This window comes from Canis aureus, chromosome 9 (assembly GCF_053574225.1).
Source record: "Canis aureus isolate CA01 chromosome 9, VMU_Caureus_v.1.0, whole genome shotgun sequence".
Taxonomy (NCBI): Eukaryota; Metazoa; Chordata; class Mammalia; order Carnivora; family Canidae; genus Canis; species Canis aureus.
This window is the reverse complement of record NC_135619.1, coordinates 47,758,618-47,875,428: the sequence shown is the minus strand read 5'-3', so window position 1 is coordinate 47,875,428 and position 116,811 is coordinate 47,758,618. Positions and strand designations below refer to the sequence as shown.

At 45.3% G+C, this 116,811-nt stretch overlaps 1 protein-coding gene across 1 annotated transcript; it reads left to right on the top strand.

Annotated features, from left to right (window-relative positions):
- The first annotated feature begins 859 nt into the window (after positions 1-859).
- On the top strand, positions 860-75,520 carry MAP3K9 (mitogen-activated protein kinase kinase kinase 9). Its single transcript, XM_077909811.1, has 12 exons — positions 860-1,448; positions 8,067-8,480; positions 44,697-44,877; positions 53,858-54,006; positions 54,928-55,103; positions 58,839-59,079; positions 60,460-60,582; positions 61,941-62,094; positions 64,524-64,592; positions 66,006-66,118; positions 67,091-67,894; positions 69,256-75,520. Exons 1-12 carry the CDS (start codon positions 1,037-1,039, stop codon positions 69,738-69,740), a joined length of 3,321 nt encoding a protein of 1,106 aa, XP_077765937.1. The 5' UTR covers positions 860-1,036; the 3' UTR covers positions 69,741-75,520.
- Positions 75,521-116,811: the final 41,291 nt, after the last annotated feature.

Genomic DNA, 116,811 nt, shown 5'->3' with positions numbered 1-116,811 from the left:
ACTGGAGCAGAGGCACGTCCAAGAGCGCGGAGAATCCAACTGTAAGAGGGAGCTGGAGAAGAAAGGGCTCTGGGCGGGGCGGTACAAGCCAGCTCGCTTTTCCTCTGCTCCCTATCAAAAGCTCACTTCAGGGTCCGGAGCACAGGTGCTGTCCAAGCGGGCCCGGCCCTACCGCGGCAAACAAAGGGCGCGGCCTCCTCCAGCCTTTTCGGTGTGAACGGAGGCTCGGCCTTACCTTTTAGGATCCACCCATCCCTTCCCCGGCACCCAATGAGGCCGCAGCCTCCCCTTGCCAGGAGGTGTTGAACTCTCGCAGGAAACGGACAGGTACCACGGACCAATGGTCGGAGCTGCCAGGAGCCAATGGGAGAGAGAAATGGGTCGACCTGGGGGCGAGAATGGGAGCCCGCAAAAGGGGCGGGCCCGGGGGGGGACCCAGACACGTAGGCGCGCGGGGCGGAGGGGGCGGGGCAGCCCCCGCCGCGGCGCGAGGAACCTGCGGACGGCGGCGGCGGCCAATGGGCGGGCGGCAGGGCGGGCGGCCCCGCCCCTCGGGTCCGCAGGGCTGGGGCGGAGCCAGGCCCGCGTCAGGTGGTCCCGGGCGTGCGGGCGGCGCTGGGGGCGGGGCGCGGGGCGCGGGGCGCGGGGCGCGGCGGGCTGCGGGCGGCGGGCGCTGGCTGCGCGAGCAGGTGCCCGGGCGGAGGTGGCCGGGCCGCCCCCAGGGGGCGAGCGCGAGGGCGGGGGCTCCGGGCCGCCGCGCCCCCATGCCGCGGTGAGCTCTCCCGCCCGGTGCGCTCGCCGCCGCGCCAGCCCCAGCGCCAGCCCCAGCGCCAGCCCCGGCCCCGGCCCCAGCGCCAGCGCCAGCGCCAGTCCCAGCCCCCGCGAGCCGGCTCTGCCCGCCCCGCCAGCCCGGGCCCTACCTGCGGCCGCCGTCGGGGGAGGGGGGTCCCCCCAGCTCTGCGGAGCCGCATGAACAATAGGCAGCGGCGGCTCCTGCGGGCGGCGGCAGCCCCGCACCCTATGGATCGGCCGCTCCATGGAGCCCTCCAGCGCGCTTCTCGGCTGCCTGGCGAGCGCCGCCGCTGCCGCCCCGCCGGGGGAGGACGGAGCGGGGGCCGCGGCCGAGGAGGAGGAGGAGGAGGAGGAGGAGGAGGCGGCGGCGGCGGCGGCGGCCCCGGGGGAGCTGGGTTCCGAGGCCCCGCTGCCCTACTGGACGGCCGTGTTCGAGTACGAGGCGGCGGGCGAGGACGAGCTGACCCTGCGGCTGGGCGACGTGGTGGAGGTGCTGTCCAAGGACTCGCAGGTGTCCGGCGACGAGGGCTGGTGGACCGGGCAGCTGAACCAGCGGGTGGGCATCTTCCCCAGCAACTACGTGACCCCGCGCAGCGCCTTCTCCGGCCGCTGCCAGCACGGCGGCGAGGACCCCAGTTGCTACCCGCCCATTCAGTGTGAGCGAAGGCGCGGCCGCGGGGCGGGGAGGGCGGGGAGGGCAGGGCGGGGGGGAGGGGGGGCGGAGGCCCGGGGCGATCGGGAGCCGGTGGGGAGAGCTCCCCCGAGGGTGGGGGTGCGCGCGCTCGGGCTGCCGGCGCTGCCGGGTGGGTGCGCGGGGCACGATAGAGACGCCGCAGGCCTCGCTGGAGCCTCGGGCGCTTGGGCTCCTAACCTTCGTCCGACCACCTCGGCCGCGGCTTCTGCCGTACACATCCTGAAGCTCCAGGGTAAGAATCGCCCCATTGCGCCCTCCCGGCCTCCCCACATCTGGAAGGGTTTCAGGCAAGCTGGTAGTCCCTGTCATAACCCTAGTCCCCAGATCGGAGACCTTCCCGACCTCTTCTCCCGCCTGTCCCCGCCCCTTCAAGGCATTTGCTTTGAGGCCGCTGGGGGTGTCTTCCGCAGGGCTGGCTGGGCTGGCCCTCGAGCCCCGGAAGCCCGTGTGAATTCAAGGCTCAGGTGTCTTTGCAATGTCGTGTCGATGCCCTGGATCGCAGTCTTGTATCTCAGAAGTTGTACCTTTAGGAGTCTCACTGAATGATGTGCTGAGAAGGGTGCGAATGTGTGCAGAAGCAGGTGATGAGTGGAGAAATGATCCGAGAGGCAAAAGTATGTCTTTCCCCCATGAGAGATCAGGAGCACAAGGTACAGTGGCTAAATCCCAGTCCCTTGACACCCAGGCTGTTCAGATAATACATTTTCTCCTCTCTTCTCACCCTAGATCCTTGCCTATATTTGGTGTTTGCCAAATCTCAGGGGGACCATACCCACGGGTCCCTCCTAGAGCCTTTCTTCCAGTGTCCTGGTTTTCACCAATTTCCCAGGAGCCCCCTGTTCTACACCCTGCAATGAAATTTCCTTTTTTTTTTTTTTTTTCCCCAAAGGAGTTATATTGCCATTGGAATGCCTTAATCAGTTCTGCTAGGTGGTTTTAGAAGATGTAAATGTCTTCTTGTGTAGTTTACACTGTTTTATATTTAATGATTTCCATAATTTCTTCCTTGCTAAAAGTTGTTAATACATATTGTTGTTTATTCCATATTTTGCATACTTTGCATTTTAGTTAGTTTAAAAGAATTGTTACCAGGGGCCAACTTCAGGCATTTAGTTTAAATTTCACTTGTAACACTTATCTTTTGGTCCTATAACTTAGTTTCACCTGAACAATTCTTTTACTTTATTTAAGATGTTTCTTTAAATACCATCACATAGTGGGACTATCATAGCCTCTTTCCTTATTTTTCTATTCTCCTTTTTTATTGGTGTTTGGACTATCAAACTGATGTTCAGATCCTTAGTTCCCCTTTGTTTCTGTCTCCCTCTCATTCACTGTAAAAGTTCCTGTTTCTACATTGGGATCTTTATAATGCCTGGAGGAGACAGATGATTTTAAATGGTTTTTGGGCATCAAATCTTTTTGGCTCTAGTACTGGAAAGATGAAGGCTAAGTAAGGGTCCTAAGGTAGTGTCTGAAATAGTGCTGAATGAAGATGAACTTGGTCTTATATATTGGAAGAGATATTGGAAGAATGGCTTGGCTTATTAGACACAGTGCATTTTTTTTTTTTTTACACATAGGTTAGAGGTTTGAGGTTCTTTATGGGTGCCGTTCTGTGATTGATTGATTGATTGATTGATTGATTGATTTTTACAGCTAATGTCAAAGTAGGAGAGCTATGTGAAGTTCATGAGCAGGAATTCTGTTTCTTCCATCTTTGTGCCCCCAGCTGTCAGACAGTCAGGAGTGAATATGACTTGGGCTGGACAAACTCATCTGCAGAACACCAGACTTTTCCACAGTGTGCTACATTAGCAGCTCCTTCTCTAGATAGACTAGTTTCCTGTATCTAGAACTCAGACAGTGAGAAGGTAGGAAGTACTTTGTGCTTATTAAAAGAATTGACTTGAAGAACATGACATTTGAAGGCCCTGGTAAGTTATTTTATTTGGTCTCATCAGGAGTTCTAAACTTGAATGGAATTAACTCTTAGTAATTCAGAAAATTTAATTCCATTCAAAAGCCAACGTGAGTGCCTAGCAAAAGATAGATACTGTATGAAATACCAGGAGATAGGGGTGCCTAGATAGGGGTGTCAGCTGGTAGAGCCTGTGACTCTTGAGCTCAGGGTCATGAGTTCAAGCCCTACATGGGATGTAGAGATTATTTAAATAAATAAAACTTTAAAAAATCAGGTGATAAAGAAATGATAAGATAAGGAGTTACTTAAAAGTCACCCCTAGGGGAGATTAGTGATGTAAATACCAATTGTAATGGGTACAATGCTTTGATAAAGATGAACGGGGGAAATGCTAACAGGTGCTCTGATGAGTAGCCTGTGTCCACCAGTTCAGTTAGTGTCCCTCGGAAAATAAAATGATTGACAACCTTGTCTCCAAAGACCTAGAATGAAATCGAGCCCACTGACAGCTTTTCCTTAGTTAGCCTTTTGAACTTCTCTGAAGGCATGAATTGTGACATAGATTATGAATAGCAGACACTCAGTTAAGTAAGAATGTACAGTTTTAGTTTTAAATATTGCTTTTCAAATAGAAAATTTTGTTTCAAACTTTACTCAAAACAGAAGAGGGGGAAATTACCAAATCTAGTGACAAAAATATAATAGATTTATTAGAAATCATCTATTATTTATGCCTTTATCCCCTCCAATGTAGATATGAAAGTTTAGCTCTCTTCAGCTCCATTTGGGCTGACAAATATAAATAACCTAGGAGCTCACTCATCTTTTTTTTAGTGAAAGAGAAAAAACGTCCAGTTCCAAATTTATCATCTTGGGAGATAGTCCTAGGCATTAAAAAAAAAAAAAGTTTCTCTTATAGGAGAATTGTATCTATTTTAAAGCAGGGCATAGATTAAGATTATTACTAATTTTCATTTTTTTTTTCCTTGCATCCACTAGAAATATAAGGATGGATTTTCAGGTGTACTTGGGATTTTTTAATTTTTTTATTTTATTTTATTTTTTTTTTTACTTGGGATTTTTTAAATGAGTGAGGTGTGTACCATTCACTTGCCCCAAAGCCATCAGAGCATGCCTATATGTTTAGTTTTCAAGAATACAATTGAGAGAGAGTAACATCTTGATTGCAAAAATGAAAGAAATAAGGTTCTGTTCCTGATATTCTTGGAAATATCCATCCACAGAAACTGAAAAGTGTGTTAAATATGACTTGGCCTGATTCTTATTTAAAACCAGGTCTGGACTGGAATGCGAAAGGAGGAGGGCCCCACATTCTCTCTGAAGAGAGAACTGAAGGTGTAGTTCCTACCCAAAAGGACTTCTTCACAGGGAAGGGAAAAGGAAGTACCCTCCCTCTAGGTCCCACTATTCTGTCTTCTATCTGCTTGCAAGCTGTGTTCTATATTTTTCTTGAAGGTTGGTCGTAATATTTCCATACCTAGTTAGCAAGAACCTGAGAGTTTCTTTCTACCCAGAGAGAGATTAATGCTTTCCCTTCCACACAGAGGTTTTCTGTCTTCTCTGAAATGCCGTCTGAGGAGCTGTCCCTTCAGCACCCAGGTTCAGAAACACTTCTTTTAAATCCTTCTACATTTAAATATTTAACACGTCCTGTGTGTTCACAACTATGCTTCAGACCAGAGGAATGAAGGAAGGGTGTAAGAGAAAATACAACAGTTAATTCCCTTAAGGAAAATTCAGATCTTCAGTTGGGTATTTCCCCTGTGAATGGAAACTTGTTAAAGAGACAGATATCTTTTCATCAGGGTAAAAAGCTGTTAGAAAAAGTGAATGTTTCTTCCTCTTATGACCAAGGAGACTCTTAACATAACTTACATATTTTCTCAGGGGGTTTCTTATCGCTCTTTAATATCCACATTGTTTTTCTCATTCATATAGATAAGACAAGAATTAGTAATCTGGATTTGTTTTAGGACCCAGAAACACTTAAGCTATTTTAAGCAAAAAGTGATTTAGCACAGGAAATTAGGTGCTTACAGAATTGTTGGAAGGGCAGGAAGAAGGGGTTCTTAGCCGGACCTACGGGAACAACTCCCAGAACATTGCAGATCTGGCCCATGTAGCAAGCTACTACTTCTCTAATTGGGAACGTGCAGAATCAGGAGTTGACATTGAAGCTGTCGATTTCAAGAACATCCTGGTGTAGTTGCTGTCCAGAGATTAGGTAACCACTTGGCCCTGCAGCATTCCTTTCTACATCTGCCCAGAGCTAATGATTGGACACTGATATGCAGAAAAATCCCACTTCTCCACAGCCATGCTTGCCAGGAGAAGCAGCAAGAAAATGGTGTCCATCTCACTTCTTTCTTCCATATCATGTGCATGTAGTTGGCAGAAGCAGACCTATAGCAGTCAGGGAGTCTGGGAAATGTAGTTCTTAGCTTTCTAGCCTCTGTAGTGAAAGATATGCTGGAAGGTTTTAGATGGATGTTGATTGTTAGTCTGGAGGGACCAGCCATAACATTTATTCTTTACGAGGAGTGCCAGATGAGGTGAAAAGCTTGAACAATTGGAACTTTGGGGGTATATCTTTTTGTATTCTTTTGTGCAGACTGCCAGTTCCATTGTAAAATACAAATGAATATGAGCTCTAGATAGGACAGAAATACTCAAGTTAAGCAAGAATAGAGTTTTGAGCACTGTCAGCATGTCAGTGGAAGTTGGAGGCATCCTGTAGCTGGCTGAGGAAGGAAGAGAACAGCCAGCAGTGGGCAGTTCCTCTTTTGGTCTTGCCAAAAGTTCAGAAATATATCTTTGTTTTCTTAGTTTTTTTTTTTTTTTTTTTTTTAAAGCAAACTGACTATTTTCTGTTTCTGAGTTTGTTTTTTTTCCTACTGAGATAGGTCCTCCCCCCCTCCCCGCCCATTTTACTTGACTGTTGTTTACCTGCTGAATGTTCGGTAGGATGAGTACAGTGGTGAATAAAGCAGGAAGAATCTGCTCTTGTGGATCACACAATCTAGCAGGAAGGCAGGCACTGAACAAGTAATTAAACCTTGTTGGGTCTTGCCAGGCAGAGACTGTTATGGACGTGTTTGATGGGGGCCTGACCTCATTTAGGCAGGGGTTAGGAAAAGGTCCTCTAGGAGATTTTGTTTAAGCTGAGACCTGAGGGTTGAGTATGAGTCAGCCAGGTAAAGACAAAGAGACTGAGAAGACAGAGCCCAGGGTTTTCGTGAGAGAAACATAAAATAACACTTTACTCATTTAGCAACACCTTATCTAGCCCGAGATTTATAATCACTGGTAGCTATTATTATCTTTCCATGGAAGCCTTTCCAAACAGAGCCGAAGATATAATCAGGTACCCTAGGTTCATACTCTGCATTGGAAAGGAGATGAGTGGTTGGGTGTGGTCCTTGGGAACATCAGGGATGGAGCTGTGGAGCAGGTGACTTCTAGAGTAAGATGTCCCCAGGGAGGCTTCTTTCCTGTACATCTTAGTCACCAGGCCCGTTTTGAAAATATCCTCCCAATTTACTCCATACTGTCCGTCTTCACTGCTACTGATATTCAGACCCTGGTGCCTGCATGCCTGAGTTACTCAAATGGCCTCCTTAGTAGTTCCTTTTGCAGTAGGCTCCCTGTCCTCCAGGTTAGATGGCTGCCAGAATGGATGTCCTTTCTAAATCAGTCTAATAACACTCCCCTATTTAAAAATACATGAGTCCTAACATTCAAAGTGTGAAGTTCAAGCCACTCAGAATGACTTCAAAAACATTTCACAACCTAGCTGACCCCAACAAGACCTTGAGTTTCATTTCCTATCCTAGTGCATACGATCTAGCCACCCTGGACTCTGTGAAGTTCTTAATATGCCAGATACTTTCATGCCCCGTGTTCCTGCTCATGACCTTCCCTTTGCCTGGATTGTCCTTCTCCACCTTGCTCTTTGCTGCCTGATAAGATTCCTCCCACTCATTCTTTTTTTTTTTTTTTTTAGACTTTATTTTTAAGTAATCTCTACACCCAACACGGGGCTGGAACTCACAACCCTGAGATCCAGAGTTTCATGCTTTACCACCTGAGCCAGCAGGGCACTCTCCCTGTGTTCTTTAGGGCACATTCCCAGTGTTGCCTTCCCTGAGAATCCCTTCCCACTCACCCTCTTAATCCTGTCCTGCAGTGGGAGTTGGTGGTTTTCCTAATCTGATCATACAGCTACGAAGGCTCTTTTCACACTATGGTTTGGTTGTTAGGTGTCTGCCTTGACACTGGATTGTATGCTTCTCACCATCTAGTACACAGTAAAATGAATAAATCTCCTAAAAATTATCTTCCTCTATGTTCCCTTTAGTTAAAATGGTTTGTCATGGTACAACATTCTGTATGATGGTCCAAGTAGAAATTATTACATGAATGTTTATTGAATACCCACTTATGTGCTAGTCATTAAGAATAATGCAACATAAAATAGGTTAAACACATTTCTTGCCTTGATGGACCTTACCTTATAGGGGAAGACAAAAAAGCCAAGTGAACAGATAACTTGTTGTGTTTACCCATCCAGGTAAATGGGTGATTCAGTGGTGTTTTCAGAATGTTTTTGACTTCTTTTTTTCTTCTCTTTCTCAGTGTTAGAGATTGATTTTGCGGAGCTAACCCTGGAAGAGATTATTGGCATCGGGGGCTTTGGGAAGGTCTATCGTGCTTTCTGGATAGGGGATGAGGTTGCCGTGAAAGCAGCTCGCCATGACCCCGATGAGGACATCAGCCAGACTATAGAGAATGTTCGCCAGGAGGCCAAGCTCTTCGCCATGCTGAAGCACCCCAACATCATTGCCCTTAGGGGGGTGTGTCTGAAGGAACCCAACCTCTGCTTGGTCATGGAGTTTGCACGTGGAGGGCCCTTGAATAGAGTGTTATCTGGGAAAAGGATTCCCCCAGACATCCTGGTGAACTGGGCTGTGCAGATTGCCAGAGGCATGAACTACTTACATGATGAGGCAATTGTCCCCATCATCCACCGCGACCTTAAGTCCAGTAACAGTGAGTATGAAGAGATGGGGCTGGAGGGCTCAAGAGCACTTTTATACCCAGCCCATGGCTACAGTGGGAGTGGATTCCTAATGGAATCACAGTGGGCAGTAAGACTCCTTGCTTAAAACCATTCCATCCTTGAGTTGAGAGGTATGGGTGGAATGAATGCCAGGAAAAATTGGTTTAGAAAGAGAAGAATGAGGCAGCTGTGGGGTTTGCAATAATTCTGAGCTCATATTAACAGGCAAGGTTGGCAGTGTATAATTCTGCTATGCTGTGCAATATATATCCACATATATATAGGCAGATATGTTTTTCCACTTTAGGGAAGTGTGTCTGTGATTACAAAAGGGGTTTTCCTCTTTGCTGGAACAACAGGTAGCTCTAATACCTGTTTGCATTCTACCTGACTACTCCAACTTGAGGTACCTGCCAGAGAAGGGGCTCTAAGGAAGAGGAGGAGGCATGTGGTTTAAGCTGTGGGACTGATTCAGGTAACAGTGTCCACTGGGAGAGCATGACCTGGCTGGTCATATTATAGATTCCTGGTAGCCTATGGGTGTTATTAATTGTGGTAACTACTTAGTGTTTAATAGCAGGGAACTGAGAAGTAACTGCTTATTAAACATCCAGAATCCATAAACTAGATTGTAAAGCAAGTGTTAGGCATAATTACATAGTGAGTTGGTGGAAACCAGTCTCTTTCCTTGGAGGACTCTGCAGGTGCTGTACTGTGCGGCTTTTGTGTGGTCATTTGTGCTCTCTCTTGCCTGCACTGTGTGGTAGAGGATAGCATTTGTTAAATAGGGTATACTTAAAATCACTTTAAGCATCCTGTGTGGAGAAGAGGGCATTAGGGTTTTGGGAGATGGTGTTGGTTGCAGGAACTTTGCTCTCTGTCTCCTTCAGCGTTGAGCCCAGAAATCCTTCAGACTTTGTTTTGTTTTGAGCTGTTCCAGATGTGGTTTATTTTTCTGTCGATACTACTGTGAATCTGCTTACTTTAAAAAATATGTTTTAAAATTATTTAGATGTTTTTGTGGAGTAGATGTTTTTGTGGTACAAAAATTAGGAAGCGCAGATAAACAAAAAAGAGAAAGGTAACCGATAATGTTCTCCTTCGGAGAGTGTAACTATTACATTTGGCATATCCTTCCAGACATTTTTTTTTTTTAAAGATTTTATTCATCCATTCATGAAAGACACACACAGAGAGAGGCAGAGACACAGGCAGAGGGAGAAACAGGCTCCATGCAGGGAGCCTGACATGGGACTCGATCCCAGGTCTCCAGGGTCACGCCACAGGCCGAAGGCAAGCACTAAACCACTGAGCCACCTGGGCAGCCCTTTCCAGACATTTTTAAAGTAAATATTTATCTATGTATATAAATGTGGGTGTATATATACACTATACAGACACACACACACACACACACACAAAATATACTTTCCAAGTTACTTTAAAATGGCCTTTCTTACTTATCTCTTCTACTTGAGCCCTCTTCTCCCTTAATAAAAGTTCATCTTTGCAAAAGATGGAACGTTATATATATAATGCATATGATGGATTTAAGTTCCATAAAATATGATTATTCTCCTCCTTCCTCCCAGATTCTGTTCTTCAAACATATTAAATTAAAACTTTTGGTGGCCCTTTCACGTTTCTGCCTAGATATTGCTTTGGATGATGGAGTAAGAATAAGTAGATGTATTGGTAGAAAATGTGACGTAGGAGCTGAATTTTCTTATATCCTTATCATGTTGGAAGAAGGAGACAAAGTGCTCTCATCTTACCTATTGAGCCCTTTTAAGAACTTGAGCTAGGATGATGGAATTGTAAAAAGCAATCATTTCTTCCAGGAAATTTCAAATTTGAATGTAATTTCAAGCTGTCAACACAAGGTTTTACCTTCTGTGAGATTTGCATTTGGAAGTCTAGGCTCTTGTGAAGGAAAAGTTAACTTGTCAAAGTTCTCCTGGCTGCAGGAGATGACAAGAGACCTCAGTGTCATTCTGTCATTCAGGAGACAAAACTCTGTTCTTTCTTTGTATTTGGTGGGCTTTAGGATCGCCGGGGAGGAGCCCCCTGGTGCATTGTGTTATGGCGGGAGTCAGACTTAACACAGGGTACAGAATGACCCTTGACCCTATCAGGGTAATGTATGCTCAGAAATGTGCATAGTCCATTGGGCCGTGTGGTTGGTGCTGATATTGATGCCTGCTATAAATCTCACATGGGAGCTGGGATAGTGCCTTGACATTTGTCTATAGTGGCTTTTTGCCTGGGATTGTATGAGTCCAATATGAGTCTTGATAACACTGTCGTTTTTACCCCTTTGCTCTGTGCACATGACTGGGAAAATCATTTTAGAAATGTGCTAGTTTTTACCCGCCAGTTGGAGAGTCACGGCTTCTCTGTGTTTTGCAGACCTGGGGATGCTGGTCTGTTTCTCTTGTTGTTGTTGTTGTTGTTGTTGTTTTTTAAGGGTTCCAGAGAGTTGGATTTTGGTCTCTGTCACATGAGGGCAGATTTTGTGAATCATATGTATTAGTTGACTTAGACCTACTAGGGAGAAGAGTATGTATGTGTGGGGGCTGTCGTTGTGGAAAAAAAAGAAAGTAGTTGGTGATAAAAATCTAACTGTTATGAAAGGCTCGATGGAAAGGTGATTAATTAAAATGCTTTGTTATCCTGGTCACCTAGTTAAAAAAGTCACATGCTGTTAACTGGCAGTGGAACCCCTACAACGTCCGATGTTGATATATAGTCCTCAATAAGTTTAGGTTTGACTGCACCTAACCTAAAAACCAAAATAACAGTGGCTAAAACAAGGTGTACGTTCATTTGTCTTTGAAAAGAAGTCTGCCGGGTTTAGGACATCACAGTGTCATCAGGGATCCAGGCTCCTATTTTTCACTCCATCCCGGTACATGGCTTGCATCCTCAGGCTTGCCTTATGGTCTAAGATGGCTGCTGAAATGCCAGTTACTTGGTCCAAGTAACAGGCCTGAAGGAGGAGGAAAAGCAGAAGCACAAAAGCAGAAGCACAGTGCTCCTGGAGCTGAATTGGCTCCCATGATCCTCCCAGAAGTCCAGCGAAACACATCTGCTTGCATTAATTGGCCAGAAGGTAATCATATAGCCATGGCTGGCACGGAGGAGGCTGGGAGATGCAGGACTTTAAAATGGGTGGCAGTGAGCCCAGCTAATAATCAGGGTCTATTACCAAGGAAGAGGGAGAGCAGGGCTGGTGAGGGAAGCAGCTGGCAGTCTTACCATGCGGGACATGCACTGGGAAGAACTGTTTATTTCAGATGTTTGGCATCATACAGCCAAATAAGGTTAGCCAGGCCTTGGGACGTGTGGCTCAGACCTCCGATTTAGCTAATGGTTCATACTACTTTACCACATTGCATCATTAACTCAAACGTCACTTTAAAAACTACTTACAAAAAGCCCTGGTTCTAAAAATGGATTTATGTCTGTCATTTGGAGAGAAGCCAGCTACTTGATTGTTAGCAAAGGTGTCAATGAAAGATGGTCTCTTAGTGGAAAGATTGTCCTTTTGGGGGGGTAGGTAGATGGATTTCAGGATTTTGGCTTAAAGACATTTGGAAGAATAATAGTTCGATAATGGTCGTTAAAAGTTAAATTAGTATAAAAACGAGGTCATATGAAAAAGCTTTGGAAAATGAAAAGCCTTGCCTAGAGTGAAGGTTGTGTTATTGCTTTTATTACTAAATAACTTCTTTCCTTTACTTAGAAAACGTAGAAAAAACATAGAGGTTAAAGCAGCCTGTTTCTCCAGTTTTTGCATTTATCGATATTTGTTTTTACCCAGAACTGTGCACAGGAAATCATAATAACCATGTTGCTTGTAGCATGCTTTGTGCTCCCCAACTTATCAGCATATTGTGACTCGCTGTGTGAATAAATATTCCTCCACCACAAGATATTTAAAAGTTGCACAGTATTCCACTAATTAGATATGCTCCATTAACTAAACCAAACCCATATGTAGCAACAATAATGGTAATACTACTACTACTACTACTAATACAACTGATGCTTATTGAGTGCTTTCTTTAGGTTAGGCACAAAGCATTTTTTTTTTAAAGATTTCATTTATTTATTCATGAGAGACACAGAGAGGCAGAGACATAGGCAGAGGGAGAAGTGGGCTCCCCACAGGGAGCCCGATGAGGGACTTGATCCCAGCACCTCAGGATCCTGACCCGAGCCAAAGGCAGATGCTCAACCACTGAGCCACCCAGGTACCACAGGCACAAAGTATTTCTTTATTTTTTTATTTTTTATTTTTATTTTTGGCACAAAGTATTTCATGTAGATTTTCTTTTCATTTCCACAGCAACCGTTTAGACTGTGTCTTTTTTATTTTATTTTATTTTATTTTATTTTATTTTATTTTATTTTATATTTATTTTACAAATGAGGAGACTGAGGCTCAGAAGGGGTCAGGCATTTCTCTAGGGGCTCGCTGCTGGGGTCCTAAGAGCAGACTTTGTGGCCAGGTCTGACCCCTCAATACGTGTTCCTGATCACCAGTGTTGCCAGCACACTGCCATTGCGCGGCTGGGGCCTTTCATGGCATTATTTCCTGTGGCCCTGTAGTGCTTTGGTTTTATAGAATTAGAAATAATATTCCCCTACTCGCAGAGCCATAGCATCCACATTTCGTTAAGGTGTGATTGACTCACTCTTAGTTTCATAGCTGAACACCAGAGGTGAGTGGTAAATTGGCCACACCAGGAATGCTCTTGCCTCGTCTCTCTGCCCATCCAGACCTGACCCATTTTCCTGTGCTCAGTTCAAACCTGGCTGCTTCCTCCCAACAGCCCATCACCGTGGTCATTGCTAAGTAGTCACCTGGTGCCTCCAAATAGATTTGGTGTCTTCAGCTTCCAGGTACGTGAATGAACATGTAAATGAGTGAATAGAGAAAGTATCCCTTGAACTGGTCTGCTGTATTACAGGATCTCAAAATGTGAAACCTCCCCTTCTCTTGTCAGAGGATGTCCCACATTCTCTGGGACTTTACCTGGACATGGCTTTTCGTCCCCTGTACAATCTCCAGGCCCCTTGCCCCCTTCCTGATGTCTGAGTTCACCAATGTTTTGGGTGCCAAGGATGGTATTTTCACAGTGTACTTGTTACCAACCTCCAGTGCCTCTGCCCTCTTCTCTGCACCCTCCTCAGATGCCAGCCCCAAGGAACTCACTGGCAGTGTGTCCACCACAGCCAGCTGTGGGCTGCCAGGTGCTGCTGGAGCAGGCCACCGCCCCTGCTGCCTACACTCACTGCCAGTCTGCTCCACCCAACCTCAGGGCTCCTGGTGTTCCCACCTTGTGAATTCCCCACCATGCTCCTCACAATCCCCCTTCTAGCATTGTTGATTTGTTTGATTTGCTGCCCCTCTTGCCAACTAGAGGCTGAAGAGTATCCCTCCCTCCTTTGTGCCCTTCGCAACCTTTTCTCAAGAATTCACAAGATAAAGAAGCGGAAGATGTGCTTTCTTGGAAGTGTAAGGAGGACACAGCTTCCATCTTGCCCTTGATCTCAGGCTGGTGATAACATTCTAAGCCCTGGGTTATACCTGGACTGGACACTGGCCACAGACCCTGATTGTGGTCCCTGGGTAGGATTTCTCCAGGCTGTGAACGTGCTGTGGAATGTTGTGACCCACCGGATTCCACTCTCTGGCGTACTTCTTCCTATACACTGATGTGGAGCACATTCCTATGTGCAAGAATGAATTAATAGAAGAAGCATGTAGGACACAGGGATCCCGGCCAAGAGCAATATGGTAGGAAGGGCTTTCCTAGAAAAGGATGAAGAGTAGCCATAGCAGCAGTTTTTCCTATAGGACAATAAACTAAGAAACATTCCCAGGGTGGATCTGGGAAGCAGCAAAGTATTGGATAGAGAACCCAGTTCCTAGGCCTTTTTAAGAAGTGCGTAAAATACCTTTTTATGTCTCAGGAATGTATCCCCAAATGAGATACTTCCAACAGAACCTGGCTTAGGTACTGCTGGATCTCTCTCCCCATTTTCCTTCCCATTTTTGGTCTTTGTGGTTCTTTGCTACAGGTTCGTTCTTTCGGAGTTGGAGGGTAATGGACATGTTTTGAGGATTTTTCCTGGCAGAAACATACAAGCGCTCAATGAATTGGATCATTTTGATTGGAGGAGGCAATCCCTAAGGTTAGCCGGCAGCCTCCAGGCATGTACTCCAGACGATTCTGTTCAGTTGTTGGGTAGCATTTTGCATGAACACAGAGGCATGTTCTGCAAATCAAAATAAATACATAAGTAAATAAAGCTGAAATGAAGCAAACAATCAAACCTGGTGAGGCCAGGAGGTCTGACCTGGAGGTCAAGTTGCAGCTCTCAGTTCTTCAACTTTGCCCAGGAACCTTGCTTTCCCCTTTTCCCTTGGGCATGGCCATCTCCTGCACAGAGATGGTTCTTCGTTAATTTGAGTGGTTGGTGTTGAGAATACAATAGTAGGCAATAACAGAGACTTGCCTTGCCCTTAAGGAGCTCCCCATTGGGTCATAGGGAATGACCTAAGTGAGGACTGAGTGCATGTTGTGGAGGGGAGGTGTTGGCACCATGAGAATGACAATATAGGGACATGCCTAAGAACCTCCTGAGGGAGCAAAAGGGAACGAAACAAAGCGGTGAGGGGAGGTAGGGCCAGGACGGTCCAGGCGGGTAGACCAGCAGACTCAAATGTTCAGTGAGCACATGGCTCCCTCCAGGAGGCAGATGATACCCTTGACATTCCCAAGGTCCTTTCCTGTGGTTGCTGGGGCTGAGGGGCCACTGAGAAGGATCAGGAGGGAAATTGTTCTCTTTGTGGAAGATTTGCCATCCTTTCCCCGGGCTTGCTTTGGGGTGCTTTCATCTGTGGTGGCTCTGGGGGCTTCTCTGCAGCTTAGTGGTGTAGGAGGTGGCATGGGGCACTGGGCAACATTTAGACACCTGTAAAGCCTGTGTTGCAGTTGATGCAGAAAATGAAGGATCTTGGTCTGGACTTTGAACTATTATCTTGGAGAAAACAGCCTCCATGAGGTGGCAGGTTCAGGGCAAGAAGGGCTTCTACAGTCAAATACTCTGCCCCTAAGTTATAACCCCACAACGAGGGTTTCTAAAGCTGGGTGAGCTCTGATTCCAGATGATTCCTTTGTGTCTTCCCCTTTATCCGTTTCCTCTGATTTGAGCCGCTGTTGCCTTGAATGTCAAATTATGAGGTCTTCTTTTTTCCACATCTCTCCCTAGGCAACAACCCAGTAGTGACCTCCACCTTCTGCAGCTGGTCTATGGCACTGTCATTGCTCAGGGTCAAGGCTTGTGTTGTAGGACCTTTAAGGAGACAATAACCTGCCTGTCTCTCCTTTTTTCCCTGTCTCTTAGAAAAATTTCAATTCCTAACTTGGTGTTTTATTTCATTCCTGTGAGGTAGCTCAAGGTTAGATGTGGCTGGAGAAAGGGAGATGCAAGCAGGTGACATGAGTGGTCTTGAGTCAGGAAGGAAACGTAGCTTCTTCCCCAGGTTGCCCATCCCTTTACCTTGGAATCCCCTGCAATTCCCCCATCAGCTCCGTGTAGAGCCATACTCGTTTCTCTTATTAGGGAAGGGCTATTAACATAGTGCCCTTGAAACCCTTGGAATCTATACAGAATGTATTTAGGTTTATTTTGGGAGACAGGGTTGTTACTTTGAGTAATCTAAGACTCTGAGAAGGTTATGGATCAACACCGTTATAGAGAACTTCTATAAACTGGGCATCTGGGGAGGAGGAGAATTGGTGCAGTAGAAGGAACACTGGCCCACGTGCCGCCCTTGGCACTGACAGGCGTTGCCCTGGGCACATCTTGTACTCCCTGATCCTCAGATTCCTTGTATGTGAAATAAAAGGTTTGGGTGAGATGATCTCTGAGGTCCTTTCCAGAACTGACATTCTGTGACTTAAAAGGCAAATGTGTGTGTCTGGGGGGGTGACTCTGTGGTCCGTCTGTATGTCAGGCTACCATGTGCCCGGGGTTCCCTGCTTTGTAGCTGCTTGTTGCAGGGGCGAAGCTCCCGATGGCAGGAATATTCTCCAAGTGGCTTAGGAAGAAAACAGTTGATGGGAGCTCACAGGTGCACCCCTCCCCCTTTGCTGCCCAGAGCATGACAGATGGCCTTGCTGAGACAAGATGCTCCGGTCACATGAATCATGAGGGAGACTCACGAGTAACCAAGGGCAGCCTTCATCCTGGAGGCAGGACACTGTTAGTCAAATCCCATTTCTGTCTTTGGGGATGAATGAGGGGCATCCTGCTGGCTCAGAACTTTGCTATTGTCTTACCCACTTCTCTGAATCAGGGTAAGGCCTTTTCAGAGGGGGCTCAGGCCCACTTAGTGTTTGAGTGCCTCTGTGCCCCTCCCCAACAGAGTTGCAGGTGCAGCTGCTGGAGCGCCGCAGTGAGGCCTAGAAATGAGACATGTTAAGGCTGAGTCTTGCTCATCCCTAGGATTTGTGCTCTTTGTAGGAAACTTGGAAATTTTGATCTGAGAGGAAAGCATTTCCCCTTAAGCTTAGTTTTGGGAATCACTGTGGGCTAATGGAAGGAACACTGGCTTGGGAGTCAGAGAGACTTAGATTAAAGCTACTTCTTGAGCCCTGACATTCAGCTTGTGGCTAGCATCTTGGAGCTTCAGGATCCTCATCTGTGCAATGTGGGCAATACAGAAAAGAGCAGTGTCTCTTTAAGATGGCATGAAACAGCGTGTGTCGTGTGTCACACAGGGACCACATTCTGTAACGGGGCTGCACTTTTTTCCTCTTTCCAAGGATAGGAGAAACTTCCTCTCTTCCTTGTTATTTTAGGTTATTTTAGGTGCACACAGCATATAGTGGGTTTCCCTTTTTAAAGTAGCATGAGGATTTTAGGCAACCCGGAGCAGCCCTTTCCTCAGGTCAGCCAGGGGGAGTTTTACTGCTCCAACTCATCAAGGCAGATTCATTTCAGCTGAAGCCACAGAAGGGGATCGATACCTCTCAGCCCCTTCCAACTGTGTCTGGGCTTCTGGTGGAAAAGGCCGGTGTCTCTCCCTCCCTCTGGAACCTGCCTTAACTCAGGGTTTTGGCCCACTGAGAAATGCTGCCTTGTCTTGTTATGGCCTTTGGCCTGATTGAATGGGACAGCTGGCCAGTTTTATGGCTCTGCTGGCCTCTCAGCTGATAATTAAAATGCTTTTGCCCCAGGAGGAAGGCAATATATTTCCCTTTTCTCCACTGCACCAGTCTACAGCCGAGGTCAAAGGGAATGGTTTCTGTACACCCCCTCCTGGCTTCCCCAAACCAACTTAGCATTCTTGTTGCTAAAGACTGGAATATTCAGGGTGGGCTGAAGAGACCATTTTTTGGTGTGGTCTTCCTTTGGCAGGAGAACGGAGCATAATTGTCCTTTTACCATCTCGGTGCAGTAGCTTAATTGCTTATAGCTGTTCCACATCTGGTTGGGCACAGCACTTAGTAGGTACTCAGGAAATGTTTGGGGGTGTGGTCATCACAGATTCCAGCACTGTGCCGGTTCCCATGCATTAACCTCTCCCCGCTACCCAGGATGTTATCTAAACAATGCCCAAACTCTACTTTAGAGCCCATGTTTAGCATGGAAACCCTCTCTTTGTTTGGAGATGAGCCCATGTGAGCTCTGGGTGAGACATGGTTTGTGTCTTGGCTCTATTACTTGCTAGCTGGGACCTTGCACAAATGATTAACAAAAACTAAAGCACAAAGAGTTTATGTTAAATGGGAATAATTATAACTCCACCCATCTCATTTTGTAGGGTAGAGGTGAGGATTCAGTGAAATAATCTAGATGAAGCTCTTAGCACCGTCTAGCACATGGTAACTGCTCTGTATATTGATCATAATTATTGTAATTCCAGAGGCTGCATTTATTCCCTTAGTCTTTATATCAACAGCTTGTGATCTTGTACCTTTGACTATAAATTGTCTTGTTCTTGCATTGTCAGTGTTTTCACTGACAATTCTCTCCAGTTGCTCTATAGATATTTAAAATTCAAAATGGGATATATACAGAAGGTAAAAATTAGTTCAACATTGAAATACAAAGAAAAGTCAATCTCCTTCTTACCCTAAACTCTACTTTTACTTCTTAGAAACAAGTGAAACTAAGGCATGGGGTTGTTGTTTCTCCTTTGATAATTTTTTTCTATAGAAACACAGGAATCCCAGTAGAATTCTGGACAACAGAGGTAGTTTGTTTCTCTTTCATCCATCTTCTTCTGCTCTCTTCTTCCCCTCTCTCACAAATCACACACAAATGGGACTTTGCGTATAGAAGTCCCAATGTTTGGCAGCAATTCCATTGTTGCTATGAAATCTTGTTTCTTCTTCTTCTTCTTCTTCTTCTTCTTCTTCTTCTTCTTCTTCTTCTTCTTCTTCTTCTTTTTTTAGAGAGGAGGGGTGGGGCAGAGGGAGAGGGAGAGAGAGAATCTTAAGCAGGCTCCACACTCAGTGTGGAGCCCAAGCCAGGGCTCTATCTCACCACCCTGAGATCATGGCCTAAGCTGAAATCAAGAGTCAGATGCTTAACTGACAGTCACCCCGGTGCCCTGAAATCTTGCCTTTTCTATCCCTAGTCCCTTTCTGGGTAGACTCAAACTCCTCTACGGAACAAGCTGGAAGGTGTTCCTTGGAGCTCAGATAGTCAGAAGCCTAACATTTGCCTCTGGAATTGCCCAGCTGTGGAGGTTCTGACTCTGTACCTATCGGTCTACCATAGGACCTGAGCCATACCGATGGGGCTGTGGGACCCTGGCAGTGATGGATCTTGTAACTCAGACCTTTCTCTCAAGATCCTTGTGACTGTTTACAACCTGATATCCCTGATAAGGCAATGTAACAGGAAAAAGTATTATTGAAAAGAGAAAAAGAGTTACCCCAGATTGCACAGTGCAGATGCAACTGCTCTTTCTTTCTATGCGATTTGCCTATTCCTGTCTGTATACCTCATCTCCTGCCACTTCAGTCTTTGAGTACAGGCCATCTGGATATATTTTATTTTTGTTTGTTTCTGCATTCTGTTAACCTTCAGAATCCAAGAAGAAGGAGAAAAGGACTTAGCTGAGAGTCTTCAGTTTCCAGTCATTCATAACTCCCTTTTGTGTTTATTGATAAGATTAGAGCTTAAAGGAATCTTAGAGCTGTGACCAGGGGACAGTGAGTAATTTGCCTTAAGTCAGGCTGTTGGGAATGCCTGGTTATCGTGACCATGTGTCCTTTCCTTCAGGCACCCATGGCCCCTGACAGTGGGGCCTGTTATCCTGCCACGTTTTCCAGCTGGGTCCCAAGTATTGTGGAGGACAGCAGGATAAGAATTTCCACACCTTCCGGGGAATCGAGGATGCTTTGCTTATAGCCCCAGAGGTCACTGCTGAGCAGCCCAGTCTGCATCTTTCCTGCCCACTCACATGAACTCAATCATTTCTTCCCTGGGTTCTGTAGAAGAGACCAGTGTTTAGGCTCTGCCAGGTGTTTCAGTTTTCAGGAAGAAAAAACTGTGAAGACTCCCCACCCTTCCCCTCACTTGCAATGAGATATAATTGAACAGGTAACATTGTGTAAGTTTAAGGTATACAGTGTGATGATTTCATCTGCATATATATTGCGAAATAGTTACCACAGTAGGCTTGGTTAACACATCCATCACCTCACATAATTACCATTTTTTGGTGTGGCGAGAACATTTAAGATTTACTCTTCTTAGCAGTTTTTAAGTGTATAATACAGTATTTTTTAAAAAGATTTTTTAAATTTATTTGCTTATTTTAAAGATTTTATTTATTTATTCATAAGAGACACAGAGAGAGGCAGAGACCTAGGGAGAGGCAGAAGGAGGCTCCCCATGGGAAGCCTGATGTGAGACTCAGTCCCAGGACCCCAAGATCATGACCTGAGCCAAAGGCAAGATGCTCAACCACTGAGCTACCCAGTGCCCTTAAGATTTTATTTTATTTTATTTATTATTTTAAAAATTTATTTATTTATTCATGAGAGACGCAGAGAGGGAGAGGCAGAGACACAGGCAGAGGGAGAAGCAGGGAGCCTGATGTGGGACCCGATCCTGGGACTTCAGGATCACTCCCTGGGCTGAAGATAGGTGCTAAACTGCTGAGCCACCCAGGTCTCCCTAAGATTTTATTTTTAAGAAATCTCTACACCCAACATAGGGCTCAAACTCACAACCCCAAGATCAAGAGTCACATGCTCCACTGAATGGGCCAGCCAGGCTCCCCAATAGGGTATTGCTCACCATTGTCACCATGCTGTACGTTAGGGTATTGCTCACCATTGTCACCATGCTGTACGTCACCATGTCACCATGCTGCTCACCATTGTCACCATGCTGTACGTTAGATACCCAGAACTTATTCATCTTCTAACAGGAAGTTTGTACCCTTTGGCCAGCATCTCTCCATTTCCCCTACACTTTAACCCCTCGCAGCCATCATTCTGCTCTGTTTCTATGAGTTTGCCTTTTTTTTAGATTCCCCACATAAGTGAGATCATATAGTTTGTATCTTTCTCTGACTTATTTCATTTTGTATAATGCCCTCAAGGTCCATCCATGTTGTCACAAATGGCAGGATTTTCTTTCTTTTTTTTTTTTTTTTTTTTTTTAGGACTAATACTCCATTATATGTGTGTATGTGGCACATCCTCTTTATCTATTTGGCTATGGATAGACACTTGGATTGTTACTATATCTTGGTTTTTGTGGATAAGACAGCAGTGAACATGGGGGGTGCAGATACCTCTTGGAAATAGTGATTTCATTTCCTTTGGATATGTACCCAGAAGTAGGGCTGCTTTTCATTTTTTTGAGGAACCTCCATTCTGTTCCCCATAGTGGCTGCAGCAATTTACATGTCTACCAAAAGCACACAAAGATTCCCTTTTCTTTACATCCTCACCAATAGCTATCCTAGCAGATGTGAGGTAATGCCTTATCGTGGTTTTTATTTGCATTTCTCTGACGATTAGTGATATTGAGCTTCTTTTCATGGGTTTGTTGGGTATTTGTCTTTTTTGGGAAAGAGGGTCTTCTGCCCATTTTTAAATCAGATTGAAAAACCTTTTTTTTTCTTAAGTAATCAGCTCCTGGCTTGGCTCTCTGTGCTTAGGAATAGGAATCCCATGGAGGATCAGTAACAATCTCTGTCATTGTCAGTTCCCCTCTCTTGTTCAAAATCATAAAATTAATCATAAATTAGCCTGTCTTTTGCAAGTGCATGGCAGCTGATGACATCAAGTCCCATGGATGGTAGTGAAAAATCAACTAAAATTTTTCCAAAATAAGCTTTTCTCCAATGACTTAAGATTCTTAGTGACATCTGATTTTTCCCTTAGCTTATTATTTATGCTGACAGCAATAAATGGCCCTCCACTCCCCTGCACCAGCAGTAGTCCTAGAAATGGGATGAAGAATAATCATATTTTGTGTTTGGTGCTATAGAATTTATTTGGAGCAGTATCTGTCTAAGGCATTCCAGGTAGAGGTGGTGATAGCCCCATTTTGCAGTAGAGGAAACTGAGGCTCAGATGAGTTTAATGCATTGCCCAAGAACACATAGCTAGAGAATAGCGGCCCTGACCTCAAGTCCAGGCTCTCCAGCACTCGTGTGGTGGTCTGTCTTCTCTGTTCTTTCAGAGCAGATTGTAGAATAGGAGACCCACTTCTAGTAGCTTGTTCTATAGGATGGACCCTGTGACTCACCAGAGTCCGGGTGTGCTGGGGCTGGCCCTGGCTTTAAACCTGGTCTTGGGGCCTTTGTGAGGCAGATCATCCCCATATCTGGAATTGCAGGGAGGGGATCCTTTACTGTTCCAACCCAGGGGCCTGGCACCCCTGGACCTAGTGGTCCTCAAATGCACAGGAGCTGCGGGCTACTATCTCATTTCCTCTTTCCCCAGGGCCCCTCCAGAAGCACAATGTGAATCTTATCCATCATTTGGTAGCCTCAGCTTTGCTTTTGTTAGTGTTCCTTGTTGACCAAAATTAGGCTTATATACAGCTGTCCAAAAATTGGACTGTAACAGAAGTTTCCACATTATTTGACTCTTGTTTTTGCTTATGTTAATATTGTGGTTTTGCTTTCGTTTAAACAACAGAAATATAGATTTCAGATAAATTCACAGATGCTTATTTATGGAATTTAAAAAAAAATTTTAATTTTATTTTAGAGAGTGCACAGGAGTATGGCAAGGGGCAGAGGGAGAGGAGAGAGAGAGAGAATCCCAAGCAGACTCTGCACTGAACTTGGAACACAGAGCCTGGAGCTTGGTGTAGGCTGAGACCACGACCCCTGAGACCACGACCCCAACAGAAACCAAGAGTCAGATGCCCAACCAACTGAGCCACCCAGGCACCCCTTGGAATTTAAAAATTTTTAGAAAAGTAATGTAAATGTTCAAAAAGGGTTTGGCCATATTTGTTGATATTAGAGCCTTGTGTGGTTTTTTGGGGATGCTTTGGCTTTTAGTCCCCTGTCCTCTTGGAGGTGAGCAGGCCCTCCTGGGGTGTTGCTTCTACAGCCGAGTTTGTAACCAGGTGGACTGTGTTGGACCAGCATGGCAATTGCATTCCCCGTGGAGGACAGCTAGGCATGCTAGCAGTGCCCGCTTCTATTTTTAGATTAGTATCGTGAAGGAGAAATTTAACTTTCCATCCTTCATCCCTTAATGCTCTGAGTTGAGTTGATTGCTTGTGGAACAGCACCCAAACATGAGTGAAGCTTCCCAGCTGTTCCCTTCTCCAGTCTCATGAAGAGTTTTGACTTTGTTGTCACCAGTATTTTCGAGGTATTGTGGAGGGAGCTGGACTGGAATTGTGTAAATTCATTCTGACAGAAATGCTTTTTAGAAAGGCATTTTAAGGAGGAAATTGATGAATTTCCTTATGTAAGGGCAATGGATGGGAGGGCACAGGTGTTTCTGTGGAGCATATGAACCCTCTGATGCCTGACAAATTAACTAGAGTCCAACTAATTTTGATTTACTTTTGGATGCTGCCACTCCTCCGCCCCCACTGGACACCTTTCTGCCCTGTGATCATTACATACAAGGCTGGCTTTGTATGCAAGGTTCCAGGTCATAGGGACCATGAATTTGGCAAATTTCAGGTTCCTCGTTAGCTTTTTTGGTGCTTGATTTTATATGTAGTATGTTGGAATAGCAGCTGGGAACGGGAAAGTCACTGATAATGACCTTGTAGGAAGAGTAAGAATGTCCCTGCCCAGGAAAAGGGATGTATTCCAGGACCTTTCCTCATGGGAGGTTTCGAGAGGGCAGGAAAGAAGCATTCGAGCTTTTTCCCAACAGTTTCTGGTTATGCCCATTATGCCTACTGGATGTAGTTTTGGAATGTTGGTGAGGTCCAGAGCCAACGGCAAGAAAGAATTCTTGAGACATCTTTGGTTCAGGAAGGGTGATTTGATTAAAGCACAAGGACAGGACCCATGGGCAGAAAGAGCTGCTGCCCCAGAGATTGTGAGGAATGGCTGATTATATACTTGAGAGCTGGGGGGAGGTAAGGACAAAGGGAGGTGTCCAAAAGGATTTCCATCTACTGAGGAAGATTTACAGGATACTGGAGGCCTGGCTATTGTAAGTTCAGGTATTTTTCCTTCTAGTAAGGCACTAACATTAAGACAGTTGGGAGCTTCTTGGAGGAATGTTATATTCCACCTGCCTTAGGTCCTTGTCCTGCAGGCCATAAAGGAATGTAATTTTGATTACTCTCCCTTCAGCCTCTGGTTCCCACATCACTCATGGAGGGGGGGTGATGTTAAGCCTCCAGGAAATTGAATTATGAGTCTCTGAAAGTTAGGCTACTGATAAGAATGCTTTTCCCCTGTAAATCACTAAGACATTGGTACACTGGATGGAGACTCCTGTCTTGGAGGACTGTGACCTGTATCAGTTAACCATTTGTTTTTCCCTTCCCTTAATTTTAAGGGAGCCAGGAGTGCTTGAGGAATGTCACACATATCCCATGGGGCAGAGGAGGATTTGTGAGGTATCAGCTTGTGCTTTGTCCTCAGTGTGCCTCCTGTTCCCTCTGGTCATACCTTTCCAGGTAGCAGGGAAGGAAACAAAACACTGGTTCTCCTCTAGAAGGTGAGGTGTACCACGTTGAAACTCTGTGTAGTTTTGAGTTTACTGACCATAGTAAGATCCTCAACTCCATCACATGGTGGATAGGATTTATAGAGTCATCTTTGGAGGTAGGCCAGGAAGGTACAGGCACAAAACTCATCTCACCCATCCTAGTGGGCATGGAGGTGGAAGGAAGGTACTCAGAAAGGTAGCTGTAGCGTAGACAGGAAGACCATGAGTCAGAACAAAGCCAGCCTTAGCCTGAGGCATTCCTTGGGATTGGCCTCTCCCTCCTCCTAGATGAGAGGTTGGGGAGTGACTCATAGGAAACTTTAATGTGTGTTTCTTAGCTTTCCAGGACTATTAAGGACTTGGGGTTCAAAATGGCAACTCCCATTGTTTTGAGCTTTTGTGGTTGGACTTCCTTACCTTTAAGGTGATGGCAACGGGTATCTGTGGTGGGTCCTGCTGCTTCTTTTTCCATCCTAAAATCGTTTCTCCTCTGTAGTGCCCTGGGTGAAGCACAGGCTACAGAGCCTAGGGTGTTTGCACTGTGTGTGGGTGATGATTCTCAACCTACAGGTCCTCATGAGAAACTGACGTGCCCATGATGACGCACATGCCATAGGAAATACAGCACACCACTTTATTACATACGTAACATAGACGTCACTTCCACCACATTCTTTCCATCCTCTGGAGCCATACTGTGTAAACACGCCCAAACAACCAGAACAGCATGATGCAGTATGGAATAGTGTGCCAAGGTGTGACATGAAATGGTGTCCAGAGAAGGCAGTTTTCTGGCAGGTGTTGATGGTGGAGTTAGTCTTAAAGAAGGAGTGGGGTTCAAGGGGAATTGGTAATAGGGTGGCAGGCCATGGCAGTGACTTTCTAGGGGAGGGGACTGCCCCAGTTTAGCCATGGTTAAGTGTTTATCAGTGCTGTGCCTCTGTCACCTGGGTTCTTTTTCTTTTCTTTTATGATTTTACTGATTTATTTGAGAGAGAAAGAGAGACAGCAGAAGCAAAGGGAAAGGCAGAGGGAGAGAGAGAAGCAAACTCCCCACTGAGCGGAGAACCCAACATGGGGCTTAATCCCAGGACCCTGAGATCATGACCTGAGCCAAAGGCAGGTAGTTAGTACCTGACTAAGCCACCTGGGCACCCCCATCACCTGGGTTCTTTAGGAATTTCCCACTCTGGGACGATTGAACAGGAAAGCCGTGCCCCTAAGTATCTGAGTCTTCCACATAGAAACAACCCCTGTCTCCAAGCAGCTGGGGAGCAGAGCTCCAAATCAGGTAGATCTGGCTTTGGGCAAGGAACTTGACCTCTGAGCCCATTTCCTCTTCTGTAAAATGAGGATAATCCTTGTTTTTACTCATAGCATTGTAATGAGCGTGAAATGAAATTATGCACATAAGCCCTTAGCATAATGCCTGGTACAAAGTAAATGCTCAATAAAAGGGAGCTTTTCTTTTTTTAAGAATACTGTTTCCAAGAACAGCTGCTTCTCTGCTAGCAGCAGATATGAGAATAGACTCACAAGTGTGCCACCAACTGTTTCCATTACTGTTGCTTCAGAACAAACCATCCGTAACAAGAACCATTTCATTACTCTCCTGGAAACAGGGTTGGGAATTTGGAAAAGGCTTAGCAGGAATAGCTTGTTCCTGCTTCTCAGTGTCTGGAGCCTCAGCTGGGACAATTTGGAGGCTCTAGGTGAGGCCACAGATGGAGGCAGGCATCATCAGGAAGTCTCGTTCACACATGAATCTGGTGCTTGGGCGGGAGGACTCGAAGGCTAATGCCGCTGGTGGTGGTGTAACCCCTCCAAGTTGGCCTTCATACACAGTGGCTCAGGGCTTCAAGCACAGATGTTGCAGTGAACAAGGCAGAGGCTGCACCATCTTTTCTGGTTTAGATGTCACACAGTGTCACTTACACTGCGTTCTAGTAGTTACCGTGAGTCTCAGACCCGCAGAGATGCAGAGGGGACAGAGACCTGCCTTTTCCTGGGAGGAGTGTCCAGATCCCGTTGGAGGAAAGCATGTAAAATAGGAGGTGGTGTGCCATTTTGAAAATGCAACCTGCCCCACCTGCCAGGGGAACTCTGGAGGCAGAGCTTGGGGACACCGGGTCGTGGAGAAGTGGGGCAGTAGCAACACCCCGGGCCCACGTGCCAAGAAAGAAGAGCGACTTTTCGTTGACAGGTTCATCAAAGGCCTGATGTGCTGCTGCTCTTTGGATTCTTTTTTATCCAGTTTGTGGCCGGGTGTTTCTGAGTCACGACAGAGACCTGGCAGCCCTACCCAGTCCGCGTGGGCCCCGCATGGGCCGTTTGCAGAGAGGTTCTCTAATGAGGAGAACGGCCGTGCAAACTCTCTGCCTCTGCCTGTCGGATTCCTGCTGGTGACATCTGTGTCTGGACGAGCTTGGGGCCAGAGTCCCAGCTGTGTTATCTGAGCTTACTTTGCATCTGATGGCAACTGCCAGAGGTGCCCAAGTTGAGACTGTCGGATTTGGGGATGTTGGAGAGAGCGAGGAATCCTGCAAACACACCAGTTTGTCTGTTTTAATCACAAGAAGCTTGGCTGTAGGAAGACCTTTCCTCAGCAGCAAGGGGAGAGGTGGGAAGGGCAGCCTGCATCCAAAGAAGAGATGAAAGTGGGCTTCCCGTGGAAAGCTGGGGCTGATTAAAGGGGTCACTGAAAAATAGCTTGAAACAGGCTGATGAATTGTACTGTGTCTCTTGAGACCAAGCCACTGTCCGTCTATAAATATGAGTTCTCTATCATGTCCCCTCTATCCTCTGGCCCGACAGAGCAGCAGACATCCCGCCCTCACACTGTCAATTCCTGTCGCAGGCACAGACGTGGGCACAGCATGGGAAAGGCCAGTGCTTCCAGTTGCTGCCCCGGTGCTGGTTTCTGCATATGCATCTTTCCCCTCTTCCCTGTGGCACGGGTTCCCAGAAGGCCAGCCAGAGTGGGGTGCGGCCCGGAGCCCTGGATGTTCTCCAGGTTTGAATCAAGGCCCCACTTGGGGCCACAGCCCTGCTAACCAGCCTGTCTCAATGCTGTGCTTAGAGTCCGGGCACCTGAGGACTGGCCCTCCAGAGCAACACACTAGCCGGCCCCGGGAATCCCACTGACCGATGCCGTCCTCTCTGGCCTCGTTCTTAGCCCGAGTCATTCCCTAACCTCTCTGCTGCATGCCCTTGGCTGAGATCGTGGAGCTTAGTGCACTGATATCTAGGACTTGTCCGTTGTCCCAGATGAATGCAGGACCAGGCTGCTTTGGCAGATGGTGTCTGGTCTCAGCACGTCAGGACTGTGGATCTGCATGTGGTCCAGACAGTGGCAGTTGGTAATATGTGAGTTGGTGGCTATACCAAGGTGAAGGAATTTTGTTCCCACGTGGTTATGGGGAGCTGGAAGGGGATGAGAAAGCTTTGGTTCTTCCTGGAAGCCAGGAGTTGGTGGGTGTATGATGGCACAGAGGTAGGGGGAAATGGCACCTCTGAAGGCCCCTGTACTTCCTGAATGCTCGCTCGTACCTTCCCGGGAGAGTAATGACATACAGGTACCCAGCAGAGCAAATGAGTGATGTGAAGCCAGGGAGATTTCCCAGAGCTCATTGGCTGCTCCTTCTTCCTGTTCATGGGATTAATGACTCCATCTTGCTGCCCCATCTTCCCCATCCCAATACCGTGCTTCATTCTTCACCACCTCCCCTGGGGAATCATAAAGGTTACTCTTGTGTCACTGCTGCCTGTCTCTTGCTTTCTGGCCTGCCGTTTCCAGTCCAGCCCCAGCCCTTCACTGACATTCCATCTTCTCCCTTCTCCCTTCATGAAGTTTCTGCTCCAGCTGCAAGGGACTATTCGCTCTTTCCTAGATGTGTCAGGGCTTTTTCCCTTTGGTCTGAAACCCCATGATTCACTTCTACTGAGAATGGTCTTCTCCTGATCCTTTCCTTTGGACCTACCCTGTCTCTTTATAGCTTACAGCTCAGGTAGCCTTATGTATTCTGTGAACCTTTCCAAGGAGTTTCTTCCTCTCTTGTTTCTGTAATTCTCTACAGTAAATGCTTGAGCAAGATGGGCATGTGGGATAGACTAAGATCATCATTAAGAGCATGGGAGTGAGGGGCACCTGGGTAACCCAGTTGGCTGTGTTCAACTCTTGATTTAAGTTCTAGTTATGATCTCAGGGTCCTGAGATCAAGTTCCATGTCAGGCTTTGTATTCAGTGTGGAGTCTGCTTGAGGATTTCTCTCCCTCTCCTTCTGCCCCTCTGCCAGTTTGTGTGCTCTCCCTCCCTCCCCTAAGGTAAGTAAATAAATCTTAAAAAAAAAAAAAAAAAAAGCATGGGTGTGGAAGCTAATCATTCCAGCTGTGCCACTTCCTGGCTGTATAACTCTGAGGAATATCCTCACTTCACCTGGCGGCAGTGTCTTCATCTGTGAAAGTGATGAAACACTACCCATTTTGTGAGGCTTTGATTGAGATAGTACATGTAAAATGCTTAGCACAGTGCCTGGTGTGTAGTTAGTGCTCCATAGATACCAGCAGTGATGGTGACAGTAGTGGTTGGAAGGGTAGACTTATGGCCAGAGTGGGGATGTGAAAATGAGAGAAGTTCCATCCTGGTTTCCTTTATAGGAGCATCTCTTTATCCTTCCTTCTCCCTCCCACTCCCTCTCCTTCCCCTACCCACCTTCTCCCTCTCCCTCTCTCTCCCTGTCCCTCTCACCTGTCTAGCAGACTGCTGACCTTTTCCCGTAACCAGAGCAGCTGATATCTTTAACTGGTACAAGTCAGTAGATTCTCAGGCAGCAATGTTAACAGGGAGGAGTCTTGCTCTCTTAAGTAACAACCTGCATTCTCTCCTGGTGACAATTCTGATCCTGGATGTTAGTTGTATTTGAGAGACTTTAACTAACCCCTGATCCTTTTCCACCCATGATGGAGTGCCTTCTTCCCAGAGAGGAAGGTGGGTGCTACAGTCAGGCAGGGTGGGGCCTCGTGGTTTGTGGGCCAAGCCCAGCATTGTAAGAGTTGACCTGCTGGGGCATGGGACCCTCTGGTGAAGGGCTGACCCTTGTTCCTCAGAACTCTACCTGGCATCGTGACAGCTGTTAATAGTACCAGGCTAGTCTTACAGGGTAGACTTTCTGGCCCCTGGGCTATGATGGAACAAGGAGAATGCTCCTCTCTAAAATAACCCTTCCCTCCAATTTGGGATACAGAGAATGGTCCTTCCTATGGGTAAATTGGCAGTGAGCAACATTTCTCCCATGGTTGACTGTGGTTCTTGGTGAATGGGGGAGCTGAGGTATAGAGCTTTTGAAGTTGAGCATTTCTGATCTATGAACCTCGACCTTTCTTCTCTCTCGCTGGATGCCCTTTATACTAGCCTGGTAAGGCACACATTTTAGAAAAGGAAAAAGAGGGGCATCTGGATGGCTCAGTTGGTTAAGCATCTGCCTTCAGATCAGGTCATGGTCACGGGGTCCTGGGATTGAGCCTCGCATCAGACTCCCTGCTCAGCGAGGAGTCTGCTTCTCCTTCCCCCTCTGCTGCCTACCCCCCCCCGGCTTGTGCTCTCTCACTCACTGTCTCAAATAAATAAAATCTTTTTTTTTTCTTTTTTTTTCTTTTTTTAAAAAAAAGGAAAAAGAGATGAGGATGGTGATGTGGTATGGGTGGGAACAGGAACGGAACAGATTCCACTGTGGAAGGGAAGGGGTAGGACATAGGCACTGGACCAACTGATGGGGCCCCGGTGATGGATGGGAGATTGGAGATGGTCAGTCTAGGGTATTTCATGGTTCTTACGGCCTAGTGTCTGAAGGGCCAGTGGGAGGGTTCTGTAAGTCAAAGCAGAGACCCTGGATTAAGAACATTCTGTGTTGGGCTCTACTGAACAGCTGGATTGGACCTTCTTGCTACTGCTCAGCACCAAATACATACCTGTTTTGAGGGTAAAGGTTCAGTGGAAACAGTGGGACTTAAGGTCCCAGGATTCCTCTGCTTTATTAGTTCTTATCCTCATGTTTGGACATTCATTCATTCATTCATTTAGATTTTATTTATTTATTTATTCACTCATTCATTCATTCATTCATTCATGAGAGACACAAAGAGAGGCAGAGACATAGATAGAGGGAGACACAGGCTTCTTGTGGGGAGCCTGATATGAGACTCGATCCCAGGACCCCAGGATCACGACCTGAGCAGACACTCAACCACTGAGCCACCCAGATGCCCCATGTTTGAACATTTAACATGAAGTCAGCTTTCCCCACTGACTTCACTGATGTATCACATGGGGTGGTGTGACTTGAAGGGGACCAATGCTATACCGAGTTTGAAGAGTCCAGCCTGCACCACTCAGAGCAAAACTTAACAACTTCTAAAGTGGTTTCAGACCTGGTATAGGAGGGTTACTTGTACTGCCCACCAACATCTTCCTGCCTACCCCCAAGCTAATGCACCTCCTCAGCAATGGTGCTTTTAACACACATTGGGCCTAAATTATGTCTGGTGAGATGTTGCCCATCAGCAAGCTTTTGCCGCCACTCCTTGCCAAAGCTGCCTTGGTTTGAGTGTCTGCAAGCTTCCCAGATCTATAGTCTTCTAAAGCACTCTTATTTAAATATAAAAAGCTTGTTCTCTTCCCTAGAAGGATGTTAGAGCACTACTCAGGTGGTCTGGCTTGAGTCTGAGACCCCAGGGTTCTAGTGGTTCTAGTTGGTTACTTACAGGTAGAATTAGATTTGACTCCTACTTTGATGGCTTCTCTGCCAGTTCTCTCTTGTTCTCAATGCAGGTGTCCCTCCTCCTCTCTCCCTGCCACTAAGACATAGCCATCAACTTAACAGTGCTATGAGAAAACCACTCAGTGGCTCTTTCTTTATACAAGACACAGGATTAGGTGAGATTTCCTGCCCAATTAATTTATGATATGAGACTGCCCCAAAACAAATAAAATGAAGATGCAGGTTCTACACGGTGGCATAAGAGAGAGCAGCATTGTAGAGATGTAATTACTAGACGTTTGAGCCCCGAGTGCAGGAGGCAGCATGGTGTAGTGGAGCATGGGCATAGAAGCTAGAGCAGGACTCAGATCCTGGCTGTTTCTCTTCCTACATGTGGAAAAGTCCCCTTCGAGTCTCACCTTTCTCATCTGTGAAATGAGCATGCTACCCACCTTGCAGGGTTGCTGTGACAGTAGATGAAGTGACACAGGTGACATTCCCAGTATCATGCCTGGGATTCCATAATAATGCAAGGAATCCTAGCTACTGCTTTTATGTTTTTAATGACTTAATTTTTAAAATACTAACAAGAAATACCTGTTTAATGTAGACAATTTTGACAATATAGATGAATGAGTATAAGAGAAACTTATCACCTCAAATCCCAGATATCACCACAGTTAGCATTTAGATATATATCCTTTGGGTATTTTTCTATGTGATAAACAGCACATTCTTTAAAAAAATCTGATCAAACTGTATTAAAATACAGTCATGTGTTATTAAATTGCCTACTACATCTTTTATATATATATATATTTCAAAGTACATGTACAGTATCAATTAAAAAGCCAAATCATATCACAAGGTTCGTAATAGAAAACAGAGGTCTTCTGCTCTATCTTTTCTTACGCCCTGAGTCTTCCTCCTGGCTAGTGATCTTCTTGAGGAGAGGTGCTAGTTTAATTTATATTTGAACACTCTGTACTTAGCACAGTGCATATGGGCTCTCTTTACAGAGGGCTCTTTAAAAAAAAAAAAGATTTAAGTCAACACTTATTATAGAACATGACATACTCTTTAAAAAACATGCAGCTGAAACGTGTCAAGTCGATTCATTTTATAGAAGCTTGGAGAGGCTGTCCAAATCTTTGGCTGTGTCATATGGAAATTTTATTGACTGGAATGTCGCTTTTGGTTTAGATTTTCAATTTTAATATGTCTGTTTTCCCTAAGAGATTTTGTAATAGTGGAATTAAACTTTGTGTCTGTTAGGTTAGGTAAACTAATGAGAAAAAAGATACCCAAAGTCACAGTGGCTAAAATGAGAAGTCTTTTTTTTCTTGTACGTCAAAGTCTGGCGGGAGACAGTCCATGGTTAGCATGATCTCTCTGTTCCACAAGCTCCAGACTCCTTCCCATTCACAACTCTGCCAACTTTGGGGTATGGTATTATCCTCAGGGTCCAAGATGGTAGCTAGATCTGCAGCTGTTAGATCTATGTTCCAGGCAGCACAATGTAGGGAGTGGTGAAGAAGGGCCAGAGGCCCTGAGCTGAGAACTTTTAAGACAGGTTACAGAAGACAGCTACTTGATACTTCTGAGCCACCTGGCTGTGCTTTCGAACAGGGAGAATGGGAAGTATAGTTAATGTTACATGTGGCCAGGTGCCCACTGTGCACTTGAGGGTTCTGTTACTATGAGGGAGGATAGCCACTGGAAGGGCGACTAGCAGTCTGGGTCACAGCTTTCAGGCCCCTTTCCTATCATTAATCCCTTGTTAGTCCTTCCATGATATGTTGCCAGGATTGCTAATGTAGCAGTTCTTTTCTGCTGTGTTTTCAATTTGTTTTCTCTTTCTCATGGAATGCTGCTGACTCTGTCCTTCTGTTTTAACCCTTCCTTGGAGACTTGTCTCCCCTTCACTCCTCTGGAGTTGGAGGTTCTTGGGACACCTGCTTGAATATGAGATGGTGGCCGACAGGTGGATCTTTTCCTTAAGGGCGGTAGCCTTCTGCTTTCTGCATAGGGGGCTTCCGGTCATATCATTGAGATCACTGGTTCCCAGGGGTGGGCTGCAGACATCTGGGGAGGGCGCTGCTGCAAGGTCTTTTTGAATCTAAGTGTGTTTGCAGAGAGTATAAATATGCATATCTCTGTTTTTCAAATGTAGTTGCTGTCATGTTGATATAGTACAGATTGGATTAAAAGTGTTTTTCTCGGTGGGTGTTTTAACAGGGTGGGGTGGTCGGGGCACTGGATGTAATTTCATTCAGACCTGGGCTGTGTCCTGGCTCTGCCTCTTACCATCTGTGGACCAGCCTCTCTGAATTTCAATTTCCACATCTGAAAGTACTTTTCTGATTTACTGAGAAAATTAAGATTGTGGATGTAAATCACTTAGCCCAGTGCACAGCACACATTGAAGCCCCCATAAACTTAGCTCTGATTAGTGTTTTCTTAATCAACGCTAAAAGTCCATCTACCATCATAATAGCATTTGCTTTAAAGCCTAAGGGACCTATTTCAAGAGGTTGAGAATCACTGCTATAGCTCTTTTGGTGATCCTGATGTAGCCAGCCCTCAAACAGGTTTGCAGAGCATTGTCTAAACGGATTCGATCAGAAACCTTTGGGGATGATTTGTATTCATTTATTGATTCAATCAAGAAAAATACTTACCAAGTACCTATTATGCCTCCTCGGGTTAGAGGCATAGAAAGAGAGGCTACCATGGTTTGGTTGTGTTCTAGCTCCAGGTCACAGGAAGAGGTCACGGTGCCAAGCGTTCTTTGGCTGCACCAGGAGAGCTTTCATACATCCAGTGGTTTCCTCTTCTGTTTCCGTTGGTTTCCTCTTCCATACCAAGAGAGGGTAGATCCTTAATCCCGAGGACTCCGTTCTCTCAGCTTCTTCTGATGGAGACTTCTAGCTGCCTGTGTGGAGTGTTGCCGGGAAGCATAGCTTAGCTGGTTGTACCAGTGGAACTCGATGGAACTCTGCTGACATTGCTGAACTGGCTGGGGCCTCGGCTGCTGCATCTCCTGGCTGTCTCCAGGCTGCACCGCACCTGCTGAGGCGGGGAGTCGGGGAGTCTAGATGGTGAATCATTTGCCTTGGTAAGCAAGTCTGGCCTCCCTTGGCCCTGCCTGGAGGGACCGAGTGGGCTGAGGGACAAGGGGCCAGGAAAGGCCAGGAGATGCATGTTGGCCATGCTCCTACTGCATGGTAGTGGTCCATGAAGCAAGCTCTTTCAGGTGGCTCTTGCTGCGCCTGCGTGACAGTGAGGCTGCCCTGCTTAGCCACCGACCTGTTGGCACTCTGGGCTGCTGGGTGGGGCTGGAGCCTGAAATCTTCTTCCTTCCTCCACTGGAGACAACGGGCTTCAGGAAGTAAATGTCTCTAGTGCTGACTCAGGTGCCCTAGGGCCTGGCTATGTCTAGTGAATGGGGCTTTTCTCTGGGGCAGAGTCATCCTGGCTGGCTCCTCTTTGCCCTTGAGCTTAGCTGTTATTCAACTCGGATGGGTGGTAGAGCTTGGCTGGCCCCAGAAAAGCCTGACACTGCCTTTCAGGGTATTACAGACTCAGAGAATGTCGGAAGTAGGGGAACGGCCCTAGTGCAGATCGCAATGTGGTAGAGCCAGAACTGTGAGACATTCTGGGTACTCGACCATTGCTGCCTTGTTGCAGCTCAGAGATTGTTCTTGCTAAGGTGGGAGAGAGGGGATGCCGTGGCGTAGATCTGGTGGTTGGCCTGAGCTTTGGCAGGAACAAACAGGAGTCCAGAGTTTTGCATAACGGGAGAGCTGGAAGAGTGAAGCCAAAGGCGTGTGCCTTGCAGGGTACCTTTGGGTACGGACTCTACAAGATTCCTTCTCCCTATACCAAGAAAACAAACAAGACCAAAGGCGGGATCCTAGTCGAGGATGGCAGATCGAACACATCCATGTACTGCGCGTGCTGGTACTCATGCTCAAAACTTGGTGAAAACTGCAGGAACTCGCAAGGCCAACAGGAGAGGAGGCACAGCAGCCACATTTGGGAAGCTGGAGAACAGATAGATGAACGGTAACTCGCTGCCTTAGGACATTTGAGAAAGATCATTTTAAGCTGACAGCAAGGAAAGCAAAGTACCAATCAATCCATGTATATCACAGACTCCTCAAATGTCTAGCAAGTGGCAGCACCGGGCACCTCTGGAGCTGGGGTGAAGTGGAATCCTCAAATAAAAAAGATTGGGTGGCAATGATATGAAGTGCATTTGAGCCCCATGGACCTTTCTTCTTCGCTCGGTGCAGCTGCCTGACCACCTTGCCTTTTGGAAGGGGTAGACAGTTTCTGGACAGGGCCACCAAGCACAATGGAGGGTATGGGTGCTTTATACAGAAAAGGAGGGATGACGTGTGTGTTTATAGACTGAAAGCTACATTCCAAGACCCCTTGGGCCCCCCCACTCGTGACTGGCTCCCCAGCACACCGAGGGAGCACCCAGGACTCCCCTTTCCTAGGCTGTTCAGAGGAGGAACACCCTGAGAGCACACGGCCAGCTCAAGAGAAGTGACCTTTAGATATTCCTGCCTAGAGTTACCTGGATCTCCCACAGTGAAGTTTGAAGCTGGTGGATCCCTCCTATGTGCTGAGAGGTCTGGTCAGCTTTGGGTTCTTCATACCTTTCCCTGCCTGCTTACAATGGAAGACTTAGAAGCAAGGAGAATCAGTAACAACCGCCCATGCACTCAGCAATTTCCATACTGGCCAACTTGTGGGAAACCGTCTTTTTTTCTGTCATCCCACTCATTCCTCAGCCTTGATTGTTTTGAAGGAAATCTATGGCATTGTTTCATATTTTTAGTAAGTATTTCAGTACATACTGTAAAAGATAAGGACTTCTTAAAACCAAAGCACTATATGGTTCTCAGTCATGGACAGACAACCAAGGGTTGCTGTAAGTCTGAGCAAAAGAGCATCAGAGGCCAAAGCACACAAAGGAGAGGCAGCTGAAGCAAACGGCACTAGGAGAAGAAAAAAGAATTAAAAAAGAACCATCACTGATACACTCAGAAGAAGAGATATTGTACCCGTATTACAAAAAAATGGCTGTTACACAGATGTCTTTGTGCTAGCCACTCACACAAAAAATAAATAAAATTCAGAGAGGGAAAAGAGCTCCCTTAGCAATTAAGACTGTGATAAGGAAATGAAAAACCCAATAGAAGGGTTTAAAGGTAAAGTGATAACATCTCCAATAGAAGAGCAAAAAGAAAAAAAGATGGGAAAAATAGAGGAGAAAAGATCGAAAATTGGAGGACCAGTCTAGGAAGCCCAATATCTGAATAACAGAGGTTCTGCAGAGAGAAAACAGAGAGATATAGACAAGGACATTAACAGTAAAATACTTCAAGAAAATTCGCTTTAACTGAAAGACATGAATGTATAGATTTCAGAGTACCTACTAAGTTCCCATCTCAAGCCACATCCCTCAGATTTCAGACCATAAGGGATTAAGAAGAGAGTAGCTATTTTCCAGAGGAGAAAGACATTATCACTACTTTGCATCAGGAAGCAAAATGGCTTTAGGCTTCTTAACAGCAGTGTTGGAAACAAGAAAATGATGCATCATGGCTTCAAAATCATGGAGAGAAATCTCTAATCATTTTTATACCAAGTATAGGGATAGGAAATAGACACTTTCCAACAACAGCATAAAAAAACCTTCCATGCATTCTCTCTAAGGCGCTACTGGAGAATGCATGCCAGCAGAACAAGAGAAGAAGCCAGCAAAGAGAGAGAGTGGGGTGCAGGCCACAGAGATTAACACAGGAGAGGGATGAGGGGATACCCCTGTGGACTGCAGAAGGGGACTCCAGGAGAGTGTACTGCGCAGCAGACCTAGAGGTTGGGCAGTTGACACCTCCCAAGTGTGACTCAGGGCTGTCACTGTTGACCTGCCTGCTGGTGGTGTTACTAAGCACTGACTGCCTGGGGAAGCCTGGTCCAGATTCTTATCTACACTTGGCTGTCTTGCTCATGTGCTGATGAAGCTCCTATGCCCTCCTCCTTGCCCTGCTTACCAGATAGACGGGTGTTTTCTTTGCCCAACCCGAGAATCAGAGGTCGGCCAAAGTGAATTTAGAACCAGAAGATACAGAGGAGCTTATGCCTGTGTAGGTGACCTTATTTGGAAGTTGAGCCTTTGTAGATGTATGTAGTCAAGATGAGGCCACGCTAGAGGAAGGCTGGCTCTAATCCAATGACATGTTTCTGTATATGAAGAGGGAAATTTGGATACAGACACACAGAGATGAGAAGGCCATGGGAAGACACAGAGACAGACGCAGGGAAGGCACACAGCCAGATGAAGACGTTGGATTTAATGCTGCACTAAGCCAAGGACACCAAGAATTGCTGGCAGCCACCAGCAGCTAGAAGAGGCAGGAGAGGATTCTTCTTTCCCTCAAGCCTTTGGAGGGAGCATAGCCCTGCTGACACCTTGGTTTTGGACTCGAATTCTAGCCTCTGGAACTGAGAGAGAATATATTTCTGTTGTTTTAAGCCACCAAATTTGTGGTAGTCATTTGATGGTAGCTCTAGAAAACTAGTACACATGCTCTGTTTGTACTTGCCACTCACTTTTTCAAAACTAAACAATGTCTTATTTGGGGGTATATACATAGGTGGTAAAATTATAAAACGAAATAAAGGAATGAATGACAGAAGTCGGAAAAGGGAGATGGTGGGGAGGACACACGAAGCTTCTAAGGGACTGGATTGGGTCACAGGAGTTTTCATCTCCTTTTCTTTAAACCATGCCTACGTGTTCTGTACGCTCTTCTATGTGTATACACATTTGACAATAAATTGGAAAAAAAAAAAAGACTAAACGAAGCAAAACGCAACCCCCAGAACAGAGTTAGACCAATTGCTTAATTTGGGAGAGATGGTACTGATTCATTCAAACCAAATGAAGGTCTGGGGACGGGATTCTTGGTGCCAAGATGAACGTTTAGCAAATCAGAGCCCCTTGTGCTAATGGAGATGAATAATAAATAAGAAATCTCAAAATGATAAGTCATCAACCAAAGCTAAATTTACCATTACGACATATGGGAGTGTCTCCTCAGTTATGCCAAGTTTTGAGAGCCTGGCCTCCAGCTAAATGATATTAGGTCAGACTCTGAGCCCTCTGTGGCCACCCGCGCCTGACTCATTTCTCCCTCTGATAACCTAACAGGAGCTGGCCTTTATGGTGGTCTGTATGAAATATGCACTGAATCCCTGAATCCTGTAGAAGTCACCCCACCTTTCTATATTCGTGAAGGTTTGACCTTCATTTCGGTGCTAGTTTTCCTTTATTCCTCTCAACATTTCTAATTGTTTCTCTGTAATAGACAGAAGGCCTAAGGCTGAGAGTTTGACCTCTAACAGGATATACTGAAACTTAGTAACAGCTATTTCTTGCATTTTATTTATTTGTACAGGTCAACTGATATTAGAATATTTGTTTTTCATTTATAATAATATTACAATTTCTTGTAGTAATTTTTAAAAAATGAACATAAAGAAAAGTAGTAAGTAAGCGGCATTTAGGTGGTCTCCTGATCTGAAAATAATTGTGAATAATATCCGTAGGTTACTGAGGTTTGGAAAACTGCTTATCCTCCTGATTGCAGCAAAACATAGGCCCTTATTGATGTACACTTTGTCTTGACCTAATATTCAGTTTTGTCTTGTATCTTTCCATGCAGTATGTCCCGAAGGCCCTTATGGGCAGAATCACTAGCTTATCTTACCTGGTCTTCCCCACCCAACTTGGCAGCATCTCCGTGTGTTATTTGCCAGCAGACCCCAGCCGCGGCATCCCTCTTCGCCAATCTAATTACCTTGCTTAGTACACTCTGGCTCCCCTTCATGTCTCAGGGATGGATGGTACACTGGTGGGGCAAGGGGGATGCCCTCCCTACCCTTCACCTCCGGCACCCAAAGGATGGGGAAGTGGGTAGTCTGAGAAGATGCACAAGATACTTCTTCAGTGAAATAAGTGACCAGTGAGAGGTCTGTCCTTTCAGAGAGGCTAGTTCTGTGCTGGTTGCTGGAGGGAGAACAGCATGGGTTCCAAAAGGAGAATGGGTTTTTTTGCCCTTGAGGAGTCCTGTCCCTCCGAGTAGATGATGAGACACATAGGCGTGCAGCTCTTGGGAATGACGTAAAAGAAGTAGTAGATAGTGTTAAATTGTGTAGTAGTGGTTTTAGGTGCTGAACGATTAATTCAGGAGAAGGGGGAGCAGTGAAGACTGGTTAACCAGTGACTATCTAGGAATCTGGCTGAAGTTGAAATAAGCCTGAAAGACTATAGGATTCTTTTCTGTCTCTGGATGGCACAGCACATGAAGAAGGGTCTGGCTTTGGAGCCCATCTCCATCCCTCTCTGACTGTGGGCGGCTGACTTAACCGTGCTGTATCTGTTTCAGCATGGGCAAGCTAGGGAGAAAATATTTGCGCCTACATCATGGGGTTGATTTAAGGATTAACTAAGGTGATGTACGTAAAGCTCTTTACATACGTTATACAAACAGCACCATGTGATCAATAATGGATAGCTAGCATTATTAATTTATCAACCATACCATTGATTTATAAAGCAGAAAATTATTGCATGGTTATCGTTTGTCAGGAACTCCCAGGCCTCCCAATGGTGTCCTCAGCACCTTAATGCTGAGTCCCATGGCTTCTGCTTCCATAGGAGATACTTAATCATCGCAATAATAATAATAGCTATAGTGTTCTGAGTCCCTGTTTCTGTGTCAAGCACTCTGCTAGGGGCTTTGTTACTACATTGCTTTTAATCTTTATCCCATTTTATAGAAGTGCAGAGTTTATGAACCTTGTTCAGGGTCACATGTAGAGTGTCAAGGCTGGGATTTAAATTGTCTGCTTTTTTTTTTTTTCTGATTCATGCTGACTCTAGTTACTGTCACCCTAGACCCATTATGTCCCAAATTGAACTTGGCTTCCTCAAAGGGCGTTGCCTCCCAGCTTCAATCAGGGGTGCCACCATTCTCCTTGTCTCCTATGTCTGGACGACTGGGAACCTCCTGCTTCTCCTTCAAGCCTCTATATCCGGTTAGTCACCAGGCTTTTCGTTCAGATGCATCCATTCCTCTCTGTCTCCCTTACCTGGCCAGCCCCCCATTGACTGGGGCTTGGACTTGTTGCCAGCATGTGTTCCACTGCACTAGCCACGAGAGGTGAGGTTTTCACAATACACTTGGACGGGCTTCATTAGATTTTGATAAAGCATTGTGAAGTTTTCTAAGAAGTAAAGCACAATAGTTTGTTTTTGCTGTAGTTGTTTGTCAGTGGTAGAAGCTCAGAATGGTCTAACTGCAGTGGTGCAGGACTGTAAGCTGCTGTGATGATAACCTCTCTCTCCCTGGGGAAAGTGTACCAGGAGGGAACTACTCTATCCTGTTTTTAAGGGTAAAACCCGTTTTCTTTAGCAAATGGGACAATTGGATATATTCACATGCAAACAAATGAAGCTGAATACCCCTTTTGTGGTACACAAAAATGAACTAAGAATGGGTCAATGAGCTGAACCCGTAAAACTCTGAAAACTGAGAGGTAAATCTTAATGAACTTCGATTTGGCAGTGGAATCCTTGCTGTTACACTAAAAGCATGACCAACAACATAAAAAGCAGATAAGGTGGACTTCCTCTAAGTTAAAAGCTTTTACGGACACTGTCAGGTAAGTGAAAAGACAGCCTATAGAAAGGGGAAAAATATTTGCAAATCATATATTTGATTAAGGGTTTGGTACCCAGAATGTATATAAAAAAGTCTTATAAGTCAAAACAAAATTCATTTCTTGAAAGAAGATATACAAATGACAAACAAACACATGAAAGGAGGCTCAGCATCATTAGTCATTAGGGAAATGCAAGTCAAAACCACAGTGAGATACTTCTCCACATCCGCTAGGATGGTTATAATTTAAAAAAAATAAAAAGGAAAATAAGTGTGTTGAGGATGTGGTGAAATTGGAGCCCTACATTGCTGATGGGGATGCAAAATGGTGCAGCTGCTGTGGAAAACAGCAAACATAGAATTACCATAATAACCTAGTAATTCCACTCCTAGGTACATATCCCAAACCTGAAAACAGGCCCTGAAACAAATAGATGTACCTATGTGTGCATAGTGGCACTACATCATAGTAATCAAAAGGTGAAAACAGCTCAAAAGTCTGTCGAGGACTGATAGATAAACAAATTGTGGTATATATATATATATATATATATATATATATATATATATATACCTATGTATAGGTATATCTATATACATATGTATATATGGAATATATACATATGTATATAGGTGGAATATACAATGGAATATTAGTCAGCTATAGGAAGGAGTACCGTGCGGGTACAAGCTATAATCTGGATGAATCTTTTTTTAAATTTTTATTTATTTATTAAAGATTTTATTTATTTATGAGAGACACACACACAGAGAGGCAGAGACACAGGCAGAGGGAGAGGCAGGCTCCCTGCAGGGAGCCCGATGTGGGACTTGATCCCAGGACTCTGGGATCACGACCTGAGCCAAAGGCAGGCGCTCAACCACTGAGCCACCCAGGCACCCCAATCTGGATGAATCTTGAGAACATTACACTAACGAAATAACTAGGTGTGTCATCTGTCACATAATTCCATTCACATAGAATATCCACCATAGGTAAATCCATGGAGATAGCACATTGGAGGCTGCTAGGGGCTGGGTGGACGGAAGATGGGGAATGTTTGCTTATGAGTATGGATTTCCTTTTGGGGGTGAGGAGAAATGTTTTGGAACTAGAAATAGAGAGAAGTAGGCAGGATTGCTAGCTGGCTTCCTTCCTATTACAGCCTCTCCTCTTTGCTGAGGTCAGGACCTCAATGCCAGGGGTTTCTAACTTCGATGCCTCCCGGGGTCCACCATATGAGGATGCTTTTTTGAAGTCTGCTGGATGTAAGGCAGCAGGGTTGGTGGGGATTAGGTGGAACTGGGCTGGATCTGCCCAAACGCCGTTCGTATTCAGGCATATCTTTCCTGGGCTGATTCTTGCCCCATCTCCATCATTCTGCCGCCCTCTTACCCATCAGACAGACTCATATATTTAAAACATTATCTTCATGGTGCCGTTCATTTTCTAAAAATCCATTTCCTATAATAGAGCCTAAACTTCTTTGCTTCCCCTTCCAGAACCTGTGGAAGCTCAGCTGGTTCCATACGTATCATGAAACTGTTATCCGTCCTCCCACTCACCTGGTCCCAGCACCTGGAGTCAGGGGTGACAAGACCAGACCCCATGGGCTGTATAAGGGGATGGGCTCGCTCTGAGTCTTTGGGTGGCTTAGAAATGGTCAGCAGCTGGTGGTTGCCTCTTTACAGGGAATAAATGGTGGGTTTCCGTAGTGCCACTGGCCCAGCAATTTGCATGTGTACTTGTGTGTTGTCTCTGCTGAGATGGGGAGAGGGGCACAGAAGAATCTGGAAAGATTTTTGTTATTCAATGAGATGGCATTTTTTTTTTTTTTTAGATCCGGTCAGCTCAGAGCAGGGAGGGGTGCATCAGGGGAGTCGAAGAGGGTGTGGAGGAAGGAGACCAAGTCCATTAGATCTAGGGAGTGGCTGGCATTTTCTTTTGAGCTTCCAGCTCTATAGCTCCTTGTAATCCCTCTTTACTGCTGATTTTCTGAGAAGCACGTAGGACACGGAGATCTTCGGTCTACATCCTTCCAATGTGTAACAGTTCAGTGGATATTTACAGACTGGGGGCAGGAGGAGAAATGTACAGTGTGTGACTTGAGGGACCTGTGTGTGTAAGGCCATTGCCCTAAAAGGCACCCCCAAGCTCCTCCTTGGTACCCAAAGTACCACCATCACAGTTCCTTTCTTTAAATATTGGAAGAGTTTGAGCTCTCCGAGAATCTTAAATTGCAAACACCTCTCAGAGAGGTAAAGGTAAAGCCGTAAGAGCCCCTCAATGGGAGTCAGGGGAGAATCAACCCAGGAAGGGTGTAACCTAGGACACGTAGGGCTCAGAACTAATTTTTTTCATTGTTTACCTAGACAGAGTGGCTGGAGGAACTGAGTCAACCTTTTTTTTAGTTGTTATTCTATATTCAGTGGATTCCTTTCCCCGCCCTCCCCATTTGGACTTGAACAGCAGGGGTGGGGAGAGACTGCTTCTTCCTTCTCTGAAATCCTGAGTATAGAGCTCTGAATTCCAGGCAGTTCAGTGTCCAGCCCATAAGAGGTTGTGCTTGCATGACACCTTCAGAACCATCCTAGGATTGCACACGTCCACTGTCTGCTCACAGTTCCTTGGCTTTGCTTACGGCACATTGATCAGTTAGCATTTTTGCTCCTTTTAAGAAGGCTGGCTCCTGCAAGGGGACCAGTCGCTGGAACCGTCCTGTAGGGGGGGTGGCTGCCTCAGCTACCGTCCTGGAGAGCCAAGATGGCTCCACAATGTGGTGCTTCAGCGTTAGAACTTGGGAGACAGCCCCAGAGGATAACTGGCTCAGCGCACCAGTTCTTTCCTCTTGGGCCATATCCACAGAGAGACTCATGGGTGTGAACATGTGTGTACCCTCTGACTTCTCCAACTTGACAACCAGTTCTCAATGACTGGGAGCAAGTTCCCAAATTAAGGAGAAATCTCTGTGCCCAAAAGACATGTTTTCCTATAGGCTTAAGTAAAGTGGAAACTATCCAGGCACTGTCTGAAACCTTGAAAATCCACCATTCCTTGTGGTCTGAGAGTGGTGGGCCAGGGGTGCCCAGGCAGACAGGAAGCCCAAGTAGCCTCTCCTCGGAAGGGTCAGCTGTGACCTCATGGCTCCTTCCATAGGCGTGAATGGCTCATACGCTGTGAGGGTTAGGAGAGCAGGCTCTTCAGTCCGGCTGCTGTGTTCATGGGTGCTTTATCTCAGTTTTCTCGTCTTGTAAAAAGGATATGGCAATGGTACCTACCTCATAAGGTTGTTGTGAGTTAAAGATAATACCTATCAAAAAGACTTGGCACAAAAATGGATGCATTGTAGGTGCCTCTTACCAGAAATGATGGTTGCTACCTTCAGACTACTGTAGCTGCACGGGCAGCCTGAGGGAGAGGACGGGAGTCTTGCAGGAGGGCTCTGTATTCAGTGGTCTTCTTGTGATTGATGCAGACTTTCCTGTCTCTTCTGTGTCCTTTCCTTGCCCAGTATTGATCCTCCAGAAGGTGGAGAATGGAGACCTGAGCAACAAGATTCTGAAGATCACTGATTTTGGCCTGGCTCGAGAATGGCACCGGACCACAAAGATGAGCGCTGCAGGGACATATGCTTGGATGGCACCCGAGGTCATTCGTGCCTCCATGTTTTCCAAAGGCAGTGATGTGTGGAGGTAAGGTGCAGAGGTGCAGGGGCAGTGCTCCTCAGGTCTGTTTTGGCTGCACACACGTTTCAGGACTCGGAGAATTGAGGATGGGTAGACTCCCAGGCACCCCACACTGGTCTAAGTGCCACCTTCAGAACAGTCTATAGTAATTCCCAGGTTGCCATGGGACCGTTTCTTTTTTTTTTTTAATTATTCTTTTTTTCATTTGTTTTTATTGAAGTTCGATTTGCCAACATATAGTATAATACCCAATGCTCATCCCATCAAGTGCCCTCTTCGTTGCCCATCACCCAGTTACCCCAACCCCCTGCCCACCTCCCCTTCCTCTTGTTTCCCAGAGTTAGGAGTCTCTCATGGTTTGTCTCCTTCTCTAATTGTTCCCCTCCTTTCCCTTATAATCCCTTTCATTATTTCTTATATTCCCCATATGAGTGAAACTGTACGATTCTTTTTTTTAATATATAAATTTATTTTTTTATTGGTGTTCAATTTGCCAACATATAGAATAACAACCAGTGCTCATCCCATCAAGTGCCCCACTCAGTGCCCATCACCCAGTCACCCCCACTCCCCGCCCACCTCCCCTTCCACCACCCCTAGTTTGTTTCCCAGAGTTAGGAGTCTCTCATGTTCTGTCTCCCTTTCTGATATTTCATGGGACCGTTTCTAATGCCTTCATCTACCTAATGTCCCTTTAGTGCTGTGGCTGGTACCACCCCTGTGTGTTGGCAATTGCTGTGTAGTAAAGACCAGCAGATCCCACGAGCAATGTGCATTCCTGTCTCTGCCTGTAGGGTGGTGAGGGCATCCAGTCATTCCTGGGAACGTTCCCCAAGGTCATCCTGGCTGCCTTAGCAACTGTGGCTGTTACTGCTGGACTTGTTCTCACTGTAAGCTCTTTAGCTGATGAGTATTATTTGTCCTATCTCTTGTTTTGGTGGGTTGGAAGTGATCTTTTCTCGTTGTCTGGTTAACCTTCTAGTCAGGACTCTTCTGTTGAATATTGATACAGAAATTGGAAAAGATGGGTCTCAAGCATGTACCAGAGCTGCAGAGACACAGATTAAATGAACCACACCCCTAGTAAATGTCAGCACCATAGGTCATAAGGACATGGTTCTAAAAATCTTGTCCATAAATAGATAGATAGTAGATAGTTAGATAGAAAGAAATCTTGTCCTTGCTGATGGGAGGATGAGCTTCTACAGGGTATGCATCCCCTTGGCCATGACATCACCATGGTATACCAAAAGAAAGGACTGTAGGTTGTCATTGTACTTAGTCTATGAAGTTGTTTCTTCCTGATGAGTTATAAAGTGAGCTTGTGTGTGTATATGATGAGAGTATGTATTTTATTTTTTTTAAATATTTTATTTATTTATTTATTTGAGAGAGAGAGGGAGCATGAGTGGAGGGAATAGCAGAGGGAAAGGGAGAGGAAGGTGGAAAGAATCCCAAGTGGACTCTGTGCTGAGTGTGGAGCCTGACACAGGGCTCAATCTCACCACCCTGAGATGATGACCTGAGCTGAAATCAAGAGTCAGGTGCTTACCTGACTGAGCCACCCAGGCATCCCAAGTGTGTGTATTTCAAATAATGGCTTTCTTGAGATATTATACCATATTACAAAGTTTGCCCTTTAAAATGTTTAAGTCAGTGGTTTTTAGTAAGTTTAGCAAATTTGTACCAATCACCATTGTTATTAGTTTGCTAGAGTTGCTGTAACAAATTACCACAGACCTGGTGGCTTTCAACAATAGACATTTGTAATCTGGAGGCCAGAAGCCTGAAATTGGTATCAGCAGGGCTACACTCGCTCCAAAGACTATAGGGGAGATTCTGTTCCATATAAGGATTCTGAATATTAGGACATGGGCGTATCATTTTAGAGCTACCATTCAAACCACCACAACTGCTATCAATTTCCAGAATATTTTTATCACACCAAAAAGAAACTCAATGCCTATTAGCAGTCACTCCCCCTTCCCTCGGCAATTACTAATTTACTGTCTATCTCTGTTTTTGCTTATTATAGAAATTTCATACACATGTAATCATACAGTATGTCGTCTTTGTGACTGGCTACTGTTATCGTGTTTTCAAGGTTTATCCATGTTGTAGCATGAGTCAGAACTGCATGGAAATTTGTTTATTCATTCATAAGTTGCTGGACATTTGAGTTGTTTCCACTTTTTGGCAATTGTGAATAATGCTGTTGTGATCATTTTTTTTTTAAGATTTTATTTATTTATTCATGAGAAACAGAGAGAGAGAGAGAGAGAGAGAGGCAGAGACACTCCATGGGAGTGAGAGAGAGGGAGAAGGAGGCTCCATGCAGGAAACCTGATGTGGGACTTGATCCTGGGTCTCCAGGATCACGCCCTGGGCTGAAGGCGACACTAAACCGCTGAGCCACCTGGGCTGCCCAGTTGTGATCATTTTTGTACAAGTTTTTGTCAACATACTTTCAGTTCTCTTGAGTGTATACGTAGGAGTGGATTTGCCAAGTCATAGGATATTTAACTTTTTGGGGAACCACCAAACTATTTTTTACCATAGTTCTATCATTTCCCACTTTCATTAGCAACGTAGGAAGGTTCCAGTCTCTCTGTATCCTCTCAACACTTATTGTATGTCTTTTTAATTATTACTATCCTGTTAAATATGAAGTGGCTTTCTCATTATAGTTTTGGGAGTTTTGGTTTTATTTCCCTAATGATTACTGATGTTGAGCATCTTTTCATGTGCTTATTGGCCATTTGTATATCTTTTTCTGTATAAATGTCTATTCAAATCCTTTTCCAATTTTAAAATTGGGATATTTGTCTTATTTTTAAGTTGAAAGAGTTCTTTATATATCCTTAATACAAGTCCCTTACCATATACATGATCTGTAAATATTTTCTCCCTTTCTGTGGGTTTCTTTTTACTTTCTTGATGTTATTCTTTGAAACACAAACATTTTTAATTTTGATGAGGTCTGATTTATCTATTTTTTTTCCTCTGGTTGCTTGTGCTTTTGGTGTCATATTTAAGAAACCATGCCCAACATTATGAATATTTATACCTATGTTATCTTCTAAGTGTTATAAAACTCTTAGCTTTACATTTAGGTCTGTGTTCTATTTTGAGTTAATTTTTGTGTGTGGTGTGATGTAAGGGGTTTAACTTCATTCTTTTGCCTGTGACTGCAGTAGTCCCTCCTTATATTAGAGGTTTCGCTTTTTTATGGTTTCCTTTACTCATGGTCAATCATGGTCTGGAAAGCCAGACCTATCATCAGAATACCTTATGCTGTGTCACAATGTCTGTATCATTCACTTCACTTCATCTCATCATGTAGGTCGTTTTATCATCTCACATCATTACAAGAAGAAGGGTGAGTATAGAACAATAAAATTTTGAGAGAGAGAGAGCATATTTATATAACTTTCATTATAGTAGATCATTATAATTATTCCATTTTATTTTTGTTATTGTTCATCCCTTACTATACTTAATTTATAAATTATACTTTATCATACATATGTATATATAGGAAAAAACACATATAGGGCTCCGTGCTACTTGCAGTTTCAGGCATCCACTGAGGGTCTTGAAATGTATCTCCCATGGATAAGACTCCTGTATCTAGTCTCAGTATCATTTGTTGAAAAGGCTATTCTTTCTTAATTGAATTGTCACTGTTGTCAAAAAGTAATTTACCACAAATTTAAGGGTTTATTTCTGGATTCTGAATTATACTCCGTTGGTCTATGTGTCTATCCTTAGGCCAGTACCATTCTGTTTTAATTACTGTAGCTTTGTAGTAAGTTTTGTAAATAGATGTAGGAGTCCTCCAACTCTGTTGTTGTTCTTCAAGATTATTTTGGCCATTCTGGATGCCTTGCATTTCCCAAATTAATTTTAGGAGCATTTTGTCCATTTTTCCAAAATAGGCAGCTGAGATTTTGATAAGAATTGTTTTAAATCTGTAGATCACTTTGGGAGGTATTGCCGTTTTAACACTATTAAGTCTTCTAATCCAAGAACATGGGATATCTTCCTATTTATTTAGGCCTTTTTCGATTTCTTTTAGTGATGTTTTGTAGCTTTTGTATATTGTGTCTTATTTTCCTACACATTAATTACAGGGTGAAATAGCTAATATGAGGGAAAGAGTTTTCTTGCCTTAAAATATCTGACCAGATTTCATTAGGTTGAACTGTGTAATGATATTCCAGTGTTTTTGACCAACAGAAATAGCAGGTTCATATGCTTCAATCTAACACTTTCATTACTTGACTATAGGCTAATGAGAATAGTTAATATATTAATTAAGCTAAGCTACTTTGACAAAGAGACCTACAAATTCAGTGGCTTAAATAAGGTAAAAGTGTATTTCTTTTTCCAAGAGTAGTCCAGGCTTTGGGGTAGCTGTACCCCATGAGATCATTTAGAAACCCAGGTTCTTGGGGCGTCTGGGTGGCTCAGTCTGGGTAGCTCAGTCTGTTAAGCATCCGACTCTTGGTTTATGCTTAGGTCATGATTTCAGGTCATGATTTTTGTGAGATCGAGCCCGGCATTAGGCTCTGCACTCAGTGTGGAGCCTGTGTAGGATTCTCTCTCCCTCTCCCTCTGCTCCTCCCCCTCCTTATGCACACACTCTCTCTCTCTCTCTCTCTCTCAAGATAGAGAAAAAGAAACCCAGGTTCTTTCTGGGTCTCTCAGTACATTGTTCTTGTCTGAATGGTTACATCTGAGTGACTGTTACTTCAGCATTATATTATGCAGAAGGGAAGAAAAAGAGTTTATCCATGGCAAGTAGCATGTATTTAATTTGGAGACAACCCAGAAGTTGTGCACATCTCTTACTGTACACACCCCACTGCATGCTCTTGGTGATGTGGACACACCTAGCTCCAAAGAAGAGAGACAAATGTAGGCTCTAGCTGGATAACTATGTATCCAGCTAAAACTCTTAGTATGGAAGGAGGGCTCAAGCATGCCTAGGAAGTTGGAAAAAACTCAGTCCCAAATTTACTTATAATTAATTAATTAATTGATTTAGGAAATGTTTGTTGAATTCTAACTCTGTGCCAGGTACTAGGCTGAGCCTGTGTCCATCTCCCACCCCTGCTGCAACTCCTCGGGGACTGGGGCCTCTGGGCCTCTGCTTTTGCTGGGCTCCCAAGGCCAGCTGAATTTGTCTTACTGCTTTTTGAGTGTAGTTCTCTGGGCCTTTTCCACATGCTGTGATGGAAGATATGATGGTAAGGCCCAGATCTTCAACTTCATACATTTTCTAATCTGCTTGGATTTAGACCATTTCAGGAAGAATAGTTGACAAAACTTTTCCCTTTGGTTGTGCTGTGTAGGGAACACAGTGGTTAGTGGTCTCCTGTAATGACTTCTTGCCTGGTATATGGGATGAAGTGGAGGCATTTTAAGTTTGTAAAATTATAGAAGTAAAATATGTTCACCATAGAAAAAATTAGAAAATATGGATAAACAAAAAGGAAAAAAAAAAGGGAAAAAGAAATCACACATTACCCACTTCTAAAGATAACTTCTATTAATATTTTGGTGCATTTATTTCTGTTCATCCCTTAAAATGGGATCATTCTGTTTCATAAGCTGCTTTTGGAATATAATATAGCATGTGCATATTACTATATTGATAAATATTTATTGTGTCAATATATTCATGTATGTATTATATATATTGGTAAATAGATCATCATTTCGAATGAGGTCTAGTTAACAAGAAAAAGAGTTTTATGTTACTTTACAATTTACAGAGTGTTTTCTCATGTGGTAGTTCAACTGTCTTTGCCAAAGATTTTTTTTTTAAGATTTATTTATTTATTTTAGAGAGAGAGTGTGGGGAGAAGAAGCAGAGGAAGAAGGAGATAGAGTCTTAAGCAGACTCCATGCTGAGCATGGGGCTCCATCTCAGGAACCAAAATGAAGAGTCAGATGTTCAACCCACCATGCCACTCAGGCGCCCCTTTGCTAAAGATTATTAAACAGTCAGTGTGCCTTTGGTCAGGCTGCTATCCACTTTGATGCTTTTCCTCACTTTGAAAACATAGAACACCTCTTTCCAACCTGTGACCCCACCAAATGGTGGAAAGGATTTTCATATCCCTGGAGGTGGTTAATTATTGACACAGGGTATGCCCAGGGTTCAGGGTGAGGTTGCAAGGACTCCTGGGAAATCACTGACAGCACTGTGGGGGAGGTGGTGGCCCTCTGCGGGGAGGGGGGGAGGGTCCTGAGGCAGAATTTCAGCTGAGCTGGTGCATCCAGGCTGCTTGTACATGGTCTTGAAAGGGCCTCTTGACCTTCTCTCAACCCTGGGAGGGCATCAGAGTGGACCAAATCCGTGGTAAATCACGTGGACTTCTTCTGCCCACCTCTCCCTGAGGCGCAGACCCATCCAACACGTAATTCTTTATTTCCTTTCTTGGACTGTATTCCTGCCAAAGGAATGCCAGGGATTCATTTATATTACCACCTTCGGTTACAGAAATAAAGAGGAACATTGGCAGAGGAAAACTAACTGGTTCACTCGTTCCCAGAAAGCCTCCTTGCCTGAATGCTGGCATCCCTCAGCAAGGCTCTCAGCCGACACTGTGGACTTTCCCTGAAGCCCACCCGAGGCATTCCTGTTTCAGGCCCTTCCCAAGGGGAAGCACACAGTGGTGGTCACTAACCCTATATGGAAGCTTCTGGAGAAGTAGTAGTCATGTTATTTATCCCTTGCCATTATTTTGTGAGGTAGAAGTGCTGTCTTTGTTGTGTAGGTGAAGAAAGCAGAGGAGCTTCCTTACGCAGAGATGTACCACCATAAGTGGTAAAGCAGACATTTAATTCAAGTCTGTCTGAATCTTTCTTGAGCAGCATTTGACCTGGTTCTCTTAGTTGTGGGGCTTTTCAGATGGAATGAAATGCAGATGAACCAGAAGCCAGCCAGGTGGGAGCAGAGCTGCCCTCCTTGAAACTGAGAGGGGTGGGCTCCCTGACTCCTCCCTCTTCCAGGGCCTGAGACATCTCTGTAGACACCATCAGTCGAGCAGATGCAAGGACACAAACAGGACACCTGTTTAGATATTTGAAACATTCTACTGTCTTTCCAGGTAGTTAGGGCGCAGACACCAGTCATCTTCACATAGGTGGAAGAGAGGTCTTTGGGACCTTGGGTTTTTGTGGCCAGAGTGGAGGTTGGTAGTAATGCCAGGAGCAGACAACTAAAAATGAGAGTCCTGGGGGTACATCTGTAGGAATCTTCTGGGATGCCCTGGTGCATTGGTTGGCACGTGGCTCTTCTTTGGAGCCATGCCAGGCCACTTGGGAGTCTTTGAGGGCAAGGCATACCTCATACCTGCTGACTCCTGTCTCTAGATCCCTGTATCCCTTTACCTAGCAGGCAGGGTTTAGCTGTCTCCTGCCTTCATCCTGGTCTGGTGTAGGTGGCCAGGAGCCCATCCCGGTCTCTTTGTACACTCTTTGTATCTGTGGTGTGACTCATCTCTGTATTCTAATTGACCTCTTTTCTATTCCTCTCACTGGTCTCTTCATGGACAAGGTCTTATCCTGTATCCCAGTGCCCAGCATTGAGCTTGATGCATAGTAAATTTTTAGTAGATGTGTAAAATGAATGAATAATGAATAATGAATGGCGATGCATTTGAATTTGATCTTGAAAGGTGATTGGAGTTTACCAAGCAGAGTAATGATAGAAGGGGATTCTAGAGAGAAGGAATTGAGACCTGGACCATGGTGGTTCAGGGTCCACCATGACTTATTCCATGTCTGCCCCTAAATACATGCTGCTGCTAAACTTAGCTGAAACTTTCTTTCATCATCTGCAAAATGGTGATAATATTTATCTTGCAGGTTTATGGTAGGGTTTTAAGATGATGTTTATAAGTGTCTTAGCACCTTGTGCATACAAAGCAGCATGATGAAATAGATACTGGGCTTACTTTTTTTAAAAATTAATTTCTGTGCCTAACATGGTACTCAAACTCATGACCCCGAGATTAAGAGTTTCATGTTTCACCAACTGAGCCATGTTTTTTAAAATAGCATGACTTGGTTTGTTGTAAGCCACTGATGAGTATTTTTAAAAAGTCGAGGTTTGTGTTGAAAAAATAATGAGAGGGACTCTTCTGACTGTTCATGACTTTATGGTTGCTTATCCTGGGATACTCTTATTCCTGGAAGGATTGAACATGACATGATTTTGCCTTATTCTGATTGTGAATTCATAGAATAATTATTCTAAGCTTTGTGCTCCATTCTCTGACTCACAGGACATGTGAAAGGAAATTCTTCATGTGGATTTGAAAGTTGGGAGGAAACTTAGGTCCTCACAGCTGACATACTGCTCTGCTCTTCCCATGTAGGCAAGCCTTGTGTGACTTGCCCCTCTGAATTAGGCAGAGGTCTCTGTTAACCAACCAGCAGCAGGAATCCAAACTAGTGAGCATTTAAAGAAACCTGTTACAGGAGCAAAACCTGTTTGTTTTAGGTGGTCAGCTCTCTGCTGTTCAAAAGCTGAGAAAGTGTACCTGTGACTAACATGGAAATTTCCTTAAAACAGGAAAAAATGTATTCTTGGGAAGCTGCTCCTTCTTCCAGAGTATTATGTTAGCAATAACAACAACAGAATAGCTATGGCTGGCGAGCGCTGATTTAAACCCTTAGAGTAGCTCAGTGAATTTCATGGCATCCTTGTGAGACTGGTGGTGTTATTTGCACTTTATAGATGAGGAATTTGAGGAACAAGACTTTGAAACTAAATGTGCCTGACTCCAGAGCTTTTGCTTTTAGTGGATAGGCCTCATGGCTTCCTGTCTATATTCCATTAGTGTGTCTACTTTGTTGGTCTCCCTCCATGCCAGAGAGAGTGTGGGTAGCTCAGAAAGGCCTCATGAGCTCCATCATTAAGATCATCTGTGGCAGTCTGAGATTGCTTCTGTCTTCTTTCTCTCCTCAGCTATGGAGTGCTGCTTTGGGAACTCTTGACTGGTGAGGTGCCCTTCCGAGGAATCGATGGCTTAGCCGTGGCTTATGGAGTGGCCATGAACAAGCTCGCCCTTCCCATTCCTTCTACATGCCCAGAACCTTTTGCCAAACTCATGGAAGGTAAGTGACCCCTGACTGGAACAAAACCAGAGAAAGTTTGCCTTCTTAGCAGCACTTGGGTAGATTTCAGACAGTTCTGTTGGGTTAGTTCCAGAAAGAGGAGATGAAGTATTAGTCACTCAAGGAGGAATCCTGTGGGTGGTTGGAAGAGTTACTTTAGGTTGATGTCACCACCCTGCTACATTGATATCACAGACACCCCTTCTGTCCATCTCCAGTGACTTGTAGAACTTAACTGAAATATTTTATTATTTAATACATAATGAGAATATATAGCAGCTTTTATTTTCAGGACCTCTGAGTATATTACATATATAAATGAAGAACGTCCAAGAAGAAAGGAACTCTAGAAGACATCTGGTCAAACCCTATAATTTCCTAAGTGAGAAATCCAACCTGAGAGAGGCAAAGTGCACTCCACTAGCTATTGTCTGAGCTGAGAATAAAGTTCACTTTTCCTGCCCAGTCCAGTCCAGGGCTTTTTATCCTTGCCTTCTCATCATCCCATTGAGGTGGGGAAGACTGGCTCATTTATTTGTAGGAAGGTGAGATCCGGAGTCTAGTCACCTACTGTCACTTCTGGAATCGTGTAGGAACGTGATAAATCATGGTTGTTGAGCCTCATGCCAGCAAATTCTTTGGAGTTGCTTTTCTGATGCTAAATCAGTAGGCAGAGGCGGATGGGGGCAGAACTGATGCATTTTATTTCCACATTTTATTTCCACATTTTTTATGATTGGGAGGTTGGGCAATTTGCTTTACTTCCCAAGCCCTATGTGCAGTTACCTAAATCCCAGTGTTTCTGTTCCTGGAGGGAAAAATAAGAGGCAGTTTTCTGGTAAAGGAGGTCATGTACTATTCTAAGTCTTACGCTTGTCTCTGTCCACTCATGTTTTCTTTCTATTCACTTGTTCCACGCAGACTGCTGGAATCCTGACCCTCATTCGCGACCATCTTTCACAAATATCCTGGACCAGCTAACTACCATAGAGGAGTCTGGCTTCTTTGAGATGCCCAAGGACTCCTTCCACTGCCTGCAGGATGACTGGAAACATGAGATTCAGGAGATGTTTGACCAACTCAGGGCCAAAGAGAAGGTAAACAAAACAGGAAAAGAATGTGAGTTGAATCACTGGGCCTTCCCCCCTGGGGCCTCTGGACAGAGTCTGACACAACCACTTCCCTGCTTATTTTGAGGTAACAGAGCAGCTTTTTCTTCCCGACTTTACATGGAAGGTGTTCTCCAGGCCTCAGGTATGACCAGAAGAAGTAGAGACTTTTTCTTTCTTTCTGGGATTTGGCAGGACCAAGTAGGGGTGTCATGAGTCCAGAGTTCTCCATACAGATTATCTACAGGGAGTCTGCTTGTTCCTCTCCCTCTGCCCCCTCCCTGCTAATGTGCATGTGCAGTAAGTAAGTAAGTAAGTAAGTAAGTAAATAAATAAATAAATAAATAAATAAATAAATAAATAAATATCTAAAAAAAAAAAAAGAAGAAGAAGAAGAGAGTGTTCCTGTTACTAATGCTATTCCCAATAGAAGAAACCTAGAGTTGCTGGTCCTTTAGATTGTTGAATCACTTGATTCTTGGTTTTCTTTCTTTTGATCAACGAAATTATAAGGATACCTGACAGTAAGAAAAATGAAAGTTGGATTTTGTCAGTAGGTAGTTACTAGGAAAAGCCAAATCCATCCTCATAATAGCTAACATTCATAGAGCATGTACTATGTGCCATGCTCTGTTATAGAGCAATTTATATGAATTTTTATATAATCTTACATAAGATAATAATTTTCTTATGTAATACAACCATGTGATTGTCAGTGCTATTAACTCCATGTTACATGTGATTCCCATGTTAACTTTCCCCAGTTCATGATTCAGGCAGTTTGTTTCAGAGATCTTGCCCTCAACCGCTGTGCTATGATGCCTGTCCATTAGAAGACTCCTAGTTGGGCAAGTTGAACTTTCTCTCTGGGGAAAGTTCATTAAGTTCAAAGTCCTATTAAATCATTATATGCAGGTGATGTGATTTGTGCACTAGGAAGCTAATCCCCAAATGGGTGTTTTACTAAGAAGGAGGCTCATGTTTGAGAGTCTTGCAGATACATAGTGCCATTGGCGAGTACTCCATAAACATCCTGATTTCCCATATGATTCAGCTCATTCTCAGCTTGTTGAATTCATTGCTTCCAGGTATAGTGACGATGGATTTGTCCCTAGACTGGGGACTGAGTTCCCTCAAAGGAAGGGGCTATAATGCAGACTTTCCCTAGATAAGAGCATGCAGGAGAGGAAGACTTAGGAAGTCTGAAATTAGCTTGAGCTCTTTAATTTCCCCACCTAGCAGCATAATCAACCAGCTAGGAATGATTTTCAAGCATGTTTTTGTTCTCCTAATGGTGAAAACAATGTAGTGGGACAAGGAAAGCCAAGGGAGTGTAGGGGCATACAGCAGTGAATCTGTTTGGGGCTTATTTCATCAAAGAAGGAGAAGTTCAAAAGTTCAGGTTCATCTCTCAGACATGTATGATGAATCTGGGTTCCCATAAAGGATTGCATTTATAAAATTGACTTCTATCTCCCCCTCCTTCTTTCTCTTTCATTCATACATTGACACTGAGCACCCATCATGTATAAGACAATTTTTCTTTTCTTTTCTTGTTTTTTTAGAGAGGAGAGGGAGAGAGAATCCCAAGCAGGTACTATAGTGCAGAGCCTGTGGCAGGGCTCAGTCTCACAACCCTGAGATTATGACCTGAGCCAAAACCAAGGGTCAGACACTTAACCAACTGAGGCACCAGGCACTCCCAAGACCATTTTCAAGGTGCCAGTCCTTTTCTCACTTTTCCCCTTTCTATCACTTTTTATTATCAATTATTTTTCTATTTTTTTAAAGATTTTATTTATTCTTGAAATCGAGAGAGAGAGAAGCAGAGACACAGGCAGAGGGAGAAGCAGGCTCCATGAGGGAGCCCAATGTAGGACTCAATCCCGGGACTTCAGGATCACACCCTGAGCCAAAGGCAGGTGCTAAACCTCTGAGCCACCCGGGCTGCCCTCTAATTTTAAATTCTTATCAATTTTGATATGTTGGTATTCTCTTGAGAATAGAGGGCAAGTTGAATGAGAAGTTCCTAATATCAGAATATTTTATTCCCCACTTGTCTCTGTTGTCTTTTCTGTTCTCTACCCACTACTCAACTTCCCTAATATGTTCTCACATATTTTTTCTAGCCCTAAGCTCACATTCTACAGTGTTTTGTTTCAGTCCAGAATGACTTCTTTTTTCTTTTTTTTTAAAGATTTTATTTATTTATTCATGAGAGACACACAGAGAGAGAGAGAGAGAGGCAGAGACGCAGGCAGAGGGAGAAGCAGGCCCCATGCAGGGAGCCCGACGTGGGACTCGATCCCGGGTCTCCGGAATCAAACCCTGGGCTGAAGGCGGTGCTAAACCGCTGAGCCATCCGGGCTGCCCCAGAATGACTTCTTATGGTGGAGCATTCCATGCAGAAATTTTAAGTTTCTTTTTTTTTAAAAAAAATTTATTCATTTATTCATGAGAGACAGAGAGAGAGAGAGGCAGAGACACAGGCAGAGGGAGAAGCAGGCTCCATGCAGGGAGCCCAAAGTGGGACTCAATCCTGGGTCTCCAGAATGACGCCCTGGGCTGAAGGCGGCGCTAAACCACTGAGCCACCCAGACTGCCCAAATTTTAAGTTTCAACCATAGAAGTGTTGCTCTGGCTACTTTATTGAAGAAATACCCCACTTTTTAAAGTTTTAGTGCTTTATCTCATCCCACTTCTGTCTTACGCCCTGGGTAACCAGTGCTGATGGTTTAGATTCCAGATTTGACAACTGTATGCACATGTTCTGTTCTCCTTCCTATTTCCTGATTCCATATGCTTCCCCCTTCCCCGGCATCATCTCAGGAACTCAGTGCTGGGTACATATATAAATTCATGCTGAAGGAAAAAGGGGAGGCAGGGAAGAGGTCCTGCCCATCTGATATAGCAGCAGTACTAGAGCAAGCACCTGGCAAAGACTTGGGGAAATGTTTTCTCTTCCCTTTGCTATGCTATCATGATCCTTCCAGAGCACGTGGTTTTCCTTCAAGATGAGAATTCAAATCACATGCCTCAGTGGATTCTATTCACCAACTGAACAGAGGTTGAGAGGACATGCCACACTACCTTTTGAATAATCACTTTGGAAATATATCTTTATTTGAATGTTAGGTGATAGCTGGAGGGCAAGTCATTTAGAGTGGGCACATTTTAAGCTAGATCTCATTAAGTTGGCTCTGGTTTATTTATTTTATTTTATTTGTTTTATTTTTTTATTTCATTTTATTTCATTTTATTTTATTTTATTTTATTTTATTTTATTTTATTTTATTTTATTTTATTTTATTTCATTTCATTTCATTTTTTAAGTTGGCTCTGGTTTAAAAAACATCCTTTATATAATGGAAAAAATCAAAATAGAACCAAGTCTGTAAAATTTAAATACACGGTTATATTTTCTACCCAAACTCCCATTTTTTCCCATCACAGGCAGTTTTAATCCTTAATTAAAGAGCAACTAGCCCATCAGCCCCTGTGTCCAGGGCCTCCATAGCTACGTCCTCAGGGTGGCTGTGCTGAGCCTGCCCCTGCCCAGCATCCGGGGTGGTCAGGTGTTCGTTGAGCAGCTGTGAGGCCCGCACGTCTGCCTGGGACCGAGAGTATGGGGCATTATGGGAGACTGGCTCTCGGGGGCCCTTAGCCTCCTCACCCGCCTGCGCTGAGCACCCACTCTTCCCTCCGATGCTCCTGCCCCTGCAGGAGCTCCGCACCTGGGAGGAGGAACTGACACGGGCCGCGCTCCAGCAGAAGACCCAGGAGGAGCTGCTGCGGCGCCGCGAGCAGGAGCTGGCTGAGCGGGAGATCGACATCCTGGAGCGAGAGCTCAACATCATCATCCACCAGCTGTGCCAGGAGAAGCCCCGGGTGAAGAAGCGCAAGGGCAAGTTCAGGAAGAGCCGGCTGAAGCTCAAGGATGGGAACCGCATCAGCCTCCCTTCCGGTCAGTGGCTGGGGACCTGCTGGGAGGTGGGAACAGGGCAGGGTTGTGTGGCGGGGGACCTGGGGGGAATGGGTTCAAAGTGGGCCGTTCCATCCAGGGAGACTGGCCTGTGGCAAAGCCTCCCCGCTCCAGGTGACCAAGCACAGAATGGGAAGGAAGACAGAGCGGCGACTGGTGGACCTGACAGGCCGGCACGGTCTTGAGCGCTGGTGGCGTGGTGACTCACACAGAGAACTCAGGGCGCTGCAGAATAACTCATCTCTGGGTTTCTTTAATAATTAGTTTTCGGTGTGCAGTTGAGTTTAGGATTCACTTGTAAGAATGTGATTTATACACAACCCTTCAGAAGCACATTGGGTGAATAAAGATACATTTGTAGTATGTTTCAGCCTTGGGAAAATGCAAAGTAATAGGAAACTCTGAATTAGAATCTTTGTGGGATGTCACGGGCCCATGGAGGGCAGTGAGTGCTCGAGTGTGTGTTTATTGTGTCCTAAGTCTATTAGGTCCTGGGAAGTAAACTCAGTAGAAATGTAAGGAAACCAAGGGAAAACAGTATCATAGGGACAACAGGATGTTTTTAAGCACTGGGATGGATGATGGCTTCAGTACAGACAGGGGAATTCATTCAGTAAAATTGAGCGAATGAATTTGTGGGACATGTTTACTAGTGTCCTTGTTGCACATTTTTCCTGGCCAGGCAACACAGTCTTTGAGCCCCTGTGGAGCATGTTGTGTGTGGTGGCATGCTGCTGTGCTCTGGGGAAGCCCATAGGGAAACAGTAGCTGCCACATTAGGGAGATCACGTCTCATTGGGAGACCTAGGTGCCAACACTCAGCTGTTTATTTTACCTCTTAATAGTTGAGGACCCGGGAGCTTAGAGACCATAAATGCTTTTGGAAAACATCACAGTTTGGACTATTCGCCCCATCACGCTCACTTCCCAAGGTTCCCACCAAGGATTTGTCGTTGTTAACTCTGCTCTGCCTGCCCTGAGTGAGAAGCATCTATCTCCCTACTTTAGTCCCTGAGCATATCCAAATAGATTGTAAGAAATAGAGTCTTAAGTTGGATTTCCTAGAATAATCAGCAAGTCTCATGACCTTAAAAAAAAAAACTATTGTAAGTCTGTAATTGCTACACCTACATACACGATAGATGAGGTTCACTCAGTGAATTTTCCTTCTCTTTATATGTTCATCTTGCTGTCCTGTCGTCGTTGGGGAGAAAGAGAGGATTCTGAAAGAGAATATTTCCTAGGCGAACTTAGGAAACTGGGGCCTGTCCCTCAAGCTCACTAGGAAATGACCCTTTTCTCATGGGAATTGGATTATGGGAAAATTCTGACACATGCACGTATCTGTCTTTCCCCGAGCAGATTTCCAGCACAAGTTCACGATTCAGGCCTCCCCCACCATGGATAAAAGGAAGAGTCTCATCAACAGCCGCTCCAGTCCTCCTGCGAGCCCCACCATCATTCCTCGCCTTCGAGCCATCCAGTGTGAGACTGTTTCCCAAATTACTTGGGGCCAGAACACACCAGGGGCATCTGTCCCCTGCTCTGTCCAGCCACCGACTGGCCCAGGCTTGCTCCATCCATAACTACTGCCACCTCTCCTCGACAATGTGTATATACATGCACATATGTACGCAAACCCTTAGCCCTCCTCCTTGTCTCTCCCCATGAGCTTTGTACTACCGCCTCCTCTACTTTCTACTCTTAGATACCAGCAGAGGGGATTGTGGGTATTGACAGGATCTTTTGTCACCTACAAAGCAATATGGAAACTGGTGTGCGATGTCGATGCCCTGGTGCCTGGCCTGGGTTGGTTGGTACCCTGGCCTGGAGACCTTGTATGCTCTCTGCCATATTTGGGGCATCATTGTTTTTCTTTTGTTCCTGCTTCCCAGGGAAGGGTGTTTTCAAAGTGTAGGTCCTAAGGAAACTTGATAAATACTTTGTGGGAGGCCAAGTCTGGACCAATTTTATTTTTACCACAGTGTTTATTAAAAAGAATTTACATACACACACACGTGTGTGTGTGTGTGTATGTGTGTGTGTGTGTGTGTGAATGCATTTATCTAACTTAGAGAGATTTTATTTAAATACAGAAACTGGCTATCCTAGAAAAGTCCATTCATATCAGTGGATTCCCATTTCTCATGTGGCCGCAGTTGGCTGAAAGCAATGGCAGCCTCCATGTGCTCTGTATTTTCCCTCAGTCCCCTCAGCTCCCTGATTTTTGGTGTCTGGAACCATCTGCTCATTCACGAAGTAAGGATAGCCTCTGAAGCATTTGGTTTCAGTGTTTGTTGTAAGGTACCAATGTCAGAAGGATGTTCCTCCTCTCTTACCTGTTATATTTCTCTAGGCCTGTTCCTTCCCCTTCTCCTCCTACTCCTGACTTCCCTCTCCATAGTCTTGAGCTCCTCATTGTCTTCCTTTCTCACCAAAATTCCTGTCTGCACTTCCAAGTCTCCCTTACCTAACCCTTATCTCTTTTCTCTCCGACCTACCTCCTTACCTACCCACCCCCAATCCAATTCCACCCAACAAAACGAATTCCTTAAGTCAGGTGTGTTTGGAACTCTGATGTCTGGTTGGCCTAAGCTCCAGCTTTGCACTGGTCTTATGAGACTCTGAGAAGTTTTTCCGTGTTTGGTACTTTGAGAGTGCTAAGTGATTGGTGGCTGAGGAGTTGAAGGCTCCACGTGGGCACAGAGTTTTTGAGGAGGCATGACTTCTTCCCTGCAACTCCATATGTGTGTGTCTATGTCTGTCTGATGAGGTGGAGGCTAGTTTTGGGGGGACTCTGTCTATCTTTTTTCCAGATCCCATCCAACTTTTGTTATTCACAGTGACACCAGGTGAAAGCAGCAAAACCTGGGGCCGGAGCTCAGTCATCCCGAAAGAGGAAGGGGAGGAGGAGGAGAAGAGGGCCCCCAAGAAGAAAGGACGGACATGGGGGCCAAGTACACTTGGTCAGAAGGAGCTTGCCTCAGGCGATGAAGGGTAAGAGCCAGAATGGGGGAGATTCTTTCCACTTAAAGATGGGTATACCCCTTTAAAACTACGATGTGACATCCTTTTCTTCTGTGGTGTGTTTCATTGCTTTCTGAGAAATGACAGACTTCTTGATCTTTGCAACAGTTTTCCAGTCCTCATTCCCTGGAACCTTCTCCAACAAGGCTCAGCATACTTTTTCTATAAAGGTCCAGATAACAAATATTTTAGGCTTTCGGGTCATAGTATCTCTTGCAGCTCCTCCGCTTGAAAAGCAGCCGTAGACTGCGGGCAATCCCTAAATGAAGAGCATGGCTATGTTCATTCAGTAAAACTCTGTAAACACAAGTGGTGGACAGGAGTTAGCCCCTCGGTTATAGTTTGCCAACCCCTAGAGGCGTCTGACCCAGAGTAGCAAGTAGGCCAAACAGTAACCAATGTGAAGGGTTCTGCTGGGTGTTCTACTTAGACGTGGCTCTTCTGACACATCCGCTCTGAGCAAAGAGAAGCAAGAGCAGGGGGTTCAGGACTCTCTTGACTTGGAAGCTTATTCCGAAGCAGGGGTAGATGATAATCTGATAGTGAGTGTCCTCAGATGTAACCCAGGGCCACCAGGACTTCTTTTAGGCCCCTCCCTCATAGCCACACTGAGTTGAGGTGTGAGCACCCCCTCTGGGCAAAGCACAAGACCCAGCTTTGTGTCTTAGATATGCTTGCATTATTCCTGTGGCTCACAAGTTAAATTTTTCTCAAGTCTCGGTTCTTTGGAGGCCAGTCCCTTGCAGTGTCGTTAGTAGTGGCGATGGTCATCACTGACCCAGACGGCCCGGGTGTGAATCCTGGCCCCACCAAGCCTCGCCATATGGATTTAGGTCTTCTTATCTATAAAATGGGGGCTCATATCAGCACCCACCCAGTGGAGTTGATGTGAGGATTAATTAAGTTCATCTTCGGGAAGTGCGTACCGGACTAACTGGCTCCTAGGAAGCGTGTGTACCTATCTGCTCTGATGCTTCTTCCATGCTTCTCATGCAGTCTCTGTTTCATACCGGAAGGTATGAGCGTAGTAGTTTATAATTCTTATTCTTGGTCTTAGAATCTAGAATCGTGTTTCTTGACTGTTCTAAGTGTGAAAGTAAGCATCAACCGCTCTCTCCCTTTTCAGTCATTATCCTGAACTTGTGTCTGAACCTGTACCTGGTTCTGGTTATTCCTTTGAATGCTAAGAAGATTTCCTGTCCAAAATCTGTTTTCTCATGTCAGATCTGAGCTGAGGTGAAAATATGTTTAGTGCTTAAAAGGTTGACTCTTTGAAGCCAGGCTTTAGAAATAACTAGATGCCTTGGAATAGGGGGAAAAAAAGGAGGGAGGGAAGGAAGGAAAGAAGGCAGACAGAAAGGAAGGAAGACAGAAAGAGGAAAGAACAAAAGAGAAAGGAAGGAAGAGAGAAAGAGGAAGGAAAGGAAAAGGAAGGAAGAGAGAGAGAGACAAAGAAAGAAAAGAACGAGAAAGAAAAAGAAAGAAATTAGGAAATTTAGATATGTAGGGCAAGCTGCCTAAGCTCTACAAGAGTTCAGTGACTGAGCCCTCTGGGGATGGTCAACTGCTCTGCTGTAGTGGGTTCTGTAGGGAAAAGAGCTCCTCAGTTTGAATTCCTCTGAGCCCTGGGGTGGGTCTGAGAAACTCAGTTACCCTGAATCTCTTGATATTTCTGATGTTCGTATGATTCCTGATAGGACTGGCCAGGTTGGCTGTGGATCCCAGTAGTTTCTATGGTTCTGTTTCATTTATAGATATTTTTTGTCTTGCTAGTAAATTAACTTTATTTCATGCTCCAGAATACTAACTTTGGCATTTTCTTCCCCCTTGCATAGATTTGTCCTCAAAACTGTTGAAGCAGTTCAAAATATGACTTAATTTTTTATGATTCCTAATTCCTATTGAAGAGATGAAGTATATTCTATTCATTCTCGAGTGAAGACCTCTTTAACATCAGAAAGTTTTGAGAATCTCTGTATAATATTTCTAATTTTAGTCACTCTCAATGGAAGAAAATATGTAACAACAAAAAGCCATATTGAACTCAATAATGTTAAGTGGATTTGGCATCTCCATCCTTTTAAAAAATAGCATATATCTTATAGGAAACATACGTGCTGGCTCGTAGACAGCTTGGGCATCTGTGGATCTACGCGGCCTCTGCAGTTATGCTGTGGCTGCTCAGGGACCTTCATCCCACAGATGGGCAGGTCCTGGGCCTGCGGTAGCTCACGCAGGGCCACCTCATTAAGATTCCTTCATGGTATGGGCTTTGCTGACCAGGCAAGAGGAGGGCAGCTGGTGGCAGAGCTGGACCAGCATTGAGGGCTCCCATGTGGGAGAGGCTGAGTTGGATGTGCCCACTGTTGCCTCCTACTGATTTTCTTTATCCATTGAAGATCCCCTCAGAGACGCGAGAAAGCTAATGGTTTAAGTACCCCATCAGAATCTCCACATTTCCACCTGGGGTGAGTCTAATCTTCACCCTTCCATCGAATGTGTTTGTAATAAGTCTCCTTTCCATTTCCTTGTTCTCACAGCACTCCCTGTAGAATCGAGCCTCATTAGTGCCAAGGCTGTGCTGACTTGTTTTTCTTCAAAGCAGTACCATTGTGCACCCTGGGAACTTCCTGTGTTGATCTGACTTTCCCTTTCCTCATTTCCCTGACCACCCCTGTTGTTGGGATTCTCCTGGCACCCTTAGTTATAGGGAGACGATACAGGGCTATTTATCCTTTGATCTGCAGCACTGGCTTTGATTTTGCTAATCTGGATTCCCATGAACCCAGAGCTGGAAGTGATAAGATTATCAGTTAGAAGTCCCAGGCTGTGGGTTCCAGTAGCATGCTTATCTCAGGCTGTGTATTTTGGTTGAACCACTGGTGCTGGAATGTACTTGAATTAGCTGGCATTTCCGATAGCACTTGAAACGACGATCTGAAGTGAGAGGAAAAGTTGGTCCTTCTCTCTCCCTCAGGATGGACTGGGAAGAGTGGGCTTTGTTCGAATAGCTTTTTCTGGCCCTAAAATGAAAGCCACCTCTGATTATAATCCTGGTATTTCCAAGGCAACCATAACCCACAGATTCCTCAGTCTTCCCTCGTTATTGTCCATTAAAGAAAAGACCAGTGCTTCTGGGCCTCTGATTCCCCCATTTGTATGAGGGGATTGGGGGGTACCCCGTCAGGATCCTTAGAGTTACTGGCTTGGGGGTGTGAGCTCATCACAGGGATTTGAAAGCAAGCTCCTTGAATTTTCCTCTTCATTCCCAGACAAACCAAAGGCTCGAGTATAGCCTATGTACTCCCCACATAGGTCTGTCCCAAAGTGCACTGGGTTGATGCAGCTTTGTTGGCTGGTTTTTGTTTTCAAAAAGTGGCTTTGAAAGTTGGCTGAGCATGCCATGAGCTTAGAAGGAGTTGAGAAACGGTGTGACTGGAATAGCCTGGCCCATCTCTGCTAGCTTGTCTGCCCAGGGTTTGCCTGGCATTACAGGGTCCCTGATGTCAGCAGTGTGCTGTATACAGTGTCCTGGAATGATGACCTCTCCTGTAAGATGGGCTTGGGCAAGACCCTGGCCAGTGCTGGGCAGTCCTCATTTTTTCCCCTCCTCTTGCCAGCCTGCCTGCTAGATCTTTCCACAGCTCCATAGCAGCATGTGAAGGGGTGGGTTCATGGCACTGCTTTTGTTTTCCTAGAGCATGTGCACTTCTGTTTATCATGCGAGGGGACTCAGTAATGTTCATTGCTGGTACCCCAAGGCTCTTGGGCTTTGGTAGAATTAAGCACACAGGGGGAAACATTTCCACAGCCCTGTAGAAGTAAGGGTAGAGTAAGGGAAGTGACCTGTTCTAACAGTTTCCTCATTTACTCCTATTCAGCCTCAAGTCCCTGGTAGATGGATACAAACAGTGGTCGTCCAGTGCCCCCAACCTGGGGAAGGGCCCCAGGAGTAGCCCAGCACTGCCGGGGTTCACCAGCCTTATGGAGATAGGTAAGCACTGCCTCTGTCCTGACTCTCTCCGTTCCCTTAGGGAAATTTTGGCCAAGCTTCTGGGATTCTTTGAGGACCCCTACTACCACTTCATGGAGGTTGTCTCCTTTTTTACCCAACTCCCAGGCCCCCACCCTATTTCCTCTTTGGTCTCTCTGCTCCCATTTTTTTTAACCTTCCCTAATCATAGTTTCTTCTTCCTGCTGCCATGGGGCCTGCCCTTGGCCTCCTCTCACAGGGAGCCATTTATAGTCTGTAGGACAATGGGGACAGTGAAACCTTGAATCAGGCACTTCCCTTTGCTGGGGCTCTTTCCTTTGTATCTTAATGTGGGGAGTCTGCAAAACAGGACATGGTGGTAGAAGACACTATGTCTTTCTCTAAGGAAGCTTTCCAGTCGCCTGTGATTGCTGAATGGGTAAGGTCTTCTCCAGGCTCTCTCTCAGCAAGCAAGTCCTCTTCTCTCTGAAGATTTCCAACATCATAGTAGGTCAGTTTATGGAGTAGATGCACCTTCACCTATGGAGGAGATTCCAGTCCATTGCAAGACACTGGTCCTGAGACAGGTCTCTAGGCCATCATTCTAGAAATTCAAGGTCCCCTCCAATGTGATGGTACAAACAAATTAGGAATGTTTTTGTTCTACCCATTATTCCAGGACATTCATACTGTACCTCTTATGTTGAGGATCCCTATGAAAAAAAGTAGAAAAGTAGCAGATTTCCTTTTCTGAAAACAGGACGAGAGGCTCTGGAATGGAGAGTGATTTCCTCATGTCAGTCACAGTTGAGTGTGGAGGAGGAAAGCCCTGTGGGTTCAATGCCCGATCCCCTATCCCACCCGTGTGTCTGTTTGACCTTGTGTTCCTGACAATCTGCCAGGAGGCCCAGAGTTGAGGAGAAGGACGAGATTCTTACCTAGGTTGCTTCATCTCCATTTCCTGTTTCCCCTCCCTACCTCTCATCTTCACAGAGGATGAGGACAGCGAAGGCCCAAGGAGTGGGGATTGTCGTCTACAGCATTCACCCAACCAGTCCTACCTCTGTATCCCATTCCCTCGTGGAGAGGATGGGGAGGGCCCCTCCAGCGATGGAGTCCACGAGGAGCCCACCCCAGTCAACTCAGCCACCAGTACCCCTCAGCTGACGCCAACCAACAGCCTCAAGCGGGGCGGCACCCACCACCGCCGTTGTGAGGTGGCTCTGCTTGGCTGCGGGGCCGTTCTCGCAGCCACAGGCCTAGGGTTTGACCTGCTGGAAGCTGGCAAGTGCCAGCTGCTTCCCCCGGAGGAGCCTGAGCCACCAGCCCGGGAGGAGAAGAAGAGGCGCGAGGGTCTTTTTCAGAGGGCCAGCCGTCCTCGTCGGAGCACCAGCCCCCCATCCCGGAAGCTCTTCAAGAAGGAGGAGCCCATGCTGTTGCTAGGAGACCCCTCTGCCTCCCTCACGCTGCTCTCTCTCTCCTCCATCTCTGAGTGCAACTCCACCCGCTCCCTGCTGCGTTCTGACAGCGACGAGATCGTGGTGTACGAGATGCCTGTCAGTCCGGTCGAGGCCCCGCCCCTGACCCCTTGCACCCACAACCCCCTGGTCAACGTCCGAGTGGAACGCTTCAAGCGAGACCCCAACCAGTCCCTGACCCCTACCCACGTCACCCTTACAGCCCCCACGCAGCCCAGCGGTCACCGGAGGACTCCCTCGGATGGGGCCCTCAAGCCAGCGGCTCTCCTAGCCAGCAGGAGCCCCTCCAGCAATGGGTTGAGCCCCAGCCCTGGAGCAGGTGGGTGCTGTCCTCCTCCTCTTTTCTCTTTCATGCCCTTGTGCCTCCCCCTGGAGTGGCAATATCAGACTGGATGCCATTCGTCCTCTGACTCGGCCCCCCCGGGAGGACGTGCTGCTGTGTGGTTGGAGAGGTGGCCAGGCTGGCTGCCTTCTCTCTGTCCTGTGCCTCACGGGGCCTTTGCTGAGGAGTGAAGGAAGACAAGCAGGCAGGTTCTAGGAAGAATGGGACCCAGGGCGCCTGGGGGATGTTCAGGCCCTGGGTCTTACAGTACACGGTGCAAGTGCTTTCAGGGTACAGGAGGGGCAGGAGCCTGGCTTGGGCTGTTCCCTGAAGTGGAGACTGAACTTACTAGAAGGAATGCCGTACTGCACCTAGGAGGGGTATTTGGTGCCACGTGGCTGGGCGCCCTTGCCTGTCATTACAGTGTTAGTACACACATACTCACGGGCACGCTTCCCCTTGTGCATCCTGCCCTGCATCTCTCATCCCTTACTCATGCCTGGCTCCCCGGACGTGGAGAGGTGTCCAGCTACAAGGCTGTGCCTGGGCATAGGCTTGCCTTCTCCATCTGACACGGAGCCACCTGGGCATACATGTCCTAGGTCTTTCCACCACCAGACCTTGCTCCCTAGAGACCTAAGTCTGACTCTGAAACCCCTCTCACCCAGTAGAAGACAACGAGATGGCAGTTGAGATTTCAGTGATATTTGAGTATAAATGACATTGTATTTTTCCTTCCAGCATGCTCCGCCCCTCTTTAGATTTTTGTTGTTGTCCTGAGATATGTGTCCTCTTTGGGAAGAGACCTTATAAGTCATCTTCATATTTGTGATACTTAGATTTGTTCTTGCCTTACATGTTTATTCCCTGAATAAACTGGGAATGAACAGACCCTTCCTTAAGTCATGTGTCAGCAAACTTTCTTGGTAAAGGGCCAGATAGTAAATATTTTAGGCTTTGTGGGTCATCTGGTCTCTATGGTAACTACTCCACACTGCTGCTCTAGTGGGAGAGCAGGCAATAGGTGTGGCTGTGTTACCATAAAACTTTATTTACAAACACAGGGTGGCCTGTGGGTCGTAGCTGTGCCTTAAGTTTTTTTCACTATAGATGTGACCCCCATATGTCACATTATTATTTTATTATCAGATACAGTGCTCATGGCCTTCTAGTTCAGTACTGTATCCCCAGGGCCTGACAGCACACTACACTGCACATAGTAGGTGCTCATTAAATATTTGTCACTCAGTTTAGCCCAATGAACAGGGGTGTGGCAAATGTGGGGAGGGGGCAGCGTATATCTGGCTCAGCAATGTGGTGCCGTCATCTGATGCCTCTCTCTTTGTCTCTTTGACCAGGAACGTTGAAAACCCCCAGCCCCAGCCGAGACCCAGGTGAATTCCCCCGTCTGCCTGACCCCAATGTGGTCTTTCCCCCAACCCCAAGGCGCTGGAACACACAGCAGGACTCCACCTTGGAGAGACCCAAGACCCTAGAGTTTCTGCCTCGGCCACGTCCCTCTGCCAACCGGCAACGGCTGGACCCTTGGTGGTTCGTGTCTCCCAGCCACGCCCGCAGCGCCTCCCCGGCCAACAGCTCCAGCACCGAAACGCCCAGCAACCTGGACTCGTGCTTTGCTAGCAGCAGCAGCACTGTGGAGGAACGGCCTGGACTTCCAGCCCTGCTCCCATTCCAGGCAGGACCGCTGCCCCCTGCCGAGCGGACGCTTCTGGATCTGGACGCAGAAGGCCAGAGTCAGGACAGCACTGTTCCGCTGTGCAGAGCTGAACTGAACACACACAGGCCTGCCCCTTATGAGATTCAGCAAGAGTTCTGGTCCTAGCGTGAAAAGGGTCGGGGGCGGGCAAGGGGGAAAGCAGGAGTTAGGGGGAGCTGGCTGGCACAGCCCTTTCTCAGAGTTGGACCCCCTGAAATCCAGCCCTACTTCTTGCACTGATAATGCACTTTGAAGATGGGAGGGGTGGAAGCAGGACCGCTTTAGAGGGTCCCCTGCCCTGCAGGGCCTTTCCACCCATGTGCCCCGGAAGGGGCTGTGGCCACCGGCTCTGGCTGTGTAGGGGAGGGTGGGGTGCGTGCATGTCCCCCACCCTCCACAGTCTTCCTCGCCTTTAGGGTGACTCTGCAGGGTCACTCAGCCAAATCTGTCTGCTGCTCCCTCTCCTCAGCCCCCTGGGTAAGCCCAGAGCCTGTCCTGGAGTCCTTTCGTTAGCCCTGCGTTCAGCCTTCCCAAACACCAGTATTGGATGTCCCGTGATTGATTTTGCTCCTCTTCCACGTTCTTCCCCAATACCCATGAATTAGAATCCCATTCATGGGAGATAGGAGCTTTTCTGTGTCCTAAGCCCTTACATGCCAGCTGGAGGACAGAAGGCAAGGTGCCCCGGTGTGGGATGCATCTGTTGCTGGACCTGGCACATCCCTGCTTGCACTTCCAGGTGCCCCGCCCCCCCCCCCCCTTTATTTATTTGAACCTCATGGGGACCTGCCTCAGTGAGAGCTGGGGAGGGGGAGAAGGGGTTAGGAAAAACAGTCGAGTTGCAGCCAAGAGGGTAACAGAGTCTGTCCTGGTTCCTTTTGGAAACATGCAAATAAAGGCAGAAACCAGCACCCGTTGGTGGCACCCATCTCCTACCTGGGGTCTGGACACGGCCAGACCAGTTTCTGCTACCAACGTGCTCATCCCAGGGATCGTTTCTTGGGAGACTCACTTACTGGTGCCAGTTCTGAAGCCAGAGACGAAGTCCCTGTGTTTGTCCATTTTGTTACCCGATCTTTATGTGTTATGCCCTCCCCTTGGTCTTTCCCCTCCAATCCCTACAATTGGTGGACTTTGGGTTATGTATTTGGTTGCTAGAGACTTTGCACTGCACCAAAATAGCATACTGGTGGTGTTGGGGTGGGCGGCTCCCGGACACTGGGAGCTAGAACTGTGGGGATTTCTCAGCCAGGCCATCCATTGTGGGATGCCCTTGAGGCAAAACGGAGCCTTAGTGGTACCTGCCGCAAATGGATATGGTGAGGCGATGATGTTTGTAAGCCCCTGACATGTAAGGTTTGAGCCCTGGGCACTGCCTACTGACCATGGCCTCTTGCCTCTTGCCTCTGTGTGCAGGTGGCCCCTGATGCTGGGCTCTGGAACCCTCAGCAGGGTAGGAAGGAGAGCAGAGGCCAATCCTGAGTTTTCTGGAATTTGTTTCTTTAACTTGAATGTTGAATTGCTTCTGCAGCTTTCTCCTGTGTACCTTCACTCTTCCACTTACCCTGAGGCCTCCTCAGTCTTTGTGTGGGACACACATAAACTTGATTGGGAGCAGAGCCTTAGGTCATGCTCCTCTAGCCTACAAACTCTCCAAATGTTGCTTCAGTGTCCTGTATTGTGGAGTATTTCCCTGGGGATGTTGTAGGACCCTTGCAGGCTCCCTGTGTTTGCTGCCTGGATGCTGGAATGGGGAGAGCAATAGAGCTGGCTCCGGTGATACGTATGGTCACTGCTCGCTCGCTCTCTCTCTCTCTCTCTGTAACTGATAAAGTCCCAACCTGGGAATGAATAAAGGGGTGACCTTGGTTTCCAATTGCTCCTTGTTTTATGAGCTCACTGGCACTTTGGTTCAAGCATCCCCTCGCCCATCTTGGGTGGGAGGCACTCTTAGTTTGTCGTTGCCTGGGACTTTGCTGTTGTGTCTCATCTCTCCTTTGCTTTGTTCAGTGAAGACTGTAAGAGATGATTTTTGCCTTCATCCCCTCACCCCTTGGCTAGAAGGGGAAACAATGTGAATCCTATCCACAGTTCCAGCCAACCAAGTGACTCCCTTTCACTCTTGATGGGGAGAGGGCCGCAGATGGTCTGTTCTGTGCCCTTCCCTGGCCTCTCCATAGCCCCAGTTCCTAAGTCACTAACACATCTGAAAACCGTTAGCTCCACTGAATGGCTCCACATTCAGCCCAATCCAAACTGTGCTGGCTCTGGACGGTGCTCTGTGCTCTGATGCAGTTGACCGTTTTCTACTTTTTGTTATTTTTTTTAGGCTGCGGCCTTTTTTTGGAAGCAGTAGTATAACTGTCGTAGTGTGTGCTGAATCGTGGCCACTTGGCATTGAGAGGTTGAACCCATTTCTTACTCTTCCATCCAGAGGGAAGACAAGGGAAGCCTGGGTCGGCTAAGGGTAAAATTGCACCTGCAAGAGGCAGAACGGGGTTAGTGAAGCTGCTTCTGTGAGCTCGCATGAAAACAAGAGATCTTCCTCAGCTGCCCCAAACCCCGTCTCTGGTGGGCCCCTGCCTGCCACACTCTCTGCCTCTGTGAAGTGAGGCTTGGTTGGATAAGGATCCTGTATGGTAATGGCTTTGAGTTGCTTCCTATGCACTTCTGCTCCCTGGTCTCTGTGGTCATGATCAGGAGCAAGTCTTGAAGCTGGGATCAGGTCCTACATTGGTGTCAGCCAGCATTTCTCTCCTGGTCTCTTCCCTCCTCTTCCCTTGGGAACACTGTCCCTTTCCTCTCGGCAGGTGCTCACTACCTGGAAGATACTGCTCTCTGCTCTTCCTCCTGGAACCTTCGTCTCCTTCTACTGATTCTAAACAGGATTATCCTCTGTTTACCCCCTTGGGGATCCAGGCCACTGCCAGGGGTTGAGTGGATATCCCCATCATCCCCGTGCGTTATTTCTAAGAGGCTTTGGTGGATGCTCTTCACTCCACATCCTTTAGAAATCTAAGGGTCTGGTAGTAATGATGAAGGTGGCAGTGATGATACCTTACAATTTGTCAACTCAGAATAGTGTGACCTTTACAAAATGGCATCATTGTCCTTCTGATATACTTGCTGGTGGAGAAAAGGAAATGCTTAAAGAAGAAATTCAAGGGAAGAGAAATTGAAAAGCTGCTTGGACTGGCTGCTGAGGCGGGCACCAAGCTCTTGAGACCTGAACAGGACGGCCCTATTCCACCTTCTGCTTTGCTCTCTGGCCTCGGACTCCTCTTTTAGCTCCTCTCAGGTTTCTTTCCTGTAAAAGCAACCATAACCTGCTTCCCTGTCAAGGGCAACGAGAACATGTATCAGAGCGGGTCAGTGAAGCACGCGGCTCCCTGCTGGCCATTTGGATGAATTGCTGAATTAACAGTGTGGTTCTCACCACTTTTGCCTCTAAGAGATTTGCCTACCGTTTCTTCCTTTGGTTTCTGGAAGAGTAGTGATTTGGGGTTGGCTTAGCAGGACTCATGGGGGCTGTGGTCAGGCACATGCATTTCTGCATTTATGTAGCACCTGGTGTTCATAAGCATCCTTTCCCCCACCTACCTTGTCAGGCTGGTCCTCACCACTAGTGTCTTAGGAAGGAAGAACCAGGAGATGGGGAAGTGTGGAGGCGGCACCAGGATGACATTTTGGGGTCTCACATTTTTTAGGAGTCATTCCCAGAGTCTGCTTTGTTTAGAGTCTGGAATCAGGCCAATTCCTGGAAGAATTTTGGTGAGAAGGTCTGCTGGCCCTTGAGACCCATGTCCTGGTGTGAGGTTCCTGACAAGGGCCCCTTTCCCTCAGACCACGGATGCTCAGGGACACCATAAGACACCCCAAGGGCACCTAGGTGTGGCTTGTGTCAACACTCTTGTTCTTCAGTCCCCACACTGGAGGGCACCTCCCCACCGCCTGTCCCCCCACAAGGAGGGAGACACCTCCTGAGCATCAGTGACTCTTCAAGCTCGCTTTTAACAAAAGCACAGAACAGCGGACTCTGAATGCCGGATGGCTGTGAGTGGTACGTTTCAGGGAGCCTTGACCTCTTCCTCGTGAGTTCAAATCAAGCCTATGCTTTTGACCCAGGTATGTGAGGGCCCACCCTCAGGCAGGTTAGAAACACTCCATTGCCTCTTGAAGGATCGGGGGAAGCAGCAGATGTTGCCCTTTCTGAGTGCCAGGCTTTTCCTGAAAGTTTTGCCAGAGACTGTGGACCTGGGTCAGAGGTGAGAGCAGCTTGAAGCACATTGTGACCATAAGCGACCATGGTGGTGGGAGTGGCAGGAAAGTGGTGACCTGAGCTGCCTACGTACTAGTTGTATGAAGTTACAAATGTTTCTTCCCCTCTCTGAACCTCTGAGCCCAACCAGGAACTGAGGATGCTATCTTCCCTACCTGAAGCACGAAGCCCTTTAACTTTAAAATGTATGATGATCCTGGAACCCAAGGTCCAGCACTGATGAGCCTCACCTTGCTAGATGGCTTCCCTTTGTGGAGAAAAGTGTGTGTGTGTGTGTGTGTGTGTGTGTGTGTGTGTGTGTGTGTGGTTAAGTCAAAACCAGTTGAATATTGGCAGTTTCCTATGGTTCAACCTACAAGGCCACCTGCCTCTCTCCTTGACTTCAGGCATGAGGATGACTTCTTGTCAAGCTGCATTTATTCCTAGGAACACATTCCCAATGCTCTCTTCTTTCAGACAAACCATCGCTTTCTTAGATTAGGAATCCTAATTAGTGAAAATCCACATTAGAAAGGAAAACCCACTGCTGCTTCTGGGAGTCCTCAGGCCCTAGCACCTTCCTGGCTTCACCTGGACATTCGCCATCTCAAGCACTGGCGTTTGAAGGCAGGATGCAGAGACTGGAGTCCTGGCTAAGTAACAGGATTCAGGTGCCTAATTAACCTGACCCAGCTCTGGGCTCCTTCCTGGTTGGCTGTGCAGGCCAGATGAGCCTCTCCTCAACTCCTTAGACTGTTAACTATTTTCCATTTATCCTGATGAGATACTAACAGCAGCCCCCTCCTTTGTTCGTTTCTGGTCTTGGGCCCTGGAAGCACCCTGGCCTCCCTAGGCTGCTCAGGGAGCCCTAGCATTCGTTGTTCTGAAGGTTTCCTTACTTTGGAGCCAGGAGGACTGGTCATCCTGATTCTTACTGCCTGTGGCTCCCCATGCAACCCCTGCCTGTAGCCTTGCCCTGGGTCTTTAGCTCACCACTGCAGCTGGGGTAGAGAAGAGCCATTGTATTGAGTTGCATGCCCTTGGCACCCATTTGGAGCAAAGAAGGGAGGTGATGAACTCGTCAACTTTCTCTAGTTTTCCTCACTGTCCATCCTAAACACACACACAGACGCGCACGCCCACTCGCTCACACACTCACATGCTTGCACACAGATTTAAACTATCTTCTGGAGGTTTAAGGAAAAAGGTTTTACTTGGTTTGCAGAAATGCTTTCTTTGGGATTTTTTCTCCTTGTTAGAGCCTTTGAGTCCAGGTAAAGTGAAAGTTCACATATGTGTTCGTTTTTGTTCTCTGTAATGAGCTACTGGTCTTTATCCCTAGGCCTTCCCTGCCCCAGTGTCTTGTCCATATGTCCTGACCCTGTGTCCTTGAATTCCCATTTTGCTTTGGGATTTAAGTTATTGTAATTTGTCAACAATATTTAAAAATAGAAAAGTCCTGAAGAAAACTTACCAGGTTCTTTTCTTTGGCTTTTTTTTTTCAAGGTACTGTAAATTGTTAACTAGGGATGCCAAGCAGGCTTGGTTCAATGGCTAAACCTCTTACCGTATTACAGTGTAATGCTGATTCAGCCTGGTCCCACCACCAGAGCACACACAGACTTGAATAAAACTGTTACAACAATGACTTCTGGTTTGTTGAGTGCTTTGAAAGCATACCCTTTCCCCTCTTTCTCATTAAACACAATGTCCAAGTAACTGGCTCTTCCTGGGGGATTTCCATACGTAGAGAAAAATAAAAAACTATGGTGCAGGGCAGCCTGGGTGACTCAGTGGTTTAGTGCTGCCTTCAGCCCAGGGTGTGACCCTGGAGGCCTGGGATCAAGTCCCATGTCGGGCTCCCTGCATGGAGCCTGCTTCTTCCTCTGCCTGTGTCTCTGCCTCTCTCTCTCTCTCTCTTTCTCATGAATGAATAAATAAATAAAATCTTAAAAAGAAAAAAACTATGGTGCAGAAAAGGGAGGAGCCTCCCTTCAGGCCCTGGAGCCCCCAGCTGGACCACAGGAGCCCTTCTGGCCCATGGCACCAAACGTCACCTGCCCAGATGGTCCCGTCTCTTCTCACAACTGACTTTTGCACAGGCTACAGATTTGGGCTTTCAGAACCCCCAGCAAGCCTGTGCTGTCTTCTACTCCTATCATCATCCACCCTGATGTTCCTGGTGAAGTTGTAAGTGGAGCTAAGAGGGCAAACACAAATGGAGCTGTACACTTGTAGACAAGATTTGCTGACTGTGAGGAGAATCTTAGGTTTCCGTGTAGTCTTGATGCTCTCAGTGGCACTTGCCAGTTGTGTGCCCTTGGGCAAGCCACTTCACTGCTCTGAACCTCTTCTGGAGCAAGTTGACCACCAAGCAGCTTTTGTGCCTTCACTTCTGGGAGTATATGTTAGATGGAGCTGAGGGTGAAAGCAGATGGGAAGACGCCTGTTGGAGGCTATTCTCCCTTTCTTAGTCTCCTATTTCATCATTCAGCTGCATGGAAGACGCCTTCTGAAACTTCTATATTGACACTCTCATGCTTTAGTGCTGTGACTCTGTATCTCATGCCATATGGCTTAGCTTCATCCTCTGCAACCCAGGAGAGGTGACAAGTTCAGTTCTATGCTGGATGCTGAGACTGAGAAGAAAGATGACTTTTGGTTGAACTTCAAGGTGAGTTTGTCTAGGGCCCATGTAATCTTTAGAAAGCAGATTGGGCTAAGATGGAAAAATCCAAACTCCTTGCTAGAGAAGATGCCATGAAAGGTGCCATATGCCGTGTGCAGTCATGTGAATTGCTCCATGTTTCTGGAAAGCAGTTTGGCCGTGTGGCATTAATTCCATAACATGGGCCCAGAAATTGAATTCAGTAATAAACACTAGCTACAGTATGCCCAGCACTGTTAAGACTTGACCTATGTTATCTTATTCACAACATCTCAACATCTTTAAGAGCAGACCCCATTTTATCTCCATTATATATTGAGGCAAATGAGGATCAGAGTCAAATAATATGCTCAAGGCCACACAATTATGAAACGGTGGAACGGTTAGAATCTTTCTGATTCTAACATCTGCACTTGTATCACAAGATGAGTCAGATGAGGGATGTCTGGGTAGCTCAGTCAGTTAAGCCTCTGACTCTTGATTTTGGCTCAGGTTATGATCTTAGGGTCATGAGATCGAGACCCACATTGGGCTCCCTGCTCAGTGAGGTGTCTGCTTGTCTCCCTCTCCTGCTCTTCCCGCCCCCCCCACTCTCTCTCTTAAATAAATAAATCTTAAAAAATAAATAAAGTGCTCCTTATTTTTGGAATTTTTAAGACTTTTTCTTACATAGAATATATGTTACTTCTACATTCGGCAAAAAAAAAAAAAAAAAAAAAAAAAAAAGGTGAATTCCGTAGTTTGGGGTATTTTCCCATGATACCAGGTTCTCCTGCAGTTGTTCCAGAAGTCTAGGCCACTTGCTTGAAGGCTGCTCCCTGCCCTGAGTAATGCAGCAAGGTGACTCCAGACCAGGGTCAGGATCAGGACAAGCTTCCAGGTCCTAATGGAATCTCCCCTGACCCCTTTTCTCATTTCTTCCTCCAGTTTGAGAGATGATGCTGAAAGGGTGAGTCATCTGCAGAATGCAAGCAGATCCTAGTGAGGAGACAGGAACAGAGGAAGTTCTGGAAGGAAGTACCACGGAGGTCTCCTAGAGGGCACAGCTTGTTAAGAATATCGGGTCCTGGGCGGGCACACAGTATGCTCTTACACTTGCAACACACCCACACAGCACACAGACCTCAGCACAAGGAGCTGGGCTGGGGTTGGGTACACCGCACCCTGTTTACTTGACTGTGGAATGTGCTTCATTCAAGGCTGGGACCCATGTGCTAATCCTCTGATCCCTGCGGTTCCCACCCAATCTAGTCTGACCAGCTCAAGTTGGAGAACATGTTTTGGCAAAGGTGGGTGGAGTCAGGGGTTGTCTGCTGCTCAGACCTGCTCCTCCTCTCAGACACTGGTCACACTGTGGCCACCCAATCAGGAGAGCCCCCTGCAGAGTCTCAAAGGCAGGCACTGGAGGCTTCTTTGTGATCAAGGGAAAAGGGGAGGGTTGGGACACCCCAATGTCTGTAGCAAGAGTTCCGTATTCTTTAACATGGCCTTGAGGGTCCTTCACAATCTGGTCCCAGCCTAGCATAATTTCCCTGCCCCTAGCACTTCCTCACACTCAGACTGTACCCTTCCCTGTTTCCCATAAGATTTAATCTTCCAGGAACGGAGGCCTCCTGCTGGAGAGAGCATTACCTTCTTTATGAGCAGATGCTCTTCTACCTACCCAGGTGTCTAGGCTGACTGTAACCTGATGAAGTGGTTGGATTTGGGGTGGGAGAGGCAAGAGAGCATTAGGCCAGGGATGGAGGGAAAGAGTAGAAAAAGAGACGGGACCCTACCCTCTAGAACACCACACTCTCCCTGGTGAGACAGAAAATGCTGGCATGCACTGCACACAGCAGGACTCCTATGACAAAGGCAGTCCTGGGGGCCACGGTCAGTGAGCAGTGGCCTGTTAAAGAGGTGCCAACTCCCATCATGCTCTGTGCTTTACCCAACCTGGAAAGAGAAGAATCACCCTTCCGACCCATGCTGACTGAGGGCCTACTCTGGGTGGCGATTCAATGTGATAGGCAAATTCCAGTCCTGTTGGGGCCCAGACAGGTCGATGAGGGATGTGTTCTTGAGAAGATAGGATGTGGTAGGGGGCAGTGGTGGCTGGAGAGGCCTGCCCCATCTGAGGGCATCCACCAAAAAAAAGAGTGCATAAACACAGCCCCCCTGTACTTTGAACTCTGAGAGTGGATGAATGAGACAGAAAAGGGCTGTTGCCTTTTAGGAATGTACCCTGTAGTGGAGAAAATCAGTTGAGGCCACAAGAAGGGCACCGGGGGAGTACACACAGGGTTTGTGGGGGGCGGAGGGAGGAAGTGGGGTCTAAGCTGAGGCCAGAGAAGAGTAAGATTCGGCCCCTGGGTGGTGATGGTGGCGGGGATCCCAAGGATGATTCTTGCAGTCCCTGTGAAGGGGCTTTTTATTCTCTGCCAGATAGCTTCTCTTGCATTCCTCACCTCACAAGGCACTTAGTTCTTGTAGCCTTGTCTTTATCCTAAGTGTTGGGCTTAGGTAATAAACCTTAGCAGAGATGGGAGGTAGAGTGGGTGCTTCCAGCTGGGATCCCCTGAGCTGTTTAGTTGGCTCCAGCATGAGGGGGACCGTGGATCTTTAAGGAGGCTTTCTGTGGAGAACCAGAAAAGGGTGTGGCAGTGGGGAATAACACATGGGGTGAAGGGTTTGGGGCACAGGGGGTCTTGACCCCCATCTCTCGGCAAGTGATATTAATGACAGGCTATAACAGCCCCTCCCTCCTTCCTCTGGCAGCGCATATTGAGAGGTAGAGCAACAATTTTCAAAGTCTATGGATTTTCAAGTCTATAGACCCCTGGGGGTCTGCAAGGTCAAAACTATTTTTCCAGTGATATTAACTGTTATCCTTTTGCTGTGTTGATAACTGCACCAAGAGTGCCAAACAGTGGTGCATAAAACTCCTGGCACCTAAGCACGTGTCATGGCAGGAACGCCAAACTAGACTGTACTTGTACCCTTCACCACCACGCACTCACAAGAACGGAAATGCCAGTTTCACTGAACAATGTTCTTGATAATACAGGAAACATTATTAATTTTTTTGCATCTTGATTCATGAGTACATCTTTTTAAAATCCCATGTGATGAAATGTAAAGTTCACATAAGGGCCTTCTGCAGCAGATGGAAATCCCAGGGTTGTCTCGAGGGAAAGCACATATGTGATTGAGTTGCCAGCTGAACAAGTTGCCATTTTTTCATGGAACGCTGTTTTTACTCGAAAGATTGATTGTCAAGCAAACTATGGTTATTTGGGCTTGACGACTTGGCAGATACTTTCCCGAAAATGAATGAAGTGAGACTGTTACTTCAAGGAAAACAGACGACACTATTTGTTCCCAATGATAAAATTCAAGCTTTCAAGTGAAAAGTACGATTTTGGAAAACTTGAGTCTGTCATGAGCTTGACAACTTCCCCACACTTAAAGCCTTTTCTGGTGAGATCAGTAGTGTAGTGATATTAATGAATGTGATTTTGATGTTCTATAATGAAATATGTCAACATTTGCAAGTTCTCCATAACTCATAAACTGATATTTTCCATAGGACAATGGCATAAAATCATGCATCAAAAATCTATTCAAAGTCCAAGATAGGGGCACCTTGGTGGCTGAGTGATTGAGCATCTGTCTTTGGCTCAGGTCATGATCCCAGGGTCCTGGGATCAAGTCCCACATCAGGCTCCCCACAGGGGGCCTGCTTCTCCCTCTGCCTATGTCTCCGTCTCTCTGTGTCTCTCATGAATAAATAAAATCTTTAAAAAATAAAATAAAGTCCTTTGATGTATCTTGGACTTTTTTTTTAAGATCAGAGGATTTTTTTAAAAAGATTTTATTTATTTATTCATGAGAGACACAGAAAGAGAGAGAGATGCAGAGACAGGCAGAGGGAGAAGCAGGCTCCACACAAGGAGCCTGATGTGGGACTCGATCCCATGTCTCCAGGATCAGGCCCTGGGATGAAGGCGGGGCTAAACTGCTGAGCAACCCGGGCTGCCCAAGATCACAGGATTTTTTTAAATCCCTGGGATGCAAAGCTGGTTCAACACTCATAAAGCAAACAATATGATAGATCATATCAACAAGAGAAAAAACAAGAACCATATGATCCTCTCAATAGATGCAGAGAAAGCATTTGACACAATACAGCATCCGTTCCTGACAAAACTCTTCAGAGTGTAGGGATAGAGGGAACATTCCTCAGCATCTTAAAAGCCATCTACGAAAAGCCCACAGCAAATATCATTCTCAATGGGAAAACTCTAGGAGCCTTTCCCCTAAGATCGGGAACAAGACAGGGATGTCCACTCTCACCACTGCTATTCAACATAGTACTAGAAGTCCTAGCCTCAGCAATCAGGCAACAAAAAGAAACAAAAGGCATTCAAATTGGCAAAGAAATCAAACTCTCCCTCTTTGCAGATGACATGATATTGTACATAGAAAACCCAAAAGACTCCACCCCAAGATTGCTAGAACTCATACAGCAATTCGGCAGGGTGGCAGGATACAAAATCAATGCCCAGAAATCAGTGGCATTTCTATACACTAACAAGGAGACTGAAGCGAGAGAAATTAAGAAGTCAATCCCATTTACAATTGCACCCAAAAGCATAAGATACCTAGGAATAAACGTAACCAAAGAGGTAAAGGATCTATATCCTAAAAACTATAGAACACTTCTGAAAGAAATTGAGGAAGACACAAAGAGATGGAAAAATATTCCATGCTCATGGATTGGAAGAATTAATATTGTGAAGATGTCAGTGCTACCCAGCGCAATTTACACACATAATGCAATCCCTATCAAAATATCATGGACTTTTTCCAGAGAGTTGGAACAAATAATCTTAAGATTTGTGTGGAATCAGAAAAGACCCCGAATAGCCAGGGGAATATTAAAAAAGAAAACTAAATATTAAAAAATCAATGCCAGATTTCAGGTTGTACTACAAAGCTGTGGTCATCAAGACAGTGTGGTACTGGCACAAAAACAGACACATAGATCAATGGAACAGAATGGAGAACCCAGAAATGGGCCCTGAACTCTATGGTCAACTGATATTCGACAAAACAGGAAAAGCCATCCACTGGAAAAAAGACAGTCTCTTCAATAAATGACGCTGGGAAAATTGGACATCCACATGCGGAAGAATGAAACTAGACCATTCTCTTACGCCAGACACGAAGATAAACTCAAAATGGATGAAGGATCTAAATGTGAGACAAGAATCCATCAAAATCCTAGAGGAGAACACAGGCCACACCCTTTTTAAACTTGGCCACAGCAACTTCTTGCAAGATACATCCATAAAGGCAAGGGAAACAAAAACAAAAATGAATTATTGGGACTTCATCAAGGTAAGAAGCTTCTGCACAGCAAAAGGAACAGTCAACAAAACTAAAGACAACCTATAGAAAGGGAGAAGAGATTTGCAAATGACCTATCAGATAAGGGGCTAGTATCCAAGATCTATAAAGAACTTATTAAACTCAACAGCAAAGAAACAAACAATCCAATCATGAAATGGGCAAAAGACATGAACAGAAATCTCACAGAGGAAGACATAGACATGGCCAACAAGCACATGAGAAAATGCTCTGCATCACTTGCCATCAGGGAAATACAAATCAAAACCACAATGAGATACCACCTCACACCAGTGAGAATGGGGAAAATTAACAAGGCAGGAAACCACAAATGTTGGAGAGGATGTGGAGAAAGGGGAACCCTCTTACACTGTTGGTGGGAATGTGAACTGGTGCAGCCACTCTGGAAAACTGTGTGGAGGTTCCTCAAACAGTTAAAAATAGACCTGCCCTACGACCCAGCAATTGCACTGCTGGGGATTTACCCCAAAGATACAGATGCAGTGAAACGCTGGAACACCTGCACCCCGATGTTTCTAGCAGCAATGTCCACAATAGCCAAACTGTGGAAGGAGCCTCGGTGTCCATCGAAAGATGAATGGATAAAGAAGATGTGGTTCATGTATATAATGGAATATTCCTCAGCCACTAGAAACGACAAATACCCACCATTTGCTTCGACATGGATGGAACTAGAGGGTATTATGCTGAGTGAAATAAGTCAGTCGGAGAAGGACAAACATTATATGGTTTCATTCATTTGGGGAATATAAAAATTAGTGAAAGGGAATAAAAGGAAAGGAGAGAAAATGAGTGGGAAATATCAGAGAGGGTGATGGAACACGAGAGACTCCTAACTCTGAGAAACAAACAAGGGGTAGTGGAAGGGGAGGTGAGCAGGCAGATGGGGTGACTGGGTGATGGGCACTGACGGGGGCACTTGACGGGATGAGCACTGGGTGTTATGCTATATGTTGGCAAATTGAACTCCAATTAAAAAAAAAAAAATGCAAGCGGGGCTGAAAACCACTTCACCAGATCTGAGCTTCCCCAAATGTAGCATGCACATGAACCATCTGGAGAGCTTGTTAAAACACACGTTCCATATACTGATAAGCTCCCAGGTGATGGCTGGTCTGTGGACCCCACTCTGATCAGAACTGCACTGTGTGAAGTTGTGGGGAATATACAGATAAATAGGACACGACTAGGACTGAGAAACACACAGGAGAGGGGAGCGCAGATAGATACACAGATTGTTATTGTGATATAATGTGCTGAAAGCTACTGACTTCTGATCTCATGAAAAAAGTGCTGCAGAAACCCAAAGGTAGGATACCCCAATGGCTGAGGAGACTGAAGGCCACGTAGAAGAGGCTGTGGTTAAGTTTCATCTTGGGAGATGGGTTGGATTTTCATTAAATAAATTTTTTTAATTTAAATTCAATTAGCCAACATATAGTGCATCATGAGTTTCAGAGGTAGTGTTCAATAATTCATCAGTTGTGTATAACACTCAGTGCTCATCACATGTTGTGCAAGATGAGTTGGATTTTCCCAGGAGGATGGTAGAAAGGGGGATGGGGACTTGTGCTGGCCAGTGTGGCAGCCACCTTATCACAAGGGGCTCCTGAGTACTTGAAATGTGCTGTCCGGATTGTGGGGTGGCATGTGTGCAAAACACATACCAGGTTTCAAAAACATGCTATGAATTAAAGGATGGGGAAAAAAAGATTTTATTTATTTGACAGAGAGAGGATAAGAGAGTAGGGGGGTGGGGAGAAGAGGGTGAGGGAGAGGGAGAAGCAGACTCCCCGCTGAGCAGTGAGCCCAATGTGGAACTTGATCCCTGAGTAGAAGGCAGATGCTTAACTGATTGAGCCACCCAGGCCCCCCTAGACCAATGGATTTTAATATAGCATCGTACAAAAGTTCATAGATACGATTTCAGATTCCACATTCCAATTAACCTTTAAAAAAAACATAACTTGTTGAGTGTTGGTATAGTATCAAAAAAGAATACTGACAAGTATCTGAAAAAGCTATTAAAACACCCCTTCTTTTTCCAACTGCATATCTGTCTGAGGCCAGATTTTCTTCATATGTTTCAACCAAAACAAGATATTTCAACAGATGAATGCAAAAGCAGATATAGAATTTGGCTGTCTTTTATGAAGCCAGCCATTAAAGAGATGCGCAAAAATGTCAATACTGATGCTGCGTTCATAGAATTTTTTTGTTTTGGGAAACATGGTAACTTTTCATTAAAATATGTTATTTATGTGAAACTCTTAACAAAATAATTATTTTCATTTTAAAACGAATCAACAGGGATCCCTGGGTGGCGCAGTGGTTTAGCGCCTGCCTTTGGCCCAGGGAGCGATCCTGGAGACCCGGGATCGAATCCCACGTCAGGCTCCCGGTGCATGGAGCCTGCTTCTCCCTCTGCCCGTGTCTCTGCCTCTCTCTCTCTCTCTCTCTGTGACTATCATAAATAAATAAAAATTAAAAAAAAAATTTAAAACGAATCAACAGATTAAAACCTTTTTCTTGGGCAGCCCGGGTGGCTCAGGGGTTAAGCATCTGCCTTTGGCCCAGGGCATGACCCTGGAGACTGGGATTGAGTCCCACGTTGGACTCCTGCAGGGAGCCTGCTTCTCCTTCTGCCTGTGTCTCTGCCTCTCTCTCTCTCTCTCCGCCTAATGAGTAAATAAATAAAATCTTTTAAAAAACCCTTTTTCTTGGTTTTACTTTCAAATTAGATAAATATTGTGGGTACAATGCATGACCATGTGCAGGCACTCTTTTGGGGTCTGAAAGTACGAGAGGATTTGAATCACCACCAGATGGCGCTAATGGGAACAAAGAGGAGGTGGGGGTGCGGAGAGGGAGAGGGAATTAAAGTGGGATTTGCAGTAGTGAATTTCATAGTGAGAGATTTCCTAATAGCAATGATATTTGTACACTCCATAGGAAAAAGAGTGACAGGCCCAGGACTTAATCAGTGGGTTTTCACAATCTAAATTAGATAGGCAGATTTATGCCAAATAATATGTTGGACCTTTTTTTTTTTAATGTCTTCTAACAAAAGCCAAGCACATTCCTTGGAGAAGCTCCCTGCAGCCCGGGGAAACTAAGCAGATTAAACTGAAAGAGCTCAGTCTTTTCCATTTTGTGTTGCTAATAAGATAACATTAATCTCTGGGGTTTAAGAGTGAAATTTAGGCAGATTCATTCCAGCAAGGAGAGCTCTGTGGAACCTCACAGCCTGCCGCTCCTTCCCATAGGCCTTTGGAAGGCCAGAGTGGAAGAGGAGGTGGTAGTTGGGGTGAGGGTGGAGAGAAGATCACCTCTCAGGGACTTAGCTGGCCTCTGGTGACAAAACAGTATAAATGTCTGGGCTTTGTTTATAAGGAACTATAAATGGGCCTTGGGAAAACTTGAAGCCAAATTTATGTTTCTTTCAAGGGCAGTGTGAAATAGCTGACAAAGGATAGAAATCTCTTCCAGAGGTGACGTGTTTAGTGGCAATGCTCTTTTAAGGGTCACCAGTGAAAGGAGCCAGACCTTCAGCTTTGGGCTGGCTTTCTGAATGCGTTTATCAGTTGCTAGAGAAGTGGGTGTAATGTGGTATGGACTCCTTCCCCTCTAGGCTGGGGTTTACATGTGCCCTCTGACAGTCATTCACTCATTCATTCATTGACTCATTTCTATCTACATAGTTTAGAGCTTGCTCCCTGGGTGCTAGGCACCAGGCCGGGTGCCAGGTCTGCAATAGAGGCTGAACCAGACATGGTTCCTACCCTTGGGTGGATTTGTTTGAGAAAACAAGTCAATACTGAAGAAATCTTAACATTGTCATGTCACCACCACCACAAACTTTTAAAAATGTTTCATAGTCCAGGATGCCCTGGTGGCGCCACCTTTGGCCCAGGGCAGGATCCTGGAGTCACAGGATGGAGTCCCACGTTGGGCTCCCTGCATGGAGCCTGCTTCTCCCTCGGCCTGTGTCTCTGCCTCTCTCTCTCTCTCTCTCTCTCTGTGTGTGTCTCTCATGAGTAAATAAATAAAGTCTTAAAAAAAATGTTTAGTAATCCACTCAACTTGTTCCCTAGCAAAACTATCAATACCATCAGCCAAGCTGAATGGTCAATTTTCCACATGAAGATGGAGATGGGCGTTAATCTGCTAGAAAGAGTGGGTGGGGTGCTATTTTTTTTTCAGATTTAATTATTATTAAGAGAGAGAGTGAGAAGCGAAGGGGCAGAGGGAGAGAGAATTTCAAGCTGACTCTGAGCTGAGTGTGGAGCCTGATGTGGGGCTCTATCTCACAACCCTGAGATCATGACCTGAGCTGAAACCAAGAGTCAGACACTTAACTGACTGGGATGGTGACCCTGGAAGTGAAGAGAGGGAGACAAATATTCACCATCTCTGAAGTACAACACCCAGGTCTTACTGATAAATAATGTGGAAGTTCCATCCCTGAGCATTTCTGTGGTGCCTCCTTTGCTCTGGGCAAAGTGGTAGCATTTGCCCGGGCGGGGGGTGGGGGGGTGGGGGCGGAGTTCAACCCTGACCATATAGTGGCTTGCAGCTCTCATACGAATGCATTATGGGGGGTTGAGCACCTGGGTGGCTCAGCTGGTTAAGCGTCTGCCTTTGGCTCAGGTCATGATCTCAGGGTCCTGGGATGGAAACCAATGTAAGACACCCTGCTCAGTGCGGAGTCTGCTGCTCCCTCTCCCTCTACCCTTCTCCACCCCAATCCCGCGCACGTGTGGATACATGTTCTCTTTCTCTCAAATAAATAAATAAAATCTTTAAAAAAATGTGTAGTTGGGGCTAACATCTGTTTGGGATGATATACAAAAATGAGTGCACCGGGTTCAAGGTTCCCTGTCCCCTGTTATTCTGGCTGATATGTCTCTTAGGCACCAATTTCTGCTCATCAACCTAGAAAGGTAGGAGAAGCAGAGCTGATTTATGAATGAAAAGTAATCAAGGCTGGAACCCAAAGTCTCACTTTCAATTTTCAAAGCCACTGATGACGCAAAATCCACTCAGCATCCCCAGAGCAATCCAGGAATCTTGTGTTTCTCCGCTGGGAAAAATGGTAGCACAGTGACTTGGAAGCTCCGGGTGGGAGTGAGCAAAACTGTTGGTGTGAATGGCACCTGACCAAGGGGCTCTTGGCAGAAGTTGGAGAGTGATGGACAGGCATTAGGGAACAGGGGACTGTTTGGTGACAAGCATTAGTGTTACCAGGGAAGTGGGAGACCAGCAAGGACAAATTCTAACAAAATATTAGGAGCCTGTCTGTTCGTTTGTTTTTAATTGCAGAGAACGTGGTTGCCAGGATTTTAAATTGTAGTGCTCTAGGCATGTAATTAAGCGAGAGGGCTTAGTTGGCACCAACTGGGATGCCAAGTTGTTGATGCAGCTTATGAGAGTGATCTTCTGATATTAAAATTCAGAGGCTGAGTGTGTGTGTGTGTGTCCTTAGCCCTATTTGATGTTTTTCCTTAGAGTTCCCAAGCTCCAAGTAAAAAGGACCAGCCCTCTTAATGTTTTTGTTTTTTGCTTTGCTGCCGGTGTGAACATTCCCATCTAGGCCTCAGATTGGCCTGCGGCAATGATGCTCTCAGCTGAAGGAGTTTCTGGATCTGAAACAAAGGTGGGTCATCTCTGCTCCATCGTGAGCCATCCCATTCATTGCAAAGGCCCCATGTAATCTCTTCTTCAATTAAAATCACAGAATTTGGGGATCCCTGGGTGGCGCAGCGGTTTGGCGCCTGCCTTTGGCCCAGGGCACGATCCTGGAGACCCGGGATCGAATCCCACGTCGGGCTCCCGGTGCATGGAGCCTGCTTCTCCCTCTGCCTGTGTCTCTGCCTCTCTCTCTGTGTGTGACTATCATAAATAAATAAAAATTTTAAAAAAAAACACAGAATTTTAGAGCTGAGTGTGAGCCTGGCCTTTATCTTCCCACTTTATCTATGAGAAATCTGAGGGCCAGAGTGGTAAACTGACTTGCTCAAGGTTGCTGTGCTGGTGGGTGCTACCAGAAAGTGACCGGGACCGAACCAGCACTGGACTGGCACGAGGTCTTCTCCGGTGTAACCCTGACACCCTCTGTAACGACAGAGCAGTCTCCTCTCCGTGGGCATGAATTCGCACCCTCTGACACAGGTCCTGCGTGCTGACTCTGCTGCAGAGCTCTGATGGAGAAAGAAGAGGAAGGTATTAGCCAGGTAATTGAACTGCTTTGTGAAATGGTAGAAAATTGTCACTTTTCGCGTCGTGGGGGACCATGTCACCATGGCAAAGGCAACCTTCCCAGTGGGCTGTGATGGCCTGCAAGAGTTCCTGCCCCCTCCTCAAGGTGAGCACTGTCCTCTGTTCAGCTGTGCCAGCACAGGCCCATCACATCAGGAAGGTACTGCGATGGGAGCCAGCCCTTTCAAGAGGTTCTCTTTGATCCTTTCTAGCAAGTCCCTGGGGCAGGGGAGGGGGGCAGATGGAGGTCCTATTCCTAGGATAGAAGAGGAAGGCACTCCTGAGAGTGACCAGGAGTCAGACCTGGCCTCCTGGCCTCCCCCCACCTCCTACACTCTGTCCATTTGGACCTTGCTGCTACTGCAGATGGAGGCTTTAAAGGAGTCTCAGTTGTCTGTTCTGCAGGCCAGTGAAGGAGGAGATTCTTCGCGACTCCTTATTTGAGGTGGATAAAGGTAAAGTAGCTGAGACTCTTTGGGATTGAAGAGCATTTGTGCTTTTTGCTTAAGGTGACCATGTCCTAGATGTCTTGGGAGCCCTGATCTACTGAAACTTATATTCTGATATTTGGTTCTGAAGATAGAGATACAATACTGAGTTGGAAATGGAATCCTTCACTCCCTTCCTGGTGGCTGATGTTGGACTACACAAAGCCCTCTCTGGAAAGAACAGAATCAACCTGACTCCCCCCCACACCCCTGCAATCATACCAGCCTATCATCTAGGGAGCCTGTGATGGGGACCAGCAAGGCAGTGGGTATGTCTGAGCATGAGTTTGGAAATCAGTTCTGGGTTCAGTTCCCAACATCCCACACCATGATTTACAGTGTTTTATAACTTCATCTCCTACTGCTCCTCCCTGTGCTCCTCTGCTTCTGAGCACTACCCAGCGTGGTCCCTCTAATACTTGGTATCTGCCTCAGGGCCTTTGCACTTACACTTCCTTGCCCTGGAATTCTTCCCCCAGAGATCCACATGCCTATATCCTGCCTTCTTCAAGACTGTAGTCAATGTCATCAGGTAGAGGCCTTCCATGGCCAATCTCTAAAATTGCAATCCTCCCATGCCCTTATCTTATCTCCTTCCTCTCTTTGTTTTTCCATAGCACTTATGACTCCCTAGCATAGCGTGCCCTTCCCTTAGACTTTTGTTTATTGTCTGTCTTTCCCAGCTACAACAGAAGCTCCACCTTTGTTTCAGATCCAGAAACTCCTTCAGCTTTGTTCACTGTGATATGCCCGTGTCTAGAACAGTGTCTGGTGATTGGCAGGAGCATAATGACTTTGCATGAATACATAAATTTGAGCTAGTAACCTACCTCTCTGAGACTATGTCCTTCCTCTCTTAAAAGGAAGGTGTGAGGGGTTAAATAAGACAACTGTTGTAGATAAAAATAATAACCAACACAAATTGCCTCTTATTCAGTGCCAGTTCTTAAACGTTCCAAGTGCTTACTATTATATATGGATTATTTTATCTAATCCTTCTCCCCAATCCTGTGAGGTATTTTGTTTTATCTTCATTTTACAGAAGTTGAACCTGAGGCTTAAAGAAGTTGTGTTACCTACCTAGGGCCACACAAGATTCAGGTCTACATGTGTCTGAACCCCAAGCCAGGACCCTTAACCTTGCCAACATAGTGCACAGGGCCTGGTACATAGCCATGGCTCAATCAGCACTAGTTCTCATCTCCAAATCACTCAGTGAGTGAGACTTGTAGTCTGCCTTTTTTGTGTGTGTGTATGAATCTGTCCTTTCCACTGAAGACTGACATCTCGGAAGCTTCCCTTGTTGTCAGGAAACAATGTGATACTGTTAGTTAACACATTAAACATAGTACTAGAAGTCCTAGCCTCAGCTCTAAAATAAAAGGAAATAAAAGACATCCAAATTGGCAAGGAAGAAGTCAAACTTTCAGTATTCATGGATGACATGGTACTCTAAGTATAAAGCCTAAAGACTACACCAAAAAATGGCTAGAACTGTTACACAAATTCAGTAAATACAAAATCAATGTATAAAAATCTGTTCCATCTTCCATACACCAATAATGAAGCAGCAGAAAGAGAAATCAAAGGATTGATCCCACTTAAAATTGCACCAAAAACCATAAGATACTTAGGAATAAATCTTATCAAGGAAGTAAAGGATCTGGGCAGCCCTAGAGGCTCAGCGGTTTAGCGCCGCCTGCAGCCCAGGGGGTGATCCTGGAGACCCAGGATCAAGTCCCACGTCAGGCTCCCTGCATGGAGCCTGCTTCTCCCTCTGCCTGTGTCTCTGCCTCTCTCTCTCTCTGTGTGTGTCTCTCGTGAATAAATAAATAAAAATAAAAAAAAAAGAAGTAAAGGATCTGTATTCTGAAAACTATATAACACTTATGAAAAAAATGGAAGAAGACACAAAGAAATGGAAAAACATTCCATTCCAAAAATCACTTGGAAGAACAAATATTGTTAAAATGTGCTACCCAAAGTATCTACACATTCAGTGCAATCTCTATCAAAATACCATCAACATATTTCACAGAGTTGGAACAAACAATCCTAAAATTTGTGTGGAACCACAATGACCTCGAATAGCCAAAGCAATGTTGAAAAAGAAAAGCAAAGCCAGAGGCATAACAATTCCTGACTTCAAGATATCCTACAAAGTTATAGTGATCAAGGCAATATGGTACTGACATAAAAACAGACACATAGATCAATGGAACAGAATAGAAAACCCAGAAATGGATCCACAACTATATGGCCAACTAATCTTCAATAAAGCAGGGAAGAATTTCCAATGGAAAGAAGACATTCTGTTCAACAAATGGTGTTGGGAAAATTGGACGGCACATGCAACAGAGGGAAACTGGACCACTTTCTTCCACCTTACACAAAAATAAATTCAAAATAGATTAAAGACCTAAATATGAGACAGGAAACCATCAAAGTCCTAGAGGAGAACACAGGCAGTAACCTCTTTGACATTGGTATAGCAACTTCTTACTAGATTCATCTTCTGAGGCAAGGGGAATAGAAGCAAAAATGAACTACTGGGACTACATGAAGATAAAAAGCTTCTGGACAGCAAAGGACATAATCAGCAAAACTAAAAGGCAATCTTCAGAATGGGAAAAGATATTTGCAAATGACATATCTGATAAAGGGTTAGTATCCAAAATATATAAAGAACTTATCAACACCCCAAAAACAAATAATCCAGTTAAAAAATGGGCAGAAGACATGAACAGACATTTTTCCAAACAAGACATACAGATGGCCAACAGACACATGAAAAAATGCTCAATATCACAGAAGGGAAATACAAATCAAAACTACAATGAGATATAACCTCATACCTGTCAGAATTGTTAAAATTAACACAGGAAACAACAGATGTTGGCAAGAATGCAGAGAAAGGAGAACCCTCTTACACTGTTGGTGGAAATGCAAACTGATGCAGTCACTCTAGAAAACCATATGGAGGTTCCTCAAAAAGTTAAAAATACAGCTACCCTACAACCCAGCAACTGCACTACTAGGTATTTACCCAAAGGATACAAAAAGACTGATTCAAAGGGACACATGCACTCCGCTATTTATAGTAGCATTATCAACAATAGCCAAACTATAGAAAGAGCCCAAATGATCACCAACAGATGAATGGATAAAGGAGATATGGTGTATATATATATATACCATGAAATATTACTCAGCATAAAAAATTGAAATCTTGCCATTTGCAACAATGTGAATGGAGCTAGAGAGTATTATGCTAAATGAAATAGAGAAAGACAAATACCATGTGATTTCACCCCTATATGGAATTTAAGAAACAAAACAAATGAACACAGGGGAAAAAAAGAGAGAAGTAAACCAAGAAACAGACTCTTAACTATAGAGAACAAACTGAGGCTTGCTGGAGGGATGAGGTGGGGATGGGTTAAGTGGGTGATGGAGGGCACTTGTCTTGAGCACTGGGTATTGTATGTAATAAATCATGTAATTATATACCTAAAACTAATATCACACTGTATGTTAACTGACTGGAATTTAAATAAATATGTAAAACTAAAAAAGAAAGAAAAAAAAAGAAAAAAAAAACTAAAAAAGAAAAAAAAAAAAGGAGGCAATGTGTATTGACAATGTTTTGTTCTCTAGGGGACCTAGATTCTGGTACTTCCTTTAACTTACTGTGTGATCTTGGGCAATCACCTCTCCCTGGCAACCTGCTTCTACTGTTGTGATGAGCACTGAGGTCTCTCTTAGCTGTAATAGCCCTGGACCGTGGGAGGACACCACAGGGTTCTGTGGTGTATGAATCATCTCAGGGACCCTGCCCCCAGGCCTCGACCTCACTCTGCTCAATAATGTAGTCTCTCCAGCCTTGATGATTATTGGCCTGCCCCCCCCCCCCGCCCCACACCTCTTGAGGTTGAGTTTCAGGCTGCTGGATTTGAGTGGGAGGACATAAGAGACAGCATTTCCAATGGTGTTCTAAGCACTTCTCTAGGGGCCAGACCAAAAGACAGATAAGGAAGATTTGAAAGCTTTCCTACCCAACCAGGGACAGAGTCACTACAGTAAAAGGACTTCTCTTGTGGGAATGGTCACTCAGGGGATCTGCTCAGCCTTCTGGAAATTCTGCAGAAGAGCTTGGGGACTACTTGTCTAAGAGGGCATCTGTCCAACAACCTCAATTTCCCACCACACTTCTTGCCAAAGTAATCCCGGTGACCCCCTTAATTTGCCAACCCTGACACTGCCTCACTTCAGTTTCAACTTCTAAACTATGGATTTGTCCCCCTTATTGTGAAATAGGGATGAAAGCTAGTAAGCTGAGCTAGCCAATGGCTTGGGTTATTTTCCTCATTTCATTCATTCATTTATTTATTCAACATTTAAGTGCTAGACTCTGCCAGGGATTCAAAGAGTAAATTATCCAGGCTGTGGCAAACTTAAATGGGGTAACTGGTAATTTGTGAAGAGTTTAATAAAAAGACTATTTTCAAGAGTGAGGACAGAGTATAGAAAAACAAGGGATAGGGCAGCCCCTGTGGTGCAGTGGTTTGGCGCTGCCTGCAGCCCGGGGTGTGATCCTGGAGACCTGGGATCGAGTCCCACATCAAGCTCCCTGCATGGAGCCTGCTTCTCCCTCTCCCTCTCCCTCTGCCTGTGTCTCTGCCTCTCTCTCTGTGTCTATGAATAAATAAATAAAATCTTAAAAAAAAAGAAAGAAAGAAAAACAAGGGATAGTGTAGTACCCTGGAGTTGGTAACATAAGGAAGAGATGATCAGCCCTGGGCTATAGGGATAAGAGTAGAGAAAACTCCCAGAATCCAGGAAAGAGCTGTGTGGTTAGGGCCCCTTGGCAGGAGTTGCATGACCTTTGGTTGAGGGACTCATCTAGCTGGTGAAAAAACACCTTCATCTCCCTCTTTTCTCTCCATTCATCTCTCTCTATTCTCTCCATGTATTCCATTGATGTAGTTCGGATGGGCCAGCCTCTTGGGGTTCACAGTAGAGCAGAGAAGGACAAACAAATCTCTAGCACAGAAATCAGACACAGCCTGTGTCCTCAAGGAGTTTGCATACTATCGGGGGAGAAAAGGAGTGCAAAGGCAGATTATAGCATGATGAATCCCTTAATAAAGCTATGAACAAGGTACAAGAGAAGTTCTGGGGTTAGGAAATAGGAAAAAAAAACTCTGCCAGGGAGGGTGTTAATGTGTTTGTAGGTTGGGGAAGGAAATTGGTTCCTGGGAAGGAAGACAGAGAAGTTGATTCTCAGATGAAGATCAGGCTTCTCAGAGAAAGTATGTCTAAACTGAGACCTGAAATGTGAATAAGAATTAGTGAGGACAAGAGGAGAAAGTAGTTAAGCCAGAGTGAAACACACATGTGAAAGCCAGAGGCTGAGAGAGAGCGTAGAACTATTTGAGAAACTGTAAGTAATGTGATATAATAAAGTAATGTAATATAGCAGTGTATAGGAGGACAAGTGAGGGATGAAGCTGAATACAGAAGGTCCCAGAGCATGAAGAATTCTTTTGCCAGACTAAGGAATTTGGAATTTTGTCTAAGGCCAGTGGTAAGTCCTTAAAAGGTTTTCATCAGGGGCATGATATCATTATTTGTCTTAGAAAATCACTTTGGTTGAAGAGAAGAGAGTCATTAAAGGTAGAGGGATTAGAAAGAAGGTTATTTCTTTCACTGAGACATGACAGTGCTCCAAAGTCAACTTGATGTGGTTTGAGGTGTTGGGGTTTGGAGTCAATGGCCAAAAAAGAATTCTTGAGATGTCTTGGTGCTAAACAGTGGTTTTATTAAAGCACGGGGACAGGACCAGAGTGCAGAAAGAGCTGCACTGGGATCGTGAGTAGTGACTGATTATAGAAGATTTTCTATCCTATGGAGGGGAGGGTGATGTTAAGTTTATAGGTTCCTGGGGATGGCTTTTTTCTTGTAAATCATTAAGACAGTGACAAACTGATGGAGACTCTTGTCCTGCATGACTGTGATCTCTATCAGCTAACCGCTTGTTTTTCCCTTTCCTTTGTTTTGGTGCAGCCAGGAGTGCCACATATCCCACAGGGTGTGGGGGGGCAGGGGGGATGTGGAGTGGTAGCTTGTGGTTTGCCCTCTGCTTGCCTTTTGTTACGTCATCAAACTGTTAGAAGAGTGGATGGAAAGAAGTATCCAGAAGGTAAAACCTGGTGGGAGTTTGGGATTGAATAGAAGAGGGAGGGAAAGTTTAGTCTTGGGAACATGGTGACATAGTTTGCTGCGATAAAGATCTTAAGAGAAGGAAGAATGAGTGTGTGCACTCACGCGCGCATGTTGGGGAGGAGAGTGTACCAAAGTGGAGAAGATGGAGGGTATTGATAAATAGTTTACTTTGGGGCATCCAAAGTAAACTTGGATGGTACCAGTAGGATGTGCAAATAGAAGTGTTGGTGCTTTGAACAAATTGTCCAGAAGCTGTCTTAGTGGAAGCTACAGATTTGAGAACCATCAGAAGGCAAATGATGATGGCAGCAATGGAGCACATGAGATCACCATTGAAAGAGTTAAGAGCTGGGAGGAAAGAATGCCAACAAATATGAGCTTTTTAAAGGTTGGTAGAGGTAGAGCAACTCATAAAGAAGTGGAGAAAGAGTGGCCTGAAAAGGAGAAATAAAAACAAGTGAAATCATAAAAGCCAAAGAGAATACAGGAAACTGCCACCCCCATCCATGAGGGTTATGCTCCCAGACACCCCAGGGGATGTCTGAAACCATGAATAGTACTGATCCCTATATAAAGTGTGTTTTTTCTACGCACACCAAGTTAAATTGATAAATTAGGCACAATAAGAGATTAACAACAATAACTAAATAGAACAATTAGAACAATATACTGTAATGAAAGTTATGTGAAAAAAAGTTATGTGAATGTGATCTCTCTCTCAAAATATCTAATTGCACTGTACTCATCCATCTTTTTGTAATGATGTGAGATGATAAAAAGCTTGCACGATGAGATGAAACGAAGGGAGCGACAGGTGCCATGACATAGCATTAGGCTACTATTGAACTTCTGACGATAGGTCAGAAGGAGGATTGTCTGCTTCTCGACCATGGTTGACCTTGGATCAGAAAGCAAAATCTGTCAAAGATGATGGAGAAGTCCTAGGCACAGGAATTCATTTCCTGAGCATCTATAGCGTGGATGCTATGGGCTGAATTGTGTCCCCCCAAAAGACATATTAGAGTCCTAACCCCTAGTACCTCAGAATGTAACTATTTGGAGATGGGATATTTAAAGGGGTAACTAAAGTAAAATGAGATTGCAAGTGTCAGCTCTAATCCAATATGACTGATGTCCTTAAAAGAAGAGATTGAGACACATTCACAGCAAGAAGACCACGAGAAGACATGGTGGAAGACAGCCATCTACAAGCCAAGGAGAGAGGCTTCCAAAGGAACTAACCCTGCTGACATCTTCTTGTCAGAATTCCAGACTCTAGGATTATTAGAAAATAGATTTTTGTTGTTTAAGCCACCCTGTCTGTGGTACTTCTTTATGGCAGCCCTAGCAACTAATATAGGGTTACGTTATGCTTTATGTGGGCATTTTAAAAAGCAAACAACACGGCCTAGGGGCCTCAAGGAACTTAGCACTTTTTTAGGAAAAGAAGAAGCGTGGAGATTAGTATAGTATAACCCCTGGGTTTGGGTAATTCGGTTAACAAACACTGTACAAGGTTAGAGAAGCGAGTACGTTGCTCTGGGCTGAGGTAACCAGGAAAGGTCTTGAGGAAGAAGTGGGATCAAACTCAGCTTTGAAGGACATACAAGATTGAGAATTGGCAGGGAAAAGGGGTGGGAAGCCTCTCTAGGGGGACAAGGCTAGCAAAGGGGTGGAGAGGAGAATGAGAGGTGGTGAGAGAGACAGTTCAGGCTGTTCAGGCTGACTGAAGGCGTGGCTCCTTGAGTAGAATTGTGGAAGATGGGGTGATATGCAAAGACCAGCACTGCTTGTATGTCCTCCTGATATCTGTTCTTTTATCCCTGGTAAAAGTAGGTTCAGCTGGTCACTTGGCCACCTAGCCAAAGACATTTCCTTGGCATTTTAGGTGTGGTCATGTGAGTAGGTTGTTGCCAAGAGAACGTGAGTGGAAGCGATGTGGACAACTTCCAGTTGTGTCCATATAAGGAAGAGGTATGTTCCTGTCACCCTTCTTTCCTTCTCCCTTGGGTATTGACAACACGTGGCTACCGTATCAGCCGTGGACTGCTTTTATTTGGCCTGTTACTTGAGAGCTATTCCTGTCTAGCTTAACCAACCATAATTTTATTCCTTATTATGACAAAGAGATATTCTAACTAATACGTACAGGATGGCACTAAATGGTGGCGGGTCCTCTGGTGTGTATTATATACAGTGGTAATTTCCAAAGTCTTTGTATGAAAAAATAGAGATTAGAGAAAGGAACAAATATTCACTGAGTGCTTATCATGCACTGGGTATTGTGTTAAGTATGTATTTTGTGTTAAAGTTATTTTATAATTCTTATGATGGCTCTGTAAAGTAGGTATTATTAGCCCTCAGTCAATGTCAAGGAAACTAAGATTCAGAGAAGTGTTGTCACTTACCTAGGGGAATACAATCAGTAGGTGACAGAGTCAGGATTTGAATGTGGGTCAATGGTTCTTAACCAGAGGCAATTTTGTCCCTCAGGAGACATTTGGCTGGAGAAATGTTTGGTTGTCACAAGTGGTGCTGGTGGGGGTGGGTAGAGATGTGTTACTGGGTAGGAGGAATGCTGATCCAACAATGCACAAGACAGCCCCCCTCCAAATAAAGAATTACTTGCCCCAAATGTTAATAGTGCTGAGGGTGAGAACCCCTGAGGTCTGTTCTAACAAAAGGCTCATGTTCTTTCCATTACACCAAACTATGGGGTGGGAGTTGAAGAGGGGTTTATGAAAAGCTGATATGGTAGTTGAAGAATGGCCTGGAAACATTATTTGGGGGAGGGTAAACCTAGAGTAGTAAAAAGATGAGCTGGAGAAACTAATGAAACTGAAAACCTGAGCTAGGAGAAACAGAAGCTGAGGAGACCAGTAGACACCACTGACCTGGTCCAGGAGAGGGGTAGGGCTTGAGGGGCTAGAGCGGGGCTGACAGAGGGAAAACCACTAAGTGTCAGTGTCAGAACCTGCTGACCAGAAGTATCTAGAGAATGGGAGAGGGGAAGAAGCAAAGTGGGACTAGATGACTCCACCTCTATCTGCCCTGCCCTCCCCCTCTCCGCGCCCCCTCCTCCTTCCTTCCCCAGCTCCCCCTCTCCTCCTCATCTCACTCTCCTTCCTTTCTTTTCCCTACAGTCTTCCCCCACCCATCCGCCTCTGCTTCTCTCTATCTTCCTTCCTGCTAACCCCTTTCTCTAGCAGGATCCTCTGTTTTCCTCTGACCCCAGTTCTAAGCTCCACCCCCCATCGAGTGCAGCGCAGAAAGATCTGTATTTCCTCAGCTTATCCCCCTTGACAAGAACCGGCAAGCTCCCGCAGTGACAGGGCCAGACTCTGACTCTTCTCTTCAATCTTGCTTCCTTCACCATTTCCTGTTTGCAGGGTGGATTAAAATTTTTGACCAGCGTCTAGGATTGTTACAAGGACAGACACAAGGCTCCTGAAAGACCCCCGAGGGAATTTCTGACATGCCAGACGAAGAAGGAAATCCTTTGTCTCATTTTTGCTGTTTTCTCTGCAGTGTTTTCCAAAAACAACTGGCCTGCTGACAAGATACTCCGAGGGACTTGGGGTGGCCTTCCTCCTCTTCCTCACGCCTGGCCTGTCCTGTCCTGGCAGCCTGCTGCCTGCGTCAGGGTCAGGGGGCTGGCATTGCCTGGCAGAAGCTTTAGTGTTTGGTCTCTGGGTCTGCTTCCCTGGCCCTCTCTCCCCCAGGACGTGGGGAGCCCTATGGAGAGGCCACCGGCATCTCACACCTTTGGAAAAACTTGGTCAAAAAGAAGGCTGCCATGATGAACGGAATGCTTTCTTTGCAGGGTTCTTTTCTCATGGGGTCAAAGAATGAATCTTGTGGACACAAAAGGGTGAGGTGATAGTTTATTTATTTATTTTTTAAAGATTTTATTTATTTCTTCATGAAAGACACAGAGAGAGAGGCAGAGACACAGGCAGAGGGAGGAGCAGGCTCCTCGCAGGGAGCCCGACGTGGGACCCCACCCTGGGACTCCGAGATCACACCCTGAGCCGAAGGGAGACAGTCAACCCCTGAGCCACCCAGGTGTCCTGTGAGATGATGGTTTATTAAATGAAGGTGAGAGCAGAAAGAAAGCTCTCTAGAGTGAGAGAGGTTCCGAATGAGTTGTCTCTGAGATCTTTTATGGTCGGTCTTTTACAGAAAACTGACCAGGGGACTGAAATCTTCTTGACGTCACCACTGATAGCACCATGATTACTTCAGCCTTTGAACAACTCTGTCTCTGATGTTTAAGACAAATGAGGTGGTCTGGCTCTGTTCGCTTATCTCTGGTTTCCTAACGCCTCAGCATTTCTGGGATTTTTGGTGAGCCTGATCACGTAGCCCCCTATCTGTCACTGCCTGGCCCCGCCTGGCCCTTACTTTCAGGCCTCCCACCCAAAGTCACAGGTTGCATGGGCCAGTCATCCAGACAGAGGTGCCCGCACCCAGGGGCATCTTCCAGTTTGTCTTTTTTTTTGTCCTAGACTTGAGAGGAGGGTTGGCCTCCTGGGGTGAAATGAGCAGGCCCTGTCCCACCCCACACTCCTCTATCACGGAGTACAGGATGTGCGGGGGGCCAAGTGCGTGTATGCTGGGGAAACAGGGAAGACAGGAGTGGGGAGGAAAGCCCCTCGCTGGAATCTGTTACACGAGCCGAGAGTGTCCCCATCTCCCTGTTGTTCCCCAACCTGGCTCTCCTGGCAAAGGTGCTGTGCAGAGTGGGAGCGAGGAGGAGAGGAAACCAGGGGTGCGGAAGGAGAGACAGCAGAGGGGGCCTAGGGGTGAGGAATGCATCTGGGCCGAACCAAGGGCAGCCCCCCCAGAAGCATGATGGGAGCTGGATGGGAATGCCCTCCCGCCTGGGCTGGAACCCAGGCTCTGCTCTTCACATGCAGCTTTGTGTATGTTACTAAACTTTCATGTTCTGGATTCTTCGATCCAGAAGTTGGAGCTAAGCCGAGGGGTTGCAAGAGCTCAATAAACGATGCGGCACATCGGACAGTGCCTGGAGCCGGGGAAGTTTTACAAGAATTCGATGTTGCTATCTTAGGTTGCTATCAACATAGGTTTAATGTTCTGTAGCTCAGTAACAGTTCTGCGTGGAGGACAGGCCCCCTTCCAGCCCTGGTAAGCTGGATCCAGGCCCATCGTGGGGTGACCGGGCCACGGGAGTGGCCGGGCCAGCACTGGTGATGCCCAGGATGGGCTGAGCCAGATCCCCTGCCAGCACAGTGGGCCTGAGACTTGGCAGATGTTGTGGAGGAGAGGAGTGAGTGGAGGGAGGGAATGGCAAGTGGCAGGATGTCATCATTCCAACAATCACCGGACTGCTGGTGAGCATCGGGCCAGCAGTGGTCAGAACAGGGAGCACCTGCCACTGCAGTAGGGAGACTGGAATGGCTAAAATGGAGAAGTTTCCCAGGAACCCACTGGGGATGAGTGGATGGGAGCCATCGCATGCGGGGGCTGATGAGCCAGTAAAGGCCATTTAAATTTTCACATCCCACCACCTTTCTCCCTTGTCTCTCCTTTCTTCTCCTGGGAGAGGCCCCTTGAAAAAGCCTCTGATGGCAGCCACCCTTGAAGGGGAATGAGTTCAGGTTGTCTTCTGTGTCTTCTAAGTTTTTTTCCATATGGCAGGCTCTGGCTTTGATGAACAATATCATCACCCCGCAGGAGGGCCGATGGTGAAGGTCTAGAAGCCCCTTCCCACAGCACCTGGGTCAAGGGTGAGACCTTCCCAAGCAGGAGCAGCACTAGGTCCCCACACTCATCCTGGAGCACCACTCACATCTGACCTCCGGAGTCGTCCCCTGGGCCCTTCCCAGTCAGGGACCCTGCCTCAGATCCCTTGCTCCCTGCTTTTGGCTCTTTCTTGTGAAGGGCTGGGGACAGGGAAGGGGACTTTGGGGAGCAGGAGTGATCATATTGAATTGCAGGGCTGAGAGCCATGATGTTTAGGGCAAAGAAGAAAAGTTGCAGCAGGGTGGAGAGCAGGCCCCAGCTTCTAGCCCCCTCCTACCTCATGCTTCAGAGGGAGCAGAACTGCCTTGCCCATGAAGCACTGGGGGTAAAGCAAGGAGCAATAATGTCCAACAGAACCGGCTCTCCACTGGTTCATTAGGAAGAGAAATGACTGAGCCAAAGCTGCCAAGAACCAACTCTTTAGGATTGTTTTTTCTGGTACCTTCTGCGGCATTGCCAAGCTAAGGGAGGGATTGGGGATATCCAATGCTGGGAGCAACAGGGAAACTATGGGCCCTTGAGGCAAACAGACATGTGTGCCTGCGTGATGACAGTGCCCAATGGCCCGACAAGGACCCTTGTGGTCTCCCTGGGCTCAGGAAGGGACTTATATGGGGTTGGTACCTCCAGACTCCCAAATCACATGGCCTTCCGCCCCGTGACTCAGCAGGAAGGGAGTTCCAGGCAATGCTAACTGTCTTCTGCAGGGATCTTGTCCTGAGAAATACCTGAGGCCACTGTGTCATGGTCGGGCCTGCTGGCTTTTCAACCCTCCCAGCAACCATGCTGCTCACCTCCCCCACTCACTGATACAATTGCTTTGTTTTTCCATCCTAAAAAAATGTGATGGAAAAGCATCTTCAAGCCAAGTCCCCTAGCCTCAGGGGTGATTTTCAAGAGTGCCACTTATTAGTCCTTTCATAGCATGTCAGGGAGGCTCGGGGGTCCAGGGTAAGGGGCCTTGAGTGTCAGGGCAATGCCATAAAAAAGTGCCAATAAAAGCACTTACTTTTATTATATATGGGGTGAGGGTGAGAAGTATTTACTTTTTTTTTTCACTTTACTATAAAAACATGTAACATTAACTTTACCATCTCAACCTTTTTTTAAGAGTACCATTCAATAGTTTTAAGTATATTCACATTGTTGTATAACAGATCTGTAGAACTTTCTTATTTTGCAAAACTGAAACTCTATACCACTAAATACTAATTCCTCCTTTTCCCTCCCCTCAGCCCTTGGCAACCACCTTTCTGCTTTCTATTTGTAGGGTTTTAATTACTTTAGATACTTTATAGGGGTGGAATATACAGTATTTGTCCTTTTGTGACCAGCTTATTTTGCCTAGCACAATGTCCTCAAGGTTCAAAGCACTTTAATATTTTAACGAATGTGTTTCTATGCACAGGTGTTGGGTGAATGTCAGCCCTGCCTCACCCCTACCTCAAACACACACCCTATTGCACAGGAGTTCTAGAAGCTACTCATGCCTGGATATTAAAGAAATCTCATTCCACATCCCCAAATCCTTCCTGTGGTTCTTCCCTTAGTGTGAGTTTCCAGAGGCTCTCATAGTGTGAGAAATCTATTTTGGTCACTTTTTTGGTCACAGTCTCATTTATCAAAGCTGGTGTGTCTCCTCTCTTTCTAGTTCATCCCCAAATATTTCCTCTTATATGCCATGCACTATCTAAATGGAATTCTTGCTATTTTTTCCAAACATACCCTAACCATCCTTATCTTAATTGGTTTTGCTCTTCTACTTTCCTTTTTTCTTCGAGAGAGAGAGAGAGAGAGAGAGAGAGAGAGAAACATGCCCATGCACATGGGGGAAGGGAAAGGGAGAGAGAGAATCTCAAGTAGGATCCACACCCAGCATGAATTCAATCTCATCACCCTGAGATCATGATCTGAGCTGAAATCAAGAGCTGGATACTGGGGCACTGGGTAGCTCAGTCGGTTAAGCGTCTGCCTTGGGCTCAGGTTATGATCTCAGGGTCCTGTGATCAAGCCCTGTATTGGGCTCCCTGCTCAATGGAGAGTCTGCTTCTCTTTCTCACTTTGCCTGCAGCTCCCCCTACTTGTGCTCTCTCTGTCAAATAAATAAATAAAATCTTGAAAAAACAAAAAAAAGATTTGGATGCTTAACCAACTGTGCCACGCAGGCACCTCTGTTCTTCCACTCTCCTTGACATGGGATGCCCTTCTCTTTTCTTACTGTGTCCAACTCATACCCATCTGCTAAGGCTGTCCAAATGGCACCATCTTCATGAAAGGCTCCAATATTTCCTTGTTCAGAAATGATTTCTCTTCCCTCTGACACCCTAAAATATTTTTTTCTGAAACTTCAGGATGGCATTATAATATCATCATTTGGTAGCATTTATCTACAAACTATTGTGTGCCATGAAATACTCTGTGCTTCACATCATTTGCTCTTCTATCTTGTCAAATAGTTACTTATGCGCATTTTCTTTCTAGGGGTATCATAATAAAGCAAGCGGGATCTGGCATTGGACAGACTTGGGATTGGACCCAGTTCTATTATCAGCACCAGGGCTTTGGGCAAATGACTTTGCCTCTCTCATGTATTTGTATGAGGGAAAAACAGATAGTAGTACTTCATATCAGTACTTGTCTTGCCTGAAATAATAGTCATGGTGAGCATTTATTGAATGCTTATGTGCTGGGAAGTTCTCCAAGCACCTTAATAATTTAAATCCTTATAACAACCCTGTGGGGTACTAGTTTACAGAGGAAGAATCTAAAACTAAGAAGGTTTAAGCCAGTAAGTGGAAGAGCCGAAATAAAAACTTTGACTTCAGGATCCTTACTCCTCAGCGTTACCAACATCTGCCTCCCAAAGGTGGTCAGCACGCAGCACAGGTGGAATGACATCTGTAGGATACTCAGCTCAGCACCGACAATTGTTTCCTGAGTGACAGCTGTGACTCTTATTCCCATTCCTATTGTGGGCTCTGGTCTGTCGGTGCATCTTCATTTTCCCCACAGCACCTCCCAGAAGTAATAAATGGCATTTGTTAAGCATTTTCCATGAATCTGCACTTGCCAGGAATCGTGGTAAGTCTCTAGCCCTAGCACTACTAGCAAATGAGTGATTGAACGATGAGTGAATGAAGAGAGGAGACAGAAAGTCTCAAATAGTGGACAAAGACTCTCTAAAAAGAGGGGTCATCCCTGCCTGGTGGTTGGCCAGGCAAGAGGATCCTGCAGCCCAGGAGAGGCCTCCCAGGGGTCTGACTTGTGTCCAGTATTCATCAGTGTTTTCATTAATGACTCAAAAGATGGAGTGCAGAGTATGCTAATCAAATTGGGGAAGCCTGTGAGGCGGGATAGAAGCTGAGCACTTAGGAGGCAAGCTCAAGCTTGCAGACAGTACTTGACAAATTAGAGAAATAAACAGAGTCAATAAACAGAGCTCCAGGAACTGCAGGCTTCAAGTGGCTCCGAGAGAGTAGCTACCTCTAATGGATCTGCCCAGAGAAGCTTTTGACCCACTTTCCTTTGTGCCTCACGGCCAAAGTCCCTGCTCCAAAAGCTCAGCTGTTCCCATGCTCCCTCCTGCCCTCTGGCCTCCTAGCCATTGGCTTCACTGAGGCTCATGGAGGGAAGGACAGGACTCCACCTGTTCCCTCAAAGACCTGAGACTTGGCAAAAACATAAACGTAGCCATGATGCCCTATCCCTACCCACCAAACTGGTGCTGCCCTTCTCTACTTCCTACACATTCTTATTATTGAGTGACTTCCTTTCTCGTTTAGGCTGCCCTGGAGGTTACTGTGACCTCAATTTCTTTGGTCAAATGCATTGGGTATGAAAGAAGGGACAAGGACACTGTGATCTTGTAGGGAGTGCCCTAGCTCTGCCCTTCCCTCCCTCTGGGAGGAAGGCAAGGTCTGGATGGTTTGGCACTTATAGAAATGTGCAGGCTTTGGAGATCTAGTTGCATCCTTCTGGAACTCTGTAGCATCAGGGAAGTTACTTAACTTCTCTGAATCAAGTCCCTTTGGTTATGAATAATTGAAAACCAGTTGGTTTGTCTTAATTGAAATGGAGTGTTCAGTTGGAAGAATAGGACAAATTCCCAGAAAACCTGAGTGCTAGTGGAAGAGCCACCGTGGGACCATGGCATGACCTCTCTTTCCTTCTCCTCTGGAGTTGCAAAATTCTCTGCTCCTGCTGATTCCTCTTCCTCCCCCTCCTACCCTTCCATACCACCCCCACATCCACCTCCTCCTTCTTCTTCTTTTCAACATTTTATTTTTAAGTAACCTCTACACCCTACAAGGGGCTTGAACTTACCAACCCTGAGATCAAGAGTCGCATGCTCCACCGACTGAGTCAGCCAGGCACCCCTCCTTCTTCTTTCTTAATTGGCCATCATGGTACATGTCCCAGCCCTACCTTTAGGGGAGCCTGACAGTGAAGACAAACATCTCTATATCCAAGTACACATTTCCTGGGAAAACAAACCTGCCCCACTGGGGTCAAGTTTCTACCCTGGCCCCTGGCCTGAGGAGTTGCTGGTGTGTGCCTGATAACAACATGCCAGCAGAAGCCCACCCTTATGGGTAGATGGAAGGTTCTCAGAAAAGAGAAAAAATAGGGTTGTGGTCTCTTAGCATCAATTTTGTCATGTAAAAATGGGAATAACATTACCGATTTCATAAAAATTAAATACTCTACCAAAAACACTTAGCATCACAATTAATACATGGTAAGTTTTGTTATTCATTGAACAATTGCTCTTATTCATGGTAAGGTTCTCTGGACTTGGCAGGTGGGTTTCTGAGCTGGGCTGGTCCTGTGTGGAAAAGGAAGCTCAGAAGGCATAGGTAAGGGGAGGGTTTTGAGTATGGGGACTGTGTCTCCATTCATCTTCTATTTGGGGAGACAGAGTTGTAAAAATCTAGGGAAAAGGATGCTTGAATGTTCTTGTTTGAGGAGGCCTGACTCCTAATTCCCAGCTGGAGGGCAAGTCAGCGCTACCATGTCAGGGGCTTATGCTCTCAAAACATGTTTTCATTCCTTTTCTCATTTAACTGACATCAGTTGAATACCTACTGTGCGCTAGGTACTGTTCTGGTTGCTGGAGGTCTAGCAGCATCCTGCATGGTATTTGTGTTCTAGTGAGAAAACAAGATAATAAGTAAGATAGATAAGTAAAATACGTCATATGTTACAGGCCACTGCTAAAGAGAAGAGAATAAAAGGTGAAAGAAGTATGTGAAATGTCAGGCAAGTGGAGTGAGTGTTGACATTTGAAATGGAGGTAGTCAGGGAGGGCCTCACTGAAAGGTGTCTTTTGATTAAAGACCTTGAAAGAAGTGATAGGGCTATCCATGTTATGGGATAGGGGAGAGGATCCCAGATAGAGGGAACAGCCAGTGCAAAGGATCATGAAGGAATCACAGGGAGGCCAGTGTCACTGGAACAGATGGAGAGTTGTAGCGATGAAATCAGAGTATTACAGGACCAGCTCTTGTAGGATCACATAGTTCATAGTAAGGATTTCAGCTTTTATTCTGGGTAAGAGGGAAGCCATTGGAGGGCTTTAAGCAGAGGAATGACATGCTCAGACTCAAGTTTTAACAGAATAATTTTGGAATAGACTGAGGAGGTCAAGGACAAAAGTAGGGAGTCTAGTTAGAGTTTTGCTAGGATAGTAGAGTTCATATTTTAGACTGGAATGGTCATAGTAGGAGTGGAAAGAAGTGGTCAGATTCCAAATATATTTTGCAAGTAGCACTGATAGGATTTTCTCAACTTAACTACTGCTTTGTTCTACTAGCAGTGACATAATTCCAATTCTGGGCCCCAAAACATAACTTGGCACATGGTCCTTCTTCCTGCCAGCAAATCCTTCCAATCCATGTCACTGCAGACATGTTCAAAGGTCACCCCTTTCCATGGAGACCTGAGGCATAGAAGACTTTCTTTCTTCTTTCTTTCTTTCTTTCTTTCTTTCTTTCTTTCTTTCTTTCTTTCTTTCTTTCTTCTTTTAGATTTTATTTATTTATTTATTCATAGAGACACACAGAGAAAGAGAGAAAGGCAGAGACACTGGCAGAGGGACAAGCAGGCTTCATTCAGAGAGCCCGACGAGGGACTCGATCCAGGGTCTCCAGGATCATGCCCTGGGCTGCAGGTGGCGCTAAACCGCTACGCCACCGGGGCTGCCCCCATAGCAGATTTTCTAAGACCTCTAAGGTCACAGCCATGGCTCCTGGGGACTGGAAGCTCTAAATCCAAGTCCCCAAAGAGGAGATGTGAAGAATCTTCACAGTGGTGGCAGCTATCTTTCTTTAGTGACCTGACAGTGAAGCCCAAAAGTCCTTCCCTTCTTAGTTTTGAGGTACACATTTGGGGATCCCAAGACTGAGTTTCCATTCCAGGAAACAAATTGCCAATTTATCAAGACATGGAAGAACTAGCACCATTACAAAGAACTGAACTTGGACTCCAAAGAACTAGATTTGAGTCCCAATCCTCTCGTTATGGGCCTCAAGTCTCTTTATAAGGGGGTTCAATTAGATGAGCTCCTTTTAAGCTCTAAAGGCCTGTGAAATTTGTGCAATGAAAGTATTTTGTTTATCTGAGATATTTACTTTTCCAGATTTGGCTTCTTCGGAGTCTTCACTCTTTTAACTTTAACCTACTATAATTTAAGAGAGATAGGTGAATGACGTTTTTGCAAAATGGCCTGATGTCAGAAAGGGTGCCTTTAAGCTAGGTGACCAGGCTATGACCTGGAAATCTCATCACCCTCCTGTCAATGGGCCTCACTTGGGGAGCCTGAGCTAATGATCCTCATCTCTGAAGGGAGAAGGAGTGAGTCAGCAGAAATGAGGGGTGAGAGAAGGTGACACTGCAGAGTTTACTTTCTTTATTCTCATGTTTCTTGTGAGTTGTCTTTCAGAAAGCAAATGAAACTTCTCTGTAAGCTCCAGGGCTATACACATGACATCTAGGTGACAAAAGGGCAACTTTCAGTTGCCAAGATGCAGACTTATCCACTTCTTGGGTGTCACCCTTCCCTCATTAGCTTTGTTGGGGGCCACCAGCAGGGGCTGTAGAAAAAGAATTTGAGCTCTCCTCACTTTGGACAGAGGGGGAGTCTCTATTCTGTGGTAACACAGGACCTGCCAGCTATCTTTAAGCCAGCATTGGAGTTATTCCTTCAAGCCAGTGATGTGAAAGCCCATATTCCTTTTCTCTTTTTTAAAAGATTTTATTTATCTATTTGAGAGGGGGCAGAGCAGAGGGAGAGGGAGATAATCTCAAGCAGAGTCTCCAGGGAGCAAAGAACCCAACAGGGGCTCAATCTCATGACCCTGAGATGATGACCTGAGCCAAAATCAAGAGTTGGCCATTCAACCTACCAGGTCATCCAGGTGCCCCTAGAATAGCTAGTTCTTTGGTCACTGTCCAAACATTCTGTGGATGAGAACCTTTCTTTTGTTTATCTGGAAAGATGCTCTACTGGTTCAAAGACTTGGTTCAAATATTTGTGATGCTCTTATCCCACACTTGTTCAGACTTTTCCTTCTAAACATCTGTGCTAACACATTCATCTTGCCCTTTGTTCTTATACATAGGCTCTTACTGGTGAAGCATCTCTGGTTCCCAATCCAAGAGATAATGGGGAAATGTTTCAGGAGATGTTTCTGAAGATGATAAGAAGGGAACTGACTGTTTGTCTGGGCCCTTATTCCTTGGCCCATACATATGGTCCTAAGGCATCCCCAGGTTCCCATTCTTCACACTTCTATCTTCTATTCTAGTCTAATATACTTCTACTCAGAGGTGCAAAGGCATAAACTAATCCTGGATCCCTCAAGCTGTCTGAAATTCGCCTCAGAGCTGACTTTGCTACTATCTTATTGCTTGCTTCTCTCTTAGAGGAGCAGCACAGGTCCCCGTAACTCACAGAAGCTAAGGAGTTAGAGAGTGAAGGCAAGAAAAATGAGCTACAGAAAGAAAATGGAGGGAACTGCCAGGTCACACATTGTGTTGTGTGCCCTCCCCAGCTGTAAGTTCCGATTCCCATTCTTGATAATGCCCAGAGGTCAGAAGCCAGACTCCAAATGACTATACAGCAATCCTAAAAGGAGAAACTGTATAGAGGCCCAAGTAACTGAATGAACTGGTGGGAGGGTAAGGGAACCTACACCAACTAGTTCTGTTGATATAAGTGCCTTTTGGTTGAAAGTCATAGATTTCTTCTTCTTTAAGTAGTATCTGGTGTAAGTATTACTTTACTTTTAGAATATCATTTAAGGAAAAATCAATCTATAGGTCCAGGTGAAGAAGGAAGACACCACATATGAAGCCTTTTTTGTCCTGCTCTTTCTCTTAGATTTGGACAAAAAGACTCAGAAGGGGAGGCTAGGGTTTTTGCAGGGAGATCTCCCCCTGATCCCAGTGGATGTAAATGTGCCCTTCTCCTCCTCAGTGTTTCATCCACAGACATTTAATGAGTAACGATGACATGCAAGAATAGGTCCTCCTGCCCAGAATGCCCTTCCCACTTCCCTTTCCAGCTGGGGCCTAATGAACAAGCATTAATCTTTTGGACCTAAGTTCCCTGAGACTTTTCTCCCTTGGTTAAATGATAAGGCTTATAATGCAAACTGCCTCAAAAAACCGATGGATGTGGAATCACTAGTAAGTGTTTTCAGATCTTTCTCTAAAAGCCACTTTCAAAGCGGAAGGAAAAGAGAATAGAGAACAAAGAGAGACAGAAGCTCCTGAAGAGAGTAGAGGAGGGGGCCATAAAGTGGTCCTATGGAGGGTAGCAGGTGACTCGGTAAGGGGAGCCTAGGGTTCTTGGAGATCACTCTAGCCAATTTCTCATGTGCTGAAGATGCTCAATATAGGATGGGATTGTTTTGGAGGGAGAAAATGAGGAGTGAATAGGCTTGAAAGAATGAATTATAAGGGATGGATTGGGGTGCCTGTGCAAAGAAGGATTTAGGGGTTAGCAGAAGGGGTTGGAGGTAGAGGTGGGGCATGGAGTTCTTATCCTGATTCTCAAAATGTTTGGGGTGGTGGAAATACCCTAAAGTCTCAGTAACACTTAAGAATATAGTGGTTTATTTATAAATAATACATGGCTAGATAAAGATATGGTCAGTGGAGGTCTCTGAATACAGAGTTGGGAACTATTTGACTCTGCAGACTGGCTGCCTCTACTTAGCAGTGAGTTCTCTGTTCTCTCTCTACTCAGAGTGTGGTCCACACATCAGCTGCATAGCATCACCTGGAATCTTGTTAGAAAGGCAAAATCTTGGGCCGTGCTCCAGACCTACTGAATCAGAATCTGTGAAGATTCCCAGGTAATTTGTGGGCATATGACAGCATGAGAAGCACTAGTGTTCTGGTGCTGACAACCACCCAGCTCAGTCCCAGGCTGTCCCCACAGTAGGATATGTGAGCTGCTGGGATTTTTAAACTCTTTGTTCCAGGATAGAATGGCATCACGTGAGGCTAAGAACCAGATTCCATTCTAAATTTAAATCGGCTTTATACTTTAGTGGGCTCATCTTTAAATAAAGTCTTTGTATATATGGTAAGAAGGGAACCACATCACCAATAAGCCTTTGACATATCAAATACAAACTTGTGTATATAAGCCTTCCTTGGCTCATATACACAAGTTAACATCAGCAATATTCAGTACAAGCTTTTTTTAAAATCACAAAACATAATTTCTCTATTAGTGGATTCACGAGACATTCCCTAATGGGTAACTTCTATAAATAGTCTTATTTGAAATTCACCTATTGCCACCTGCCAGTGGATGCAGGAAATCAATTCAAGCAACCTGTAGTAACCCTGAAGGGAGACCTTGAGGTCTCTGTGCAGTGAATCCCTGAAGGAGCAAAGGTCAGGTTGGCAATGCTCTTGCTGTGTCCATCATAGTTCCTTGGACCCATCACTGCTCTGTGCCTCAATTTCTCACCAGCAAAATGATCAACATGATTGACCAAAGAGCCCATTAGACAGCTCTCAGCTCCTTTTCTGCTTTCTTTTTTGGGTCTCAGAACAAAACTAGAAGCTGACAGAAATCTAAGCAAGTGCATGATGAGACCTAGGCCAGGACAGCCGACTTAGTAACTCCAGAGGTAGCTGTGGTCACAAGGAGTGGAAGGGAAATGAAGGAAGCTAAGGAATGTTTCCCTTCTAACAAACTCAGGCTCAGTTCTGATGGTACCTGAGAGCCCTGGGTTGCCTCAGAGGTTACACAGTCCAGTCCACTGGCAACGAGGTATCAGTACCTTCCTTACATTGAATCATGTGCCAAATAGGAGCATGGGCAATGCCTTTTTAATCTCTTCATTCCCTTATTATAGAAATGTCTACCATGCCTGATGGTCAGACACTCCAGTGTCTTTATTTCTACCCCTTGATGTTCTCTCTCAAAAAAAAAAAAAAAGCCTTTCCTATCTTTGATTAACAAGCTTATTAATTCAAGCAAATACAGGAAATAAGCACATGGATCAGAAAGGACCAATTCTGTTTGGAGTCAGCAAAGACACCCTCCTACATATTTATAGAATATTAACACAATTCAGTGATTCCCAAATATCAGTCTATGGACCAGTAAAGAATTTTAGCTTTTAAAGAAATGTAATTTCCTGAACCTCTCCATCTGTATTTTTTTAAAAAATGCTGGCTGGGTGATTCTGAGACCCAGAGAGATTTTTGACCCACTTCCACCCATTTATAGATGAGGATGAGGTAGTGGAGGCCTGCCGCAGACTCAGGGTCCGGCAGCCAGTGAAGGCAGATCCAGGGAGGGTCAGGTCTCCTCGGTCACAGGTCTTTGTTTATCTGCATTTCCAATCCCACATGTATGTGTCAAAGAAACAGGAGCCCTATTGTGCTGAATCCAAAGTAATCAAAAAGTAAACATGCAAGTAACATTTTGGTAAGGTGAACTTTATTGTGGCAGAGTTGTCCCCTGGCTGAAAGATGAGAAGAACCACCATATTCCAGTGTCCTTCCCCTAGTCCCAGCCCCAGCTCTGGCCCTCAGCCCAGGCCCTCAGCCCACACGCAGCCTGGACCCAAAGCCTCACTTACTGCTTTGGAGCTGAGGGAATGAGAGGAGAGATGAAGAGCTCCCTGTGGTTTTAGCAATTTCAGCAGATTCTAAGTCTAAGAAAATAATTTTCCTTGTAAGCTGCCAGACTCCACTGAGAGCTTAACAAAACAAATAAAACAAAACATAAAACTAGACCTACCAATAACATTAGCCAGGACCCCTGAGGCGACCATGGAAAACATCCTGGCTCTCTAACCCCAGGTGACTGGCCTGGCCCTGGGATCTCCTCCCTGTGAGCTCTTTTCCTCCTTGGCCTCTGTGCTCAGAGTTATGCATGTGACCTGGATCAGACCTTCCCAGGCAGCTCTGCCCCTTCCCAGCACACATCCCGCTGGAATGTCTTGTTGCCACCTCCCTCTTTCAATGCATTCCAAGCAGAACCCAGTCCTCCCATCACCATGGATCATCTCCCCATGCCTCTTGTTGGCCAATGCTTCCACAATGCTTTCCATCTCCTAAGCTTGAAAACCAAAAGGAGGTTTCTAGTTGAGTGCTGCTATACTCTACATCTTTGTTCTTATTTTTATGTTGGATTAAGGACAGAAGGAATTGTTGTCAAACCTGTAGATGACACAACGTTGGGGAAATTAGCAGATATGGGTAACAGAACCCAGATGAAAACATTCAGCACAAACTATAAAGGACAGACTGAAATCAATGTGGTTAAATTTATTAGGAATAAAACTGTGCATTAAGATAAAAATACAATGTTACAGTACTGTATTATTCCATTTATATGAATTTCAAGAACAAGTTTTGTTTTGCAAAACTTATCTATGGGGCTAAAATCAGAGCAGTAGTTACTTCTAGGGTTTCAGGAAGGAGACTGATGGGAAAGGGGCATGAGAGAACTTTCTAGGATGAAGGCAATGTTCTGTATTATGATTGTTGTATTAGTTGAAGGAACGTATTCATGTTTAAGATGTGTCAGCTGACACTTGAGATCTGTGCATTTTATAAGTTACAGAATTATAACTCAATAATAAAAATTTTGAAATCAGTGGTATGAATGGAAGACAAAGCCACACGTATACTACAAACCAGCTGTGAAATAATCTGATAAAAATGCTAGGCACCTTTGCAGTAGAGATGCACAGAGACAATGTGGGTCCCCTGTTTTCTTAGCTGGCAGGTATGGTTCTGTGTGTGACATTTTAGGAGGAAAAGGAATAGATGGAAAAACAAGGGCTAGCGCTGGAAAACCTGTGAGGGAAGAATTGTTGAAGGAACTGGAACATAGAGGCCAGAAAATAGAAGACTTTAAAGAGAATCCAGATGGAGGAATGTCATGTTGAAGAGAAGGCCTGGCTGGCTCCGAAGAGTGCCACATGCAGGTTGTGGATGGAAGCTACTGGAAGACAGGTTCTAGTCCAATAGAAGAAAGTAGATTCTAACAAGTATTACTACCTAAAAATAGAATGGGCTCTTTGATACAGAACTTCCTTTCCAGTCCTTAAGCAGAGAATCTACTGTTGGGGATACCATAGCTTCTGGTGTAGAGAGGTATGGCTTCCTGTGCGTATGTTATATCTGTTAGTATCTGCTGTGTGCCAGGCACTCCGCTAAAACCTAGAGACAAAATTAAGAATAGTAATTTCCCTTCCCCACCAAGAGAATAATTTTCTTCTTATTATTCCTGTTCTCCTCCTCCTCTTCACTATTATTATTATTATTCAATAATTAGTTAATACTAAACAATGCTTAATTTGTACCAGACATCATCCATAGCAGTTTATATACATGACCACTTTTAATCTTCATGATAACCATATGAGAGTGGTGCTATTATTATCCCCAGTTTCAGAAATGAGGCACACATCTAATAGGTGTTAAAGTCTGAAGTTGAACCCATAGGACAGGACTTGACCCACAGGACAAAGGGTATATGACCACCATGGGGTCAGAAGTAGAGGCCCAGGAGCAGATGACTGAACCTTCTGCTCCCCTGGCCCTCTCCCTCCTGCAATCCTGCAATCTTTGCTCCTCTGCCTTGGTTCAGTGACAGTAGCTGTGGAAGATCTAGGGGTGGGGACATAGAAACCCCATGAAGAAGCAGGGTTCAAAGAACCGGAAGGTTAATCTGGTGGCTGATCAGATAGGATATTTCTTGAAGCTCTACAACTTTGCTGTGCATTATAGTCACCATTAGCCACATGCAACTTTTGGATAATCAACAATGTAGCTAGTCCAAATGGAGAAGCACTGTTTGTGTAAATGACACATTGGATTATGAAAAGAGAATGTAAAATATATCATGAATAATTTCTGTGTCGATTATATAGAATCGACATAGATGGTAATGATCTATGTAATGGTAATGATATATTATTTTAATAGTTTTATTGATATAATTCACTCATTTAAAATGTACACATCAATGGCTTTTATATTCACAGACGTGTATCCATTACCACAATTGATTTTAGAACATTTTCATTACATTTCAACATGAAACCCTGTACCCTTTACCCATCAGCCCCCATCTTCCCACCACTACCCCCAATTTCCTGGCTCTAGGCAACCCCTAATCTACTTTCTGTCTCTAGATTTGCCTATTCGGGAAATTTCATATAAATGGGATCCTACAATATGTGGTACTTTGTGACTAGCTTCTTTTCACTTAGCATAATGTTCACAAGGTTAATCCATGTCATGACATGCATCAGTACCTAATTTGGTTCTACGGATGTACCATATTTTATGTATACATTCATTAGTCGCTGAACATTTGGATTCTTTCCATTGTTTAGCTATTATGAATAATACTGTTATGAACATCATTGTGTAGTTTTGTGTGGATATGTGTATTCAGTTCTCTTGAGTATATATCTGGGAGTGAAATTACCAGGTCATAGGATAACACTATATTCAACCATTCGAGGTACTGCCATCAGCCTATTACCAACAGCAGTGTATGAGGATTCCAATCCTCACCAGCACTTATCTGTCTTTTTGATAATAGCCCTCCTAGTGGGCATGAAGTGGTATCTTGTGATTTTGATTTGCATTTCTCTAGTGGCTAATGATGTTGAGTATGTGTCAATGTGCTTAGTGGCCATTGGTATATTTCCTTTAGACGAATGTCTATTCAGATGTTTGCCCATTTTTAAATTGGGCTATTTGTCTTTTTATTATTGATTTGTAATAGTTCTTTATATAGTCTAGATACAAATATCAGATATATGATTGCAAAAGGTGGGAGATTCTCTCCCATGTTGTGGCTTGTCATTTTGCTTGATGGTGTCCTTTGAAGCTCAAAAGGTTAATTTTTAATAGATTAAAAAGTTCATTTTGTCTATTTTTTCTTTTAAAAATAAAAAATTGTGCTTGTGCTTTTGGTTTCATATCCAAAGAAACATCACCTAACCCAAGATCACAAAGATTTACACCTATGTTCTCTTCTAAGAGTTTTAAAGTTTTAGTTCTTACATTTAGGTCTTTAATCCATTTGAGTAAATTCTTTGTGTGTATAATGTAAGGTAGTGATCCAAATTCATTCTTTGGCGTGTGGCTATCCCATTGTCTCAGCACCATTTGTTGAAAAGACTTTTTTCCTCCACTGAAATATCTTAGTATCCTTGTTGAAAATCAATCTGCCATAAATGTGAGGGCTTATTTCTTGACTATCATTTCTATCCCATTGATCTATTGTCTATATGCTAACACCACACTGTCTTGATTACTATAGCTTTGTTGTAAGCTTTTGGGAATTGTGGGTCCTCCAACTTTGCTCTTCCTTTTTAAGATTGTTTTGGCTATTCTGGATCCCTTGAATTTCTGTATGCAGTTTAAGATCAGTTTGTAAATTTCTGTGAAGAGGTCGTTGGGCTATTAATACAGATTGTGTTGATCTATAGATCAATTTGGGAGGTTAACATCTTAGCAATATCAAATCTTCCAGTTTGTGAATATGGGTTATCTTTCCACTCAGTTAAGTCTTTAATTTCTTTCAGCAATGTTCTGTGGTCTTCAGAGTTTAAGCTCTGTACTTCTTTTGCTAAATTTATTCCTGAGTATTTTATTCTTTCTGGTTATTTTCTTAACTTTATTTTTTTAGAATATATTATTGAAAGTAATTTTTCTGCCTACTTTTACTTTTTTAAATGTGGCTGCTAAAAAATTTAAAATTATGTAGGTGGCTCACATTTTATTTCAGATAGATAATGCTGTTCTAGAATAAAGAGGCTGAGATCAGAGAAAACAAAGGAACACAAAACAATGGTATATATCCAAGGCATTCATGATGCTATGCCTCTGGAGCTACATTTGTGAAACTTTGTGTAGAATTTTTGCCTATTATGGAAATCACTAGTCTTAAAGAGCTTCTGACTGCAATCAGAGACAGCATGTGTAGTCACTTGTCCTTGTTCCACACAGAGGGGATTTAATCGGGTATAACCTGCAAGGTCTTCTGTGACTTCTCAGCCCTTGGGCCTACATAAATGGTAAAAGTGACATTGCCTGAGCCCAGGCTTGAAAAACTAGGAAAGGGGTAAGAAAAGATAGGTAGGTCATGATGACTGTCTCAAATCCTTTTATGTTACATCCAAGAAAAGGAGTAGCAGAGCCTTGCCATTGACCTTGACATTCACTCATCTCTCACCTATTCTGCTCTACCAATTGGTACCCACTCAGGAAAGTCTTCACTGATCTTCCAGGATTGATAAAGATGCCTCTTCCTTCTATGCCCTTGGTGTTTTGTAGCATTTATTACACAGATTTGAAGTTGCCTGTTTATTTTTCTTCCTTCTCTACAGACTCTGAGCTTCTCAAGCAGAGAAAATACTTTGTTAACCTTTGACAAGTGAGGCAATGAATAAATGAATGTGAATGGGTGCTCTGTTCCTTCTTTCTCTAGAAGAGAATAATTTTACAGAATCACTTTTTTTTTTTTTTTTTTTTTTTTTAAAGATAGGTGTTGTTTAAGTGTATTTTGGCCTCGGGGACAGAATATTACATTTGTTGTCAGTAAACTCACCTCGTTCC

Excerpts from the sequence above, each read along its gene's own strand:
- MAP3K9 (XM_077909811.1), top strand. The coding sequence starts at position 1,037 with ATGGAGCCCTCCAGCGCGCTTCTCGGCTGCCTGGCGAGCGCCGCCGCT. Across the intron at positions 8,481-44,696 it reads CGACCTTAAGTCCAGTAACA|TATTGATCCTCCAGAAGGTG; the intron begins GTGAGTATGAAG and ends TTCCTTGCCCAG. Across the intron at positions 62,095-64,523 it reads CTTGCCTCAGGCGATGAAGG|ATCCCCTCAGAGACGCGAGA; the intron begins GTAAGAGCCAGA and ends TATCCATTGAAG.